General features: G+C 44.7%; 1 protein-coding gene across 1 annotated transcript; it reads left to right on the forward strand.

Moving 5' to 3' along the window:
- The first annotated feature begins 26,734 nt into the window (after window positions 1-26,734).
- CDHR3 (cadherin related family member 3) lies at window positions 26,735-102,460 on the forward strand. The gene is made up of 22 exons (XM_065423772.1): window positions 26,735-26,798; window positions 43,874-44,076; window positions 47,152-47,320; window positions 53,074-53,165; window positions 55,753-55,847; window positions 55,960-56,064; window positions 57,825-57,973; window positions 59,575-59,764; window positions 63,239-63,407; window positions 66,000-66,099; window positions 66,247-66,345; window positions 70,380-70,606; window positions 72,974-73,145; window positions 75,754-75,998; window positions 78,253-78,258; window positions 81,834-82,015; window positions 83,625-83,638; window positions 86,136-86,167; window positions 90,617-90,665; window positions 94,379-94,479; window positions 95,703-95,751; window positions 102,072-102,460. Exons 1-22 carry the CDS (start codon window positions 26,735-26,737, stop codon window positions 102,458-102,460), a joined length of 2,901 nt encoding a protein of 966 aa, XP_065279844.1.
- The last annotated feature ends 3,672 nt before the right edge of the window (window positions 102,461-106,132 follow it).

Below are 106,132 nucleotides of genomic sequence, written 5' to 3' on the forward strand. Positions count from 1 at the left end.
CTCCATACCTTGGGAAACTTTTCCCCCTTTGCTTTGCAAATGTTACACAGAGCACAGCAGGCTGCAATGACTATCAGAATATTTTTCTCATTGAGGTCTATCCTGCCAAAAAGGCAGTGCCAGCAACCTTTTAATCGGCCAAAGGCTCATTCAACAGTCATTCAGCACCTGTTGTTGAAGCACTCTTTGGTGCTGTCTAGGCTCCATGAGCCACAAGAGCAGGGGTAGACAGGGTCTCCCAGGATCACTATGGGCATTTCCACATCCCCCTTTTTAATCTTCTGGTCTGGAAAGAAAGTTCCAGTGTGCAGCTTTCTATACAGTCCAGTGTTCCTAAAGATATGCACATCATGCACCTTCCCTGACCACCCCACATGGATGTCAGTGAAATGGCCCTGGTGATCCGTCAGTGCCTGCAAGACCATGTAGAAGTAGCCCTTCCGGTTGATGTACTCCATTGTAAGATGGTCTGGGGCCAAAATTGGGATATGCATTCCATCTATCACCCAGCCTCTAAGCCATCGAATATTTCCTGCATATTACCGAGAGTCACAGTCCTTCGTAGCAGGAGATGATTAATGGTCCTGCACATTTGCATCACCGCAGCCCCCATGGTAGACTTTCCAACTCCAAACTGATTCGCAATTGACCGGTAGCAGTCTGGAGTTGCCAACTTCCACACAGCGATCACCACTTGCTTTTCCACAGTGAGGGCAGCTCTCATTCTGGTGTCCTGGCACTGCAATGCTGGGGCGAACTCTGCACACAGTTCCAGGAAGGTGGATTTGCATATCCGAAAATTCTGCAGCCTCTGCTCGTCATCCCATTCATGCATCATGATGCGATCCCACCATTTAGTACTTGTTTCCCAGTCCAAGTACTGATGGTCCACCATGTGCAGCTGTTCTGTGAATGCCAGCAGCAATCTTGAATTATTTCTTTCTCTGGCAGACAGCAGGGCAGACACCACCAATTGACTTTCTGATTTGCAGCTCATGAAATACTGCAGGACCAGCAGTGTTGAGTTCATAACACTCATCACCAGATTGGTCAACAGTTCAGGATCCATGCTGTCAGATTGTGGGCACACAGTTAACAAGGGCTGTTGAAAAATGGCATAAAATAAATCATAGACTATCAGGGTTGGAAGGGACCTCAGGAGGTCATCTAGTCCAACCCCCTGCTCAAAGCAGGACCAATCCCCAGACAGATTTTTGCCCCAGATCCCTAAATGGTCCCTTCAAGGATTGAACTCACAACCCTGGGTTTAGTAGGCCAATGCTCAAACCACTGAGCTATCCCTCCCCATCCCTGAAGTTGGAAGCACATGGAATGATTGGATAGAAAGAACTACATCATGGGATGGTGACCACTCCCCCATGATGCACCGCAATCCGTTCCCAGAGCTCCAGGCAGCAGAGGGTGGCAAGTTGCATAGTGGGATAGCTACCCACAATGCAACACTCTCTCTGTCAATGCAAGAGCACTGACTGTGGACACGCTCTGCTAACACAAGGGGCATTGTGTGGACGTGTACAACCGATGTAATTAAAGCGGCTTATGATCATTGACGTAACTTAAGTCGACTTAACTCTGTAGTGTAGACATGGGCTTAGTCTGCAATTTTGCCAACAAATCAGTTCAAGTGGGTCCTTAGACTCCAATTTTCTAAACTGATCCTGAGATTTTCAGCCTGTATGTGCAAATCTGTGGGAAGCATATGGACTATTAATCTGATTACAGGATTTTGACATTTTTGTGATTCTTAATTACTTTTCCCCTCTGAGAGTGGTGGGGAATTCTATTGCATCTTTAAGGCATACCATGCAAACCTATTGATCCAATTTATATTATAGGGCCAAATATTGCAAACACTACATATGAATGATTTTACTCATGTAAGTAGTCTTTGACTTCCCGTATGTATATGTTTAGCAAGATTAGGTCCTTAGTTCCCAATTCTCTTACACCAGTTTTACAACATAGTAACTTCAGTGGAGGTACTGCAGATTTAAGATGAAGTAAAATTTTCTAGAATTTAACCTATTAAGACCAGATTCTGATTGGCCCTTATATGGGTGCATATTTGGGGGAAGGTGCAAGGAGTCTCTGCCTCACACACAATATCAACACATACAATGTCAAAATACACATACAGTTTTTCTATAAGCAACTGAAACACACATGCCTGGTCCTCAGTACATAAAGGCTTTATTCAGAATCTGTCATATCATATTATGAGACCTGTCTGGGCAAAAATGCCCCTAGATACTATCACATTGGCTACAAGGAACTACAAAAGCACACGCAAAAGAATCAGGGAAGTGGAAGAAACTCCAGAGTACGGCTCAAAGAAGAAATGTAATAAAATGCATAAAAAACAGCAGTGGATCAAAATATCCAAAGACTTTCTGTATGCTTCTGTGCACTATACATTGCCAACTACAAACTCATGTACTAAGGCTACGAGTATTTTCCAAGCATGCAATCAGAAATCAGAAAGAATGAATCTTCACCCCCACTAAGGAAGATAAGAACATATCTGAAAATGAAGTACCTCACTACAACATAATTCAGTCACGGTTTCAACAGCATTGCCACCACAAATGGAAAGAAAGTACTAGGTGTGTGTAAAAAGTCTTAATCAAGGTAGTCTCAGTGGGAAAGCAAGATGGGATTCCCTAATTATCTTTAGTTCAAAAAAGGAGAGAAGCAAAATTGACTACTGCATAACAAACTTAGGCCCGAGTGATATAAGTGAGTTAATAGTCAAACAAAAGTCATACTTATCAGAGAGCAGCCAACTAGTCCTATCTAAACAAGTCATACCAGACAACATATCACACTAACAACCTCTATAGATTACCCAAGATATATATTTTGGGGACAAGATTCAAAAGAAAGATATGAGAGCACCCAGAAAACCCCAATAATTAAAAACCCAGTTAACGTTTCTGAACAAAGTGTATAGCCAAAATAGCAACCAACATTAAACATTGCCACAAGGTATACAAAGAATCCTAGGGCAGCAAAGTAATTCCTAACCACACAACTGGGGAGAGGTGTGGGGTGGTGTGGGTGGGGGACAGAGGAGAAGACTTCAAGTGTAAAGGAAAGAAAAGGGAAGAAAAACAGTTTGATACAAGCTGCCACAAACTAAGAAAAAAGCAAGGGAACTTTCCAACTTTAACACATGGCACTAATCTACATGCTGCTTACCATGTCACACTGCAGAGTTACAATCCATGCTCTAGCAGAAACAAAAATCAGACCATATGAAGGAAAAAATAGCATAAATTGAAGATGCAATATATACTGATTCCATCTTACAAACCTGGAAAGAAACAAACCACAGCCACCCAGAAAGGAGAAGTTTGGCCAGAAAATTTCCAAGGTCTGGGCAAAGGAATTCAATCCCCCATCCTCATCAAATGCACTCAGCATTATTAAAAAGAGAGATACTATTACACTTGAAGGTCCCACTAGAAACCACTAAACCTCCTGGACATGTTTATCACAAAACAGGAACTTAAAGAACAACCATCAGAAGCTTAAAATCAGGAAATCACTTAGACCTGATAATAGCAAATAAGATGCTGAAACAGAGTATTGATCACATTCAGTAAGCACTTCTGAAGTTATTTAACCTAATCCTCCAGTCTGGACATTTCCTTAAGATATCATCAGATCGACTAATTACCCCAACGCACAAAAGCAGGGATGCCCTCAGCCCCAACAATTGCAGACACATCTGCTTTAGCAGTAACAATAAAGCTGTTCTCAGTAACGTTCTCAATAAGAGAATAATTCAATATCTGACTAACATCATAATACATAGAAGTAAGATTTGGTTGAGAAATTAACAACCAATCAAATCTTTACACTGCAGATGCTCATTAATATATATGTATTAAAAAGAAATACATTTGTCTGCTTTATAGATATTTTAAAAGCTTTTGATTGAATCTGGCACCCATTACTGAAACTTAAATTGCTACAGAATAGAACTGGTGAAACACATTTATAACATAATTAAATCCACATATCAACCCATCAATGTGGAAGAAAATGGCCTTGTAAATAAGACACTGGGCTAAGACTCAGATGATGTGGGTCTGGTTCTTGGTTCTGCCACAGACTTCCTATATGACCTTGGACAAGTCACTTAGACCTGGATCGACAAAGGGACTTGTGTGTTTCACTGCCTAACTTTTAGGTGCCTAGAAAATCACTGGAACACTGGGATCCCAAAGCCTGAGTTAGGCACCTGTGCTCCCTATACAATGAATGGGGAGAGACAGGCATCTTAGAATGGGATCCACAAAAACCAGCATGCTAGGCAGGGAGTCACCTGAGCTAGCCAGTGGGAGATGCCAATAACAGGGGTGTTGCCTAAACCGCTCCCCTCTTATAGAGTTAGGTACGTACGTCTTGGCCACAGGGAGGTGCCCATCTCTGCCTGTGATCCACAGCTGGGAACCCCTTTCCTGAAATCAAAAGATTTAAGCACCTAAGGCATTCTTGCAAGTCACCTGAGAAGTGGGTAGTGCCTCCCTTATCACTTTTAGCCCTCACCAAGAATGTAGAAGACCCAGGTTTAATTCCACCCTCTACCTGATGGGAAGAAAGGATTTGAACAGGAGTCAGCTACTGCTCAGAAAGTTGCCCTAATCACTGGGCTACGGGATCTCTCCTGTTGAAGCTGTTTCACTTTGGATAAATATTTTTTAAAAAATCACTGGGTCAGAGAGAAAGAACCACACTGTACCCAAATTGTCTGCAGTGTAGTTGAGCCATGTAGGTCCCAGGATATTAAAGAGACAAAGTGTGTGAGGTAATAACTTTTATTGGACCAACTTCTGTTGGTGAAAGAGACAAGCTTTCGAGCTTACACAGAAACCCGAAGAAGAGCTCTGCGTAAGCTCAAAACCCTGTCTTTTTCACCAACAGTAGAAGATATTACCTCACCCACCTTGTCTTTCTATACCCAAGTGGTCAAGGCAACCACCTGGAAGGTTGGATACCTACGGTCCAATTCCCCTGCTCCGATGACCCCCTCCCCTCCGGATTTTGAACAGGACCCTATCCGGGAGGCATGAGCATACCTAGCAGATTGGACCCCACAGCCAAAACAGGTGTTCCACCCACAATCTTCCCCTGGTTTGAGGATCCTGCTGGGGCTTAGGTGTGAGATAGGCATCCGGACACCTCAAATGAGACAGCAGTGCACATGCCTAGGGATGGAACTGTAGGCACCTAGGGAACTTTTTACAGCAAAAATTTAGGTGCCAAGTGAGTTTAATAGCCTGCAAGATTTGGCAGCAGCCAAGTGGGGATTTTGTGGACCACAGTGGTGCTTACAACTGGGACTAGGTACAGTACTCCAGTCCATTTGTGGATCTGGGCCTTAATCTCTCAGCTCCCCCTGTAAAAATATGCATAACTATACTTCCTTTCCCCACCCTTTGTCTTGTCTCTTTAGATTACCAGCTCTTCAGGGCAGGGACTGTCCCTCACTATGGGTATGTCTACACTGCAATTAAGCACCCGCAGCTGGCTCGCGTCAGATGACTTGGGCTCATGGGGCTCAGGCTGTCAGGCTATAAAACAGCAGTGTAAACATCTAGGCTCAGGCTGGAGCCTGGACTCTGGGAACCTGCCCCCTTGTGGGTCTGTAATCTACTCTTCAGTTTTACAGCCCTGCAGCCCGAGCCCTGCAAGCCTGAGTCAGCTGACACGGGCCAGCCAGGGGTGTTTAATTGCAGTGTAGACATACACTATATATTTTTACAAAGCCTAGCACGAGTCCCTGTTCTTGGTTGTAGCTCCTCACTGATACAGTAATACAAAACAATCATAATGTAGGATAAAAATTAACTACATGCAAACAAAGTCCTTCAAGTACGAAAAAATAAAATACAGAGGTAACTTTAACCCTATCCTTTTGAACACATTGGCCTTTTAATTCTATTAGAGCTATCACCAATCCTAGGATCTTCACTAGGCAGCTGAGAGATAAGATTATATCCTGCTGACCTAGTCAATACACCTACTAGAAATATAGTGCAATACTTGGGCTTTACATGGCAACCATAAAAAATAAAAATCCTGAAACTTCAGAAAAGGCTTGAAAGCAACCAAAACAAACTAAAGCCCCAATTCTGCACTTCAGTCTTCTACTTCAATGGAGATTCATCTGCACGGATCATCTTGCAGGATCCAGACTTAAAATACAACAGATATAGAAAATACACATATTTATAATATATTACACATATTGTAATATACCTTATATAAATGCACTAGGGGGGCTCCAAATTGGCTATCAAATATTACAAGAAACAGCTATGTGAGTCTCCAATGTCATAAAGAAACTCATGCAATCTTTTAGTAACAGAATCACTATGGTTTAGTAGTTTAGGAAGAGATTTGTTAGTACTGTATTTCTAGGTTTCTTACTTAAGGATGCGTTTGCCATAAGAGGAACTTAGTCCTGCTTGGGTAGGATGGATTACTTTTAGAGGCCTGGCTGGTTGTCTGCTGCCTGTGAAACCCAATTTAATTTAACTGTGAATCTATTACAGGGAAAGCACTGGCAAGCAAACTAGCTCTCAATCAGGAAAGGATAGGAACCTCAATCCCATACCAAATTTTTGGGAAACATAAAATTAGAATTTTTTTTACTTGCTTGCACTCTCTTTAAAGTCTATATTTATGCTCTTGTGAGTTTACTTAAGATTCTATATGTCCTTGCTGGGAACATAAAAATTCTATTTAAGTTTAAAGCTCCAGCCTGGGAAAAGATTTCAGGGGTGAGAAGCTGCAAAACCCACCACAAAACCCTGCAACACTCTGATAAAACTATTGCTCAGACTATTTTACAGCATACCCTTTCTCCAAAGTGGTAGTTAAATCTGTGGCTCATCCACACGGAATGAGATAAAACCTCAGTAAAACATCTACAGTTTTGTAAACAAATACTACACAGAAATTTCAGCAACAACTCAGCACCTCCAGAACAATACTCACTTATTTGACCCAGCTTTCCTACAGTAAAATCATACTGTCACCCCCCACCAGCCAGAAGTCTAGTCCCTTCTGACTGGAAGGAAGAATGAGAAATATATCTGTGTATTTGTCATAATTCAAGGAGGTGCTCAGATACTTGGTGATGGGCTGCCATGGAAGAACCTAGATAGATGAATTTAACAGACACTTGCTGTAGAGGAGAACTAGATGGATGCCCTCCCCTAAACAATATACAGAAAACAAAACTAAACTTCTGGTGCCATCTCAAGCAAAGCAGCCAACACTCTCTGGATTGCAAAACGCTGGAAGATCAAAAAGTAAATCCAAATGAAAATATAATTCAGCCCTACATAGCATCATTCCCTGATCTCAACAATACTGATCTACCAACACGTGATCCAAACAGCCTCCCCCAAATCAAAATGATGCTCAAGACCCAAGACCAATATCTAAAACACCAATATATGAATCAGTGGGAAGACAAATTTAAAAAAAAACCCAAAACAAGCTAAACTGCCACTGATCCCTGCACAGAACAATCACACTAGCAGGCTATGTCACTACAGTAAAAAGTGAAAAGCGAAAGTACGTCTCCAAATACAGAATTAGTGACCATACACTAGAAATGGATATGAGTTAATGCACATTTCATACAAAAGAAGAGCAATTGTGGAACCAGTGTGCAAGAAGATTGAGAAAGAGAGACACTTTCTATTACAGTATCCAAAGCCATGTTCTGGACAAATTGTATGTACCTCTGTTAGTTACCTGAGGGTCTTTTTTACATTGTGCAACAAATGTATAGCTTGTCATGCCAAGATCAGTCTAACTGAAGGAAATACCACAAATTGTATGCAAACTTACACCTACCCTCATCAGCATAGGGAACTCAGTTGATAGTGAAAACGTATCTATATCATTTATAAACTGACACAAATATACAAAATCCCCCAAACAGTTAGGCCTCGTCTATGCTACACAAATTTAATTTGCATAATCACAATCTTACAGATGGTAAGACACTTTGCATCCACACCCCAAAATGCCTCACACTGTCTAAAAATAGTAGAAGAACTAGTTACCTTTCAGCAAGTTAAGAAATCACTTCAAATTTAACTGGTGCAGTTTGAACTGTGCAAGTGTGGACAGAGTTAATTCACAATCTGGTTCTAACAGTCCTCAAGGACTGTCCCAGCACTGCTAAGATTTTATCGCTTCTCTGGGAGCAGGGACAAGGTGACTATCAAGAGACACACTACCGCTCTGCTCCTCTTGCAGTTTTTTCAGCAGGCAAGCCTTGTAGCCTAGTGTTCACTGGCTGAGGCTGCCCTCTGTGCCCCGGATCATCCCTCCATCCCTCCCCTAAAAATGTCCCTTCACCCCATCTCCACCAGTGCCTTTAGCTCTGGCCATCTTCAGCAGTGAGCTACAGTTGATCTGTCAGCTGCAAGTGCTCATCTGACAAATCACCAGAGTTTAATCAAATCAGGGCTTGCAGCCAGCAAACTTCTTCAGTTCACCATCTGAGAGGCCTGGTTTGATAAACACAGGTGGTTCATCAGGCTGGGACTGTCAGGAAGGCTTGGGAAGAGGGCCAGAGCCTGAGGAATACATTCATCATAGAAAATGCACATGTAGATATTTGACAATGTGGCTTTTCAGGGGGATGGGAGGCACAGCTCAAACTACTACCTGCATGTGTACAATTCTGTTTTCCTTGTTGTGAATTGTGGGATTGGTAGCCAAAAGGCACTGCAGCTGAACCATTTTAGGAAAGCATATAGTGTGGATGTGGGGCTGCAGTGCAAGCCTTCTTAAGCTGGTTCAGCACAGCTAGTGTGGATGCACTGGATCATTTGTATTTTACCCAGTTAAACCCAATATGGTGGCTATTTGTATCTAAATCGTTTTTTTAGTATTGAACGGTGAATTTAAAACAAAATTAAGATCTAGAAGCAGACTTGTAGCAAGCCAATCAAGACACTGGAGGCTGAAACCAGCATCCTTCTGAAAAAGATCATAGACCTTAAGGTCAGAAGGGACCATTATGATCGTCTAGTCTGACCTCCTGCACAACGCAGGCCACAGAATCTCACTCACCCACTCCTGTATCAAACCCCTAACCTATGTCGAAACTATTGAAATCTTCATATCGTGGTTTATAGACTTCAAGGTGCAGAGAACCCACCAGCAAGTGACCCGTACCCCACACTGCAGAGGAAGGTGAAAACCCCCCAGGGCCTCTGCCAATCTGCCCTGGAGGAAAATTCCTTCCCGACCCCAAATATGGCGATCAGCTAAACCCTGAGCATGTGGGCAAGATTCACCAGCCAGACACTGAAACTTGGTGGGATAATACACATGATTGGAATGTTGGTGTGGATGGGTACAGCTTGCTCAGGAAGGATAGACAGGGGGAAAAGGGAGGAGGTGTTGCCTTATATATTAAAAATGTACACACTTGGACTGAGATAGAGATGGACATAGGAGATGGAAGTGTTGAGAGTCTCTGGGTTAGGCTAAAAGGGGTAAAAAAACAAGGGAGATGTCATGCTAGGAGTCTACTACAGGCCACCTAACCAGGTGGAAGAGGTGGATGAGGCTTTTTTTTAAGCAACTAACAAAATCATCCAAAGCCCAAGATTTGGTGGTGATGGGGGACTTCAACTATCCGGATATATGTTGGGAAAATAACACAGCGGGGCACAGACTATCCAACAAATTCTTGGACTGCATTGCAGACAACTTTTTATTTCAGAAGGTTGAAAAAGCTACTGGGGGGAAGCTGTTCTAGACTTGATTTTAACAAATAGGGAGGAACTTGTTGAGAATTTGAAAGTAGAAGGCAGCCTGGGTGAAAGTGATCATGAAATCATAGAGTTTGCAATTCTAAGGAAGGGTAGAAGGGAGAACAGCAAAATAGAGACAATGGATTTCAGGAAGGCAGATTTTGGTAAGCTCAGAGAGCTGACAGGTAAGGTCCCATGGGAATCAAGACTGAGGGGAAAAACAACTGAGGAGAGTTGGCAGTTTTTCAAAGGGACACTATTAAGGGCCCAAAAGCAAGCTATTCCGCTGGTTAGGAAAGATAGAAAATGTGGCAAAAGACCACCTTGGCTTAACCACGAGATCTTGCATGATCTAAAAAATAAAAAGGAGTCATATAAAAAATGGAAACTAGGACAGATTACAAAGGATGAATATAGGCAAACAACACAGGAATGCAGGGGCAAGATTAGAAAGGCAAAGGCACAAAATGAGCTCAAACTAGCTACAGGAATAAAGGGAAACAAGAAAACTTTTTATCAATACATTAGAAGCAAGAGGAAGACCAAAGACAGGGTAGGCCCACTGCTTAGTGAAGAGGGAGAAACAGTAACAGGAAACTTGGAAATGGCAGAGATGCTTAATGACTTCTTTGTTTCGGTCTTCACCGAGAAGTCTGAAGGAATGCCTAACATAGTGAATGCTAATAGGAAGGGGGTAGGTTTAGCAGATAAAATAAAAAAAGAACAAGTTAAAAATCACTTAGAAAAGTTAGATTCCTGCAAGTCACCAGGGCCTGATGAAATGCATCCTAGAATACTCAAGGAGCTAATAGAGGAGGTATCTGAGCCTCTAGCTATTATCTTTGGAAAATCATGGGAGACGGGAGAGATTCCAGAAGACTGGAAAAGGGCAAATATAGTGCCCATCTATAAAAAGGGAAATAAAAACAACCCAGGAAACTACAGACCAGTTAGTTTAACTTCTGTGCCAGGGAAGATAATGGAGCAAGTAATTAAGGAAATCATCTGCAAACACTTGGAAGGTGGTAAGGTGATAGGGAACAGCCAGCATGGATTTGTAAAGAACAAATCATGTCAAACCAATCTGATAGCTTTCTTCGATAGGATTACGAGTCTTGTGGATAAGGGTGACGCTGTGGATGTGGTATACCTGGACTTTAGTAAGGCATTTGATACGGTCTCGCATGATATTCTTATCGATAAACTAGGCAAATACAATTTAGATGGGGCTACTATAAGGTGGGTGCATAACTGGCTGGATAACCGTACTCAGAGAGTTGTTATTAATGGTTCCCAATCCTGCTGGAAAGGCATAACGAGTGGGGTACCGCAGGGGTCTGTTTTGGGACCGGCTCTGTTCAATATCTTCATCAACGACTTAGATATTGGCATAGAAAGTACGCTTATTAAGTTTGCGGATGATACCAAACTGGGAGGGATTGCAACTGCTTTGGAGGACAGGGTCATAATTCAAAAGGATCTGGACAAATTGGAGAAATGGTCTGAGTTAAACAGGATGAAGTTTAACAAAGACAAATGCAAAGTGCTCCACTTAGGAAGAAAAAATCAGTTGCACACATACAGAATGGGAAGAGACTGTCTAGGAAGGAGTACGGCAGAAAGGGATCTAGGGGTTATAGTGGACCACAAGCTAAATATGAGTCAACAGTGTGATGCTGTTGCAAAAAAAAGCAAACATGATTCTGGGATGTATTAACAGGTGTGTTGTGAGCAAGACACGAGAAGTCATTCTTCCGCTCTACTCTGCTCTGGTTAGGCCTCAGCTGGAGTATTGTGTCCAGTTCTGGGCCCCGCATTTCAAAAAAGATGTGGAGAAATTGGAAAGGGTCCAGAGAAGAGCAACAAGAATGATTAAAGGTCTTGAGAACATGACCTATGAAGGAAGACTGAAAGAATTGGGTTTGTTTAGTTTGGAAAAGAGAAGACTGAGAGGGGACATGATAGCAGTTTTCAGGTATTTAAAAGGGTGTCATAAGGAGGAGGGAGAAAACTTGTTCACCTTAGCCTCTAAGGATAGAACAAGAAGCAATGGGTTTAAACTGCAGCAAGGGAGGTCTAGGTTGGACATTAGGAAAAAGTTCCTAACTGTCAGGGTGGTTAAACACTGGAATAGATTGCCTAGGGTGGTTGTGGAATCTCCATCTCTGGAGATATTTAAGAGTAGGTTAGATAAATGTCTATCAGGGATGGTCTAGACAGTATTTGGTCCTGCCGTGCAGGCAGGGGACTGGACTCGATGACCTCTCGAGGTCCCTTCCAGTCCTAGAATCTATGAATCTATGAATCTATGACACCCAGGAAAGAATTCTCTGTAGTAACTCAGATCCCACCCCATCTAACATCCCATCAAGGCCATTGGGCATATTTACTAGTCAAAGACCAATTAATTGCCAAAATTAGGCTAACCCATCATACCATCCCCTCCATAAACTTATCAAGCTTAGTCTTGAAGCCAGATATGTCTTTTGCCCCCACTGCTCCCCTTGGAAGGCTCTTCCAGAACTTCACTCCTCTAATGGTTAGAAACCTTCATCTAATTTCAAGTCTAAACTTCCTGATGGCCAGTTTATATCCATTTATTCTTGTGTCCACATTGGTACTGAGCTTAAATAATTCCTCTCCCTCCCTGGTATTTATTCCTCTGATATATTTATAGAGAGCAATCATATCTCCTCTCAGCCTTCTTTTGGTTAGGCTAAACAAGCCAAGCTCTTTGAGTCTCCTTTCATAAGACAGGTTTTCCATTCCTTGGATCACTCTAGTAGCCCTTCTCTGTACCTGTTCCAGTTTGAATTCATCCTTCTTAAACATGGGAGACCAGAACTGCACACAGTATTCCAGATGAGGTCTCACCAGTGCCTTGTATAACGGTACTAACACCTCCCTATCTCTACTGGAAATACCTCACCTGATGCATCCCAAGACCGCATTAGCTTTTTTCACGGCCATATCACATTGGCAGCTCATAATCATCCTGTGATCAACCAATACTCCGAGGTCCTTCTCCTCCTCTGTTACTTCCAACTGATGATGCAGTTCTCTGGATTTTGAAAGATTTTAAGACACTTAAAAAATTGTAAGCACAAAAAGTAAGCCAACCTGGCAATTATCTTATGTCTGTGCACATGTAACTTGCCACTTTGCCAAATTTTGTTACATTAAAATGCTAATATACATACAACAAAACTAATAAAAGCACAGAGCTCCTAGCACCCTGGCATATTTTCCACAACTCACACACAATAGCATGCAAGAAAGATACTCTTCAAAGAGCCTGCACTGCTGTTAAAAACTTTTTTAAAAAAAGTTTTCTCTGTTCATTTATAGGTCTTTTGGTCTCCCATGCACACTGTTGATCCACAACCAGCACATTCAGATCCCCCTGGTTGTGCACAATCATTTCACCTGGAGGTATATGAAATCTAACAAAGTACAAATGGTAATATTTTGGCACCAAACTTTTACAATTTTTTAAAACATCTTGGGAGGAAAAAATCCAAACAAACTGCGACATACTGTACTTCATCTTTCAGTTTTATTGTTTGTTTTTTTTTTTTGTTATTTTTGGTTTTGCTTCTCATCTCCCTTCATTTGTACATTGTCCATTTAGATTGTAAACTCTTCAGGACAGGTATCTTCTATTTATACCAAGCTGTAAAGCACCTAGGATGATACTGATGCTGCACAAAATATATACTAATAGTAACTTACTGTATTTCCCTTGATTTCTGTTCTCTGTCAATTTTCATGCCACATTTTTCTTTCCTATCTGTGCCTGTCTTTCTCTTGTACGCAGTGTTGTTGTAGCCGTGTTGGTCCCAGGATATTAGAGAGACAAGGTGGGTGAGGTGATATCTTTTATTGGACCAACTTCTATTGAGAGATACGTTTTCGAGCTTACACAGAGCTCTTTTTTCAGGACCTGACCTCTCCCTCCGCTTGGTTTGGGGGAGGGAGAAGGGGAGAGGTAAGGGGGTGTCTGCATTTTTCCTCAATCCCCTCTTGCTGGGGAAGGGTATCTCTGCATCTCCTCTCCCATCCATCTCCATAATAGTAGAGGACAAGCCTCCCCCACCCCAGTGCTGGGGAAGGGGAGGGGAGTCTCTGGGTCTTCCCACCTCAGAGCTTTCTTGATGGGGAATGGGGAGTCTCTGGTCTTTCCCCACCCCAGTGCTCCCAGGCTGAGGGTGGGGTGTCTCTGGACTCCCCCACTCCAGTCCTCCCTTGCTGGGGAGGCTGGTTACAGTCTCTCTGCTTTTCCCTGTAATGAGATGCTCAGAGCAAGAGAGAAGCAGCCATTAGAGTCAAGGCAGGAACTGCACCACAGCTCCACAGCTCAGTGCTAAGAGCCAGACTGGACAGTCGGGGTGTGTGGGGAATCAGCACCTCCTATAGCCTAGAGATGGGCTCAAGCCACAAAAAAAAGGTCTTTTGGATCTGAACTTCCCCAGTGTTTGAGGGAAGCTGGGGTTTGGTTCCGCCTCTTAAAAGATGGGAGGGGGTAGCTGGAAAGTTTGGATTTGGGTCAAAACTCCCAAAAGTTTGGAGCTGTCTGGATGTAGGTTCAGGCCTCTCTCTAAACACAACTGTTTTAATGTAGGTCATGTTTTGGCCCTTAATTGACAAAACTGACGCAGATAAAATAAATCCCCCACCCCACCCCCTGCCAAGACCTTGCCTACTTTTAGAAGCCAACTCAAACCAAACTTTGCTTCAGGTTCTGAAATGTTTTGATAGCTGTTATTGTATATCCTATTTCCAGCCTGTACAGGAACCAAAAGTGTCAAGATCCCATGAGAAAGCCTGTTCTTTTTGTAGTTCTTGCTAAGACTAGTAGCAAAAGTGCCAGAAATCAATCAACTCTAATCTATTGTATTTACAGAGCATTTATAGACCCTAACATCTAAATGCTAAATTTAAAGACTATTTTTAATAAATTCCTCAGCACAATCTTACAGATTCAAGGGGCTTGGTTAGTGAATAATCTTCAGATAAGCACCTGAAATTCTGGATGCCAAACTGAATGGAACGGAACGCAAATGCCTTACGTTTATTTAGGAACAGTTAACTACGTGCCTGACAGGTAAACAGACTGAAATATAAAAATATGTGTGACTTTTAAGCAGTTGTTTACATATAATGCATTCTGAATCAAATCCTCCTCTTTACATGATAAAAGCAGACCCTCCTCTACTGGCGTATTTATTGAGAAAGACTGGTTTGTTGAATGTCCTTAAGGAACTGTTTTTCTCTAGCAGACAAAATATAACTGCACAGTATTAATGACCCTCTGGAGTGAAATGAAACTAAGTCAAGAAAAGAAAATTTAAAAACTGACATGTTATTAAAATGTAATGTTACTGATAAAGGGGCTGATTCAGTAGTGCTGAACCACCCCAAGTCCTAATGAAGTGAACGGCACTTTAGGCTGTTCACCAACTGTCTGTCTGGGGCTCAAAGGAGTCTTTGTGTAGCTAAGGCCATCAGATTATGTAACTGGCTAGTAACATCTAGTAATGCAGCATCTTACAAAAATAATTCTAGTTTTTTATGTATACAAGATGGTGTGTGACATCTAGTACATACAGAAGATAACACTAATGAAAAAATAAACTACATAGTCCAAGGGAGTTTTTTTAACAACAACCAAAAACATTATAAACTGAGTATTTAATTAAGTACTGTGGGCACAGTTCTACTGTCAAATATATTTGAAATCAATTGGAGTTGTGCCCATGTGTATGACAGTAGGATTCAGCCCAGTACTGGCTGTTGTTTTTTAAAACTTCCTTTAACTGACAGACAAAAAATATGCTATTCCTTTAAGAGACAGTGGGCATCAGTAGATTCCCTCTATTTGTGTATGTTTAATTCAGTTAAATAATACAAATAATTTCAAATCAAAATATTCAAGTTCAGCCAAGTTACTAAACACAAACACCTCTGCTCCCTCATGTGGAGTTGCTGAATTCTTATTTTGTGTATATTGAAATGTGCTCAATGTGAACTGTAACTATCACACCAACTAATGGCCAGAAATATTATTAAATATTATTGAAATTGCAACCCACACTACAGGAAAACCCAGTGAGATCAGAAGACCTGCTATAGAGTGGATTGTAAATATAACAGAAAATAATCTGCTCATAAACACACAGACTAGGCCAAATTCTCCAGCGCCATAAGCAGTGAAACTGTGTATGAGTTGAAACATGTAATGGTGGTGGCTTTAAAATGTTTTCAAAAACTTTTGCCTAGTCAATTTTGGTAAAAGGGAAAAATGGTCTTCTTGATATAAACCAGCATAAAATGGAGTCAAAGGCTTTGTGTAAACTAAGTTTGTTTGGGATGCTATATGATGGTGAAAAGACCTCCAAGTAGTCTTATGAAAGCATAAGTTTACATAACAATGGACCACAAATTCCTTGAAATGGAAAGAAATGCCTACATTTGGGATACTGGAAATGATCTTATTTGGACAACTGAGTCAGAGATGTCTGACCATTCCCCTTCTAGATATTTTAAAGAAACACAAATGGCATCTGTGGGATCCTGGAGATACTCAAATATAGGGGAATTTCCTCACCTTATCCAAGTTTAAACACCTTTTCCTGTGGACACTGGGAGACTTCTCTTGAAACATCAATGGACCAATAAGAATGTCAGGCCATCACCAGCAGATCAGTTGAATCCTAATGATGTGGACACAACGGCAAAATGAGGACAGACACATGCATGGAATTAAGCGGCAGGTGGCAACTTTTATTAAACTTTTAACACAAGGGAGGGGCACTACCCACCCATCACCCATAGTCTCCTATGCAAGGCATTTAATTGTTTCCAGTGTGGGGGTTACAGGGCTTCTTACCACATAACCATAACACATGGTAGGCTCTCCTCAGCCTATGTCCCAGGACTCAGCTCTTTCTGAGTCCTAGCACCCTCACCCGTGCAAGGGGGACAGATGGTGCAGCAGGGTGGGGACCTCAGCCCACGAGGGCCACAGGGTCTCACCCAATCACATGAGCCCAAGGCCCATCACCAAAATCCTAGGTCTTTTACCTCTGGGAACGGTTCATTTTATTCTCTTAACCGCAGTGGAAACTGGCCTTGAGTTGTGATGAGTTAGCGGCACCACTCCTTAGGTACCATGCGCATTCCTACTTAACCCACTGTGGCTTGCAGGTACTGCGAGGAAGGCAAAAAACTCCCTGGTCCTCTGCCAATTGACCCATGGGAGAAAAAAATTCCTTCCTGACCTCCCAAACATAAGATCAGCTAGACCCACAGCATCTGTCAGGGCGGATTCCCATTCCTAGTTCAGGTGGGTACGGTGGGCTGCTGGAACAGAGCTGAAAGAGGCTCCATATGGCCCCTGTGCTGGGCTAAATCCCTTGGAGCTGGGGAATGCTGGCCAATCAGCACCCCTCTACCCCACCTGGCCAGTGGGTGCCAGAGACTCCCATGGGAGGAGCTACCTATTGTTCCTTGCCAAGTGCCTCCCTCCCTTGTTACTGGGACTGTCCCTCTTTCACTGCCAGCTCCATCAATTTCTCCCACCCATCGATGTAGGTGGGTGGTCTATGAAACCAATCCCAGTGCAGAGTATCCCTGTGGGTGTTGTGGTACGCAATAGTCCCCTCTAGGTGTCTGGTAGCATGCTCTGTGTACCGGAACTTTGGAGGCCAGGTGCTCCAAGCACTAAGCTCTAGCTCTCATTGGGTTCCCACACACGTACATGTTAAGTAACAGAAGATGCTTTACGAGGTCTGGCAAAGCAGAGAATGCAAATCCCCTAGACACAATTGCTTTTAATAGTTACAGGAAAGGATTAAAACAATAGTTCCTAACACAGCTCCTGGGGCAATCCAGTTCAGGGGTATAAAGGTTCCCATCTCAGCTCTCAGGAAGCCTTTGCATAGGTGATGGATATAATATAAGCCTGCCCTGGCAAAGCTGCGGCTGCTGGATGCCAGTTGCGGGATTTGCATGGGAAGTTTTTGCTTATTATTATTATTATGGACTCCAGGGAGATTACTAATGAACCCAGGAAGCTGAGTAACACATACCGCCTCCTCAGCTGCCCTGGAACCTGCATGGTGCATATAAAAAGTTCAGGTTCTTCTGGAAGAGACGAGCTTTTCCCACAGAGTGGCTTGGGGTCTCAGGAGGGGAGGCACGGCACGGTTAGGGGGGCTCTGGCTAGCTCGGGGCTCCTCCGGCTGTGTGGGGGGGTCGGCTCAGGGCTTCTCCAGGAGGGGGGAGCTCGGGGCTCTGGCTGTGGAGGGGGCCTCAGGCAGAAGGGGTGAGGCCAGGGGGGCTAGTCTCCCTGCCCATGAGCTTGTGGTCTGGCCTGTCCTCCACAGGTAGTTCCCATGTTGCTTCTCTGGCCTGCTGCTCCTGCTCTCACCCAGCCTTTAGCTTGGAAATGGTCAGAGAAACTGTGACAAAACCATATTATGCCAGAATACATGGCTCCATCAAAATCAGACTTCTTTGCAAAATCAGGTTGATTTTACGGGAATTTCGTTTCAGAACAAAATTGGGGAAAAAGTTCTGACCACCATTTCAATTTTATCAGAATTGAACATTTATAATTTTTCATTCCGAAGCAACTTTTCATTCTGAAATGTTTTAAATTTTGTATTATTGTAATAAAATCTGAATTAAAAATGAAACATTTAAAATTTATCAAAATGAAACATTTTAATTGACCCCAAATTATTTTTTGTCCAGAATTTTCCTTCACAGACAATTCAGAAATGTTCAGTTTTCGCTCCAGTTCAGAACAAAGCAAAATTTGAAATCTCTAAATCCTTCACAAAATGAAACTTCCATTCACACCTCTGCTTTGAACTCCCTCCTGAATCTGATCCCCTCTCTCTGCTGACCTCAGGTACTTGAGCTTTTGTGAACAGGGGCTGCTAACAGGGAGTTTCACAAGGGAGTTCTCCAGGTGAAGGAGGAGCAATACAGCACCCTTGGGGTAAGTGACTGTCTGTAGTGTGTGTTTGTTTGTGTTTGGGGGTTACTTGCTGTGTGCTGAGCTTGTGTTTGTCAGTCTGTTTGTTTGGTTGGTTGGTTGAAGGACCGTGTGCTGTGGCTGGCAGTTGGAAGCTGTGAGCTTCAAAGGAAGGTCTGAAAGCTAGAAGCCTCTGGGAATTGGCTGAGCCTTAATCAGTGGGTGGGGCATTCACATAGGCCAGGGCTTTATAAAGCAGCGCACAAGCGACCAGGGGCTGCTAACAGGGAGTTTCGCAAGGGAGTTTGGAAGGGGAGTGGGAAGGAAGCGGGGGTCCCTTTATTCCCCTTAAAACCTATAAACCAAACTACATTCAAAACCTTTTGCTTAAATAACCCTTTCATTAATGAGGAGACAATGCAGGCAGAAGCCCAGCTGCAGAGTGGGGGCTATCCAGTTTATTGCACTGAGTGCAGCATGTATGATTACGTGCCCTGTGGGCGGGTGGCGTATGTGTGCATTCGGTGCAAGGAGCTCCTGGCCCTCAGAGACCACGTACGGACTTTGGAGGCCAGGGTAGCGGAACTGGAGGAGCTAAGGGAGGCAGAGAGGTATGTTGATGAGGCTTTCCGGGACACTGTAGAATTGTCCCACCTCCGGCCAGACAGCCCCTGTGCTGTTGAGGAGGATGAAAGGCCCAGGGAAGCAGAGCAGTCAACGGGAGCAGAGGGAAACCTTCCCATAGTTGGGACCCTCCTTCCAGATGGTGCTGGGGTTACCTCTCGCACTGAGGTTGCCTCTCCGGGGGAGGGAACTCCAGTTGCTAGGAAAAGGCAGGTGTTAGTAATGGGAGATTCGATCATTAGAAACGTAGATAGCTGGGCTTGTGATGACTGGGAGAACCGCATGGTGACTTGCCTGCCTGGTGCGAAGGTTGCGGATCTCTCGAGGCATCTAGACAGACTTATGTGTAGTGCTGGGGAGGAGCCGGTGGTCGTGGTACATGTAGGTACCAATAACATAGGGAAGGGTAGGAGAGATGTCCTGGAGGCCAAATTTAGGCTGCTAGGGAAGAGACTGAAATCCAGGATCTCTATGGTGGCATTTTCAGAAATGCTCCCAGTTCCACGTGCAGGGCCAGTTAGCAGGGCCGGCTCCAGGCACCAGGCACCCAAGCACATGCTTGGGGCGGCACCTGGTAAGGGGCGGCAGGGGGAGCGCGGCGCGGCATTCCGCGGGGGGGGGGGGGGCGCTCCGGCGGCGCGGCGCTCGGCGGGGGGGGCGGGCTCCGGCGGCGTGCCGTTCGGCGGGGGGGCGGCGCGGGCACGGCGCTGGGGGGGGGGGTTCCGGCGGTGCTCGGGGGGGGGTTCCGGCGGCGCTCGGCGGGGGGGGCGGGCTCCGGCGGCATGGCACTCGGCAGGGGGGCTTGGGGGGCGGCGCTTTTTTTTGCTGCTTGGGGCAGCAAAAAAGTTAGAGCCGGCCCTGCCAGTTAGGCAGGCAGAGCTTCAGAGTCTCAATGCGTGGATGAGACGATGGTGTAGAGAGGAGGGGTTTACATTCATTAGGAACTGGGGAAACTTTTGGGATGGGGGGAGCCAATACAGGAGAGATGGGCTCCACCTAAACCAAAGTGGAAGCAGACTGCTGGCACTAAACATTAAAAAGGTTGCAGAGCAGTTTTTAAACTAGGAGATGGGGGAAAGCCGACTGCTGCAGAGGAGCATGTGGATCGGACAGAGACTTCTCTTAGGGGAGAGTCTAATGATAGAGAATCTCCAGGTTCTAGTCAGGAGCAGAGGATGGAAGAGGATAAAGTAGGGGCCAGATCAGACGAGAAACATTCACATAAAAAAGAATCTGACACATCAGAAAAGGGCAGACAAATAAACAGTGACAAGTTTTTAAAGTGCTTGTACACAAATGCTAGAAGTCTAAATAATAAGATGGGTGAACTAGAGTGCCTTGTGATAAAGGAGGATATTGATATAATAGGCATCACAGAAACCTGGTGGACCGAGAGCAATCAATGGAACACAATCATTCCGGGGTACAAAATATATCGGAAGGACAGAACAGGTCGTGCGGGGGGGGGGAGGGGGGAGTGGCACTATATGTGTAAGAAAATGTAGAATCAAATGAAGTAAAAATCTTAAGTGAATCCACATGTTCCATAGAATCTCTATGGATAGAAATTTCATGCTCTAATAAGAATATAACATTAGGGATCTATTATAGGCCACCTGACCAGGACAGTGATAGTGATGATGAAATGCTAAGGGAAATTAGAGAGGCTATCAAAATTAAGAACCCAATAATAGTGGGGGATTTCAATTATCCCCATATTGACTGGGAACATTTCACTTCAGGACGAAATGCAGAGATAAAATTTCTCGATACTTTAAATGACTGCTTCCTGGAGCAGCTGGTACGGGAACCCACAAGGGGAGAGGCAACTCTAGATTTAGTCCTGAGTGGAGCGCAGGAGCTGGTCCAAGAGGTAACTATAACAGGACCGCTTGGAAATAGTGACCATAATACAATAGCATTCAACATCCCTGTGGTAGGAAGAACATCTCAACAGCCCAACACTGTGGCATTTAATTTCAAAAGGGGGAACTATGCAAAAATGAGGGGGTTAGTTAAACAGAAGTTAAAAAGTACAGTGACTAAAGTGAAATCCCTGCAAGCTGCATGGCCGCTTTTTAAAGACACCATAATAGAGGCCCAACTTCAATGTATACCCCAAATTAAGAAACACAGTAAAAGAACTAAAAAAGAGCCACCGTGGCTTAACAACCATGTAAAAGAAGCAGTGAGAGATAAAAAGACTTCCTTTAAAAAGTGGAAGTCAAATCCTAGTGAGGCAAATAGAAAGGAGCATAAACGCTGCCAAATTAAGTGCAAGAATGTAATAAGAAAAGCCAAAGAGGAGTTTGAAGAACGGCTAGCCAAAAACTCCAAAGGTAATAACAAAATGTTTTTTAAGTATATCAGAAGCAGGAAGCCTGCTAAACAACCAGTGGGGCCCCTTGATAATCGAGATACAAAAGGAGCGCTTAAAGACGATAAAGTCATTGCGGAGAAACTAAATGGATTCTTTGCTTCAGTCTTCACGGCTGAGAATGTTAGGGAGATTCCCAAACCTGAGCCGGCTTTTGTAGGTGACAAATCTGAGGAACTGTCACAGATTGAAGTGTCACTAGAGGAGGTTTTGGAATTAATTGATAAACTTAACATTAACAAGTCACCAGGATCAGATGGCATTCACCCAAGAGTTCTGAAAGAACTCAAATGTGAAGTTGCGGAACTATTAACTAAGGTTTGTAACCTGTCCTTTAAATTGGCTTCTGTACCCAATGACTGGAAGTTAGCTAATGTTACGGCAATATTTAAAAAGGGCTCTAGAGGTGATCCCGGCAATTACAGACCGGTAAGTCTAACGTCGGTACCGGGCAAATTAGTTGAAACAATAGTTAAGAATAAAATTGTCAGACACATAGAAAAACATAAACTGTTGAGCAATAGTCAACATGGTTTCTGTAAAGGGAAATCGTGTCTTACTAATCTATTAGAGTTCTTTGAAGGGGTCAACAAACATGTGGACAAGGGGGATCCAGTGGACATAGTGTACTTAGATTTCCAGAAAGCCTTTGACAAGGTCCCTCACCAAAGGCTCTTACGTAAATTAAGTTGTCATGGGATAAAAGGGAAGGTCCTTTCATGGATTGAGAACTGGTTAAAAGTCCGGGAACAAAGGGTAGGAATGAATGGTAAATTCTCAGAATGGAGAGGGGTAACTAGTGGTGTTCCCCAAGGGTCAGTTCTCGGACCAATCCTATTCAACTTATTTATAAATGATCTGGAGAAAGGGGTAAACAGTGAGGTGGCAAAGTTTGCAGATGATACTAAACTGCTCAAGATAGTTAAGACCAAAGCAGACTGTGATGAACTTCAAAAAGATCTCACAAAACTAAGTGATTGGGCAACAAAATGGCAAATGAAATTTAATGTGGATAAATGTAAAGTAATGCACATTGGAAAAAATAACCCCAACTATACATACAATATGATGGGGGCTAATTTAGCTACAACAAGTCAGGAAAAAGATCTTGGAGTCATCATGGATAGTTCTCTGAAGATGTCCGCGCAGTGTGCAGAGGCAGTCAAAAAAGCAAACAGGATGTTAGGGATCATTTAAAAGGGGATAGAGAATAAGACTGAGAATATATTATTGCCCTTATATAAATTGATGGTATGCCCACATCTCGAATACTGTGTACAGATGTGGTCTCCTCATCTAAAAAAAGATATATTGGCACTAGAAAAGGTTCAGAAAAGGGCAACTAAAATGATTAGGGGTTTGGAACGGGTCCCATATGAGGAGAGATTAAAGAGGCTAGGACTCTTCAGCTTGGAAAAGAGGAGACTAAGGGGGGATATGATAGAGGTATATAAAATCATGAGTGATGTGGAGAAAGTGGATAAGGAAAAGTTATTTACTTATTCCCATAATACAAGAACTAGGGGTCACCAAATGAAATTAATAGGCAGCAGGTTTAAAACAAATAAAAGGAAGTTCTTCTTCACGCAGCGCACAGTCAACTTGTGGAACTCCTTACCTGAGGAGGTTGTGAAGGCTAGGACTATAACAGCGTTTAAAAGAGAACTGGATAAATTCATGGTGGTTAAGTCCATTAATGGCTATTAGCCAGGATGGGTAAGGAATGGTGTCCCTAGCCTCTGTTTGTCAGAGGATGGAGATGGATGGCAGGAGAGAGATCACTTGATCATTGCCTGTTGGTACACTCCCTTTGGGGCACCTGGCATTGGCCACTGTCGGTAGACAGGATACTGGGCTAGATGGACCTTTGGTCTGACCCGGTACGGCCGTTGTTATGTTCTTATGTTCTTACGTTCACTTTCCTGTTCTCTGAGGATTATGGCGCCCTCTATGGGATGCATTTTGCACTGGGGATCGATGGGGCACTATGTCCAGCAGGTTCATTACATTATGTAACTTCTGGGATGAAGGTTTAAGTTTACAGTTAGGGTGACCAGACAGCAAGTGTGAAAAATCGGGACAGGGGATGGGGGGTAATAGGCGCCTATAGAAGAAATTGCCCCAAATATCAGGACTGTCCCTATAAAATAGGGATATCTGGTCACCCTAAGTTATCCCCTCCTTGTGTGTTATATCATCCCCATTTTATTTTGTCTTGTCATTTTTTATCTAACCGATTCCAAGATTGACCAGTCCTAGAGTTAATTACATTTCATGATGTAATTACCATAACCTGCACAACTGGTTAAAACAGCATAAGCAGTCTTGCCCCAGCAGAAGGAAGATTGGAGGAGACCTGCGTGTACCATCCAGATGTCATCTCAGAAAAAAAAGTGAGCCAGTGTCAAAAAGCTAATGCGCATCTGATCATGACTGATTCATTTGTACCCTATCATGCCTGCAACATGAATGGTCAAGCATCATCAAGACAGAACTTTTGCTTTCTTTTCTACCCATTCTCTTCCCTTTGTGTGTGTGTTTTCTTAAACAGAAGGAATAATCTTAACAATAATTGTTGAGCCAAACTGCAACAGCTGATTGGACTCTTCCCCCCATCCTGAGGAAAGACTTTCGGTACCTATAAGATACTTTTTAATGAATGTTTCTCCCTTTGTAGGTCAGTCCAAAAGGTAAATTAAAGAGGGAAATTCCACGTATTTTTATTTTGTCATTTTCATGTTGTATGATTTTGTGTTTAATACGTTTTAAAGGATTTCTATGGTTAACATGATAAAAGCAGGCCCCAGTCCTTTTAATTAAAACCCATGATCTACAATTAACTCTTTAAGGTAACACTGAACAGCTGTATTAACACCTTAACAGCTTTGAGCATGATACTCCATCTTCTCAACAGGTGGTGACTTTGGCACTTTTCAGTTTATTCTTTTCTCCTGTGATCCTGAAGATTTGCTTCTTTTCAGCATGTTTTATTTCAAGCTTTTGAAAAATGTCCCTTGAGACTAACTTGATTACACTGAGTCTCCCTTTGCATCTTTTTATTTACATTAAAGGCAAACAGCAAAGGGGGGGAAATCATTTTTCTTTGTGCCCTTTACCGCCCCTTTTTTCATATGTAAAGGCAGACAATTTAAAAACAAACAAACATTTCCACCTATTTTTTTTAGAATTATAGAATCATAGACTGGAAGGGACCTCGAGAGGTCATCTAGTCCAGTCCCCTGCACTCATGGCAAGACTAAGTATTATGTAGACCATCCCTGACAGGTGTTTGTCTAATCTGCTCTTAAAAATCTCCAATGATGGAGATTCCACAAGCTCCCTAGGCAATTTATTCCAGTTCTTAACTGCTCTTAAATCTTGAATTACTCTGTGTCTACTAAGGGAGCAAAATGGGGTAATTTTTCATCCTTCATTAGAAGAGGAGGCAGCATTGATTTTTTCTCAAAGAAAGGTCTTCTCTCAACTGTTTGTCAGGAGTCTGAATTAAATAAGCATTAGCAAAAACGGGAAGAAAAACAGTTTTTTGCAGAAGTAAGTTAGCTTTTAATGACATTTTTATAGAATTGATGATTGAATTCCCCCATGAATTTTGTCAATCAATTCAAAGATTTGTGACCAGCACCTATGTGTTTTGGGAACTTTCACCATAAGTGGAGAAAGTTGCTTTCATCCTCTAAAAGAAGATGGTGAAGTGAAATTTTTTTCCCAGTGATTCTCCGCCCCGCTTCCCCCCAGTATAAAATATTTGCTTTCCATTTTGTTTTTAATTTAAATTGGAAATGGATTCTTGGAATCAGAAGTTTGAGTTATTACTGACTACTCCGCTCAATGATCTTACAAATTATGTATGTATGACACTACTGGTGTAGATGTTAGCTTAAATTCCCTGCTTGAGGGGATATATCATCTTACAAAGAAATTCTTTTTTTGGCACCTTTATCATCACCATCACCCCTTGTTATTGAGGAAAACAGATCAATGAATGAAAAGGAAAAGGAGGAGAAGAGCTTTCCCATAATTATAACAAGAGAATTTTTCATTTTCAGATTTCCCAGTATGAACTCCTCATCCATAGCTATTCCCTGACTGCCTACAGGTCTTTAGGATTATTATTTATTCAGTACTGCTAGTGTGCTTGACACTGTGCAAATATAGAAGATACTCACGTGGGCCAGCTGCCAGGATTTTGTAGGTGTTAGCTGCAGTGTTAGCATCTTTAAGTAACTGTTTGAGACTGTCTTTAAAACAGAGAAGCTTATCCACCATGCCAATATGAACCTTCCGTAGTTGACTATAGGAGCTAATGTTTGGAAAGATGTACCAGTGCAGTTTAATTTAATCAAAGATAGCAGCAGTACATAGTAGCTTTGAATGATCAAAACCTTTAATAGTAAATACTATCTTTACAGTTCTAATGTGGAAAATTTTCTTAAGGAAGGCATTACACAGGCTGCTTTGACACTTACAGAGTCAAGATTTACAACCACAAGGCAACATGGCTTGCATGACTGCCTGATATTCTTTAAAGCTGGTGTCCTTTTGAAGTCCAAGATCTTTCTCTAAACACATTTGTTGGGCCTGCCAAAGACAGTGCATGCTTTGTTAACCTGGATGGTGATTTCAGCATCCATACAAAAAAGCATTGTCAGATACAACACTTCCCAAGTGGCATCACTGATGAAAATTTCTGTTCAGTGACGGGATGGGCAGATGGAGCTTGTCAGAGCAAGTCTGTCTTTTCTTCATCTAACAGTAAGAAAGTTGATTGTTGCTATATTAAAATGAGTTACCAATGCGTGGAGTTCCTGCTCAGACTGAGCAACAAGAACAGCATCCTAAGGAGGTCGAGCTCTTTGGAAACTTTAGTTTTTCCTTCAGGCGTGATAGACTGGAGAATTTACCTTATCGCACATGGATGTCGTTTTCTGCTTGGAGCTTGTTGGTGGATTCAGCATTAACTGCAGCAGTGAAACAGGTAAAGTGCAGACACACATCCTTGCTTGACATCTGTCCTGATCTGACAGATAACCACTGTAACCGATCCTTTCAGACATATCCTGATGGAATGAATGGATGATAGCAACAAGCCTATCTAGGTAGCACTTCCTGAAAGGATGACACAACATCTTTCCAGTAACATGCTCACAAGCCTTAGCTAGATCAACGCAAGCCACCTATAGCGGTTAGTATTGTTCACCTGCTCTTTTCTGAAGTTACTGGAGAATAAAGATCATGTTTGTGATACAATATTCTGTTCAGAAACCACGTTGGCTTTCAAAAGAACACATTTGGTACATGTTCCACAGAAGGAGACAAAAAATGGATTCTTCCCACTGCTTTGTCAGGAATAGCTACATTTTTATAGACATTAGGGGGGAGTTAACTTATTTTACTTAGCTTAGAAATGATAAATGTCTCACGGGTTTGAAAGTTCATTCAACTCAAATTTGTTGGCCCTATGTTCCATATAGGAGGAACTGTGCAGAAATCAGAGAAGGGAAGAGATAAGTTCTAATTAACAAATAAATACAATCAATATGTACTAGATATAGAGCCCTGCTTGTTGGAGAGTCGTTTCATTTTGGGCAGGTAGAACATACATAAGAACATAAGAACGGCCGTACTGGGTCAGACCAAAGGTCCATCTAGCCCAGTATCCTGTCTACCGACAGTGGCCAATGCCAGGTGCCCCAGAGGGAGTGAACCTAACAGGCAATGATCAAGTGATCTCTCTCCTGCCATCCATCTCCACCCTCTGACAAACAGAGGCTAGGGACACCATTCCTTACCCATCCTGGCTAATAGCCATTAATGGACTTAACCACCATGAATTTATCCAGTTCTCTTTTAAACGCTGTTATAGTCCTAGCCTTCACAACCTCCTCAGGTAAGGAGTTCCACAAGTTGACTGTGCGCTGTGTGAGGAAGAACTTCCTTTTATTTGTTTTAAACCTGCTGCCTATTAATTTCATTTGGTGACCCCTAGTTCTTGTATTATGGGAATAAGTAAATAACTTTTTCTTATCCACTTGCTCCACATCACTCATAATTTTATATACCTCTATCATATCCCCCCTTAGTCTCCTCTTTTCCAAGCTGAAAAATCCTAGCCTCTTTAATCTCCCCTCATATGGGACCCGTTCCAAACACCTAATCCCGTAGGGTGTGTGTGTGTGTGTAAACTCATCTTCCCCTAACAAACTAAGCATTTTTTAAATTAAATGAAAAAAAAAAAGGTTTACATTTTGAGGAAAAATGTTAATTAACTATAATTTTAGGAAGCCAATAATGTATATTCATGTAGTTCACCCATCCCTAAAAGAGAAGTTTTGGAAACAAATATTTGGCAACAGATTCAATTTACCAGCAGCAATCCGGCTAATCTGGGAGGACTGAGTTACTTTCTTCCAACTGAGTAAATTCTTTCTCATTTGTTTTAAGAATGGAATGGAATTTATATCAAACTGTTTAGCTGGGGGATGATGATTAACCCTCATAATACTTCACAGAGTATATAGTCCAGGGGTGGGCAAAGTATGGCCCGCGGGCCGGATCTGGCCTGTCATGGCTTTGGATCCTGCCCACGGGATTGCCACCCCTGTGGCCCCGCGGGCCCCGCACTGCTCCCAGAAGCGGCCGGCACCACCTCCTTGCAGCCCCTGGGTAAGGGGGGGGGGGCAGAGGGCTCTGAGCGCTGCCCTCGCCTGCAGGCACCACCCCCCGCAGCTCCCATTGGTTGGGAACGGGGAACCGCGGCCAATGGGAGCTTCGGGGGTGGTACTCGCAGGCGAGGGCAGCATGCGGAACCCTCTGCCCCCCCTCCCCCAGGGGCCACAGGGATGTGGTGCCGTCTCTTCCGGGAGAGGCGCGGCGTGGGGCCAGGGCAGGCAGGGAGCCTGCCTTAGCCTCGCTGCATGCCACTGCCACCCCAGAGCCACTCCAGGTAAGTGGCGCCGGGCTGGAGCCCGTACACCGAACCCCTCCTGCACCCCGCACCCCAATCCTCTGCCGCACCCCTCCTGCATCCCAACCCCCTTCCCTGAGCCCTCTGCCACACTCCAACCCCCTGCCCTGAGCCCCCTGACGCAACTCACACCCTCCTGCACCCCAACCCCCTGCCCTGAGTCCCCTGCCGCACCCTGCACCCTCCTGCACTCCAACCCCCTGCCCTGAGCCCCCTCCCATACCCCGCACCCTCTTGCCCCCCAACCTCCTGCCCTGATCCCCCTCCCGCACTCTGTACCCCCTCCTGCACCCCAACCCCCGCCCTGAGCCCCCTTGTACACCTGCACCCCTCCTGCACCCCAACCCCTTGCCCTGAGCCCCTTCCTGCACACCGCACACCACACCCCCTCCCACACCCTTTACTCCCTCCCGCACCCCAACTCCCTGCGCCAGCCCTACATTCATGGCCCTGCATGCAATTTCCCCACCAAGATGTGGCCTTTGGGCCAAAAAGTTTGCTCACCCCTGATATAGTCCCATTTAAATGGAAGGGTACTATGTATGTTAGGTTTTGAGAATTACATTGAAATCCAGAGACACTGGTATACTCCTGTATTTCCCCACAAAGGAGGGGAATAGCAGAGGCTGCAAGGTTAACAATCATAAATGGAAGAAGTGAGGTTCTTACCCACGAAAGCTTATGCTCCCAATACTTCTGTTAGTCTTAAAGGTGCCACAGGACCCTCTGTTGCTTTAATCATAAATGAGACATTAATACCAATTTGTGGCCTGTCCCTCCACTCTCATAATCATTACCTCAGATCCTTTGGACACATGTGCCTGAAATGTTTTAGTGGTTTTGCAGTTACTGATACACCTACTTTTTTTTTAAGTATTTGAAAAAATGATGCCCTGCATTAGTAACAATTGAAGTGGGTGTTGCTTAGATGCTATGGTGGTAAATAAATAGATACGTATAGAACATCTTTTTTGCCTGCACTGAAGACAGTTCAGCCAATAGAGCAATCCAACTGGCTGAACATTCTGGAGTCTATTTTCATTTGAGAAGAGATGCAGCATTACATTTAACAAGTGCTCCATTTTCACTAGAGGTGGGAAACTTATTTATGCATTACATTTATTTCTTAGCTTTACAAAAATGTGCATATCCTGGGGCAGATCATAAGCTAATCTAAACTTCAGTGGAGCTATGACACATTCTACCAGCTGAGGGTCTGCCCCCATATTTCTCTAAGAGCCTAATCCAAAGCCTAGTGAAGTCAATGAGAGTCTTCACTGGGTGCTAGATCAGGCCCTAAGCAAATATATAAACATTTAAATACCCCAATTACATAACAAATCGAACCAATGTCAAAAATCCTCTGCCACCCACTCAGAATGCACCAAACTATCTAGTCCAGCCCTTACCTCAGGCAAAAAGCCTGAGCAAACAGATGGGCCTAGCAATATTTACCAGAGGTCAACAAGCTCAGGCTCTGTCAGACCATGGGGATGAAGCAAATTCCAACATTGGTCATCAGCTCCCTGACATTTATATTTAGGGAAGCTGTTAGTTCAAGCATCTTAGCCATTGGGGAGTACATGAGGGAAGAGAGGGTTTTGTAATATATTAATAATCTCTCCCCTGCCTGTCTTTCACATATTCTCTGTTTGGAAGACACTAGGACCTTTCACCTGCAGTTCATGGCATGTTGCAAAAAAATTCTGACCGCTCCCCTCCCCCTCAAACCCACAGAAGAGATGGACAATGGAGTCCTTATATACTATACAGAAGTGGTATTACACCCATTAGCTAAACATTTCTTCATTTCTTTGGTGGTTTATGATACATGTTTTGTGTCATACTCAAAGTCCTTCCCAAGGTGGGAGAAATTCCAGAATAGGACTTACCTTTGACTATGTCAATAATAAATTTTTATATACATGTATGTGACTTTCTCAGCTTCTTGTTTAATTTGAGTTCATTCATTTTCATTCTTTCCCACAACACAGTTGGGCTGTATCTGTGATTTGAATCTTGTTTTTACATTATTATTGGACAGAAACAGGAGTCAAACCACAACCCCCAAACAGTACCATACCACACCCCAAAGATATTGGTGGTGCACTGAAGTGAATTTAAAGCAGCATACACAAAAAAAATTACATTATTAGCTAGAAGATCTGGATATTGTTTGCAACTGTAAGTTTTGACTGCTAAATTTATTTATTTTCTAATTGTTTCAAAAGCGACAAAGGTATTTACCTCTAGGTTCCACCGCTTTGAATCTGGTTCAGATTCATAATGACAGAAAATCATTACAATCTGGCACATATTTGGTCGCCTATTTAAATGAGCTGATAGTCTCGGTCAAGTATCTCAGACATTGGTCCATATTAAAAAAAAAATCATAATTAGCTCAACTCAGAGGCAAACGTTGAATGAACTGGGACACTGAACTACCATCTCACCCTTACAAGGGATCTCTTTAGGTCAGATCTAATTGGTGGGACAGTGTGGGGAAGTTTATATTGCTGCTGCCCATGGTGTTTTTTCTTTCTCTGTATAAATGCTAGTGTTGTTACTCTGGCAGCTTTCATAAATGGTAAATGCAATGCAGAATATCTATATCTATCTATATATATGTAATTATTTTTTAAATATAGTCAGTGAGTCTACTCGTGTCAATAAGTGCTCGCCAACACAGTTAAATTCAGGAAAATAGAGTGATATATATTTTACCTACCAATAAACAGACCCACGAGAACTATTGCAAACCCAGCAATGGACAATATAGATATATGATCAGTAAATGGTAGCCTTTGTGTCAAACAAGGCACAGAAAGGTCAGGCTCACATAATTCTCAATGCAATTTACTAACATTTTATGTGTTTTTTATGTTTTAATAGCTCAAGGGATGTGTGGCTGAAGAACACCCGAGCAACCACACTGGTCTCTTTTGCAATGCCTTCTCTCTCAGCTTCCATCACCTGGTATATTTTTTTTAAATGAGAAAAGTGTAAAACTTTCTAGAAAGATATTTATGCAAAGGACTCTAAGCACAATTTTGTCTCTGGTGCATTTTTAATGTGATCTGTAACATTTGTCTAAAATGTACCGTGTGACTATTTTTTCTGTGTTGGATTTCTGTGCGGCACTAGATGGCAATATTCCCTCAGCTCCAAAAACAGAGTCATGGCAAGAGTGTAGCACAGGATCAAATTCTGCCCTCACTTACTCAGAGGCAGTTCTGTTTACACCGATGGGGTTTTATGTATGATATCAGAATTTGGTCCAAAGAGGTTTCCCTCTTTCTTCATATTCATTCATCTAGCTTCAGACTTTACAACTCTCAGAACATTACTTGAACAAATAGTATGTAGCAATAAGAGCTGCTGTTTCATTACAAAAGCTTGGTCTCATAATATTTGCACCAAAAACTTCCACTGGACAGGCATGTCTTCATCCAGAATATCACTCTTGCTTTCCTGCTGCATTTTAAATATTGATCTTGAGAGGGAATAAGTCACACTCACTCCTCCAATAGAGCTTTGCCTCATGTCATCTGAACCTGGATCACTTCTTCACTCAGACTTGCTCTCAGTTACACCAGCATAATCGGAGTTACTCCACTGACTAGCATGGGGCAGCTCTGCATTCACACCAGTGTAATTAAGAGCAGACATTTTTTTCTTTTTATATATTTAATTGAATTTTTTTCTCCCCAAGAATAAATGGAGAACAGAAAAAAGTCAAAAGAACAGAAAAAGTAAAGAAAGGGGAAAGAGGAAAGGAGGATGACATCTTGGTTTTCATCTGCTATGAATTAATCAAAGGTTCCTAAAAAGTTAAACCAAATCTTTTCAAATTTGCCAGAGATCCCTCTGGATTTTATTTCTAAAGGTGAACCCTAGCCATGGAGTTTGTGGGCAAGGAAGTTGGATGCAGTGTTCACATTTGTCCCTATCTCCAATTCTTTACATAATTAAGATTCTACTTGCCTCAGGATCACTTTTTTAGGGCCCAGTCCTGCTCCCATTGAAGTTGCGTTTTGTCATTGACCTCAATGTATCTATTAAATACATCAGAGAGATAAATACTAGTGAGAGAGAAGAGTTATTTAAGTTAAGTACCAATGTGGACACAAGAACAAATAGATATAAACTGGCCATCAAGAAGTTTAGGCTTGAAATTAGATAAAGGTTTCTAACCATCAAAGGAGTGAAGTTCTGGAACAGCCTTCCAAGCAGTGGGGGCAAAAAACCTAAGTGACTTCAAGACTGAACTTGATAAATTTATGGAGGGGATGATATGATGAGACTGCCTACAATGGCATGTAGCTGATCTATGACTGCTAGCAGCAAATATCTCCACTATCCGGTGATGGGACACTAGATGGGGTGGGGTCTGAGTTACTACAGAGAATTATTTCCCAGGTGTCTGGCTGGTGGGTCTTGCCCACATGCTCATGGTCTAACTGATCACCATATTTGGGGTTGAGAAGGAATTTTTCCCTGCGTCAGATTGGCAGAGATCCTTGGGGTTTTTTTTTGTGTGTGTGTGTGTGCCTTCCTCTGCAGCATGGGGCATGGATCATTTGCAGGTTTAAAAAATTAGTGCAAATGGTGGATTCTCTGTAACTTGAAGTCTTTAAATCATGATTTGAGGACTCCGGTAACTCAGCCAGAGATTATGGGTCTATTACAGAAGTGGGTGGATGAGGTTCTGTGGCCTGCAATGTGCAGGAGGTCAGACTAGATGATCGTGACGGTCCCTTCTCACCTTAAAGTCTATAAGTCTAATGAGAGCTGGCATATTATTTGTTTCCAGTGGGACACACAATCTGTTAGAATTCATAGGAAGAGGCACAGTCCCTGCCCAGAGACCTTACAATATAATGGCCAGTTTGTGGCCTGGATTGTGCAGCAGCACAACAAAGTGTAAGGTTCTCCCCTTATTCCCTTGCACTAGTTACCTAGTTTGATCATAAGTGGCAGCACAGGGAGGCCTCCATAAGGCTGCTACGTCCCCACTTACCCTCCTTGTGCAAGTAGGTGGGACATGCCAGGCAGTGGACGAAATCTTGGTTCCTTCCCCGCAACATGCCAGTTAGTATCAATGTGCTTAGGAAAATCGGCTGCACCAGGTACAGGGAGTGGCAGAGTCCTCAGAGTCACAGTCTGCCTCCAGTCTGCTCCAAAGGAAGGGAAAACTTGCTGCCCCTTGTTGGTGGCTTGTGGCAAAGCACAATCAAGGCCTAAAGTGATAAGATAAACAGACAGAGGGTAGGGGGAACAGGGAACAAAGCACAAAGAAAGTGGTCAAGGTGGTGACTGGACATGGTAACATAATGCCTGATTAAAAAATAAAGCAAACAAAACTGTGTTAAGATATGTAGGCCCAGCTGCTGAACTGTGCCTCTCAGGAAACATAGCCCCAGGAGCAGCAGGGAAGAAATAGGCAAAGATGGCTTTACTGCCCCCACTGAACTTGCCAGGAGCTGGTTCAGTCCTCAGCATAAGCTGTAGCAGTCCAAGAATAATTGAGCCCAAAACACTGTAGACATGCCTCTTCTTCCCACAACAAATCCATTCCCACCCCCACGCTGCCCAGGGACCCAACCGCATGCTGTCCAGGGAACCCCCTCACCCCCCTGTTTGTGCTGGGGAAACTGGGCTGCTTTCCAGCCCCATTGTGCTGCCAAAGTGGTGTAAAGGGGCCAGAATGCAGCCCAAATGAGTTGGCCTTCAAGTGGAATTGAATGCAGAAAGAATCGTGGCCTTGGCTTTTCTGTACACGAAGAGTGGTGTGAAGATGGCTGTGGGGCTAGAGGATAAATTCATGTCAAAGTGACATCACTGGCTGGGGGACAACAGGGAAAGATACCAGGCTGGATACGCAGGGAGGAGCAGAGCTACGCAGGGCCTTGAAGGCAAGGACAAGAAGTTTGAATTTGGTGTGGTAGAGGAAAGGGAGCCAATGGAAGGAACAAAAAGCAGAATGACACCGTCAGATTGACAGGCAAGGAAGATGACTTTAGCAAGTGTTCTCTGGGTTGGAATGGAGGACAGGTCTCAAGGAGGCTACAGAGGGGGAGCTTGCTGTAATCAAGGGAGGAGGAGCTGGGCAAGAGGTTTAGTTGTAGGAGTAGAAAGGTGGCACTAAGAGCATGCATGTCATTTTCAGCTGGTGCTTCAAGAGGCACAATCCCCCACAAGTCAATGAAGCTCTGGGACCATCTTCAACACAGGGCTGTGCCTATCAGGCACAATTGAGCCTTTAGGATGGTTGGGGAAAGGTTTGGGTTGTGACTTATTTTAAGGGAACTTGTTTTCCCGGTCTTATGATAAAAATAATATTTTCCACTTCTATAACCTTTCCAACCAAGGACCCCAACATGCTAACAAACTTTAATGAATTAAGTCTCACAGCAGTCCTGTGAGGCAGTGATGTATCATTCTCCCTATTTAATAGGTGGAGAAACTTTGCATAAAGAAGTTGTGACTTGCCTATGGTTACACAGTCAGTCTGTGGCATAGGCAGGAATGGGGAACCCAGAACTCCCAACTGCTAATCCTTTACTAGGTCACACTCTGTTCTGCTAAATACAATGCAAACTATTTCACAGATGACAAAGGAAAATATTCTTGCTGTGTTAAAATACCCTGTAAATTTATTTAATTTAATATTTTACATGCAAAATATAATTTCATAATAGAAGAGACTATTTATTTTGTTCCTTGTGGGATAGGAAGTTGTTTGACCATGCCATGCATCACCTTACGTACATAGAAACCTTAGAGTTTCTGTACCAGGAATTATACAGTACTTTCTTCCTTGTGACATTTGTATCATTCGCTACTTCAAAGGGACGTTTGTATATTTACAAATCTTATCAGCTCAGGAGGCTAAACAATTATAGCAATAAATAAACTATTAATATGCAGCAAGTGCTGTAGCATGATGTACAGAGGATTGCCACATGGATTTAGAATCATAGAATCATAGAATATCAGGGTTGGAAGGGACCTCAGGAGATCATCTAGTCCAACTCCCTGCTCAAAGCAGGACCAATCCCCAACTAAATCATCCCAGCCAGGGCTTTGTCAAGCCTGACCTTAAAAACTTCTAAGGGAGGAGATTCCATCACCTCCTTAGGTAACCCATTCCAGTGCTTCACCACCCTCCTCGTGAAAAAGTTTTTCCTAATATCCACCCTAAACCTCCCCCACTGAGACCATTACTCCTTGTTCTGTCACCTGGTACCACTGAGAACAGTCTAGATCCATCCTCTTTGGAACCCCCTTTCAGGTAGTTGAAAGCAACTATCAAATCCCCCCTCATTCTTCTCTTCTCTACAGACTAAATAATCTCAGTTCCCTCAGCCTCTCCTCATAAATCATGTGCTCCAGCCCCCTAATCATTTTTGTTGCCCTCCGCTGGACTCTTTCCAATTTAACCCTGATTTAATGGCCACTGGATTTAGTGGAAAGACTTCAATTGACTTCAGTGTGTTTTGGACCAGGTCTTTTGTTGCCTTTAGATTTTAAGACAAATCAAACAGTCACATATCAAGTCACACTCATGACTGATATGGTCATCAGTGGGAATTCCATATAGATGCTGAACGCACAGTGTATGGTCAAATATTTTTATTGTGCACTACAGGATCTGTATCTTTAAAAAAATCTTTATATACTTTTTGAAGATCAGGAGCCACAACTCACCAAGTCATTGTTGCCACATCTGTTCTAGTTAAGGTGGATTAATTTTGAAATTTATGTTTCATTAAAACAGTTAAAAAAAAATCTGAAACCAGCACAGAAACTCCTCCTGAAACATATTTCTCAGTGATGTGCCCCTGACATGCATGGTGTTTTAGAAGGAGCATTTTTCCCAATGTGAGCTTGGGGCTGGGAGCTAAGAGCTCCAGCTATGCTGCTGACTTGCTGTGTGGCCTTAGGTGAGTCACTTGACCTCTCTGAATGGCTGTGAGTCTACAGTGCTGCCAGCGATCCAGCACCAATGTAGTGGGTTTTGTGGAAATTGCTCTGGCTGGGCTTCTGAGTCAGGCTCAGTCTGTTCGCCTTACCCTGGGAGTCCATTGTATGCTCCTCAGGGGCGGGATCAAGGTCTCCCGGCTAGGCGTTCCTGCTGCAGTTTCAGGAGTCATTCCTGAAGTCTGCTGTTTAGGGCAATCTGACTCCTCCCCCACCTCACAGGATTTCTTCCCTTTTAAAGACCTCCTCCCTATCATGAATGATCGACAGGACCGGAGATATGGGGGGCTATCCCTATCTTCAGGGGCACTCTGGCACCTCCCTCATCTGTGTGGGGTCTATACACTCCATCACACAGCACCCCTGGGAACCTGTTTGCTTGGGCTGTTCCCTTCCACATAATAAAATCAATACAACCAGTCCATACTTTTAATTAAAATTGTGAGAGGGGATGCAGAGGGAGGACGAAGCAGAAGGAAAAGAAGGGATGCAGAATCATTTTGAAATCCTTTATGCAGCTCTCTCTCTCTTTTTCATATGAAAGGAATGAAGCCAGCTGTATCTATATTTATTTGGATTCATATGAAACACCTAGTTAGATTTCATTGACATCAGACACACTATGTGAGACACAATCTTAATTTACATATTATTTAGAGCAGATACAAGGAGAAATTTTCAGCTAGAGGAGAATCAAATGAAAATTTTGTGTGAGCTCTTGGTGCTGGCTGTCAGAGTACTGTTTTAATGTTTTAGGAAAAAAATTATCAAGGCATCTAATAGAAAACTATTACAGTTTTTAAGAGGAGGGAGATGAAGATAAAAACTGATTAAGTAAGTTACCAAAACTGTCATTGTAATAACAATAATAAATATTCCCTGATGGCTATGAATCAAGTTTGCAAAAGTCTCTCACTTATTTAGGAGCCGTGGCTACCTAAATTTCAACGGACAATTATCACAGCAAGTACAAAATGTCCTCTTCCCTAGAGTAGTCTTAGAAACAGAAAAGTAAACTGACTCAGAGAGTGTCACTGCAATGCCTGAAGAGCAGCAGGATGAAATTCAATAAAGAGAAGTGCAAAGTACTTCACTTAGGAAGGAAAAATTAAATGCACAACTACAAAAAGGGGAATACGTGTCTAGGTGGTAGAATTGCTGAAAAGGATGTGGGAGTTATAGTGGGTCAAAAATGGCATATGAGTCAACTATGTAATGCAGCTTCAAAAAAGGCTAGTGTTCTGGGGTGCATTAACAGGAATGTTGTATGTAAGACGTGGGAGGTATTTGTCTTGCTTGACTCACCACTAGTGAGTTGTGTTCCCTGTAAGCTGCGCAGTTGGGTGGCCGCCCAGCAGAGATTCAAGTGCTGTGCAGTTGATTATCAGAGCCATGCACACCCAGCTGGCAGCGTGTGTTCAGGTGCCCCTCCTGACTGCCCCTGATGCTTTGCAGCCATGTTGCTCCTGTAGCTGCTCCGGGACCCTCCTGCTGGCTGTGCAGAGCGGGGGGTGGGGTGGGAGGAAGGAGGGTGCTGATGTCAGGGTGTGCCCCTCTCTTGTACTCCATCTCCACAGAGCAGGGTAGAGGGGACAGGACTCAGGACTCGCAGCAGCTCTGAGGTGAGGTCTGAACAAGCCTTCAGGTGAGTGCGTGCCTTAAAGAGACAGCGCACGGTCTCTCAGAGACTTCCCCAGCAGCCAGCACACAATCTCCCTGTCCTTGGTATTCCTCTTGCTTCTAATGTATTTGTAGAATGTTTTCTTGTTACCCTTTATGTCTCTAGCTAGTTTAATCTCATTTTGTGCCTTGGCCTTTCTAATTTTGTCCCTATATACTTGGGTTATTTGTTTATATTAATTCTTTGTAATTTGACCTATTTTCCATTTTTTGTAGGACTCTTTTTTGAGTTTCAGATCATTGAAGATCTCCTGGTTAAGCCAGGGTGGTTTCTTGCCATACTCCCTATCTTTCCTGTGCAGTGGGATAGTTTGCTTTTGTGCCCTTAATAATGTCTCTTTGAAAAACTGCCAACTCTTTTGAACTGCTTTTCCCCTTAGATTTGCTTCCCATGGGATCTTACCTACCAACTCCCTGAGTTTTCTAAAGTCTGCTTTCTTGAAATCCATTATCTTTATTGTGCTGTTTTCCCTCTATCATTCCTTAGAATCATGAACTCTATTATTTCATGATCACTTTCACCCAAACTGGCTTCCACTTTCAAATTCTCAACCAGTTCCTCCCTATTTGTAAAATCAAATCTAGAACAGCCTCTCCCCTAGTAGCTTTCTCCACCTTCTGAAATAAATAATGGTCTCCAATACATTCCAAGGACTTATTGGATAATCTGAGCCCTGCTGTGTTATTTTCCCAACAGATGTCTGGGTAGTTGAGGTCCTCCATAACCACCAAGTCCCGTGCTTTGGATATTTTTTTTAGTTTTTCATAAAAAGCCTCATCCACCACTTCTTCCTGATAGGTGGTCTGTAGTAGACCCCTACCATGACATCACCCTTGTTTTTGCCCCTTTTATCCTTACCCAGAGACTTTCAACAAGTCTGTCTCCTATTTCCATCTCAACCTCAGTCTAGTGTATACATTTTTTATATATAAGGCAACACCTCCTCCTTTCATCCCCTTCACTCATTTCCTCCTGCATATGTTCCTCCTGTTTGACCTCTTCTTTTGTCCATCCATCGCTCGCCTCTCTGCACACAGTCCCACACTGTGCCCAGTACTTGCACTCCTTTCCTTTCCCTGCTCACTAAACTATCTCCCTCTACACACTCACGTTCTCTGCTCAAACACACTTGTCCCAGGAGGCTTGTCAGTGACAAAATGACAACCCTGGAAACATATTGAAAGAGTAAACAAATACCAACCACCCAAGGGTTTTTTTTTCACAAAGCATTCAAATAATAGGCTTTTGCACTGAGGCGAGGCCTATCTGAGCAGTAGCAGATTACCGCATGGGCCTACAGGGCCCGTGCCCAAGGGCCCTGGTCAATTTGGGGCCCTTGGAAAAAAAGCTCCCCTTGCCATGGCCCCAGGGCTGGAGGAGCTCTCACTCCTCGCCATGGCCCCAGGGCAACGTCAGGGGCACAGAGCTTCTCTGGTCTTGGGGCTGCAGTGGTGTACTGGTGGAAAGGAGTGAGCGGGGGTGGGACTGTGGGGGAAGGAGCGGAATGGGATGGGGCTGTGGGAGGAATGGGGGTGAGGCTGCAGGGGAAGGGGCAGAACGTGGTGTGGCTTTGGGTGGGGCCGCAGGCAGAAGGGGTGGGACATGGGCAGGACAGCAAGTGGAAGGGTGGGAGGGGACCATGGTTCTGGTGCCAGGGCCTCCCCAGTTGCTCTGGCCCAGGGCCCCAGGAGACATTAATCCACTGCTGTGCCTGAGGGAAGGCCCTAAAATTTTAAGCAGATATAAATACCAAATTCCATTCCAACCCAGGTCTCCCAAATCCCAATACTGTGCCCTGACCACAAGACTAGATTGTCTCATTGAAAGATGTGTAACCAGGTTACTCTTATCTTTTCTTTGTAACAGAATATGAAAGGTTTGATGTGTGAGGAGAAGTCTGATTTATGTAACTGTGCACATGAGCACTGATCTATTGTTGGCAACAGGATCTGTGTGGGCATTCAGACAAAGGAAGAACCAAACAGGCTCAAGTATATATTTATAAAAGAGAGAAAATAAAGGACAAAAGTTATGACACAGAGCTCGGGGGGAGGCGGACAGGGGGACCTGCTCATGCCATTGCAGAACAGAGGCAAGGAAAGAGCCCTGTGCTCTCATAAGCAATACTGATACAAGTGAGTGCACACTAGAGGGTTTTGTGAGAATGGATATACCAGTATAACTAGAGTGGCAAAACCCTTCTAGTATAGACAAGTCCTAAAAGACTCTGACACCCCAGAACACGTGTGAAACACACTGTCAGCATCGGGAAACATGCAATGCTGCACCAAGTATTGTCCCTGGTCTCTAGAGAGAGAGCACCTCATTCCTCAGAATTATCAAGCCAGCATTGTATTAGCTATTCCCCCCCCCTTCTTTGTCATTCTAAAAGGATTGCAGTTTAAGGGATATTGTATGGTATGTCAGCAAGGAGCAGTCCACTGAAGAGCAAACAAGCTGATGGTGTTTAGAAACTCCCTTAGATACGGCAGAACCTTTGTTTGATTTCTTACTGGACAGCATGACAAGGAAGAAAAATTTAGGTGGAGCTGAAGCAGACAGAGGCAAATAAGACCCAGATCTTCCTTCAGTTCACATCCTAGGACTATGGATGGCAGGATTCTAGGGAAAAGGCAGAATATTTTTCTTCTTTTGGTTTTATTAGGAAGAATATCTGGTAAGAACACAATTTTATTCAACTGCTAAATTTAAATCATTCTTGTCTGTTATAGTTTCTCTTAAGGGACCTAAATTATATTTTTGAGATCAGAACTTTTTGACAAAAGAATTTAAGGAACAGCTGTTTTGTTACTGAACTGCAGTGAGCCATGGAGATGCATCAGTATAATTGTCAGGAGATTTCAGCCCATTGTGATGATTTATATAACATTACAATAATATTATGCTGGATGCCGCCACGCTCCAGAATAATGTCCACTGTTCAAGGTGAGAGTATTGACGGGGGGAAAGCAGGTGAATTTTCAAAGAAGCAAAGTCAGTTCACTTTAGGCAGCTCCAGGCTTTGTTCATATTTCATTTGTGGGTTAATTGAATTTTAAAAAAATAAAACAAAAAAAAAATTGGAGGAGTTTTTAAAATTACATGAACTTGAGCTATGCTTGTAGCAAGTTTTAAGAAGACCTTGCCATAAAGACATGTATAGAGCCCAGTTCTCCACCACCTTAAACCTTGTGTAAATGGTAACGTTTTATACCCTCTTCTGATCTGGTAGCTTTTTAAACACTCATTTGCACTAAAAATCAGACTGGTAGTGTTTTATAGCCACTTTGCACAGATGTAAATGACTGTATCAGGTGCAAAGCGATAAGAATCAGGCCAGTAGAATTTAGACTTTTTTTCTAGGTTGATGTTAGTGGTAACTTTAACAGTTGAATTAAAAAGCAACCAATCAAATAACCTCCCCACAAAACCCAGACCATGGCATGTTAGCTTAGCAATATCAGTATTTGGGTTCAGCATGAAAGCATTACAGATACACAAAGAATAGACATTCTAACAAGCAGCAAAGAAGAATGGATTGCTTACTGCAGAAGTTTCTTAAACTGTTGTCCGTGGACCATTAAGCACTTGCTGGTGCTTGCAGAGAGCTGGCTGGTCACACATTGCTGGCTCTCCTCCTTTTTTCTAGTCACTAAATTGTTTTAAAAACAGTGTTGCCAACTCTCACAAGTCTCATGATATTTTCCCCCTGTAAGTCCCAACTGCTTTACTATGTAGATTGCATGAGGATCTCAGCTTTCAAGAGAGTAAAATTTGAGTGTACCGTAAAGGCTCAGAAATCAGAAGGCAAAGCAAGAGATCTTATTTATATATATATAAATAAAAGAAATTCATAATTGTTAAGTTAGTCTTGTGATTTTTTGTGGGCCCAAACTCAATGTTTGGGGTTGGCAATGCTAATAATATATTAAATTCTTTCCTAATACTACTATTCTCGATGAGCAATTGCTGTAATTGTCAGAGGGATGTTTTGTGCTCCTAAATGGGAAAGCAGGTGGTTCATTGGTTTCTGAATGAGGAGGGAGTAGGATCATGAATAAGAAGATAGTAACCTGTCACACTCTGTTGCAATGTGGTCTGAAAAATCTAATTAACCCTGATTTAAAAGAATTATGCCTGAATAAACATTTCTTATTCAGCTCATGAAAACTGTAAGAGGTTAATATAAATGTAGGAACCCATCTCTCATCTGTCACTCTAGAAAACATTATAAATACATTTATCTTCACTGACTTTAAAAATACTTTTCCTTAATAAGTTGTGGCGTGCTTAAAGGAAGTGTACTGTCTCAGATACAGTCAGTGTCAGATTCTGTATTAGAACATATGTTACAAAAGCACCCCAGCTGTAAGCACACATCCCTAGAGAGCCCAGAGCCTGGCTCCATTAACAAGGGGCTCACATGGAGCTCTTTTAAATCACTGTTCTCTGCTAGTTCCAACAAGGGACCTCCAGAGCTAAAAGCAGGAGCCTCACAGCTTGATCCAGATTCTCAAGCCAAGAGCTGCAATTGAGTCACATTCTCTGAGGATTGGGAAGAGAGTGGGACTTGGAACACACTCACTCAGGGGCTGCAGAGCACTATTTAAAGTGGGGGGAGTCATAAATTTCCTCTTCCTCCCCCACCTGAGCCTCCTCTTCCCCTCTTAGATGCGCTCAACTGCCACCAGCAGGCTGACCCCCCTGGCCCAGAAGCCCCTATGTCCCGTTCCCTCCCCCCGAAAAAATCTGAGTGAATGGCATCGTGACCTGGTGCATGGCATCACAGACACTTTTTTTTTTTTTTAATGTTGGCCCAGGTCCTGGCCCTGAATGGATTGCAATGCATTAGCAGTATCTTGCAAGGTGCTAACTACACTGGAGGGTTGAGATTACATTGAACTTTTCTGGAGCTGCTCAGCACCTTGAAGAACTGGCCCTGCCTTCTCTTCTGTTAATTTATGACAAGACATGTTGGAAAGGGAAGGGGAGTGTCACCTCTTGAGAACAGAATTCACAAAAGAATTCTAAACACCTTTTAGTCACACACGCTTGCTTGTCTGACTTTATTTTTAATGTGATTCAGTGCAGACAGGCAGCAGCAGAGGGTGGTGACTGATAGGAAACATATATTTCTAGCTATCATATGAATACAAGCAATGTAGTAACAATACTGCATTAACATCAGTAACTTGCAGTGGCAGGACCACAGCATTTAAACAGAAAATAAATGGTTTGAGTCTCCTTTCACTTGCATGGGTTCGACAGCTGTGTAACATCACAATTCATATCAGCATGAGAGGAATATCAGGTCATTTGTGTTCACAGCACATGGCAGAAGGTGTGTGCTCTGTGTCCCAGCTAACATTCACAGAGACGGCTTCACAGAAGTGTAATTTTACTTTCCTTTTCAAATTTGCAGGGGGGGAAACGCTGTCACTTAATGGCTTGCCTGCTACAGGCAATGTGACAGAAAATTCTTCAGCTCATGTTTTGGTTTATACGTTTAGTGTTATTTTATCACCATCACCTTCTGAAGTGGCTTCAGGATATCCTTTAATAATAAACTCAAATCCACTTACAAAAGCTTTTCGGATTGATCCTGGAGCTACGCATACTTACAAGGTAAGTTTTCAATTCAGATTGGGCAATGTGTTTAGTCTGTAGACTGATGCTTACTCTTTGGATTACTGAGAGCTGATATTGGTACAGTATTTATTCATGTATCATTTAACTGTAAGAGTTGCAAAAGCAGATCAAGGTATCTATTACAGGAAATTCAACTCTTATAGCACATGAATAGCTGATAGTGATTCCAGCCTTTTGATTGGTGCAGGGGGAAAAACAAACACCACATTTGTTCCATGTATCACAGAAGTCATTGTTTTAAAAAATGCTAAGGTGAATAAAAGCACCCGTAAAGTATATGTGGATTAGGGTGATGTAAATTCAGAATCAGGCCCCATTGAATCCAACTTGTTGCACTATAACAGAATCTTACTAACTCACCTTAATGGGAAGATCGTCAACCTCACTTAACAGCTGAATCCAGTTTCATCAGCTCCTTGAAGGCTCCCTCAGTACCGAGGAATCCTTGGGCAGCATAGAGCGGCCATAGGGATGGTTCGCCACCCTCCTGGCTGCTGATGCAGATGGTATGTTTGGGGAAGGGAGGTATAACTGGGGGCCCAGATATCCTCAGTTACTGGCAGGGCCCTTGGGGGCAGGGCCGGCTCCAGCTTTTTTGCCGCCCCAAGTGGTGAAGGAAAAAAAAAAAGAAAAAGAAAAACCCAATTGAGCGGCTGCCGAATTGCCGCCGAAGACTGAAGCTGGGCGATGGAGCTGCCACCGAAGAGGAAGCGGAAGGAAGGAAGGACCCGCCGCTGAATTGCCGCCGCAGACCCGGACGTGCTGCCCCAACAACCGACGGACTGCTGCCCCTTTCTATTGGCCGCCCCAGGCACCTGCTTCCTTCGCTGGTGCCTGGAGCCGGCCCTGCTTGGGGGCTCTGCACAGCAGCACAGCTGGAACAAGCTAGAGCAGTTCTCAGGGTTCCCTAACTTACTGGAGGGCAGTACAGATCAGCTGCAGGATCTGAGGGACAACAAGTTAGCTTAAAGCAGAAAGGTGAAGCAACGCCAGATTGAGGCCTGGTTTACCCCTAAAAAATAGATTGACCTAGCTTTATCGCTCAGGGCTGTGAAAATTTTCACACCCTCTGTGATGTAGTTAGGTCGACCTAATCCTCATGGTAGATGCAGCTAGATCAATGAAGAATTCTTCCATCAACCTAGCTACTGCCTCTCCAAGAGGTGGATTACCTACATCGATGGAAAATAGGGTGACCAGACATCCTGATATTAGGAGCTTTATCTTATATAGGCAACTATACCCCCCCACCACCGAAAAAAAGTGTCTCGATTTTTCACACTTGCTATCTGGTCACCCTAAAGGGAAAACCCCCTTCTGTAGATGTATGAAGCATCTACACTGCAGAACCATACCTGTGCTGCTGTAGTGTAGATGTGCCCTAAAATCTGTCCCAATGACTCCATTGTGAATTACTAAATTCTGCAAACTAGCAGGCAAGTGAACAAACATGATTTAAAAATCTAGGATGATGCAGCACAAATGTAATTAGCTTATTTACTTGACAAGCATAGTTAGTGTTAATTATTTATGCTATTGCGTAGTATTCTAATGAACGTTTAGTACCTTATTTTGTAAAAGTAATGAACTCCTAGTATTGAGATGCCCCAGAACTACACTCTACTATTAGAGTCTTTGCTGAGATATGGGGAAAGGCTGTTTTCATGCATGAATTATGGGGGCTGACAATTAGAACCTTGCTTTGTGAAGCACATTTCTTCCCATTGCAACAATCCTAAAACCATGAGATTCTTTGGGGAATTTCTGAGGAGGCCACAGCCATTGATAAATGAACCCCTTTTATGTGTACCATTCCTGCTTGATTTCCTTTCCACACTACAGGCTACACTTTTAAAGTCAAAGTAGTCTGCACTATTACCCACCTAGGCTTAGGTCAAAGCGCAATCGCACTATTGAGCTTTTAGTGTGCGTCAGCAGGTCCCCCAGGACATTGAATGCGTGGCATGCTCGTGTAGATTTACACCCCAGCTTGCCCACGTATTATTTGCACAGACAAGCCCTTAGTCTTAAGGGAATATTCCCATTCAGCAGAGGGCATTTGGAATAACTGAAAACTGTATCGGTTGGCTGAAGCTGCCTTGATGGTGGTGTGATGATACTTGTTCTCTGTTTTCACTGCCCTCTGCTGCAGTGGTGTGAGACTGGGAGGAAAGCATAGGGAGATTCTTACCTACCCTCCATCACAGAACAAAAGCAGCAGAGCAGGTTCCCCACACATTATGCAGGAACATGCTAGCCCATGCACCAAGTCTCCTGCTTTGAGCAGTGTATAGCTAAGAGTATATCTGGTCTCCCCCTCTCCAGGCCCACAGCTGGCAAGAGCACATACTGCTATCAGCAGCAATCGGTAGTTGGAGGTAGAATTGTTCCTGCTCAGAGGTGCATAGTGTGGTCCAGGCTCACCTCCATATGACATGCTGTATTTCTCCATCGTGCTATGTAAGGACAATCGAGCATCTCCTTCCTCTTCACTGGAGAAGCATCTAAAAACAGCAGCAGCAAAGCTGAAGATGTAGCTTAACACACTCTTCATGAAATCAGTGAAAATGTTTAATTGTTGTGAATTGAAGGTATATTTCTATTAAGCAGGACCCAATCTGCTTAAAAACATCTAGATTCTCATTTAGACTGTGTGACAGGGTGGCACCCACCTCCCACGAGCGCTCCCTGGTCGAGGGTGTGCATGCCTGCCATTTTTCCTCCGCTCACGGCGACCCCTGTCAGCCACTGCGCTTGTCAAGTGGAGCTTTGGTGACTCAGCCCTCCAGCCAAGTCACACTCTCTCCGTGTGCAAAACAAGCAAAGCCCTTCCAGGGGATACAGTCCAAAATGTCCTGCAGCCCTCCCTGGGCTCAGTCTTTAATAGTCCAACAGGGGCCTATAGCACTACCCCCTCAGTTGGTGCGTCTTCCTGTAGCCCTCAGTCTTTAACCAGTCCAACATGGCACCTTTTTATATGTATTGATTCCTATATACAATAATTACAGATTTGATTGCATAGTGTGCTACTAATAATTTGTTACATTTCAGGTTGTTACCACTGGAGATCCTGTTCTAGATTATGAAACTATGCCAAACAGCTTTGATTTGCAGATTTATGTTAATGATACAGCTGGGGCAAGTGACCTTCAAATACTTACTGTCCAAATAACAGATGTTAATGAACCTCCTGTGTTTCGTGGCAATTTGGCAGACCAAAGTAAGAGAACTGCTTGGAAGTAACAAAAGAGACTAATGCTTGAAATTACAATATTGGGAGACTAAACCTTAATCACTAAATGTTATAGACAGAATGCCTAGCAATGCTTATAGTTAAGATTGGCCAAATATTTCCATTCTGGAGGGTCACCGTTGTTGTCACCTATGTTTTATATTTTCAGATGAAATTCAGTGATTGATCTCATTCAGGGAGTGACTTACCGCCTCCCCCCGAGACTTTCACTAAAAACGGGTCAGGCATTTTCAAATACCAAAAGAGTGAAAAGAAAGCAGTGCTACTGCTAACAATAAATATTTATGAGCTTTTTTGATTAGCTGAAGTGCCTTATGGTACGTCTACACTTACCTCCGGGTCCGACGGCAGGCAATCGATGTTCTGGGATCGATTTATCGCGTCTTGTCTAGACGCGATAAATCGATCCCAGATCGATCCCGGAAGTGCTCGCCGTCGACGCCGGTACTCCAGCTCGGCGAGAGGAGTACGCGGCATCGACGGGGGAGCCTGCCTGCAGCGTCTGGACCCGTGGTAAGTTCGGACTAAGGTACTTCGAATTCAGCTACGTTATTAATGTAGCTGAATTTGCGTACCTTAGTCCGAAGTGGGGGGGTAGTGTGGACCAGGCCTTAGTGGCAGCTGTTAGAGACTCCCCATTTGACAGTTAGGTAGGGTGGGATCCATAAAAGTACATAAACATCCGCATCCATTTTTAGGCATCACTGCAATCCACAAAACTCCCCTTGGCTGCGCCTAACCCTCTAGGCACCTAAAGTCTCTTGACACCTAAGTGTCTGCATCTGAACATGCACACTGCAGCATCCCTCTATGCATCTGGGTGCCAATCTCCCACCTAAGCCCCAAAGTGATTGACAAATCAGGGGAAAGACAAACTGTTTGGCCACCTAAATCATTTGTGGGGCCTGATTAGAGGTTGCCTAATTCCACACAAAACAGCTGGGGTGGGGGCAGGAAAAGAGGCCCTCCCTTATAACCTTCACCATAGTGGTTAGGGTTCTGAGCTGGGATGGGGGCAATGCCCAGTTCAAGTCCTTTCTCTGCATGGTGAGGAGAAGCATAGGCACCGACTCCGTAGGTGCTCCGGGGCTGGAGCACCCACGGAACAAAAATAGTGGGTGCTCAGCACCCACCCGCCGATCAGCTGTTTGGCAGTGGGCAGAAGGCACTTGGGGGAGAGGACGGAATGGGGGCAGGCAGCGCGAGGATGGGGTTTTGGGGGAAGTGGCGGGGCCTCTGGGCAGAGCAGGGGTGGAGCATCCACCCAGAAAAATGAAAAATTGATGCCTGTGAGCAGAAGGGATTTGAACAGAGATCTGCCGCTTCTCAGGTGAGTGCCCTAGGCTATGCAGTCTCCCTCAATCTCTCTTGTTCCATTTTAAATAATTGAACAATTAAATATTAATTGAGCCAGAAAAAGAGTTTGAATGACTCTATAGTCTGCTGGCTAGGGCACTCCCCTGAGAGGTGGCAGATCCCTGTTAAATCCCTTCTCCTCATTAGGCACTTGAACTAGGGGCAGGGCCAGCTCTAGGATTTTTGCCGCCCAAAGCAAAAACAATTTTGGCTGCCCCCCCCCGTTCTTTAATTACCCCACCCCCGGCCCCGCCTCAACTCCTCCCCTTCCCCAAATCCCCAGCCCTGCCTCCTCCCCCCAGGCTCTCAAGCCTAGGAGGGAGGGGGAGAAGCGGCGGCCGCACCGCGGCCACTCAGAGTCTCCCCCTCCCTCCCAGGTTTGAGAGCCTGGGAGGGAGGGGGAGACTCCGAGTGGCCGCGGCGCGGGCGCCGCTTCTCCCCCTCCCTCCCAGGCTCTCAAGCCTGGGACGGACGGGGAGAAGCGGCGCGCGAAACGGCTGCTCGGGATCTCCCCCTCCCTCCCAGGTTTGAGAGCCTGGGAGGGAGGGCGAGTAGCAGCGTGCGAATCAGCTGTTTCGCGCGCCGTGGCAGCAGCAGCGGAGGTGAGCTAGGGCGGCCGGGGCACATTTTTAGGGGCGGCATTCTGGCGCCGGCCATGCTGCCCCTAAAAATGTGCCGCCCCAAGCACCAGCTTGTTTTGCTGGTGCCTAGAGCCGGCCCTGACTAGGGGTCTCCCACATCCTGGGCAAATACCCTAACCCTTGGGTTAAATATTAAGGGAGCTCCTTCTCCTGCTCATGCCTGGCTGTTGTATGTGGATTTAGGCAGTCTTTGATTGTTCCCTGCATGTGACTTAGGCGGCCGAACACCCACCTTCTCCCAGTTTGTGAATCACAAGCAAAGATAGGCACCTCCTAGCAGCCTGGATTTAGGTATGGAAATCTGACCTGGGGGTGTGTAGCTTAAGACACAACCCCCCCATCAGCATCTCCCATTGGCTAGCTTAGGCAGATCCCACCTAGCCCGTTGGCTTTTGTGGATCACATTCTAAGGCACCTATCTCTCTCCTCATATAGGAGCCTAGTGGCTAACCCAGGCCTTTCAGATTGAAGTGTTGTTCCTGTGTTTTCTAGGCACCTAAAAGTTAGGCATTGTAATCCTGAGAGTCTCGACAGCCTTTTATGGAACCAGGCATAGTCACTTGGTTATGGACGTACTGTTTAATGCCTTGTTGAAAACTGAATTGGATTTGGAGAAGCAACAAAGGTTTAAATAAATGTACTTTGTGCATGTGCAAGAGTTTCTGAAAGACAATAAAGCTAGTGCTCAGTTAGTGTTGCACAGCAGTACAGTGAATTTGCATGTGTGTGAGAGAAATTTAAGTGGGAAATCAATTTTAAATGTAAGGTCATGGGGATTATGATCTGTGATAGTACATAAGGAAAGAGGCAGTGTTCCAAAAAATACTACCTCCATGTGATCGGTGATATTGGCCCATCTGTGTAAAGGGTGCAATGTGTGGGAACTTGGAGCACCTCTGCTTCATTTGCTGCAGCAATTGGTCAGGGTGTTGAGAATGAGGCTGGAGTTCACAGAATCCCTTCCTCATTCAGGGTGGGGTTTGGAAGGAGAGCAGTGTATGTTCAGTACATGGCCCCACATCTCAAAGAGGATAAAAGTAAATATCAAACAGCTGTCTGGCTCATTGAGCACCCATTTAGCTCACTCAGTAATGAGGGACCTGCAGAACTTATACCATGACATCATGTAACTGAAGGCTGTATAACATATACACATACAAAGGGGCAGAATTAAGGTTACAAGAGAAATCATAATTTTGTCACTTCCTGACTTCTGAGAGTTTCAGTTTGAAACTTCAGTGTTCTAACACTGTGGGTGTTTTTGTATAGAACAGCAATGAATTATTAAACATTCAAAGATATTTTTTTTCCTATCCAAAAGTACAGATGGGCCAGGGCCACAAAATATGGATCCAGCTCTGGCTTAGGAACACCTCAATAGCTAGGAGGATGGCAATGTTATTTCAGGGTTTTGGCTCACTGGCAGAGGCCAGGGATGAAGTTTGGATCTAAGTTTAAATACTGATCCCTGCCAAGGTTAAGGATTAAAAGCCAGTGCAGGTTTTGGTTCAGGCCCATTTCTAGTTGAAAAACAGCCAATTTAACAAATAACATTTAAGCATCCCTGGCGTTCTTGCTTCTATACTACACTTTGTACGAGAGACAAAATAAACTCCTTGGAGAAGGGCCTGGGTCTTCTGAGCATGGACAGTGCCTAGCACATTGTGGGTGCGACTATAAAAAATAATAATTCGATTTGACATAATGACACTTCAGGGGATGGGCGCAGCATGAAACACGCTGTACTTAGGAGCTTGTTAAAAATAAATGTATCAGTTTAACACTCAGCTAGCGCTGCAGTAAATCAGTGAACACAGACATATGAATTGTCTAACTGGGTGGGGTTAGTTAACAATACCAGCTGCAGTTAACACTGATGGCACATTCACTGGTTGTTAAAATGTGTCTGTTTTTCATTAAACTTTATATTCATATCACTGCCATCTAGGAATCCTCATTCTGTTTCGGGATTACTGCTGCTACTTAGGGCACGAGCAGCCAGTCATGGTCTTGGGACAGATTAATGTTCTATAAGCACAGGACATAGCAGACATGGAAAAGTCTACAGTAAATAATGATTTAAAGGTCCGCTTACTCATTAACCACCCATGCTAGCAATAATTCCTATACAACTTAGGAAAGCTGGGATTCCCATGTTTCCAGTGATGTGGCACATGAGATTCTAGTCCTAGCAGTTCATGATATGAACTGAATTGATGTAGACACAGCGAAGAAAAAGGACAAACACAGGGATGGATTTTGAAGCAGCAGGCCACAACTTTATTACATTTAACACATGGACAGAGTGCTATCTACCCTGTTAGCCATACTCTCACCTACCAGGCATTTTAAGTGGCTCCAATGTGGGGGTTAAGGGATTCCCTACCCAATAACCCACAACTCAGGTAGACTCTCTTCATCTTACCTCTAGGGGCAGGTCTTCACTACAGGGGGGTGTCGATTTAAGATACGCAAATTCAGCTACGCGAATAGCGTAGCTGAATTCGACGTATCGCAGCCGACTTACCCCGCTGTAAGGACGGTGGCAAAATCGACCTCCGCGGCTTCCCGTCGACGGCGCTTACTCCCACCTCCGCTGGTGGAGTAAGAGCGTCGATTCGGGGATCGATTGTCGCGTCCCGACGAGACGCGATAATTCGATCCCCGAGAGGTCGATTTCTACCCGCCGATTCAGGCGGGTAGTGTAGACCTAGCCTCGGACTCAGCTTGCTATTCTGAGTCCTACTCCTGTCCCCAAGGGGGACCAAGGGTAATAAAAGGGGGGGACCTCAGACCACAAAGGCCTCAGGGTCTCCCCCTATCCCATGAACCCAAGGCCCACTAGTAAAATCCCAGGTCTTTTACTTCTGCGAACCATTCCTTTTATCCTTTTAACCACACTCGAAAGTTGTGATGAAATAACGTCCTTATTGAGTATTAATTATTAAACTCTGCTCTTATTTAACTTAATTGTACCTCTGGGATGCTGCAAGGAAGGCAAAAAACTCCCCAGCCCTCTGCCAGTTTGGCCCCTACAGGAAGAAAAAAATTAATTCCTGACCCCAGAACAGGCAAACAATCAGAGCTACAGCAACCACAAAACACAGCTTCACGGCTGCTAGTACAAGGAAGAGAGGGTGAGGCTGCTAGAATGGAGCAAAAAGCAAGAGGCCTTACAAGGCCCAAGCTAGGGTTTAAATTAATGAAAGGAGAGAGTGAGGGACCAATCAGATCCCTTCCGCCCCAAGCTTGCCAACCAGTGACTAGAGACTTTGAAGGGGAGGGGCAGCCCTGCATCCTCTCAGCACATGTTCTCTTCCCACATTCAACTGGGCCTATCCCAATTGCTGCTGGCCCCCTCAGGTTTCCCATCCAGTGAGGCAGGTGGGTGGTACTAGTCACAATCCCTCAACAACATAAAAATTCAGGCTAGCCCAGGCCATTTACCAATGACCAGTTCAAGATATGATTTATGTGGGGCTCTGTCTGTCAGTGATGTACGGTTCACAATCGCAAATATTGATGGTTGTCTATTTACAGCATGGGGGCATGTTCTTTTGCCCCAGCTGTGTGTTGTTTTGGTGTGTGTTTGGGTATTTTGTTTATTTTGGAATTAGACTGAGTTGTAGAGTGAGTACAAGCATCAGGTGTTCTGATATAGTCCGTATAGCTGTGTCCTTTTTAAATATAAAATTAACATCGACTATATTTTTATTCATCCAGCTGTAATGATTTATATCTTGGAGGGAAATAGAACGCCTCCTGGAGTTATTTACCAGATTGATGCATCTGATCCCGAACAGTCACAACTCACAGTAAGTTTAATTAAAGGAAAAAAGAGACAATGCAATCCACTGCATCTGAAATATAATGAATTCCAGGAACTTTCTCCTCTGAGCTCACTAATCAAGCATATAGAAAAAGGTATATTGTCAGCTGAAATGAAACATTTTAAATAATAAAGTAGAACAGCAGAATGTTATTTTTGATAAGAAGGCGCCTATCCCTCACCACTGGGGTATGGAGTGGGTTTTAAATTTTGAACACCCCAAAGTTAGAGTTTGGAGACAGAGTTTTGATATGGCCCATCATAGATATAGCAGGTAACGGGGTCTTTCTTACAAACTGTCTCCAAAACCCCTTTACAGAGTAAGGGTTAAATGGGGCTTTTAATCTTTTGTTACAATGAAGTTTCCTTTAAATGAAACATTGGGGAAATAACTTTTCATGCAATGAAACGTCAGCATTTAGCTATCTGGAAAGCAATACAGTGTGATTTGTGGCCAACAGCTTAAAAAAATGGCACTAGCTGATATGAAAAGGTTCTGGGTATCAGCAGGAATGTCTGAAAAGTCACTTTTTGCAGATCTGGAAAGGGTAATTGCATTTACCTGAGAAACTGGTGAAAGATACAACATTATCACAAACAGACATTTCAGGTGTTACTTCAGCCTGTAGCATTACTCAAAAGAGCAATTAAATTGTAGGAGCTGCTTTCTTGACCTCCTTACTCAGTCTTTTCTCGGGCAAACTCCCACTGAAGTCAATGTGGGTTTGACTGAATAAGAAAAGGTGTAAAGGCCTCAGGATTTAGCTCTAGGTTAATTATTATTGCCAATGAAAGAAAAAAATAACTGCAGTGAATTCTTCATCAGCAAAAGTCTTTGAACCGGTGATAAATCCCAGCCATAATAAGGAGATGCAAATGCAGAAATGATGGACTGCTGATACAATAATACTCCCAGCAGGAAAACTAGAATGGTCCATTGACAAGAATTTGTTAGCTTAATTGATTTGATTACTCAGCTGCTTTTTCAGCAACTTCAGTTAAACATATCACAATAGGAGATGAGTTATGGTTACACTCGGTTCTATTTCATTTCTATTTGTCACATGGCTATGTCTACACTACAGAGTTCAAAGCACTTCCGCGGGAGCGCTCCTGCGGCAGCGCTTTTATGTGTGAGTGTGGTCGCGGGAGAGTGCTGGGAGAGAGCGCCACCTCCATGGGGGGGAATAGCTCAGAGTGCTGGGAGCCGTATTCCCAGCCCTCTGAGCCTGTCCACACTAGCACTTTACAGCGCTCAAACTTGCTGCGCTCGGGGTGTGTGTGTGTGTGTGTGTGATTTTTCACACCCCTGAGCCTGCAAGTTAGAGCGCTATATAATGTAAGTGTAGACAAGCCCAAGAAGTAACACAAGAGGAGTAGCACGAGCTGAGCAGGCTGTAGAATTTTTAAGAAGACTTTACTGATCACCTGGCTTATCATTATTTGATTCTGTATGTTCTAGAATATCACTTGTTAAGTTAGGCCTGGTCTACACTACACATAGAATCATAGAATATCAGGAAGGGACCTCAGGAGGTCATCTAGTCCAACCCCCTGCTCAAAGCAGGACCAATCCCCAACCAAATCACCAATCCCCAACTAAATCAACACAGTTAGGTTGACTCAAGGCACCTTACATTAACCTAGCTGTGGATGTGTCGCCACTTAAATTTGGCTCCTGATGACTGAAGTGCCCCACTACACTGATTTAATAACACCATCTCCCCAAGCAACATAGAGTCAGGGTCAACGTAGTTAGGTTGATGCAGTGTGAGTGTAGACACTCTGTTACTTATGTCAACCATTACTGGCCTCCAGCAGCTGTCTCATAATGTCCCTCAGTGACCGCTCTGGTCACTGTTGTGAACTCCGCTGCCCTGGGTCAGGTAGACGGGAAGCCCCATGAATTTCTGAAATTCCTTTTTCTGATTGCCTGGCTTGGCGAGCACACCTAGCAGCTCTCCACTGTTGAGTGCAACTGCCCAAGTGACCATGCTGGCTACACACCCCAGGCGTGCTCCTGCCTGGAGGAGACAGGAGGTGGTGGATTTCCTGGGTCTCTGGGGAGAAGAGGCTGTGCAGGCACAACTCTGAACCAGCCACAGAAATGTGGATATCTATGAGTAGGTCTGTGAGTAGGTTGCTCAGCAGATGCAGGAGAAGGGCTACAACAGGGACCAGCAGCAGTGCCATGTGAAAGCCAAGGCGCTATGGCAGGAGTACCAGAAGGCCAGAGAGGCCAACAATCGATCTGGTGCAAATGTGACACAATGACTAGCTTGGTGTGTGACCATGTCTCTTTCTAATGGGAACCACTGTCATGCCCTGCTTGCTGTTTACCAGCAGACTTACTTCTATAGCTCAAGTGACAGTGGCTTGTGTTTCTGGTGATGAATGTCCTGGGTTTGATCCTGCTGATGACCATGATGCCTGTACATCTCCTTACACAGAGTTCTGGGGCAATACTGTAAATGTGGGGCATATGTTTCCTTGATCCATTCTTTAAGCCCGTGAATGAATGGCTGGATGTTTTAAAAAGATAAAGATGCTAATTCATAATCCTTTTATTCCAGTATTCATGTACTCCTGTGTCAGAGTCATTCACTGTCTCTCAAACTGGAACCATTTCTTCCACAAAAGAATTTGATTTTGAGAGAGATCCACATACGTAAGTATTCATTTTGATCCGCTGATCATTCTCGTTGTTCATTGTTAACAGAGACCTACTGCATATAATCCACGGAGTGATTCTGGTTTGATTTTGTTTTTATATTTAACAGTTATTTGTTAAACATAACAGTGACAGACCGCCTAGGGCTGAGCACTACCAGGACAGTGATAGTCAACATCATTAACACCAATGACGAACCACCTTACTTTGCCACGTAAGTGAAACATTCACTTTGTACCGTAAAAATACAAACGGTTCTCAGACTTTTCAGCCCCAGCATCCATTGGTTCAACCTTTTGGGAGACTGTAATATAGTCATTAACTGATACAATGTCTCATTGTTTCTATATCCATCTTTCTTAAACTTAGATTGTAAGCTATTTGGGGCAGGGACTATCTTTTTGTTCAGAGCCTATCACAATGGGGTCCTGCTCCATGACTGGGGCTCTGAGGTGCCACAATCAAACAAATAATAATAAACTAATGATAATACATAAGAACGGCCATACTGGGTCAGACCAATGGTCCTTCCAGCCCAGTATCTTGTCTTCCGACAGTGGCCAATGCCAGGTGTTTCAGAGAGAATGAACAGAACAGGACAATCATCAAGTGATCCATTCTCTGTCACCCATTCCCAGCTTCTGGCAAACATTAATAACTATTATAATAACTATTTATTTTCATTTTGGTTTGACTTCTTAGTCTCTTGTTGGACGTTTTGATCAGTTTCTTTCCATTATCCTTGTATATGTTATTACAGTTAATTTTCAAAGCTCGTGTTTGATGCTAAGTCAAGCATGAAGACATACACTCTGTCTGAAACTCACCCCTTTGCAGAAGGTCAAAATAAGGTCTATGGTCCAGATCCACAAAGGTACTTAGACTTCTTACTTCCATTGATTTAACTGGAAGTTAGGAGCCTAAATATCTTTATGAATCTGGGCCCTAAGTCTCAATTTTAGGGTCCACTGCAATGCATAAGCCCCCTGTTCAGGAAGGGTGGCCAGCACATCCCTCGGCCCGCGCCGCTTCCTGCAGCCCCCATTGGCCTGGAGCGGAGAACCACGGCCAGTGGGAGCCGCAATCAGCCGAACCTGCGGACGCGGCAGGCAAACAAACCGGCCCAGCCCGCCAGGGGCTTTCCCTGAACAAGCGGCGGACCGGCTTTGAGAACCACTTTGTTAGAGCACTCACCTGAGATGGGGGAGACCCAGGCTCAGTTCCCCCCTCTGCCTGAGTGGTGGGAAAGGATTTGAACACAGTTCTGCCACATCTCTCAGGAGAGTGCTCTAAACACTGAGCTATGGGATATTTTGATGTGTGGCTCCATCAATCTCTTCTGTTGACGCTGTTCCATTTTGGATAAATAATTGAATAAAGCACAAGCAGAGATAAGTGCTTCCTTGCAGCCCAGACTTAGGTGCTCTGCCATGCCTACTATTGCACACGCAATAACTGCAATTGCACATCAGAATACTCATTTGTACATGCAGCTGCAATAATCACAAATAACCATGCAAATTTGCATGTAAAACAATGCCTGGGCCATAAACTCATTCAGGAGAAATCAAGCCCTACCAGGGTGAATATATTGAGCTAGTTTTATAAATAAAGTGAATCAATTGTTGCCTGGAGTTCTGGGCATGCTCAGTCAGGGGAAAGCAGACCCTGTCATTTAAAAAGTTTATTGCACCACTGAGACAAGCTCTTTAAAATAATATTGTCCTGGAAGCAGTAACTGTGTTTATTCCATAGCAAGATTCCTTATACTGCTACCGCTATTTTTATTTTTTAACCTGCATGTGGATGGAATGAAAACAGCTAATCCATTTGCAGGAGATGGATTGGATGATCTAACAGGTCTCTTCTATTTCCGACATCTACAATTCTATGATTGTCAAGCAATATTGACACTTAGCAATGGGCGCGGGGGAACATTTATTTGCCTCTATTGAACTTCTTTGTCTACTCTAGGAAAGAGAGAGTCTACAGGATTCCAGAGGAAAACAGCCCAGGAACTGTTGTTGCCAATATAACAGCTAAAGATCCAGATGGTGAAGGCATTATCAGCACACTTGTCTACAGCATCAGTCCACCTAATATGCATTTCTCCATAAATCCATGTAAGACAAACAAAAATACTATATGTCCTTCAATCTATCTGTGCCTTTTGGTACAAGAAAAGAAACAATCCAGGTTTGAGAAACTCCTTTGGCTCCAGTTTTAAGTTATTTTATTTCCTTCTGTCGCTGCCCTTATGAAGAAGCAGCATACTTTATATCGGGTTAATACATTCTTAGGGCCAGGTCCTTGGGTCTGGCTGAGCTGTGCTCAACATGGAAGTGGAAGGGGTGGGGGGGGAGGGGCAAAAGTGGCTTAAACTCATCTGATCCTGAGGGCTGTTACCTCCGGCACCTCCAGAATAAATTAGTGTAGCCTCATCGTTTTCCTAATCTGCGTTGGCTGCAAAATTCCCTGATGGGCTGCTGCGCCAGCTGGAGATTTTCAGGGCACACTCCAGCCACCTTCGGTCCTGCCTGCAACATGCGTACTTTGCCAGAGGTGGGCTGGGAGGGAGTGATGTAGACCTTTATGCCAGCCTGGGATTCCTCTAGGCGAGAGGACTCAGTTGCCTTCTTAGGGCAGTTTTATGCCTCTTTGAACCATGAGAGCAACACAAAATGGTCAGATCAGGGGGCCAGGACCAGGACTTTAATGTCCTTCATGGTGCAGGCTGAATCCCCTCCCAGGATAAGACCTACAGAAGCCCTGTAATTCAAATCCATTATTTCCCCCAGGTGAGACATCTCAGAAGACTTGACGAGCTCATATAACAGGAGAGAAACACGTCTGCACTCTATTCGCCTTCTGTCCATGCACACCGGGTTCTCCTCGAGTCATTTACAGCTGTGTCAGTGAATGTTACACTTCTGAACTGGTAGCACTTTCAGTCAGATTGGCACAGTTGTAAATGACTACACAAAGCACAGGGCAGTGCAGAATCAGGCTCAGTGACTCTTTTTCTTCTTTCTAAATGCTTTGGCTTCCCTGTGCCTTTTGGGCTTAAAGTGCTACACTCCCCATTAGTACACTAAGAAACACAGACAGTGTATAAACACATTCTGTCACCCTCTTCTGGCTCTTTGCCTATAGTAATACATGGCTGACATGTTAGCCTGTTTGAACAATGGCAGATGAAAGGGTATATAACCAAGAAGTGAATGAGTGAAGACAGAACTTGACACACTACGTCATAGTTGAGAATGATTCTTACTACACGTAGATCTAGAGCTGCCTTGAAAGCACTAGAAAATGAAGTTCTGTCTTTAGCCACAGAGCAGGGACAGCATGAACATTAGCAGTGCACACTTCCCAACACTACTCTGCCAATGTACCTCACCCCTGACTTACAAAGACCCCTACTAGGGGTGAGAAGGTAGGTCAGTCTCCATGCCTGGTCAGTTATTGGCCTCTCTGCTGAGGCTGTCAGCCATCATGGTATTTTTGTGCTGTGGACACATATCTGCTAAGGGTTAGATAAAATGCATCAGTTTATTTCAGATCACTAAACAAACAGCTGTGATGTGGAGGTAGGGAAGGCTCTATATTTACTACCAGTTCCCTGAGCCATCAAGTCCTTGAGGAGAACAATATATTTAAATATGAATTCTTGTCATTTCCTTTCCAGTGGTGAGTATCTAACCCCTCATTCCTTTCCTCTTAGTCACTGGTGTGATTTACGTGGCTATGCGAATAGATCGAGATGCTGCTCCCCTACGGCTACATCCTAACATCTCATTGGTCATTCGTGTGGAGGACAATCCCAGTGGTGGGCAAACGAATGAAATAGAGATAACAGTCATTATTGAAGATCTCAATGACAACCCACCAGAATGTAGCTTGTACAACTTCAGGTACTAAGCCACTCACAATGTCTCTCACCAATATGATGGGGCCAGTATTTGATGAAGGGCACCCTAGTTAGGCACCTAGATCCTGCATGTGTGTGTTCAAATGGGCAGTCCCTATTGGCTCCTACTGGTAAGTGCTGACTGTGTGTCTTAAGATGCAGGGCTCAAACATCCTGTTGGTTCAGGTTTGAAAATTGGGCCCAAAACATCTGTGCCAAATCAGGGTTTTATTTATCTCTTTCTCCCATTCAGATGCCAATCACCACAGCATCGAGGGACCATAGACTGTATATAATTAAAAACAGCATCATTTCTGTCCAGAACAGGGGCAGACTTTTCATCCCTCTCATTTCATTAGAATTTATTAAATGGGATCATTCTAAGCGGTTGACTTTCAGACCCTTCTGGCTGTTATTAATTTTAACCTTTGCCCTCTCCTTTCCCAACTCCCTTTCTTTGTCTGCTATCTTCATGTTCTTGGCCTGCAAACTCTTCAGGGCATAGACCACTCTGCCATTATACATGTTTGGTGTGCAGTTGCAAGCACTATAAATTACCATCAGTCCTGCTATTTTCTCCTGGACGTCTACCATTCATACTGCACGTGGGTGATGAGGGGGGATAGGTGGGATTGTGTCATGCAGGATTTAGAATCTTTCACAGTTCATGGGGCTGACCATGGTGTTATTCCATTTTTGTGCTGTTGTCAATAGAGCTGGGAGAAATTTTTCACACCGTTTATTTGCCCCCCAAAAATGCTTCTTTCATCAACATGAAACTATTCATGCATTGGACAAGAATTTGCCAGTTTTAATTAAAAAAATTGGGGGGAGAGGGGAGAGCTGGATTCACAAGGTTTTGGCATCATTCACAAAACTGCTGTAGGAGGAGGAAGCTCCCTTGTAATCTTTAGCCCAGTGATTAGGGTACTCATTGAGATGTAGGACCCCCCCCAGCCACTAAAATTTTTGATTTGCTGAAATTTTTCACTATGATACAAACTGAATTTTATTCCACGATTTTTCAGAACTGCCAGGAAACCGAAAAATCAGTTATTCACACAGCTCCAGTTGTAAGGCCTATTGGATGTATTTTTTGTCAAATCTTTTCAATTCACATTTAAAAGACCCAGTCCTGTAACCCGTCTATTTGTGAAACTCCAGCGATGGTCAATGGGATCTGTGATTGCACAAGGACTACAGAGTTGGATCCCAGGGCCTGGTTCTGATCTCACATCCAGTTTTATATCAGTCTAACTCAATTTAATTCAAGAGTGACACCTCTGAAGTCAATTGGTGTAACTGAGAGCAGGATTGAGCCCTAAGCACTTTGTTTTTATTAAATCTCTGCTGCAGTTTTTAAAAATAACAGAATCAGAGTGATAGGCAAGAAACTCACTTTAAAACAGTCACTTCTGACTAGATTGAACTCCTAGATATTTATTCATCAGGAAATGAGAGAATAGCTCTCTAATTAAAGCATATTGATAGTTTAGTGACAGGAAAGTGTTTCTCTCTAAATTGAGAAATTATTAAATTGATCTGAACAATCTACTTGAGGTTCCAAGAATGTCACGAAGCACCCAGTTAGGAAGAAATCCTGTAGTTATGAGGAATCTCCTTCTCCTGTGTTTTTAAACATCATGATCCTTAACCTGTAGCTCTTTGGGACATTTTTCATTGATTCTAAGGCCAGAAGCGACTCATTTGATCATCTAGTCCAACCTCCTACGTAACACAGGCCATAGAACTTCCTTGAAATAATTCCTGTTTGAACTAGAGCAGGTCCTTTAGAAAAACATCCAATCTTGATTTAAAAATTGTCAGTGATGAAGAATCCACCCTTACCCTTGGTAAACTACTCTAATGGTTAATTACTTTGATTAAACATTATACCTTATTTCCAGTCTGAATTTGTCTAACTTCAACTTCCAGCCATTGGATTGAAGGACCTATTATCAAATATTTGTTTCCCATGTAGTTACTTACTTACCACGATCAAGTCATCCTTAACCTTCCCTTTGTTAAGCTAAATAGATTGAGCTCCTTGTATTTATCACTATAAGGCATGTTTTCTAATCCTTTTATCATTCACATGTCTTTTCTCTGCACCCTCCCCAATTTATCAACATCCTTCTTGAATTGTGGACACCAGAACTGGACACAGTGTTCAGTAGTGGTCATACCAGTGTCAAATATAGAGGTTGACCCTACTCCTGCTCAAGATTCCCCTGTTCGTGCATCCAAGGATCACATTAACTCTTTTAGCCATAGCATTACACTGGGAGCTCATGTTCAGTTATTATCCACCATAACCCCAAAGTCTTTTTCAAGGTCCCTGCTTCTCAGGATAGAGCCCCACATCCTGTAAATAAATCCCCATGCATCTATGTCTCAGACAAAGCAAAAGCTATTCCCATCTTGCCTGACATATACAAGGCTGCTCAAGGAGTATTGAGTGAAGTGACTGGAGCTGTCATGATTCCACCCCATCCCTGCAAGCAATAAGGAAGTAGGGAGATGGAGGAGATACTGTGGGAAATAGAATTGCAGAAAGCTGTAAAATCATTGTGGATCAGGTTCTTGACATTGCATTATAATATGGGTATCCGAGCCTTTCATCAATAGAAGATGGCATTGTCAAGATGACAATCACCACAACAGAACATCTGGAACTCACTCCAACTTTATGGTTGTCTACTATTCCATTCATGGAGGAAAGGACTCTTCAGTTCTGCAAAACTGATGTGATGAATGAGAATTGCTTTGATTGAGGTATATCAGATTCAGCTGACAGATCATGGGTTACTGTAAATAGTTTAGTTGGAAATATATCACACGCTGTTCTAAGATAAAGAATAACAACTAAAATGGTCCCTTCTGACCTTAAAGTCTATGAGTCTATGAGTCTAACTAATTTCAGTATTTGAAAGTAACCTTATGCCCTCATAGGCCCTGATCCAACAAAGCACAAACATATACTTTAAGCATGCATGTAGTCTCATTGATTTTGGTCCCACAGCAACTTCAATGGGGCTACTCACATGAGTAAAATTAAGCATATATTTAAGTATTTTGTTCAGTGAAGAAAAACCGAGGCCAAGTATCAATTAAGGGGCAAATGAAGTAGCATATTGCAGCATGTAGACAGAGTACTGAAACACAGATTTTTAAAAGAGACTCATTTAAAATTAGAGGTGGATCAAACTAAGATCCTGATGCTAGTTTCAAAGTTAAGAGGTGTTCCAAGCATTTGGTTTGGGTTCTGTCTAAGGGTTTTGGTTCAGCCCATTAGAGAGAGAAAGGGGTTAGCCACAAAATACAGATCAGATTTCAGCTCTGCTCCTAAAGTTTGGGGTGTTGGAATCTGGGATTTTCGTTTGAAAAGTATGTGGAAGTCAATATGCAGTACACTTCAAAAGCTGTTAAGAGGAATGTTGTAAAGAGGCATGATGGGAAACGTATTTCTTTTTGACAGACTTGAGGTATATGAAACAGCCACCACTGGGACACTTCTCCTTGACCTGCGAGATCACTGCCAGGATATAGATGTTGAACCACCAAATAATGAATTTAACTTCACTGGATTGTCTGGACTTGGAAGTAACAAATTTACACTGAATCCATCTGGCTCGGGAAGAATTGTGGTTAGTTAATTGTTTTGTTTTAGGAAGTCTCAATTAAGGTGGCAGTTTGTTAAATCTAATTAAGGTATCTTCCAATGCTCTACATTCATTATCCTTTCAGGAAAAATTGTTATTCACATTGGGCTAGGGTGAAACTGTTGATGAAATGCGTGCATGATTTTTTTTTGGTGAGAATGTTCTCTATGGAGTCTAGAGATCATGATGCACAATTGCTCTTTGTTCTAAAATCTGAAAGAATGGTTAAAACTGGGGGGGAAAACCCAAAGCCATAGACTTGTTTGAAATCTCCTTTCTAAGGAGTGTGGGGGCACATAATGAATGTCAAGATAGTGCTTTGAAACTCATTCCTGTTTAACACTGATATGGAGGCATAACAGAAGCAACCAGGGGCAGGTCCCAGCAATTTAAACAGTGCCAGACTAATCCCAATTCACACAAGTGTTTGTAACATACTACATGAGATCTTGGCTATTCAGAAGAAAGACTGACATACCCGAGAAGCCCCAAACTCAAAACCGCCTCCTGACTCCACTGGTAAGAACTGTAGCGCTACTCAAGGTGATCAGTTCATACAAATGCACCTTGGGAATTGCACTTGTTTATTTCACATGACAGAACAATGGATTCCTTGTGCTGATATCAGATCTGCAGTTACAAGAACTCTATCCAGTTGCTTGGCATGTGTAATGTTGGTTGTTTTGTGGATAAAAACTGTGCAATACACCAACCAGCAAGCACCTAGATATACCATTCAAAAGAACATTGCAGAAGCATGATGGATGGTGATGTACCGCAAACTACTTCCTCATCAAGGCTAAGAAACATTTGCATGACAACACAGGAATTTATAGTCCTAATCTCTTCTGCTCACACTGGCTGTATAATGTAACATGCTGGCTAAATGTGCCATTTCCCCTCCATTGGTTATTCCATAGAGGATAAGAACCTAGTACTGCTACCGGCTGAAGGAGTTACTATTTTAACTCAAATGGTAGAGACTTGAGCTTTAGTGCTGACAACCCCAGTGAGGGTGCTACAAAGTATGGCACAATGCAAGAGACTGGGTTTTAATTCCCCATTTGGGCAACCACTTTGTAACGACTCTCCCCAGGGATTATCATCAGTGACTGAACCTGAGACCTTTGGCATAGGTCTACACCCCATGATCTAGAGATTTAGAGAATAAGACTGAGAATATATTATTGTCCTTATAGAAATAGATGGTACGCCCACATCTCGAACACTGCGTCCAGATGTGGTCTCCTCATCTCAAAAAAGCTATACTGGCACTAGAAAAGGTTCAGAGAAGGGCAACTAAAATGATTAGGGGTTTGGAACGGGTCCCATATGAGGAGAGATTAAAGAGGCTAGGACACTTCAGCTTGGAAAAGGGGAGACTAAGGGGGGATATGATAGAGGTATATAAAATCATGAGTGATGTGGAGAAAGTAGATAAGGAAAAGTTATTTACTTATTCCCATAATACAAGAACTAGGGGTCACCAAATGAAATTAATAGGCAGCAGGTTTAAAACAAATAAAAGGAAGTTCTTCTTCACGCAGCGCACAGTCAACTTGTGGAACTCCTTACCTGAGGAGGTTGTGAAGGCTAGGACTATAACAGCGTTTAAAAGAGAACTGGATAAATTCATGGTGGTTAAGTCCATTAATGGCTATTAGCCAGGATGGGTAAGGAATGGTGTCCCTAGCCTCTGTTTGTCAGAGGGTGGAGATGGATGGCAGGAGAGAGATCACTTGATCATTGCCTGTTAGGTTCACTCCCTCTGGGGCACCTGGCATTGGCCACTGTCGGTAGACAGGATACTGGGCTAGATGGACCTTTGGTCTGACCCGGTACGGCCGTTCTTATGTTATCTAAAGCAAGGGTTCTTAACCTTTTTCTTTGAGACTCCCCCAACATGCTATAAAAACTCCATGGCCCACCAGTGCTACAGCAAGTGTTTTTCTGCATATCCAGTACTGTAGATTAAAAACCAGGGCTGGCATTAGGGGGTAGCAAGCAGGGCAATTGCCTGGGGCCCTGCAAAGCTAAGTTGCTTGGGCTTTGGCTTTCTGCCCTGGGTCCCAGTGAGTCCAATGATGGCCTTGCTCTCTGGTTTATTTTGGAGGACCCCCTGAAACCTGCTCATGGCCCCCCAGGGGCCCCCAGACCCCTGGTTGAGAACCTCTGATCTAAAGGATCAACATTATTTGTTGGTAGTAGTAGGTTCTTTTCCTCTTTATGGATCAACCATGAGATAAGGGCCTTGTTACACTTAGCCAGCATATTACACACGCTTTGAACTCAAAGATAAAAAGATCAAGACTTTTGCTACATGTAACACAGGGCCCCTACAAGTTTAGCTAAAGGAGAATGAATCTTCTTGGCTGTAATGGAGTTAGGAATTACAGCTAGACACCAGAGAGTGTATTCAGTCCTGTAATTTATTAATTGCTTGTATAATTCAAAGAGGGCAGTGGTATATGTATTTAGCCAGCACATTGACAGAACACTGGAAATCATCATTTGCTTGGTGTGTGTTGTGACTTTATGTAACGAGGTATAAATACAGTTTTCTCTTTTTAAATCTAGTTGATTGGAGATCTGGATTTCGAAAATCCAGATAATCTAGCAGTTGAGGAATATACTTTGACAGCTGTGGTGCAAGATATTGCCCAGCCTTACTATACTAGCAAGTATCCCTTTTATTCTTCTTTGAGATTTTTTTCCTATGCTGTTACTGCATAGCAGGAGGAATGTTATTCAAAATACATTTATGTTCAACACACGTTTTCATAGCCATACTTAACCATTAGTTAATCTTCCATTTTGTTTCCAGATAATATCTACATTTACATCAAAATAACTCCAATGAATGAGTTCTTCCCAGTCTTCAATAGCCCATCATACGTATTCAATGTTTCAGAAATTACTCAAGGTACAGTAAGTAAAGGCTATCCTATAGATGTAAGGTTGTTACAGTGTAAAATAATTATCTTGGAGCAAAAATATATTAGTTTGTATTACAATAGTGCCTCAAAGCCCCAGCCAAGATCAGGGCCCCACTGCACAACCTCATAGTACAGAGTTTACAATGTAAATAGACAAAACAGGCAAAGGGTGGGAGAAAGGAAGTATTATTATGCCCCCTTTTACAAATGGGGGAGAGAGATTAAGTGATTTGCCAAAGGTTACATAGCAATTCTGTGGTAGAACCAAGAACTGAACACACATTTCTTGGGCGAGATCCTCACTCCCACGCTGGCCACTTTACACTATGTAAAAGAGCATAAATGGGTCCAAAAAGCCTTGGTTCAGCTGAGGGACGATTCCCCTGTCTCTGGCACTGTGAATGACAGTCATAAAGCTGCCTTCTGAGGACCCCTTGAAGCCTCTGTTGTAGTGGGTGGGGTGTCATCATGCCCCTGAATCCCAGGGCAATGCTTTAAGCACAAGACCATCCACTCCCGCCTAGCAGAGTAGTATATACAAGGAAACAGAGTTAGACTTGCACTCACTTGGGGGTGGGGGAAAAACACATTTGTTGTGAGGAACCTGCTTTTGCAATAGCAAAAATTTGCAGATTAAACAATTTTGCAAAAAACTTTCAAGCATGAGTTTTTCCACTCATGCTGTCTGAGAATTTTTTGCGCATCTTCTACATGATCTGCCTCAGCCTCCCTGAGACCTCCCACTGCCTTTTCCACTTCTCCCTGCTCCACAGACCTTCCAGCTTCTCTGCTCTAACAGCACCTTTTGTTCTGCAGTTATTCCTAAGCAACTTCTCTGCAGTGTTAGCAGTGTTTTCTTCCTCTGTGTAGAGGGCCTGCCACCTGTGTGTTTACAATGTCCCTTACCTGCAGCTGCATTTAACTCTGGCTTTTTAAATCTTTTTACTTGGAGTGTACAGTAATTGAGAGGAACAGACAGAGTTTCATCAGGAATTTGGGGGATTTTTTGGAGGGAGGGGGTAAAAGATGGAAATTACAGCCGTTTGCGGGCATTTTCACTGGGTTTAAAGGGCCAGGTTTTTTGTAGCTTGTACAGCATAGCCAATTTTCTTTGGCTGTGGAACTTTTCTATTATAACATGTTATTAAACCAAGCTTAAATTGGAGGCAGCAAAAATTTAAAAGTGAAAAAACTCACCCCCAAATATAAGCTATAGTCTTTATTAAAATCCACTCTTCCACCACACACTGTAGTAGTTCCCTTCCTCCCCACCACCATATTTCATTTTAAAAAATGACCCATATATTGGGACTGTGAAACCTGATATTTTTTCTAACAGCATTGAGACACACATTACCCAGAAGGGTAACTCACCACCAGCATGCCCCCTCATAGCTGAGCTTGTGCAGCAGGGTCTTCTCTGCTGGTGTCCCCTACTGACAGCTGCTCCAGGCTGGGAAGGAGTTGATGAGAGCCTTTTGGCTCCGTCAGCCCTGTGCTGTTACACCTGTGAGAGGTGCCAAGCCTGGAGGCAGGATTTAAAAGAGGAAAGAGTCTAACTCACTAGTGGCTGACCAGAAGGAGATGTGGACCTCGCAAGGAAGGCCTGGTCTACTTCTCATGACTCAGATCAGTTATAGGGAACAAAGCAAATTGAAAGGTCCCTACCTACCCCGGGAGGCTCTGGATAGGCCCTGGGTCCCAGCCCAGGCTTCCTCCAGGCAACTTCTAGGTTTCCTCTGGCCTCAGCCAGGCCTTCCTTCAAGGGCCTAGCACAAGAGATCCACCCGTCCTGGTCAGCCACTACTGAGCTGGGCTTTTCCTCTTTGACTCCTCCCTTCAGGCTTGCCACCTTCGGCAGGTTTTAAAGGGTGGGGCTGACTGAGCTCACAGGCTGTCATTAACCTCTTCCCAGCCAGGGTGGGGTTTGTATACCCTATGACAAGGTGTCATATCAGCTCAAGATGGCCATAACTGCAAGCAGACAAAAGACAATGCACAGAACCATCACTTGAAAAAAGTATGGCAGGCCTACAGCAAAATTGCAAGAAAAGACTGGGCCTGCAATACCTACCAAATCCTGGCCTGTGTTCAGGGTGGGAACATGTTGAGGCTGCTTCTGAAACTCTACAAGCTTTGTGTGGTTTGAAAGAGCCTGTTTGAGCTCAGCGATGCTCAAACAGGCTTTTCAAGCAAAAATGCAAAACAAAGGCTGGTGTAATGGTAAGGCACTACACTGGGACTCAGGAGATGTGGGTTCAAGTCCTGTCTCCTCAGAAGAGAGTTTTCTGGTGGCTTGGCTGGCTAGTATTCCCTGGCAGTGTGGCTTCTGTAATTTTCACTCCACGCATCTGAAGAAGTGGGTTTTTTACCCATGAAAGCTTATGGCCAAATAAATCTGTTAGTCCTTAAGGTGCCACCAGACTCCTCGTTGTTTTTGTGGATATAGACTAACACGGCTACCCCTCTGATACAGAAGCTAAAATGTCAAGTTGCTGATGGGAATCAAGGAGAGCAGAGACTTAGCCCTGGTCTAGACTGGGGGGGAGGGAATTGATCTAAGCTACACAACTTCAGCTGCGTGAATAACGTAGTTGAAGTCGACGTACTTAGATCGACTTACCGTGGTGTCTTCACTGCTGTGAGTCGACTGCTGCCGCTCCCCCGTCGACTCTGCCTGCGCCTCTCACGGTGCTGGAGTACAGGAGTCGATGGGAGAGGGCTCGGGGGTCAATTTATCACGTCTAGACTAGACGCGATAAATCGATCCCTACTGGATCGATCGCTGCCCGCCGATCCGGCGGGTAGTGTAGACATACCCGTAGTGTGGAGGCACAGGTCCCCATGTAGAGGGCCAGGGCCCTGATCTTCAGCTGTTCCCCCTAGATTCATGCAGCTATCAGGAATGCTTTGGTTTTGAGAGACCTGTTAGTTCCATGGTGTAGGGGTGAGGCTAGGCATCATACACTGCCTCTCTGTAGGCACAATATGGGGAACCTCATGGAGTTTACTGTCTTGCATGTACTTCCCTCCCCCCACCTGTGTGATTCAGACCTTTGTAATGTAATAATTTAAATAAATCTCTGAAACACATGTGTGACTATAAACCTCTGTGTCCCTCACAGAGCTTTGCTGGATTCTGAAAAATGCTTATACGAGTTAAACAAGTGTTAGTGTAAACCTTTAAATACTGTTGCTTTAAAAACCCTTTGCAAAACAGCACACATTTTTGGAGAAAATACAGATGTGGGCTCTAACGGGATTCTGGGGAAGGGGTAGTGCCAGCAGAAAGCATGCTGGCTGTCACACCAACTAAGAGCTAGCAATCTGCAGCAGGGCTGGAATTCACAGAGCCAGGAGGAGAAATAAATGGAATGCTGATGGCCTCAGTGACAACAGCTCCCCAACCTCCCTCCCTGCTTCACTTTTGGCATTTAGCCCATAATTCATATGAAGCTGGTTATTTAAATATGCATTTAGGGTGAAATTAACTCCTGCACAGAAGTCACTCTTGCATCACATATGAAAAATCATATATATGGGGAAACTGACAGCCAAAATATAGGAAACTTTTGTATTTCTTCCCCCTCCTCTTTTCTTTCTTTCCTTTTTTTTTTTTTTGGTTAAAAAAAAGAAATAAAACAAATATTGAGGGCTTGTTGATACTGAGAAGTTAATTCAGATTAAGGTAGCATGTGAACTTCAAGCACGGCATCTATTCCTGATTAAGTCCTGGTGTGGACACATTCATTCCAGAATAAGAATACCTTTGGGAATGGATTACGCTAATTTGGCATAAGGGACTATTATTCTGGAATAAGAACATTCATACCAAGAGTTAATCCAGAATGACTATTCTGGAATAATTACTTGTGTAGACAAGTCCTAAATTAGAGTTACATCAAAATCTGCCTATGTCATTTGAACTAAGAAAGTCACTTAGGAGGAGTCTGATAGTCTTTACATTTCATTTTGTGTGTAATTTTTTTAAATGTTAAGATAAGATGGCTCTTCTTTTCAGCTGGATCCAGCATTGGAAAAGTGAGTGCAACAGACAAGGATTTACCATTTACTGGAATCACATATTCCATTGTAGCTGGAGGAGGTACCCTTTCTTACACAAATATATTTTGGATCGACCCAAATGAAGGAAATCTGAAGATTATAGCAACATTAGACTATGAAACAACGCAGAGGTACATTCTCACAGTGCAAGCTTCTGACACAGAGAAGCTTGCTACAGTGTCCGTGAGTAACTATATCACTTCTGCAAATGTCTCCCCTACCTGAGGCAAAATTTAGCCTATGTCCATGGTCATCCCAAGACCTATGCACCACTCAGCTCCCACTGAAGTGATATTGAGGCTGTGGGCTGGCTCTCTACACAGGGCTGAATTTCACACAAAGGGAGGATATAGTGGGAGGGAGCAGGGAGTCCTGCCATTTAAAAAAAAATGCAGTGTTTTTATTTGTTGTTTTTTCCTTTCAACACTATCTTTTACCTGCCTGTTATTCATTCTTGATATTTCTGGTGGGCAGTAAGAGAGCTTTCTGTGTATCCACAAAGGCCGTAAAGAGCATGTCTACACTTACAGCAGCATGTTGAGTACAGATACTGCACGCCCAGCTAGCACGGGTATAAAGAGCTGTGTGGACAGTGAGGCACAGCTTAACTGAGTGGAGTAGAGTGCCCGGCACTCCTGAAATCTAGGGTAGATACACCCTACATGGCTATCTACATGTCCAAGCAATGCCTCCCATGTCTACACGGCTATTTTTAGCAGCATAGTCTCCGTCTCCCTGCTGCAGGAGCCTTTCCCCACCACAGTGAAAGGCTGGCAGCAGTGGGGAAAGGCTCCAGCAATTTCCTGCTGCCAGAGCCTCTCTCTGCTGCCTCCCATCTTCCAGAGCCTTTCCTGGGTGCAATGAAAGACTCTGGCAGTGGGGAGCTGCTGGAGCCTTTCCTTACTGCTGGAGCCTTTCACTGCCACATGTAGCTACACAGCACAGTGACAAGTATGGATGCAGCCTGCCTTTCACTGTGGTGTATACCTACGTGTAGTACCTGTACTGTACACGCCGCCGTAAGTGTAGACGTAAGCTTACATTCACTCCTTATATGTTTCAGAGAACACCAAACTTCTGTGCATATGAACTGTTTCCTTCAGTGGTTAACATCTCTCTTTACCCCATTTTTGCATTACATTTGATTTTGCTATTAAAAAAAATTGTATTATCTCCAAGATTTTAGGCCCAATTTTCCATTCCAGCCAATAACTGCTTGGTGAAGGAACAAGGGGAGTTGGGGGGAGAATGCTTGCCCTCTCACTGCCCCTCATCTCCACATGGGGAAGGGTTGATCTACATGAGGAGGGCTCCCTTCGTGCATGGAACAGTCATAGAATCATAGAATATCAGGGTGGAAGAGACCTCAGGAGGTCATCTAGTCCAACCCCCTGCTCAAAGCAGGGCCAACCCCAACTAAATCATCCCAGCCAGGGCTTTGTCAAACCTGACCTTAAAAACCTCAGTCCCTGAATTATTATTAAATGTCGGGAAGCTTAATTAACATTTGTGAAGCACTTTGAGAACCTTGAATGGCTAGATCAGAAGTGGGCAAACTACGGCCCCGTGGGCCACATCCGGCCTGCGGGACCCTCCTGCCTGGCCCCTGAGCTCCTGGCCTGGGAGGCTAGCCCCCGGCTCCTCCCCTGCTGTTCCCCCTCTCCTGCAGACTCAGCTCGCCCCGCCGCCAGCACAATGCTCTGGGTGGCGGGGCTGCGAGCTTCTGGGGCAGCGCAGCTGCCGAGCCCGGCCTGACCTGGTGCTCTGTGCTGCGTGGTGGCCACGGCGTGGCTGGCTCCAGCTGAGCGGCGCAGCTGTAGGGCCGCCAGCCACCAGTGCTCCAGGCAGCGCGGTAAGGGGGCAGGGAGCGGGGGGGGGGGGTTGGATAGAGGGCAGGGAAGTTCGGGGGGGTGGGCAAGGGTCGGGGCGGTCAGAGGGCAGGGAACAGGGGGGTTGAATGGGGGGCAGGGGTCCTGGGGGGACAGTCAGGAATGAGAGGAGGGGTTGGATGGGGCAGCGGGGGGCAGTCAGGGGCAGGGGTTCCAGGGGCAGTCAGGGGACAGGGAGCGGGGGTGGATGGGGCAGGAGTCCCGGGGGGAGGGCTAATGGGGGGGGCGGGCCACGACCCCGTCCCCTAATCGGCCCTCCATACAATTTCCAAAACCCGATGCGGCCCTCAGGCCAAAAAGTTTGCCCGCCCCTGGGCTAGATCTAATAAGTGTAAAGTATTATTTTCCATTCTGACTATGACATACTTTAGGCAATTCAAAAAAATCAAAAGTCCCACATAAAAGAAAGTGCAATGTTAGAACATAATTTGCCTTAAGGAATCGGAGTTCTAAAGGGACGTCGGTCACAACGTGAGTTCATGATCTCTTGAACTTTAACATGTCTAAGGCAAAAACTAAATTAATGGACCTTCCCTGCCACTCTTGTTTAACTACTGTCAATAAAAAGAAAGAAGAACAAATCCTACTAGCTACTAGAGCTGGCAATATTCTGGCACAGCATAGTGGAAGAATCTCACCTGATCAGCTGGTTCTCTTTCAGGTAACCATCAATGTTCTTGAAGTAAATGATGAAAAACCAGTTTGTTCAGCCAATACCTATTCACTGGCAATCCCGGTAGACCTAGCTGTTGGGACCAACATTGAGGGCTTCAGGATAGAGTGTGTTGATCGTGATTCTAGTCCCAGATCTTTCCGGTACTTCATTAATTCAGGTACTGCATTTGTTTGACTCTTGAATGTCATTGTTGCATGCCTGATGCATGAGGAAAATGCTTGGATATAGACAGTCCATTTGATTTTGTGAACAAAAAAGTCTAGTACATGTTACATGCTAATGCTGATATTGGCTAAGGTTTAATACCATGGTGATTGACAGGCACTTTAGAAATAACAAAGATTAGCTAGCTAGAGCTTCCATTTAAATTAATGGCAAAACTCACATTTACTCACTGGAGCCAGCCAGACTGCTACTCCTCTTGTACACAGGGACAAATTGTACTTTCAGTTATAACAGGGTAAACTTGAATAACCCCATTGGACTTAATGGAGTTGCAGTATTTCAGATTTCTGTCAGTGTAACAGAGTGGAATTTGGGGCACTGCTCAAAACTACTCTACAAAACTTGTGTCCTACCTTCATGCTGTACTCATTAAAATCCCTTTGTAAGAACATGTGCTTGGACACAAAAATCAATTATAAGCCAGGTGCTGAGACATTTGGTGTTGCCTCATTTCACAAAAAGGGAGCCATTTTAATTTAGGAAAAACTTCTCCTTTTGAGGCAGAGAATGGGGTAATGATTGAACAGGTGATTCAGACAAATATCTTAAGCAGAGAGGGTGAGACCCTCACCCCCACTCCAGCCCCTTTATGCAACATAAAAGGCTCAGAGTAGCATAAAGGGCCTCTAAAAGCCCTGGTCCTGGCCATGGGAGGAGTCTCCTGGTGCAGGCACTGAGGAAAAAACAGTAAGGCTATCTTCTGAGGACCCCTTTGCAAAGCCTTGAATAGGGGACATGCAGGGGGTGAAGCTGGGAGTGAAAGAGGCATGTCAATTGGTGGGTCTGCACAGATACAAGGCAGTGCTGAGACCCATAGTGCAGCCATAGGGATGCTGTTTAAGGCCTAGGCTACACTAGAAAAGTAGATCCGCAGAAAAATCCATACCCCTGAGTGGCGTAGTTAAGATGCCCTAAGTCCTCATGTAGACAGTGCTAGGTCAGTGGAAGAATTCCACCTCTCGGGGAGGTGGATTGGCTATGCTGATGGAAGAATCCCTTCCATTGGCATAGGTAGTGTCTACCCTGATGCGCTACAGCGGTGCTGCTGTAGTGTTTCAAGTGTAGACAAGCCCTAAATTAAGCCGGTGAGCCAGAACAGCCCGGGATTGGGAGGGCACAAAAAGATGTCTTAAAGCCACCTTAACCCTCACCCGAGGCTGTGAGTTCTGTGCTGTGTCTATTGGAGGTGTAGCACAGGATCTTATACAGAGTTGTTAAGATCAACTCATTCAGATGCTATGAGGATCTCTTGCAATAGCCCTTAGCATAGAATCATAGTAGATTAGGGTTGGAAGAGACCTCAAGAGGTCATCTAGTCCAATCCCCTGCTCAAAGCAGGACCAACCCCAACTAAATCATCCCAGCCAGGGCTTTGTCAAGCCAGGCCTTAAAAACCTCTAAGGAAGGAGATTACACCACCTCCCTAGGTAACCCATTCCAGTGCTTCACCACTCTCCTAGTGAAATAGTTTTTCCTAATATCCAACCTAAACCTCCCCCACTGCAATTTGAGACCATCGCTCCTTTTTTGGTCATCTGCCACCATTGAAAACAGCCGAGCTCTGTCCTCTTTGGAACCCCCCTTCAGGTAGTTGAAGACTGCTATCAAATCCCCCCGCCTCCCCACTCTTCTCTTCTGCAGACTAAATAAGCCCAGTTCCCTCAGCCTCTCCTCGTAAGTCATGTGCCCCAGCCCGCTAATCATTTTAGTTGACCTCCGCTGGACTTTCTCCAATTGATCCACATCCTTTCTGTAGTGGGGGCCCCAAAACTGGACGCAGTACTCCAGATGTGGCCTCCCCAGTGCCGAATAGAGGGGAATAATCACTTCCCTCAATCTGCTGGCAATCCCCCTACTAATGCAGCCCAATATGCCATTAGCCTTCTTGGCTATTAGGGCACACTGTTGACTCATATCCAGCTTCTCGTCCACTGTAATCCCCAGGTCCTTTTCTGCAGAACTGCCACTTAGCCAGTCAGTCCCCAGCCTGTAGCAGTGCATGGGATTCTTCCATCCTAAGTGCAGGACTCTGCACTTGTCCTTGTTGAACTTCATCAGATTTCTTTTGGCCTAATCCTCCAATTTGTCTAGGTCACTCTGGACCCTATCCCTACCCTCCAGCATATCTACCTCTCCCCCAGCTTAGTGTCATCTGCGAACTTGCTGAGGATACAATCCATCCCATCATCCAGATCATTAATGAAGATGTTGAACATTAAACCTTGCGCAAAAGTCTGTTCTCAGATGTATGTCTCACTAAAGGTGCTTATTTCCTACCTTTAGCACTTCAGTTATGGTATTATTTTCTATAGTAGTCCTGGTAATCAACTTCTAGTAACTGGAGCCATTTCATAGAACGGACGAATGCTAATGCTGCTAGAGCACATCATCCCTTTCAGCGGTTTCTGAAGGCAGTGCTGTACAGCCAAATGATTGCATAATTGATTAGTAACAAATTGTAGATAGAAGTGAAATCAGTGGCCCTTTTCACAATGTTTTGTGCATCTGTTTTATGTTGATTTTTTTGCTTCTACTTCTAGGTAATGCGAATAATCATTTCACTTTTTCACCAAGTGCTGGCTCCAACATCTCTCAGTTGATTCTTGCATCTAGATTTGACTATGACAGTGGTTTGGATACAATCTGGGACTACAGACTGCATGTCTATATAACAGATGACAATTTGCTGTCAGGTTCGAACAGAGCTACAGCCCTCATTGAAACTGGGACAGTGACATTAAGCATCAAAGTTATCCCAAAGCCGACTACTACCACCACTACTACAGTAAGTTCACTGAAATTCTGAATCTTCAACTTAATTCTGTGGCTGATGCATGGGCGGGTCTGTGTGGGACAGTTAAAACAACTGAGGGTAAGTGCACTCAAAAGAACACAAGAATTACTGTGGGCCCGATCCTGGGCAAAGGCATCTTCCACTTAAAGTGAAGTCAGTGGGAGACAGGGAGCTCAGTGTCTTGCAGGATTGGACCTGTATACAAACCCATAATGTTTATTTTTTTATTTCACTTTCTACAACAAAAAAGGCACCTACCCAAAGGTCCAGGTACCCTGCCATCACCTAAGATCACAGCCAATACAAGAAAGCATCCCAAACAGCCTAGCCCCTTGTCAAAATATCAATCCATAATAAAATAATTGATTAAAAATACCCCATTCTGCAACATACTCTACACCAGTAGTTCTCAAACTAGGGCCACCGCTTGTTCAGGCGGGCTGGGCTGGTTTGTTTACCTGCCGCGTCCGCAGGTTTGGCCGATCGCGGCTCCCACTGGCCGTGGTTCGCCGCTCCAGGCCAATGAGGGCTGAGGGAAGCAGCAGCCAGTACGTCCCTCAGCCCGCACCACTTCCTGCAGCTCCCATTGGCCTAGAGCGGTGAACCGCGGCCAGTGGGAGCTGCGATCGGCCGAACCTGTGGACACGGCAGGTAAACAAACCGGCCCAGCCCACCAGGGGCTTTCCCTGAACAAGCGGCGTCCCTAGTTTGAGAACCACTGCTCTACACCCCATCCCCTCTAACTCCCACTCTCCCTGCAAGCCTGAAAAAACAGATGGGCGCTGCTTGAGCTGTGGAGCCTACCATGTGGAGACTGTCACAGAGTCTCATGTGCAGAGCATACAATTGAGAAGTTATAGACTTCGGCAGCTGCATTGATAAGGAGAGAGCAGGAGTTAACCTTTGCCTGAGATATTAACATTTCTTCACGCATTTCTCAGAGACTGGTTTTGGTTCCTAGCTAAACACTGCTTTGGCTGACTCACACATCTGTATATTTCTCTAATGACAGAATACAAATTAATCTCTGTGTATGTGAAGATAAAAAAAAAAGGCAGCACAAAACTAGCTTTCAACCAGCCAGAAGGATATTTCTCCATCACTTGGATCACCCAAATATTATAACCAGTGACTGTCTGTGGCAAAAATTCAAGCTGTTCTATACACATCTAGCATATCCCACTCACCCTCATCCAATGTTTTCGTGGGTTTCAAACACACAAAGTTGCAAAGAAATGTTAAGTGTGGGATGGAGTCTTTGATCAATGCCCTACATATGCAGTGGGAGTTTAGCCACTGGGCCCACAGGGTCCGGGCCAACTGGGGGCCCCTGGCTTCTGCCATCTGGTGGGTGAGGCGGGGAAGCCCCCTCCCCCAGCATCCCCGACCCCATCCCTGGCAGAAGCTACAGGATGGGGAAGCCCACCCCCAGGTCCTCAGACTGGGTCCCTGGTAGAAGCTGCGGGATGGGGGGAAACCCTACAGCACCCCTTCCCCCCCCCCCCCCCGCCCCTGTCCCGGGCAGAAGCTGCGGGATGGGGGAAAACCCTGCAGTGCCTCACTCCCACCCCAGCAGAAGCCGGGGACAGGGGAAGCCCCCTCAGTACCCTGACCCCATCTCTGGAAGAAGTTGCAGGATGGCAGGGGGATCCCCCGTGCCCAACCCCGCTCTCCAGCAGAAACGCTGGGTGGGAGAAGCCCCAGCACCCTCACCCTATTCCCCCCCAGAAGTGCAGGAGGTGGCAGGGGAAGCCCCAGCACCCGGACCCCCACTGCGGCCCTGGGACTGGAGGAGCTCTCACTCCCCGCTGGAGCCTGGGGCCGTGTCATGGGGACAGAGCTTCTCCGGGCTTGGGGCCGCCATGGGGGCAGGGCAGAAAAGGGTTGTGGGGCTGATGGAATGGGAGGGGACCCTGGGTAGAACAGGGGTGTGGTCCTGGGGAAGGGGCAGAAAAGGGTGGGGCTGTGGGCGGGGCCACAGGCAGAAGGGGTGCAGAGGAGCCCCCCACTTGCTCTGGCCCAGGGAACTGGGAAACCTTATTCCGCCTTTGTATATATGGGAAGTTCCATAGCTGAGCCACCTCAGGAAGAACTGTGGTTCAGAGTCACAATTCTTTCCCTATCTCCATCACTTCTCTCAGAGGGAGGTAATTTGTGCCAGCACTTTACCAGATGCAGATTGCTTCTGTCATCCTGCACCATGTCAGCTCAACTGGCTGGTGTTTTAAAAAAGAGGGGTGTGCAGCCACGGGTCTGCCCCATTCTTCACTCCAGTCTCTGCCCCCCTGCTTGGTGGTATCAGCCCCTGCTCTCCCCAGCGCACCTGAGCCAAGATGTGGGGAAGTTGCAGAGGGTGGACAAGGGAGGGGAATCTTACATGCTGTGCCCTAAGTAAACCCACAGATGAGCCAAGTAGAGTCAGGCCTGGATCAGAAACCTAGAATCTCACACGTGGAGTGTTTGAAATCACAGGAGCTTTGCTTTGAAAATGCCTGGATCCAAACTTCCTAACTGACTCCTATCTCTGTTAATATACAAAAATACCCTGTAGTGAAAGTTAAGATTGCCACACACACACCAATCCATAGAAATCAGATGTTAAACTGCCTACTGGTACTTACTCTCTACCCCTTCTCCCACAGCCACACACTTTACCATTACCACAAACTACCATGCACCACAGATCACATATCACAACCTCAATTCTGCTTCCCTCATGCTACCAGCCTCCCAGCACCAGGATACCCCTGCATCTTCTCTCCCACACTCCTCTTTCACTCAGTACTGCCAGCCTTCAGAGATCAAAAATCACGAGTCAGACCCCGCACATTGAGATTTTAAAAAAGCAACAAATCAAGCTTTTCCATCTGTCTTTTGACTTTTTAACACCCCTCTACTTCTCTGCCAATGGGTGTGTGATAATTTGAGGTGGAAAAGTCAACCTTTAATGCACACCTCTCCCTGGCTGCTCAAATGGAGACTCCACTTATCCTCTCCTCTCTCCTAAGATAGACAAACTGTCATCCATTCCCTAGTACTGTCTTGACTTTCTCCCCTCCTAGTTTACCTCCATTGACAAAAGAAAGACTGGAAGGTAGTAGTTGGAGAACTACTGATCTAATTAATACATCATCATTCACACTCATACCTAGAACTTGTATTTCTTTTAGGGTTGATGGGTTAGCTACACATATTAAAGAATTTTGATATGTTTAATCATTCATATATGGGATAGTGTCTCTGCTGATCCTCACAGCCCGTCTCCTGTCCAGCCCCCTGAACCATGCAGTGGAAGCCATTTTGCCCGTGGGTGTTGCTTCAATCTAACTGAAAACAGTGGAATGTTGCAGCCAACTTTATTAAGGGCAGCCTCACTTTCACATACAGATAGACTATATGAAAATGGTGGCCATCTTGCTGGTTTCAGTCCCATTGACAGTAATAGGAGATGGTGACCGTGTTGAATAAGGGAAAATTCATGAGTTGGTGCCTTTCATCATGTTTTCATGAGACAGGCAAAAAACCCGACTCCAAAAATCACTCGAGTCACAACAAATATCATGAGAGTTGCACTGCCTCACCTGCTTCCAACACTATTAGTTGTGTCCATTTGGGGTAATAGTTTGGTGAAGTTTGGTAGTTTGGTGGTAAATTGGATGGCCCCGCTGTGGCTCAGCTGTACTCGGAGGCTGCCTGGAGACTGGGCAGCTGCAGCTGCAAATTCTCATTCCCAATAGGTATCCTAGGAAGATGATCGTCCTAAATGAGGGCAGCCTATGGTCTCAGTCCCATCAAGAATAGTGGGAAATGGTGGCCATTTTGAAAGAGGGCAATTGTTGGTGAGTTTCTTTGAAGATTTTATGTGCCCAACCCTGCTGGCTAATAAGCTTTATGATGAAGAATAATGGAAAAAGATTACCTTTAACTGTAAATGTTTTCTTCCAATAACTACACATTGTACCAGATCTACTCAAGAATCATGTATCTGCCAGTTTTTGTGTTGATACTCAACGTTATTTTAAAGATATCAGTCAACAAGGAATAGCTAGAAACCCTGATGAATTTAGTGCAGAGACCAATTAAAAATTTAATAAAAACTATATAGGGAACTCAAAGGCAATAAAAATGAATAGTGCAAAATTTCACATGGAAAGGACACCGCAGTAGAGAAAAAACAATAATGTTTCTGAATACCTTTCATTTTGGGGGGACCTCAGATATAGCTCGCAACTTTGTGGTTTAGGCTTTTTTCTAGAGCCAAGGAATGTCATATGAGAATTTGGGGTTTCACTTATTTTTATGTAATGTTCCCGATTCCTCTAGGATCAACGCATTTTTAGAAAGGGAATTGTGTTACTACACATTGAACTGCATACAGTGATAGTGCTTTAAAACTTTCCAGTTTTGCCTTCGATAACTAGAAACTATTACCTCAACACTGAACAGTATTTCCTTTATTTCCATATACAAAGATAGTGAGGTAGAATCTTCTAGTTGTCTAAGGGTACATCTTCACTGCAATCGGGAGACGTGATTGCAGCTTGGGTAAACATACCTGAGCTAGCTTTGATCTAGCTAGTCAAACCTAGCTCAAGTACAAGGCCGGCTCTAGGCACCAGCAAACCAAGCACATGCTTGGGCCGGCACATTTTCAGTGGCAGCATTCTGGCCATCTTTTTTTTTTTTTTTTGCTTTGGGCGGCAAAAGCCTAGAGCCGGCCCTGGCAGCAGCAGCACATCGTGCACAGGGGGCGCCCTGGGGCCGCTGCGGTTCATGCCGCGGGGGAGCAGCGCCCGCACCTTGTGGCTGGGCCGGGCAGGCTCCGAGCGCAGGACACTCGGGCTGGGGGCCGCCCTGCGGAGCACACGGAGCCGCCTGCAGGTGCCGCAAGGCAGCCGCCCCCCAGCACCGTAGCCGGGGCTGGGCGAAGTGGCCCGAGCCACCCAGGGACTGCGGCAGGGCGGCCAGAAACAGCAGCAGCAGGGCCATAGAGGGCGGGGCGCTGCCGTGTGGGGCCCGCATCCCGCTCTCCGGGGCTCTGCTCCCTCTGGGGCTACCCTGCCCCGGCTCCTCAGCCCCCTGCTGGGGCAGTCCCCCGGCTCTGCCCTCCCGGCTCTCAGCCGGTCCTGGAGGCGGGAGCCCTGGCTGGAGGAACCCTGGGCTGAGGCGTGGCCTGGGAGCCCCGCTGCTTACCCTGACCGTGCCAGCGCCGGACCGGCTGGAGGCAAGGGGGGAGCGGATGGAGTCAGCACTGGTGGGGGGGAGCCCAGGGCTGGGGCGGCAGGGGGTGTGGTGGGGTGGAGTGGGGGGGAGACCCCAGTGCTGGGGCGGCAGGGGGTGCGGGTGGGGGAGGGCACTGGTGGGGGCAGGGATGAGAGCCCAGGGCTGAGGTGGGGGCAGCCAAAAATTGTTTTGCTTGGGGCGGCAAAAAACCTAGAGCCGGCCCTGCTCAGGTAACAATAGCAGTGGAGGGGGCAGCAGTCCAAGATGGGCTACCTTCCTGAGTACCACCCCACCCAGGACTCTGGCTACATATTTAAATGGCTTGGGGCTGTGCCACCATCCCTGCTGCTGCAGCCACACTGATATGGTTACTTGAGCTAGCTTCAAAGTTAACTCGGATATGCCTACACATGCTGCAGTCACACCTCCTGAGTGCAGTGTAGACATACCCTAAGGCAATCCAAAATTTTTAAACACAACCACTGCATTCATGTTTTAATATAAAACACAGGAGCACAATCAGAAACATACTTTTTACACTAGGTGTCAACAAAATTCAGAGTTTGCAGCATTTAAGAACCTTTTATATTTTTTTTTTCAAAGCCTGCCATTACGCTTCTGATCAGAACAGAAAATGTTTATTCTGAATCAGCTTGGTACGTGCCATTCCTCATTTCTGTTGGCAGCATGCTAGTGCTTGGACTGCTTGGATACCTATCCTTCCTGCTGGCAAAATATATCCGTACCTACTGCCCACCAAAACCCAAAGCAGATAAAAGACCACTGTAAGTAATCAAAAAAAGAACATAAACACTAGTTTCCTTGAGAAAGAGTGAGTTTTTTGTTATTACTATTGAGAAATACCTGCTACTTATAAAGACAACTTGAAGCTCTGAGAGTTAATGGAATTTATACTTCGAATATTTTAGAGCAATATGTCATTTGCTGTAATAAACGTTACTAGTTGTTGGAATAGGATGTTGATTCTTTAAAGAGACGAGAGTCAAATCAAAATGACATCAAAACACTTGGTGGATTTACTGATACTTTAGTCAAATGCTTTAGCTGAACATCACAAGCAGAAAAAATAATAATTGTTTGTTACCACCAGAAGTCCCAATCAGGATCATGGCAAAATTGTGCTAAGATCTTTCAGAATGAGAGAAAACTAAGGCTACGTTTTAGTCACAGGTATTTTTAGTAAAAGTCCTGGACAGATCACGGTCAGTAAACAAAAATTCACGGCCCGTGACGTGTACTTGACTTGTACTATTTACCCGTAACTAAAACGTGGGTGTTCTGGGGCGTTGGGGGGTGCGATCTGGGGGTGCCGTGGGTGCTGGGGGGATGGCCTGGGACCCCCGCTGGTGCTGGGGGAGGGGACTGGGGGCGGCAGGTAGGCTCCCTACCCAGCTCCATGTGTCCCGGCAGCTCCTAGGGGGAGGAAAGGCTGGAGGGCTTCGCGCACGTCCCCCGCCGAGCTCCGGTTCCATTGGCTGGGTACCGCAACCAATGGGAGCTGTGGGGGCGGTGCCTGCAAGCAGGGACAGCACGCAGAGCCCCCTGTCCTCTCCGACTAGGTCAGGAGTTGCAGGGTCATGCCGGCTGCTTCTGGGGAGCCTCCCCCCCAAGGTAAGCACCGCCCCACACCCTAACCTCCTGCCCCAGCCCTGAGTCCCCTCCCACACTGCTGCTGCTGCTGCTGGCCCAGGGGCTGCCTCGGTTAGCTCCTCAGCCAGCCGCTGCTGCAAAAGTCACAAAGGTCACGGAAAGTCACGGAATCCATGACCGACACGCAGCCTTAGAGATAAAATATTAACAGCAAGATATTGTTATTATTCTAGAGGTGTGTGCAAGGAGTTTAGCAATTCGTGGTAGAAATGACAAATGGATACAGTGGCATATAATCTGGCTATTGTTATTATTTATTAATTGGTGCCAATGATTCAATTGGGCCACATTAAAAAGCAATCTTGATATTTTCAAGTCACATTTTAAACCTTTCAAATATTTTAAAAGATATTAGCTCAGCCCTAGAATTGGATGGGGAATGTAATTTTTTAAAGTATAATTTTGGGGGGTGGTATAACTCCACTATGCTGTTATTGATAAGATTAAAAAATATACAGCCATTCTTTTGGGAGTCACAAGAACAATATTCAGGGCTGTTTGACTGCTTCTGGTAGCTCAATAGCAGTAGTTAATAATGCTGAGGCGCGGCAGAACAAACATGCCCAAACTAAACAAACCGAAAAAGGTCAAACACAAAAAAAATCCCGTTTGCCAAAGGAAAAAAGAACAGATTTGTCAGGGCTAGAACTGGAACGTGATTTTTTTGTAGACATAGGTATTGCATATATTAACTATATTGATAACTTTATATTTTTATTACAGGAAAAACACACCAGGTATGTATCTTTTTTTAATGCTTTTATTACTTTTTAAGAACAAGCGCACCACTTATTAAGCTGCATCTCCACTAGCAGCTAGGGGTGTAATTCCAAGCTCCTGTACACACGCTAGCTCTCATCTGAGTTAGCATGCTAAAAGTAGTACTGTAGCTGTAGTAACATGGACAGTGGCAGCAGTGGCATGGGCTAGCTGTGCCGGGAGTATATCCCCCGGGATCAGGCGGGTTTATACTCAGCGCTGCTAGCTGGTGTTGTTACTGCTGTTGCCCATGCTACCATGGCTATGCTACTATTTTTAGCATGCTAGTTCAGATGAGAGCTAGCACCAGCATATGTACACAAGCTGGGAATCACACCCCGAGCTCGTAGGGTAGACATAGCCTTAGTCAGAGAAATTTGTAATTCCATTTTCAGATAAATAATCCATGTACAGGGATAACTGGGTGAAATTATATGGCCTGTGCTAATACAGAAGGTCACAATAGATGATCTAATGGTCCCTTCTGGTCTTAACAAATCTATGAAACTGTTGCGTAAAGAACAAGCCTGGTGTAGCCTAGTGCTCTGGCATGGTGGGGCAGGAATTTATTAACTATTTTCCAATTAGCCTTACCAGCACTTTTCATTAGTTCAATCTCCTAAATACAGTTTGAGCTGACTCAGCAACAACCAGCTTTTGGACACTGGACACACAACCAGGCCTTCCCAATTTGGAAGCCATGATTCTCACCTATAACAAGTGATTTTGGGTGCCTGGTTTGAGACCCTTAGAGGTGCCTGATTTTTCAGAGGCTGGATGCCTGGTACTTTCTGAAAAATTGGGTCCCTTCAAGTTGTCTCAAGTTGAGCACCCAAAAGTTGAGGCGGTGAGGGGGGAAAGGAAGATGGTTTGAAGTAATTGTTCAGGCTCAGACCCATCTGTAGTAATTATACATTTTAGGCCATCACATGCCAACCAACAGGGCCTGTTGGTGGCTGGAGGTGTTGATTGAAGGGAGATTTTTAAAAAAGCCTCGAAGGAGGGAACAAAAAAGGAAATGCAGAAATGTAGAGGCAGCATGCACCCTTGAAATTGGGCAGCATCCATGGGTCTGTACTGTAGAGAAGCCCAGTCTCCCTACTATTGGCGCTCACTCTGTGGGTGCTCCAGGGAGCACCCATAGGAAAAAAAAGGTGGGTGCTGAGCACCCACTGGCAGCTCCCCTATCAGCACCTCCTCCTCTCCTCAGTGCCTCTTGCCCACCGGCAGCCCCGCCAATCAGCACCTCCCCCTCCCTCCCAGTGACTCCTGCCCGCTGTGGATCAGCTGTTCTGCGGAATGCATCAGGCGCTGGGGGGGCAGGGGAAGGCGCTGATTAGCGGGACTGCCGGCAGGTAGGTCGCGCTGGGGCAGGGGTCGCAATAGGGCAAGAAGAGGCAGGGATGGAGTGTGGCCTTGAGGGAAGGGGTGCAGGGGCGAAGCAGGGGGGAGCAACCCCCCCCCGGCACATTAGAAAGTTGGCGCCTATGCTCACTACTAACTCAAAATGAGTGAAAATGGGGGTCGGGTGGGGGAAAGAGATTGCAAATATCCAATCCATTTTTCAAATCAGAATTTTGCTTGATTGGGTTTGTAACACTTTCTTGTTTGGCTTCCATGAACTTGCAGTTGCACAAGCTTTACAAGTGCAAATACTCATGAAAGCTACATTTTAGTTCAAATATTCCCCACAGGTAAAATTTACTCTCCTGCAGAGGGCCAGTTCAAGGGCTTTGGAGCAGCTGAATCCTCAGAATATGGCTTGAGTGGGAGTTCAGTTGTGCATAGAAGGGAATTTCTGCACAGAAGGGAATTTCATCCCCAAAGCAAATTATTCACTGTCAAAAAGTGTGAATAATTTTGAATATATGTGAATTTCTAAATCTGTTCAAACAATCAATGGAAAGTAAAATTCATTGAGAAAATTAGTTGTGGGAAATTATTCACCTCTACTTCTAGGGCAAGATTGTCAAGTGTGACTAGCAATTTTGGGTGGCCAACCTGAAACACCTCAAAGGGGTCTGATTTTCAGAAAGTTCTGATCACCTATCCTGTGAAAGTCAGGCACTTTTAAAGGTGTCTCAAACTCACTAGTCACTTTTGAAACTCTTGGCTTTAATATCTACGTATCACAGTCAAAAAAATTCTGATTTCTTAGGCCTGGTCTACACTAGGGGTGGGGGGAAATCAATCTAAGTTACACATTACATGAATAATGTAGCTGAAGTCGAAGTATTTAGATCTATTTACCGTGGTGTCTTCACTGTGGTAAGTCGATGGCTGACGCTCCCGTGTCGACTCTGCCTGCGCCTCTTGCTCCAGTGGAGTACCGGAGTCGACGGGAGAGCACTCGGCAGTTGATTGATCATGTCTAGACTAGACGCGATAAATCGACCCCCGCTGGATCGATCACTGCCCGTCGATCCTGCGCATAATGTAGACAAGCCCTTAGAATGTGCATTTTCTTTCCTGTAGAAAAGAAGAAAGTTAAGAAAGAAGAGGTTTGGGTAAGTACTGTAAGTCACAAACTAAAGTAAGTGTTTGGCCCATACCAGTCCTACAGTATGGTCAGAGAACCTGTGGAACTTTTGTATGATGCCAATGACGGAAATTGCAAGGTAGAATTCTTGGCATCGTTTGTTTCTGCCACTAGACATGTTTTCTACAAACCCACTATTTCAAAAATATTGAATAGTGCTATTTTTTAATTGTAGACATATCCTTGAGGTTTTTTCATATATACAGAGTGAAAATTGGAAGCCATCACTAGAAATACTAATGTGAATTTTAGCAAGTGGATCAATGATGCCATATTAGATCCTGGTCCCACAGATCTTACTCAGCCAATGAGAATCTGGTCTAAATAAAGACTGTAGGATTATTATTAATATAACAGTAACACTCAGATTCCAACTCAGACTGGTGCCCTGTTGTGTTAGGTGCTGTACATATATAAGTGACAATCCCTGCCCTAACGAGTTTACAACCTAAAGAGACAAGACAGGCAAAGAGTAGGAAGGGAATCAGAGAGAAGTGATTTGCCCGAGATCACACAGTAGGTGAGTGGTAGAGATGGGAATAGGTGCAGGTCCTGACTCCCAGTCTGGTGCCCTGTCTACTAAGCATGAAGCTCCTTATCCACCAACAGTGTGCTGAGTATTTTATAGAGGAGGGGTGAAATCCAGGCTTGATTAAAGTCAATGGCAAAACTCCCATTGACTTCAGTGGGACCAGGATTTCACCCAAATCCCTGCCTGAAAGGATTTACAATCCAGACAGACACATAAAATAGAGTGAGAGTAACAGGATGCAGTGGGAAGCAGAGTGACTGAATGGTGACACTTAGCAGGGCTCGTTAGGTCCGTGATTTGTTTGTGGGGCTTTAGGGTAAGGATTTTCAACTATCTAGCTTGTTACCTTCCTACCTGAGGAAAGGACTACGGTGAAAGGCATTTTGGAAGAATTGTGATTTATGGAGGGATTGGATGAGGAGATGGAAATGAGGTGAACCAGGTCAGGGTTTTTATTTAGTGACATTGGAAAAACAAAACCAATGTGACCCGTTAAATCTGGCCCAAAGTGTGATATTAAACACTGAGAAAGCAGGCATTGAAAATAAGGAATCTTGAGCTAGTCAGGCTACATAATGCTGTCATTAGGGCTGGTCAAAAATTTTCCATCAAAGTTGTTTTCGAAGGGAAAATTGGGTTTTCAACTAAAGCAAACACAGTTCATGAAAAATTTTGTTTCCGTAATATATTTTGACTTTTCATTAAAAAAAAAATCCAAATATCAAAATGTTTTTGGCCAAAACCTGAAAATGTTCTATTCAGAAATCCCACCATGGTGCCTCATGGGAGTTGTAGTTCAGGTGCATCATGCCCCCATTCACCTCTATGGACTGAGCTCCCCAGCCAGACTATATTCCCCATCCCCCTATATCAGACACAACAGAGGTGGAGTCAGGGGGGTCAGAAAGGAGATTATTATCCAAAGGCCAAGCAGAAGGAGAACAACAAAAGGCCTATTTCTCCACTCAAACTAATTTTACACGGTGTAACTACATTGACTTCAACAGCACTACTCCTGACCAGCAGCAGTGTAACCGAGAGGAGACTCAGAGTATGTCTACACTCTGAAATTAGGTCAATTTTATAGAAGTTGATTTTTAGAAATCGATTTTATACAGTCGATTGTGTATGTCCTCACTAAGCGCATTAAGTCGGTGGAGTGCGTCCTCACTACCGTGGCTAGCATCGACTCACGGAGCGGTGCACTGTGGGTAGCTATCCCACAGTTCCAGCAGTTTCCGCTGCCCACTGGAATTCTGGGTTAAGCTCCCAATGCCTGATGGGGCAAAAACATTGTCGCGGGTGGTTTTGGGTACATGTCGTCAGTCTCCCCTCCCTACATGAAAGCAACTGCAGACAATCATTTCGCGCCTTTTTTCCTGGGTTACCCGTGCAGATGACATAGCACGGCAAGCATGGAGCCCGCTCAGCTCACTGCTGCTGTTGCGAGCACTGTAAATACCTCGCGCATTATACTGCAGTATGTGCAGAACCTGACTAAGCCACGGCAGCACAAGGACGATTGTGAGGAGGACATGGACACAGACATTCCTGAAAACACGGGCTGTGGCAATTGGGACGTCATGGCGGCAGTGGGGCTGGTCGATACAGTGGATTGCCGATTCTGGGCTTGGCAAAAAAGCACAGACTGGTGGGACCGCATAGTGTAGCAGGTATGGGATGATTCCCAGTGGCTGCGGAACTTTCGCATGCGTAAGGTCACTTTCCTGGAATTCTGTGAGTTGCTTTTCCCCACCCTGACGCGCAGGAATACCAAGATGAGAGCTGCCCGGACAGTTGAGAAGTGAGTGGCGATAGCCCTGTGGAAGCTTGCAATGCCTGACTGCTACCGGTCAGTTGGGAATCAATTTGGAGTGGGCAAATATACTGTGGGGACTGCTGTGATTCAAGTAGCCAATGCAATCATTGACGTTCTGCTATCAAGGCTAGTGACTCTGGGAAATGTGCAGATCATAGTGGATGGCTTTGCTGCAATGGGTTTCCCTAATTGTGGTGGGGCGATAGACGGAACGCATATCCCTATCTTGGCACCGGACCACCTTGCCAACCAGTACATAAACCACAAGGGGTACTTCTCAATGGTGCTGCAAGCACTGGTGGATCACAAGGGACGTTTCACTGACATCAACGTGGGATGGCTGGGAAAGGTGCATGACGCTTGCATCTTTAGGAACTCTGGGCTGTTTGAGCAGCTGCAAGAAGGGACTTACTTCCCAGACCAGAAAATTACTGTTGGGGATGTGGAAATGCCAATAGTTATCCTTGGAGACCCAGCCTACCCCTTGCTCCCATGGCTCATGAAGCCATACACAGGCAGCCTGGACAGTAGTAAGGAGCAGTTCAACTATAGGCTGAGCAAGTGTAGAATGGTGGTAGAATGTGCCTTTGGACATTTAAAAGCTCGCTGGCGCTGTTTGCTGACTAGGTTAGACCTCAGCGCAACCAATATTCCCATTGTTATTGCTGCTTGCTTTGTGCTCCATAATATTTGTGAGAGTAAGGGGGAGATGTTTATGGTGGGGTGGGACGTTGAAGCAAATTGCCTGGCTGCCAATTTTGAACAGCCAGACACCAGGGCGATTAGAAGAGCACAGGTAGGTGCGCTGCGCATCAGAGAGGCTTTGAAAACCAGTTTCATGACTGGCCAGGCTACGGTGTGACAGGTGTGTGTGTTTCTCCTTGATGGAAACCCGCCCCCTTTGTTGATTTTATTTCCCTGTAAGACAACCCCCCCCCTTCAATCACAGCTGGCAAAGGAAATAAAGTCACTATTGTTTTGAAACCATGCATTCTTTATTTATTTAAAAAAAAAAAAAAGGGAGATAACTGATAAGGTAGCCTGGGTGGGGTAGGGTGGGGTGGGGGAGGAGAAGGCCACATTGCTTATTGTAGCCACACTACAAATCAAAACTGTTTGAATGACAGCCTTCTGTTGCTTGGGCCATCCTCTGGAGTGGAGTGTCTGGATGCCTGGAGCCTCCCCCTTCCCCCGCATTCTTGGGCGTCTGGGTGAGAAGGATATGGAATTTGGGAAAGAGGGCAGGCTGTTGTACAGTGGATGCAGCGGTGGTCTGTGCTCTTGTTGGCTTTCCTGCAGCTCCACCAGACGCCTGAGCATGTCCATTTGCTCCCCCATTAGCCTCAGCATTGCATCCTGCCTCTTCTCACCGTGCTCACTTAATGCTTTCCTGGACTCTGCCACTGAATGCCTACATGCATTCAGCTGTGCCCTATCAGTGCGGGAGGACTGCATGAGCTTGGAAAATGGCGAGTGCATTTTTTTCGTCTTCTAATCTGCTGTCCAGAGCGGTCACATTGGAGCACTCTGGGATAGCTCCTGGAGGCCAATAATGTCGATTTGCGTCCGCACTACCCCAAATTTGACCCAGCAAGGTCGATTTTAGCGCTACTCCCCTCGCGAGGGAGGAGTACAGAAATCGATTTTAAGAGCCCTTTAGGTCGACGGAACGGGGTTGCTTGTGTAGACGCGGTCATTATAAAATTGACCTAACGCGGCTAAATTTGACCTAACCCTGTAGTGTAGACCAGGGCTCAGGCTCTAAATCTTTTAGTTCTGATAATGACATGATTAATTCCAGGGTAATAGAGACTTGTGTACTTCTAACATGACATTTGGAGTCATTTAGCAGGTCAGATCCTATTAATTCTCCTTTGAACATTTGGTAGCAACACCCTTAGCCACAATGGCTTTTGTTGCCAGTTCTGATTAAACTCACCCTAATGCAATATTCAGGTCATATAAATCTGCTTCAATCCATGTAGGTAAAAATGTCCAAGTCACTGCTTCTCCTCCTCCTTTAATTATTTCACAGGTTTGATTTCACATTGTGTGTCTCTTCATAGGAAATGACCAAGATAAACACTGTCTTTGATGGAGAAGCCAGAGATCCAGGTAAGGAAAAATTAAAAGTAAATTTAAATGTTTGGCTTGAAATAAACTGGTTTGGTTACCTTAACTCTGGTTAGATATTTGCATTTCATTTAAGGCTTGTTGATTCCAAGAAGAATGGGAGTTACAGTGTTGATAAATGCACAGTAATGCACACTGGAAAATATAAACCCAGCTATTCATATAAAATAATGGGGTCTTCTAAATTACCTGTTACCACTCAAGAAAGATCTTGGAGTCATTGTGGACAGTTCCCTGAAAATATCTGCTCAATGTGCAGTGGTAGTCAATAAAGCTAAAATGTTAGGAGCCATTAAAGCAAGGGATAGATAATAAGACAGAAAATATCATAATGCTAGTATGTAAAGCTATGGCCCAGTTTGAATACTGTATGCAGTTCTGGTCGCCCCATCTCAAAAAAGATATATTGGAATTGGAAAAGTTACAGAGAAGGGCAATAAATATGATTAGGGGAATGGAACAGCTTCCATATGAGGAAAGATTAATAAGACTGGGACTTTTCAGTTTGGAAAAGAGACGAATAAGGGGTGATATGATAGAGGACTATAAAATCATGTATGGTGTGGAGAAAGTGAATAAGAAAATGTTATTATTTCTTCACATAAATACAGGAACAAAGGGTCACCCAATGAAATTAATAGGCAGCAGGTTTAAAACAAACATAAGGAAGAACTTCTTCACACAACACACAGTCAACCTGTGGAACTCATTGCCAGGGGATGTTATGAAGGCCAAAAGTATAACTGGGTTAAAAAATGAATTAGATGAGTTCATATAGGATAGGTCCATCAATGGCTTTTAGCCAAGATGTTCAGGGATGCAACAGGGGGTGGATCACTCGATAAAGTGCCCTGTTCTGTTCACTCCCTCTGAAGCATATGGCACAGTCAGAAGACAGGATCCTGGGCTAGATGGACCATTGGTCTTATGTTCACCGGTTATGAAAACCTGTTGTGTACAAATACATGACATGTCCTTTCCTTAGGCTTTCCTGACTGCCTTAGCTCTAAAGCAACAAGGTGGGTGAAGTAATATCTTTTATTGGACCAACTTCTGTTGGTGAGAGACACAAGCTTTCAAGCTACACAGAGCTCTTCCTCTTTCCACGTAGCTCGAAAGTTTGTCTCTCTCACGAACAGAAATTGGTCCAATAAAAAATATGACCTCACCCACCTTGTCTTTGTAATGTCTTGGGACTGACACGGCTCTGAGAACAATATCTACAAACGTTAGATCTAAACGTGACGAATACAAAGATGTTTGGGCTCAGGCTCTAGCTACAGAATTCAGAGGATCTGAAATGCACCACAGCGTGATGACATTTGTGCTATGCCATGACTTAAGCGTTATGTTGCAGTACAACGTTGCAGGGGCAGCAGAGATGTGTGTGTGCACCCTAGAAGCGCGTTCCTGCAGCCTTGAGGAGGTTGGCTGTATGGGGACATTAGTATCTCAGAAGAGTTCTGGGAAGTCATCCTCAGAGCCTGGGCAGGCGCGTGCTGGTGAGAATGAGACCTGCCACGCAGACTGGGGTTATTCCCAGAGTGAGTGCTCTTTTGGGATGAATTAGCACATCATGGGAACAGTGCAACAACATCCCGCCTGCCAGACTTGGATTCATAAGTGCTCAGTTCAGCCGACTCAAGAGGAGCTGGGTAAGGTGTCCTGCAAACTCCACTGGTGCAATAATTAAACCTTGCATGACAGCCCATCCACCTTTTGTGCTGGTAACTACATCTAGGGCTATTAGACATTCCTTATTCTTTTCTATTCTAAAGTGCCTAATCTGTAAGTAGCCTACAAATCATGTGAGGAGAGATCCAATTTTATCTTTAATTGCCCAAATTACACTGTGTCAGGATCCATCAATCCTGATACTAACTATAGCATAGAACCTCCACTTCTCTCTCCAATTCTTAAAAGTCTTTTTGTCTCACAGTATCTGGTAAAAATAATGTTTAATTAATTATAGGCATTGCCCCTAGTTGCCCATGTCCCTTGTCCACTTAACAAGTAAGGAGTAATTTAGACAATAAAGTAATTACACTGGACACCAGGAAATTTCTCTACAGATCTGTGGAGAGTAAATGAGCTGAAGTAGTGGATGCCTGTTTCCAGTGTACAAGAGAAGAGTCACTATTAAAGTCTACAGAGGGCTATAAGTACTTTCTAACAAAGCACTATTGCACAGTGCACTAAAGTACCAAAAAGATTTGAGACTGCAGGATCTGTAACTATGAGTTCCCCCCAGCTCTTTGGGGATGCCAGAGCTCTGAGCCTGGGGTCAACTTGGACCAACTAACCTGAGTTTAAAGGTGTTAAATGTGCTGTTTCAAATTGTTTTTTCAAATAGTTAGCTACTTCGAGGTAGCAAACCTATCACACAGAGAGTCTTTCCTAGTCTAGACAATAGTGTGTTTTAGGGCTGGTCTACACTACATCATTATACCAGGATATCTACATCAGTTAGGGGGGTGGGGATCAGGGCCGGCTCCAGGCACCAGCCGACCAAGCACGTGCTTGGGGCGGCAACTTAGAAGGGGCGGCCAATGTTAGGGTGGCAGGGGGCACTCGTGGTGCTTTTTTATTTTGTTCGGCGGGGTGGTGCTAGAGGATTTTTTTTGGTTTTTTTCGGCGGGGGCTTTGGCGGCGCGGCGCTCCGGGGGTTTGGGTGGGGTAGGGCGGGGTGGCGGGGCGGTGCTTGGGCAGCCCGGCGCGGCGCTCAGGGTGCGGGGGTTTGGGTGGCCCGGCCCAGCCCTGCGCGGCACTCTGGGGGGCGCGGCGCTCGCGGTGCGGGGGTTTGGGAGGCCCGGCGAGGCGCTCGGGGCGGGGGTTGGGCGGCCCGGCGCTCCGGGGGTTTGGCCGGCCCGGCGAGGCGCTCAGGGTGGAGGTTTGGCCGGCGCGGCGCTCCGGGGGTTTGGCCGGCCCGGCGAGGCGCTCGGGGCAGGGGTTTGGCCGGCGCGGCGCTCAGGGGGTGGGCGGGGGTTTGGGCGGCGCGGAACTCAGGGGGTGGGCGGGGGTTTGGGTGGCCCGGCGAGGTGCTCGGGGGGGTTGGGCGGTGCTCCGGGGGAGGGCGGGGGTTTGGCCGGCCCGGCGAGGCGCTCGGGGTGGCGGCCCGGCGAGGTGCTCGGGGGCAGGGGGGGCATTTGGACGGCCTGGCAAGGTGCTCGGGGGCGCTGGGGGGGGGCGGGGGTTCGGCAGCGCGGCACTCAGGGGGCGGGAGTTTGAGCGGCCCGGCGCTCCAGGGGTTTGGGCGGCGCGGCGCTGGGGGGGTGTTACGGCAGGGCGGCGCTCTTCTTTTTTGCCTGGGGCGGCCAAAAAGTTAGAGCCGGCCCTGGTGGGGATTTTTTTAAACCAATAAACTACTACAAGTCCTAGTGTGGACACAGCTATAACCTTATAAAGGTGCCTTATACTGGTATAGCTTACTCATCTTCGTGAACCAGGATAATCACTTCCACACCTCTATAACTGAATCCACAGTAGAGGAGTTTTGCTGCTTTACTATACCTGTATAGTTAAAATAGCAAATCTAGGACTTAGATGAAAAAGTTGGGCTTGCCAAACTGACTGGAGCTTCCAGACCTTTTGATGAGATTTACTCCTTGCTAACTGACACACTGAGGGGACTTCCTCCCATTGGTCTACTAAAAGGAGAAATAGTTTAACTGTTTGTGTTTTTCCCCCCTACCCAGTAACTGGCAAAATGTATGAATACAATTCAAAATCTGGGGCCCGAAGATGGAAAGATACAAAGGAGTCAGTGGAACCAGGAATAAAGGATCCGCTTGCACAGGTAATTTCAACTGCCCCAGCAAACAGCAGTGAAGGGAAAGACAGAATGAGGACTGCAAGCAAGCAAGAAGCTGGAACAACTGTCAGAGAGCTGGCAGCAGAGAATAACATGGCAACAAAGCCCTCAGAAGGGAAGGCAGAAACTTCTAGCCAGGATAGCCTGAAATTACACAAGCCAAAAGATGGAGCTGGGGGCAGGGGATCATCCTCACCAGGCAGGTCACCAGTCCCCCCTCCCAAAATATACTCTCAGTTACAGCCAAAACCAGCCTTAAAGAATGTGGTGTGAAGCTTTTGGGAGCCATCCCAACTGTGTGCTCCATGGGAAAACCTTCACCCAGGCACTACAATATTAACAGATTCCACAGACAAGAGGGGCTTGTGCTTCTTACTCAACACCTTTCTTAGTGTGAGGGAAAATGGACAGTACCCTGTAAATTACACCCAAATGTAGGGCCACGTTGTCACTGTCCCTGTGTGGGTGCATGAACTTGGGGGAAGAGGGAAGGGTACAATGAGCTTCTCCATTCCCCTGTGTGTCACTCCACATAGGACCAAACCATAAATGCAATCCTCATGCTCCCCACAACACAAAGACTGTTGGCTAATGCAGCTAGAAGTATGAGCCACCCCAGAAACGGTGGGCAGGAGGTGAGCCCCTGGCCACAGAAGGGATACATGCTACATGTCCGTAAATAGAGTAGAAGCTGGCACGTTGTATGTATATATGTGTGTGTGTGTGTGCGCTCTCTCTCTCCAGAAAGCGTCATGCCTCCATTCTGCATCAACATGGGCCAGAACTGAAAGACAGAATTGCACCCTTTGATTGCAATAAAATAATGGGGAGAGGGGTTTGTAAATGTGAACAAGGGTTTTCACAGTTTTTATGAATTAGAATGGAAACAAGTGTGTATCTTGATCTGAACTTTGCTCTGCCATAAGGAATTCCCAAACCCCTTCTCTACTGGAAATGCCCCTCTTGTGACTGTATTTTCGGAGTCGTTTAGCATGTCAGAACCGATTAATTCTCCTTTGAACATTTGGTAGCAACACCATAAGCCACAATGGCTTTTGTTGCCAGGTCTGATTAAACTCACCCTAATGCAACATGTGGGTCATATAAATCTGCTTCAATCCATGTAGGTAAAAATGTCCAAGTCACTGCTCCTCCTCCTCCTTTAATTATTTTACAGGCTTAATTTCACATTGTGTGTCTCTTCATAGGAAATGACCAAGATAAACACTGTCTTTGATGGAGAAGCCAGAGATCCAGGTAAAGAAAAATTAAAAGTAAATTTAAATGTTTGGCTTGAAATAAGGTAACCAATCCAGTTTAACATTGGTTAGATATTTGCATTTCATATTTAAGGCTTCTTGTTTCCAAGGAGAATGGGAGTTACATTTCAAGTCAATGCTGATAAATGCATAGTAATGCACATTGGAAAATATAAACCCAGCTATACATATAAAATGATGGGGTCTTCTAAATTAGCTGTTCCACTCAAGAAAGAGAGCTTGATGTTATTGTGGATAGTTCTCTGAAAACATCTGCTCAATGTGCAGCGGTAGTCAATAAAGCTAACAATGTTAGGAGCCATTAATAAGGGATACATAATAAGACAGAAAATATAATGCTACTATGTAAATATATGGCACGCCCACACCTTGAATACTGTATGCAGTTCTGGTCGCCCAGTCTCAAAAAAGATATATTGGCATTGGAAAAGTTACAGAGAAAGGCAATAAAAATGATTAGGGGAATGGAACAGCTTCCATATGAGGAGAAATTAATAAGACTGGAACTTTTCAGTTTGGAAAAGAGATGAATAAGGGGCGATATGATAGAGATCTATAAAGTCATGCAAGGTGTGGAGAAAGTGAATACGGAAATATTATTTCTTCACATAAACACAAGAACAAAGGGTCACCCAATGAAATTAAGAGGCAGCAGGTTTAAAACAAACATAAGGAAGAACTTCTTGACACAACAAACAGTAAACCTGTGGAACTCATTGCCAGGGGATGTTATGAAGGCCAAAAGTATAATTGGGTTAAAAAATGAATTAGATAAGTTCATATAGGATAGGTCCATCGATGGCTATTACCCAAGGTGTTCAGGGATGCAACTCCAGGTGCTGGGTATCCTAAGCCTCAAGTGCCAGAAGCTGGGACTGAGTGACAGGGGGTGGATCACACAACAAAGTGCCCTGTTCTGTTCACTCCCTCTGAAGCATCTGGCACTGGCAGAGTCAGAAGACAAGATACTGAGCTAGATGGACCATTGGTCTGACCCAGTATGGCCGTTCTTATGTTCATAGGTTATGAAAATCATGCCAATGCCCTAGTAACATTTGTAAATGAGCTAAGATATCTAAATATCCCTTGAAAGCATGTACACTGAATATACAGAGAGACTATGCATTATGGGGCAAGCAGTGGCACCAGGTGGAAGGGTTGCAGGAGTGGCAAACCCCTCCCCCAAGATTTTTACATTTGTTTAAAGTTGCACAGGTGGCAGAGCCGGGGGCGGGGGGCAAGGCCTGACCCCTTTTAAGCAGTAGTCCTGTAATAAATCGGTATAGCTGCTGCTGGAGGGGTCCAGAGAGTCACTCTGGCCGCATGGTGGCAATACCACTGAAAATTGACCTGCCCACCCCTCTATACAGATGGAGGGGTGGTGGACAAAATGGTGTTGCATCCTGGTGCATGGGGAGTGTGTTCCTGTAAGCAGAGCACAGGGGAGTGTGCTGAGAACTCGACTCCTGGTGGCACCATCTCATGCACTGTGTGGATAAGAGAGAGGGGAGGCTCTTAGCCTGAAGGAGACCTGGGGAGCCCTGCTAGGGGATTAGATGAGTGGGGACCAGAACAGAGAATCTCTGTCAGGAGGGTGAGAGTGGGGAGACCAGAATTTCCCCCTCCTCCTCCCAAAGCCTTTCCCCCTGGAAATATCTGAATTGGTGCCACTGCTGCCAAGCAGGAATAGGTGGACTTAGCACAGGGAGTGGGAAGGAAAGAATCTCCTCCCCTCCCCCATGTGTGGAGGGGTAGCAGGACTGCTCCATGACTGCGATTGTAGTGCTAGGGCTGCAGGAATCCCTGTGGCAGTTGCACCCCTCCCCCACATTCAGGAGGCAGGCCAGTGGATTAGGAGTAGATGTATTGATGCTACCTCCAAAATCTGCACGGGGAGGCACAGCAGGGGTCAATGGGTCTCCCTCCTGCATAGCTGCTGTGAGCCCACCTTCATCTCATGCAGCAGAAATGCACTGGTTCCGCTGCATCTAGGGATTACCGACTGTATAACACAGGAGAACCTATGGGTCAGGCTGCCTCTCAGAAACACAGTAGGACAGACAAGAAGAGTGAAAAATTGAGGCAAAAGCTAGATGCAACAGGATGAGGCAAAAGCTGTGGCACTGATCTTCTGCCTAAATGTGTGGCCATTGTGAGTTCTATACCTTAATGCCTAGAAAGGCTGGAAAAATGTGCACCAATTGGAGAAAGTCCAGAAGAGGCAACAAAAATGTTTAATGCCCTAGAAAACATGACCTATGATGAAAGATTGAAAAAACTGGATTTGTTTAGTCTGGAGAAGAGAGGACTGAGCATGGACATAATAGTATGTAAAAGGTTGCTATAAAGAGGAGTATAATAAATTGTTCTTATCCACTGAGGACAGAACAAGAAGCAATGGGCTTAAATTGCAGCAAGGGAGATTTAGGTTAGACATTAGGAAAACCTTCCTATCAGGGTAGTTAAGCACTGGAACAAATTACCTAGGAAGGTTATGGAAGCTCCCAGGGCTGGATTAACTTTTTGTGGGCCTGACACCAAACAAAAGGAAGACTCAATATAATCATGGTTTTCTACATAAAAGTGCATTCTTGTTGGTTGTTATAACCTTAATACATATTCTTCACAACTCAGAGATAGATGTAGGTTTCATTTTTAGAAGGTACACACTATACATTTTTAAACAGTGATTTATTTGGAAAAAATTTCAGATTAGTTTTACAGCTATATCAGAAAATGAATGATTGTTTGGTTATTTCATTTACAAAAGGTAATTGAAGCAGATATTTATGAAGTCATTGGGAGGTGAACTATCTCCAATTCAACCGGTAAATCATTAATATTTGGAGGATTTTCTTGCCAGGCTGTATTAGGAGGAGAACATCCCCAGACAGACATTTAAATTGTTTTATTTAACTAAAACAACAACGTTAAGTATTCTGGATTTTTTTCTTCAACAGCAAACATAATATTTTAACAAAAAAGCATACGGCCCCCGCTTCTCACATTTATCTCCAGACTTCTTCTCCTTGTCCAGATGTATTCCGCCCCCAACAATCTTCTATTCATTGAACTTTTTGAAAGTTTTCACTTTTAGAGAGAGGTAAGGGATTGACTCTGTGTACACAAATTTGCAGAGGGACAATAGAGTTGAGGTCTGTTATTTCTCACCTCTATATATTTATTTATTTATTTATTTTAAAACATTTTTGCTGTTAACAAGCATGTTACCTCTGGAGACACAAATCCAGTTTGAGAATTGCAAAACTAAGCATCTCTGATGGTAGCTTCTACACTGAGCACTGAGTCCCATTGGGTAAATAGAAAGATTAACCTAAATAATCTATACAGAAGCCTGTGGAACCCCATAGGATTGGGTCCCTAATCCATGAACTATGAGAACTCATTTACAAAACTTTTCTTAAACATTACATGAATATATTGTCTCATACTATAGAATTAGAATTTATAATCCCTATTCCATGATGAGCTATAATGTATCTTAATTAAAACTAGCTTTAGATAGTTTTTTTCCTCAAAAATCATTTTATCAAAAATATCCAATTTAAATTTTAAAAAATCCGATTTTTTGATTTTTTTTAAAAAAATCATTGATTTTTATCCACCCTGACAGCGGGGCGTGGTGTGGGGGGAAAGGATTGGTCCCCAGCTGGAGCAAGGCAGGGGCCAGGGGCAAGATGAGTACAGTGGGGCACGGTGGGAGGCAGGAGCGGCGCCAGGGTTTTTGGTGCCCTAGGTGGAGGTCCTTCCGCGCTCCCGGTCATCGTCGGCAATTCTGCGGTGCGGGGGTCCTTCCACGCTCCCGGTCTTCGGGGCACTTCGGTGGCGGGTCCCGGAGCGAGTGAAGGACCCGCCACAGAATTGCCGCCGAAGACCCGGAGCGCGGAAGGACCCCCTGCCGCCGAATTGCCACCGAGGGTGGCAAAATGCCGCCCCCCCAAATCCTGGCACGGTCGCCTAAATGGAAGCACCAGCCCTGGTGGGAGGATTAGTCCTTGCTGACTGGAGCAAGGCAGGGGCCGGGGGCAAAAGCACAGCAGGGCAGGAGCTAGGGTTGGTCCCTGGAGCAAGGGATAGGCTGGGGGTAAACTGCAAGTGCAGCAGGGCTGGGGAGGGGGTAAACAGGATTCCCCCCTGCCCCTGCCCACATAGAGTGGGTACCTACCTTCTCCCTGGTTCTAGCCCATTCTCTTCATCTCTCTCTGCACTGAGCTGCCCCTCCTCCAGTGTGATGAAGTTGGAATGTTCTTAATGTTTTCTCTGAATACTGTGTTGGTGCTTCAGTTTCCCCTATGCATTTCTTAAGTATCTAGGTGGTGGGATAAGGTTGTGTGATTGTTGCAGAGCCCTAGGCAGGTGTGATGCTGTCTGCACAGAGAATGGCTGACAGGGGTGCAGAGTCTGGCCAGGAGTTAGGGTGAGGGAGGGGGCTCAGGGTTGGGGCAGGAGGTTGGGATGTGGAGCGCTTACCTGGGGCAGCTCCTGTTTGGTGCATGTGGGAATGTGTGTGGGGGTGCAGGAGTCAGGGCAGGGGGCTGGGAGTGTGGGGGTGCTCCCAGCCCCCTGCCCTGAGCGGCTCACGGCAGGGGGCTGGAGGGGGTATGCCTCGATTCCACCCCCTTCCCCAAGGCCCTGCCCCTGCCTCTTCTCTGCCTCCTCCCCAGAGCAGTGAGCGCGCTGCAGCCCCGCTCCTCCCCCTCCCTCGCACTGGCGAACAACTGTTCGGCAGCGGGGGAAGCGCTGGGAGGGGGAGGGGCAGGAACGCAGCGTGCTCTGGGGAAGAGGCGGAGCCTGCCCTGCAGCAGGAGCCGGCAGGACCAAGCTTCTGCCCGCTGTCCCCCTCATGAGAGAGTGGGGGGAGGAAAAGAGCGGGCCAGGCCAGGGCCCCTTTGGAGCGTGGGCCCGGTGCCATGGTAAACCCAGTACTGGAATCTCCACCTGTGACATACCAGGGTACAATCCAGACTAATGAGCAGCTGTGTCACCCCTGCCCTGCAATCTTGGGTGCCTTACAATGCCTTGCTGAAGTAGCTCCCACCTGGGCCACTCACAAACAGCCTTCCAGCATGCAAGCCACATGTAGACACTCTGGGTGTACCTGCAGCCTGCCAGATACACTGCTTAGGTCAGGTTCCCTTTTCCCAGTGCCCAATGAATGCTTCTTTTGTCGCTTCAGGTACCATGAATGCGATGGGCAGGAAGAGAGAGGGGTGCCTTAGGGTGTTTGTCCCTCCTTTTTATAGTTTCAGTCCCCTTCTTGAAAAACATTTCCAGCTGGGCACCAGGTTTAGGAAGATGAATAAGCTATACCAGTATTAGACACTTTTATAAGGTTATAGCTGTGTCCACACTAGGGCTTCCTGTAGTTTATTGGTTTAAAAAAAAAAAAAAAAAAAAAACACCCTTAACCGATGTACATATCCTGGTATAACGATGTAGTGTAGACCAGCCCTAAAACACACTATTGTCTAGACTAGGAAAGACTCAGTGTGTGATAGTTAGCTACTTCGAGGTAGCAAACCTATTTGAAAAAACAATTTGAAACACAACATGGCATCTATTGTAGACATCGTTTAACACCTTTAAACTTAGGTTACTTGGTCCAAGTTGACCCCAGGCTCAGAGATCTGGCATCCCCAAAATCTGGCCTATTCATTGACTTATAATTTGCCTATAATACTTTTTCCCTGACAGATGCTCTATACTGCAGTGAAAGGTAATGGAACAATGTGTTCTCTCTGTTTACCTGCTGGGGGGAACTCAGTTACAGATCCTGTAGTCTCAAATCTTTGGTACTTTAGTGCACTGTGCAATAGTGCTTTGTTCGAAAGTACTTATAGCCCTCTGTAGACTTTAATAGTGACTTTTCTCTTGTACACTCGAAACAGGCATCCACTACTTCAGCTCATTTACTCTCCACAGATCTGAAGAGAAATTTCCTAGTGTCCAGTGTAATTACCTTATTGTCTAAATTACTCCTTACTTGTTAAGGGAACAAGGGACCAGGGGAACTAGGGGCATTGCCTATAATTACACCTCCGCACCTCTATAACTGAATCCACAGTAGTGGAGTTTTGCTGCTTTACTATACCTGTATAGTTAAAATAGCAAATCTAGGACTTAGATGAAAAAGTTGGGCTTGCCAAACTGACTGGAGCTTCCAGACCTTTTGATGAGATTTACTCCTTGTTAACTGACACACTGAGGGGAACTTCCTCCCATTGGTCTGCTAAAAGGAGAAATAGTATAGCTGTTTGTGTTTTTCCCCCTACCCAGTCACTGGCAAAATGTATGAATACAATTCAAAATCTGGGGCCCGAAGATGGAAAGATACAAAGGAGTCAGTGGAACCAGGAATAAAGGATCCGCTTGCACAGGTAATTTCAACTGCCCCAGCAAACAGCAGTGAAGGGAAAGACAGAATGAGGACTGCAAGCAAGCAAGAAGCTGGAACAACTGTCAGAGAGCTGGCAGCAGAGAATAACATGGCAACAAAGCCCTCAGAAGGGAAGGCAGAAACTTCTAGCCAGGATAGCCTGAAATTACACAAGCCAAAAGATGGAGCTGGGGGCAGGGGATCATCCTCACCAGGCAGGTCACCAGTCCCCCCTCCCAAAATATACCCTCAGTTACAGCCAAAACCAGCCTTAAAGAATGTGGTGTGAAGCTTTTGGGAGCCATCCCAACTGTGTGCTCCATGGGAAAACCTTCACCCAGGCACTACAACATTAACAGATTCCACAGACAAGAGGGGCTTGTGCTTCTTACTCAACACCTTTCTTAGTGTGAGGGAAAATGGACAGTACCATGTAAATTACACCCAAATGTAGGGCCACGTTTTCCCTGCGCCTGTGTGGATGCGTGAACTTGGGGAAAAGAGGAAAGGGTACAATGAGCTTTCCCATTCCCCTGTGTGTCACTTCACATAGGACCAAACCATAAATGCAATCCTCATGCTCCCCACAACACAAAGACTGTTGGCTAATGCGGCTAGAAGTATGAGCCACCCCAAAAAGGTTGGGTGGGAGGTGAGGCCATGGCTACAGAAGGGATGGCACACTGTGAGTGTGGGTGTGCATGCGTGTAACCCACACACCTCCTGGGTGTGATGTTCTGTCCCATCTACTGGCACCGTGACCACTTAGAGAGAGAGATTAATGAGTCTGCTCTACAGCCTTAGCTAAGGGGCATATGGCTTTTAGCTCATGCAGTAGCAGCTCATGCATTTAGCGCAAGAGGTCCCCCGTTCAATCCCATCTGCCGACAACGGTGGTCTGTTGGTGTTACATGCATGCGTGAGAGAGAGAGAGATTCAGAAAGCGTTGTCCCTCCCTTCTGCCTCACCATGTGCCAGTACCTGAAAGGCAGAATTGCACCCAGAATTGCATTCAAATGATGGCGGGTTGGGGATGTAAATGTGAACAAGGGTTTTCACAAGTTTTTATGAATTAAAGTGGAAACAAGTTTGTGTCTTGATCTGAACTTTTCTCTGCCATGGCGGAGGAGTCCCAAACACAAAAGCCCTGAGCTCATCTAAAAATGCCAGAAAAGCACAAAATGAAGCTGATTATATATATTAAAAAAAAAAAAAAAAAAAAAAAGCTAGCAAACTGAACAAGTTTGTTTCATTGTCCAAACTGAGTGAGCAGCTAAAAGAAAATCATCATCATAAAGAAAGAAATGTAAGTTAGAATTTACACATTCAGTTTAAATAGTCTAGTATTTTGTTGGTAAGAGCTAAGTGCTTTTCACACATGATTTTTATCTGTACCCCATCCTTTGTGACTTAGAAATGAATATATTTTGGAAAATATTTTTGAATGGAAAAATCCCTAGCTTCTTTTGTTGTATTAGGTCCTCCATTACAGTTCATAGTTTATTTTGCTTTTGTAACTTTATTACTGTTCAATTTCATCATGTTCTGTGCTTTTTGTATTTTGCACAATCAAGCTGAATATACCCAGAAGAAAAATGATTTCACAATGTATGTTACAATATAACTGGTCTACTGTGATAATGTATGATGTTTATGCTGTGCACAATACTGAAACAGGAAAAAAAGTGTTACATCATTGCAAGAAATTGCTAGTTTGCAAACAAAAATATTTATGAATAATGAATTAATTTTCAGAATCCTCTGCTCTTTTTTTAAAAAATACAATGGGAATGATCTGATCAGCTCAATGGCAGCAGAAAATATTTAGGCTTAAGTTAGGTGAGGATCTTAAATTCTAATTTTATTTGATCTTAACTTTTCCAGTGTGTCAGTCTGTACCGTGTTATGGGGGACTACCCTTATTTCAGATCCAAATCTAGTAACAGTCTGATTTTCCAGGACTGACTGGGAAAGCACACAAGACTTGATTCAATTCCCTTGCAGTGGAAGAGCTATGACAACTTCATTGGTTGGGTTCCTACTAATTGTAAGGCTGTCCCTTGTGGTGTTGCATTAGCACGCTGCTTCTGAGGGCCTGGGAGGGGTTTGGCTCATGAACTATTTTATTAGGAAACACCAACTGCAATTGGAAAAGAAGAAAGCAGGGAAAGGCTCTTCGATCATGACAACATTTCACTTAGCAATTAGAAACCCAATTTATCTTTTATATCACAATGCTAGAGATAGGAAAGAGTGATTCACTGTCTTTGCACAGTCTGGGCATGTTACCAGTTACTGTGTCTGTGCTGGTTGTTATAGTGTTGCTTGACCCTTGAGCACCAACATTACTAGTCACCTATTCAGAGCTCCAGTCCTCTATTGTTTGTAGTGGTTTCATGTAAATAAAATACATCCCATTTCTTCTGCATGAGCGGCTTTCCAGAGTAATAAGCAGTGTTGCAGTAACTGGTACTGGCATTGTAACTTATCTTTTCATCAGCATGGTTCAGAGATACCCACAGATGTACCTGTCACTGATAAAGAAACTTCAAAATCTTCATCACGCACAGACATGAATTGCATTATACTTATTATAAGAAGACAGCCTGTACTTTTCAGTTTGCCCTTATTGGCATTCCTATGGTGCTCATCACTATAGTTTCTGAATGTCCCGCACATCACCTTTGAAAGGTAGGGAATCATTATCCCCCTTTATATATGGAGAAACTGAGGCACAAATAGCTCCTAGCATCACTCAGAAAGCCTGTGGCAAAGCTGGGGGTAAAACTCAGCTCTCCTGGTGCCTAGTCCTGTGCCTGAACCACATGACTCCTCCATTTTAGGGAGAAAATTGTCAAAAATTATGCTTGCAACAGCAACACGGATGACACCCAGCTCTGTCTTGCTTACCTCCCCCACTAATAGAACCATCACCCAAATAGCTCATTGCCTAGATCAGCAACTGCATGAAAAGCTGCAGACTGAAACTTGGTTCGAGCGAGACAGAATTGTGTTGGTGGGAAGCCATAAATGTTTTGAAGGTTTAGTCACCAAAACAGCAGCTCCCCCTTTTTAGAGATTCCCCAAATAGTCAAAGCTTGGGGTTCTGCTTGACCCTCCACTGCTATTGGAAACTACAAGCTATGGCTCCCGGGACTCCTCCTGCCATCTGAGGTTGGCTTGAGGTTTGGCCCCATACTGCTGGGCCATGACTTGGGCACAGTGGAAGGCCTGCCTTTGTGAGTTCCATGCAGCTCACTGTACGTGGGAACGAGTGAACTGACCATAATGCTCCAACTGCTCTAGAATACAGCATCCTTAGCCACCATGGTTGCTGAACATACCTCCTCCCAGTACTTTGCTCACTACACTGGCTCCACATAGAACACTCCATAGACACTTCAACTTGGTCCTCATCTTTAAGGACTTCCATGACCATGGACCAAGCTACATAAAAATGCCTCTTGTTCAGGAACCCCAAGTTCCTTCAGGAGCTAAGTTTCACTGGGACTATGAAATTGTCAACCATGGGGACAGAGCTTTTTCCAGCAGCTGGCCCAGTGCTATGGAACTCCCTCCCTGCTGGGAGGAGTTGAGAATGACCATGGGTCTCCCCACTTTCAGGAAAAAAATGGAAAATCCACTTCTCTAGCCTATCTTTGCCACAGCAAAAGTTCTAAGGCTAAGGCAGTAGAATGAAGAGAAGAGGTATACACCTTAATAATATACAATACACTATGTAATAAAGCTTCTAGCCACATTTTGGGGAGGAGGAAGACATCTAGTCTACATGTTGGACTAATCCTCGTATTCTATTTGGGAGGCATTCAGATATTACAGAGCCAATGACTGGAAGCTAAAGCTAGACAAACAAACTAGGATTAAAGTGCAATTTTTTAACAGTGACATTAATTAATGATTGGAGCAATTTACTTCAGGATGTGACAGATTTTTCATTACT

This window comes from Emys orbicularis, chromosome 1 (assembly GCF_028017835.1).
Source record: "Emys orbicularis isolate rEmyOrb1 chromosome 1, rEmyOrb1.hap1, whole genome shotgun sequence".
Lineage (NCBI taxonomy): Eukaryota > Metazoa > Chordata > Testudines > Emydidae > Emys > Emys orbicularis.

Excerpts from the sequence above, each read along its gene's own strand:
- CDHR3 (XM_065423772.1), top strand. The coding sequence starts at position 26,735 with ATGGATGTCGTTTTCTGCTTGGAGCTTGTTGGTGGATTCAGCATTAAC. Across the intron at positions 26,799-43,873 it reads TAACTGCAGCAGTGAAACAG|GGGGGGAAACGCTGTCACTT; the intron begins GTAAAGTGCAGA and ends TCAAATTTGCAG. Across the intron at positions 90,666-94,378 it reads TGGAGAAGCCAGAGATCCAG|TAACTGGCAAAATGTATGAA; the intron begins GTAAGGAAAAAT and ends CCCCCTACCCAG.